Here is a 126,079-nt window from a genome sequence, read left to right as displayed (position 1 = left end):
GAGTTAAAAAGGAAAAGTGGAATATTTTGGGAAAATTGAATGTAAGTGAGGGTATATAGGGAAAATAAATATAGAAGTGGGGTAGAACCGGATGTGGTTCTTTGTCTTCCGCGCGGTTAGTAACATCAAAATCACATTTTGTTCATAAATTAGAGTTAGGAGGTTTGAAATTAATGTAATTTTTTTGTTTGAATTAGATTGTGGGGCCTTGAATTTAGTGTAAAAATATATAATTTAAGAAAACAATAAACCCAAAATAAAATTAAACAGTTTATCTTAACTACTTAGGCCGCTAACAAATTGTTTGATATTTTGTTGGGTTTAAACTTATTCTGATGTTCGTTGAGGTGAGATCCGATAAGAAGGTTGAATCAACCGTTGATCTCATTACTTCTTTGAAAGATCTCTGTGTTAAGTGATTTTTTATTTTTTATTTTTCTCGTTTTGTTTTTTATTTTTCTCTGTATTTTTTATGTAATACATTTATCGTTGCTTTAACGACACTTTGAATTTCATGAATATTTTAAAAAAAAAACTTATTGATTATTTTTAATATTGAATTAATTTTAGTAAAAAGATAAATAAAATTTATTATTTTAGATAAAATTATATATATACATAGTCAAAGTTTATTAAGTAAATTTACTAAATATGAAAATAATTTATCAGTTATGGAAGGATTGTTACGTTTTGTAGATGTTCTAGTTTATTAATCTTGTAAAGGATTCACATGTATAATATTGGTAACTTCATGGTATACTCATGTATTGAATAGTTCTTATTTGAAAGGTGGACATTTCTTAATAATAGCAATTCAACTCCGTCTAATAGTGTATATTGTGGGTTCTAATGTTTCACGTTAATATGTTTCGTGTTACGTTAATTCGAACTAGGTTGATGCTCTATTCGTTCAATTGCGACTTTATAATACAATTGCGTGTTTTGGCTCAATTGTTGTTTTTATTTCGGTCTTTATGATTTATCCACTATGTCAATCTCATTGTTTTTGTGCACCTAGCTTTGGTGTAGCGACTATATTTTGATTATCCTTTTTTCCAGGGTCCATAATTAGAGAACCCTTTTTATATGATGGAGTTGCTTTTAACCTAACTCAAGTCGAACAAACTTATTTAGTGGTTCCCCTAATCGCTTTTGATCCAAAATTTTTGGGATTGAATTTTTCAATCGGAGTTGGTTACACTTCTTTATGTTATTTGTATTAGTAACCGATTCATGATGAATACTCTCTTAAATAATCGGTATAACCTTAAAATTACTCAATCACGTTTTTAGTAAAATATTTTAATTCAAAGATAAGAAATCAATTCTAAATAGTATTATGTCACTAACTTAAGAAAGAATTGGAATAAAATGCCTCCAACATTTAAGTTAAAATCCAAACATAAAAACCATGAAAGTTTTGGACAAAAGATTTTACTATTTGGATCTATTTTAAAAAGGATTTATATAATAAATTCATTTTTTGGGTGCACATGATTATCTATATAATCTTTAAATGAGATTAACCTACTACTTACTAGTTAGTCTTAAGTCATAAACCGTCATTTAAATCTGCAGCGTTTGCCCACTAACGGTGCCGTTACTAACGGGAAAAAGACTTTTTGCGGTCGAAACTCGAAGCGCGGTAAGGAATCAGTACATTTGCTTTTTTTCCTTTGATTTATTCTTACAACAAAGAAGTTCCGACCGGAACTAGAAGAGTGTAGAAGTATCCCTTATTTTTCGGTTCCTTATTTAGATGATCTTTAGATTCTTAGCCACTCCTCCACCCTTTAATTAGATTGATCAATTACGCGACCGGATCTTGACACCCATGAGACCCGATTACTTCTCTAAGTTTCCAATTGAAGAAACCATTCACGGGTTCTTCTTTTGATGCGCTGAAGGTCGGTTCTTGATACATGATATGATTTTCTTGGGTGACTTGATGCGCCGCCGCTTGGCGTCTTTATTGCAGCCTTGGCTGCGTAACGAACCGGATTTGGAGCTGAAGTTGGGTTTTTTTTCGTTCCCATGGAACGGCTAAAGGTCTCGTATTTGATACTTCAGCTCTCAATGGGTTGCTTGATGAGTCGAGTAGCTGGTCATTTGAGGATGTCAGGATAGAAGAGTTGAGTGCTAGAGTATCTCTATGGTCTGTTTCTGCATTGGTCATTGAAGTTCGTGGATTCCATGTTACTGTCTCTGCAAGGTAAGCACCATTTTCCCCACTTCCTCTCTCTGTGCACAATAAATGCGCTTAGTGAGTGCTGTTTATGAAGCAATTTTCCTTGTCTCTGTTTTTGGTACGTAGGAAATCGAATCAAGAGACTTCTACTGAAAACACGCATGAGGTGTTGGAATCATCACTTGTGATGGAGAAGAAGAAGATTCTTGATGTTATTGATCCTCAGGTATGCATTTACCTATCTCCTGTGGAAGTCTTGAGAGTACATTTTCTGATGTAGGAAGTGCATGCACTTCGCTTCTACCACAGATTTCATTTAAAATTGGCAGAAGGGGGTAGAACTGTAACAAGGCTATTCTCCTGACTTCAACTAAAGCAGTCTTCAATTGGTAATTGATATCTATGTTAGTGCATATGAGCTTTTTGACTGGCGATAAATAGCATTAAAGTAACAAACTTTAACTGCAACTATGAATAAGGGAATGTATCACAAGTTTTTGTATAACTGAACTCTAGAATATGATCTTGAAGCAGATTTTCTAATTGGATGATGGGATACTTATCTCTCGTAGGGATAATAACTCTTGAGACGCATGACATTGTGTTACGGTCTAGAAATAAAGTCTGCGTTACAAATATAATTCCAGCACCCTCCATCGGTCCAATTCAGCACTTGGGCTAATTTCTGTCTTTTGTTTTTATATTCTGTTTTGTATTACTGTTCTGTTTTTTCAAACCAAATTCGGTTAGTTGTTGTAACTGAATATTCAGGGGCAAGACAGCATCTATATAAGGCTGATCCCTCTCCCAAGGACCTATGGAATAATGAATATTTGAAATCTCTTGTGAAAGTTCTTCACCTCTATTTTATTTTAGGTTTTAAACCTTTGTTTTGGACTGTTTGATATAGACCAACAGTATTCTTTTCTCACCTTTGATTATAGAATTCCCCACTCGGTCACAGCGATCAAGAACTCAATTCTTGAAATAAAGAACTCAGAAAGCTAAGTTATAATTCATGCCTTAACACATTGTCATTTGAATAGACGAGCCATGACCATACACACATGGATTCGTAGATGTTTCTTTTGTTTTTTAGGCAACTCATATGTGTTCTACCTTTTCCACAGAACTTATCTGAACTTTATTCAGTCCTTATTTTTCTTAAAAATTACATGGATCACATGATCTATGAATGGTCACCCGACTAATATTACAAGCAAGCTTAATCTAGTAATCCATCATCAACATATTCTGTTTACTATGCCTTGTGTTGTCCCATCATTTTTACACTTTTATGTTTGTCTACTTGCTGAATATTTTTGTTCTTTGTCAATGAAATCTTAACCACGCAGTATTCTTTTGATGTCAGGGCAGTTCTTTGCATGATGTCTTAGCCAGGTTATCAGATACCGGATCCTCGAGAAATCAGAGAAGTTCTTTCCTTAATCTTATACTTGAATACAGTCAATTGAAGATCCATGATATTCATTTGGGCATACTGTATCCACTTTCAAGTGATTCACTAGGACTTTTATGGGATATAAAAAGCCTTAACCTGTTCTCTTCATCTACAAAGCGTGGGTGTTTTCTGGGAGGGCTTTCAAAGTCACTTTTTATCCCTTTGAATGAAAGCTCCTTCTGTCTTGACCTGAGAGGTTCTGCAATCAGGCTGAAGAGTAGAGATACAATCAGTTCTGTGCTGTCTTGCAAAGACCTGCTCACATCCATTAGATTGAAGGATTCTCAGTTCACAGATATGCACATTAATGTCCCGGAATTAGATATCTCAGTTTCTCCTGTGAATCTTCCGATGATCTTAAACTGTTATAAGTTGTCATCCAAGGAACCCAGTGATGCAAGAAATGGTAGGAAACTGTGGAACATAGTTGCTAGAAAAATTAGATATCTAGTTCCAGCTACTGGAATATCTTTGCAAAAATTGGTTGGCACTGTCCATTTCTGGTTACAATATGTCAAGACATACGAAAATTTACTGACAAATTTAGGGTACCCTATGGAAGAGGCCATGACAAGATCTGTTGTTTTGATTTCTCAGAATGACTTGTTGTCAGAACTTGTCAGAAATCAATGGAAGACAATATCTGAAATTGAAAAGAAGCTTCCTGTAGAAGCCATTGTTCAGGGAAGGAAAATTTCCTGTTACAGAGCAGCATTGAGAAGTCAACAGTCAAGGGGCCTATCTGAGGAATCTCATAGCAATAGTCCTTTAAGAAAGTTTAGGAAGATCCTTTCCAAAATCACTAAAATTATTTGGAATGTATTGAGCATAATTTTCAACTCATTAATGTACTTCATTTCACTAGTATTTGTGCATAACAGTAGAGAAAGTGATGTGCAGCCTGGAGTTGTTTCACTGCATTCCTACACTAGTTGCTTGAACATGAGAAAGATTTTAGTTCACATTTCCACCTGTATGGAGCCCCAAACTTTTGTTACTGGAAATAAAGTCTCTGATAATGGGATCCCATCATCAGATTTTTGTGTTACACTTAGTGAGTTTTACTTGGCATACACTGAAAGCTTATGTAAATGGTGTTTGTCTTTTTCCTGTGGAGATCTTCAAATTACATCATCAAAACCTACAGGTCAAGGTTCAAGGAATATTCGTACTGATTCTAAAAGAGCCAACAAAAATGAAATTGATGATTTCAAGACTATTCTATGGAGTGAGCCTGCAATGGTGCTTGATTTTGCTCAACATTCCAGTACTTCTGATGATGGCGAAAATCCTACTATATCGTTATGGAGAATATTGGCAGAAATGATGTCAAACTGGAAAAGATGTTGCAGCAACGTTGAAGGAAGTATAACCCACTATGAGCAAGATCCATGGGTTACCTGTGAGATTAAAAACTCTGTAACTGATCTCAGTCTCATGAGTGTTAGATGTGGTTTCTGGAAATGCAGTTTGATGATGGGTAAGTTAAACTTAATTCTGGGATATGCATCACTACTGTCTATGGCTCTTCTTCTTCAACAGATGCAACATGCTTTTTGCTTAACTAATAACAATGACAGGAAAAAATATGCTCCAGTTATTCCAGTGACTCATAGATTCTCATCAGATATCACATGGGATATGAAAGTGAAGTCATATACTAGCGGACTGAAGTTGAAATTGCTTCACATGCTTCCGGAAAAACACATTCAACTGGCAGTTTTCATAGTTGGTCCGCACCTGCATATATCCCTAAGAAAAGATGGTATCCATGATGGAAATGCAAGTTCAGATCATATAGTTGCAAAGGAAGAAGATCTTGATCTTGATTTTGATGTTCACGACTTTGAGCTTGGTGCATTACCGACCTTAGATTCCAAAATTGTAAGATCCATTAAGTTTCAAGGACTGAATGGAGTAGAATCAAAATGTTGGAGGTGGAAAGAGCTTTCACTTACTGAAATCCCTTTAACAGATAATGATACACACATTTGCCTGGGACAGATTTTGCTTGAAGCTTACGTCAAGTTTAATGGAGTATCTGTATACCTTGACTCGTCAACAGCAAATCCAAGGAATCGGATTATTGTGTTAAATCCAATGTCAATCCAGTTGTCATCTTTGAGGTAACATGTTGAGCTTCATAACTTCTACATGTCATTTCAGGAAGCTTAGTTATATTCTTTTTTGTTTTGTTAACTGAGATGTATCTTATTGATTCATTTCCATTTGCAACTTTATTAATATGTTTATGATATATTGAGGTAGTTTTAACATGGATAGAATTTCTTCGATTCCTTTTGTACTCATAGAAAACAATGTCATAAAACATCTTACTGAAGTTCTAAGTCATCATTCCATTAGTGGCGCATGATGTTTAGAAATTTTATACTGAATTGAGAATTTCTATAATGTTTTATGTTTATCCTATTTAGGTCACTCCATTTGTGACAGTACGGACTTATAGATTTTTTTTTACTTATTGAGAATTACTATTAAGCTATGTTTGAATAGGTTGATTAGAAGATTTGTTCTATTTTTATTTGTTTTTTTAAACTCTGATGTAGTTATCTTATTGATTCATTTACATTTGCAACTTTATTAGTAGGATCTGGGGCACTTTTAACATGGATTAATTTATTTTGATTCCTTTTCTACTAATGGGTAACAACAGCCTAACATATCTTATTGAGAGTTTTTCCTCAAGTCATTTCATTAGTGGCCCATGATGTTTAGATAATTGACAATTTCTATAATGCTTATATCCTATTTAGGACTTTTAGATTTTTTTATACTTATTGAGAATTACTATTAAGCTATGTTTGAATAGGTTGATTAGAAGATTTGTTCTATTTTTATTTGTTTTTTTAAACTCTGATGTAGTTATCTTATTGATTCATTTACATTTGCAACTTTTTGGGAAAACTACATTTGCAACTTTATTAGTAGGATCTGGGGAACTTTTAACATGGATTAATTTATTTTGATTCCTTTTCTACTCATGGGTAACAACAGCCTAACATATCTTATTGAAAGTTTTTCCTCAAGTCATTTCATTAGTGGCGCATGATGTTTAGATAATTGACAATTTCTATAATGCTTCATTTATATCCTATTTAGGTCTAGTACACTCCATTTGTGGAACATGAACTTTAGATTATTTATATTTATATAGAATTCCTATTTAGCTGTGTTTGGATAAATTCCTATTTAGCTATGTTTGTATAAATTCCTATTTTGATGTGTTTTGATAGATTAAATTAGAATTCAAATTCCAATTTATAAGAATTGGATTCAAGTCAATTCCTTTAGAAAGATCATATAATTATAATTCTTAAGAAAATTATTTGATCTTTTTACTTTATTACATTTTTATTTCTCTTATATTTTTCTTTAGTGGACTTTGCTTAGCGAGAAATATTGACATACAAAATGTCCGTTTGACGCATAGCCCATAGCCCTTAACCCTTAACAGGGATGTACCGACATAAAAAAATAATCGGGCTCACACTTGACCCAGTTGACCAAGGCCTTAATAGGACATGCCAACATAAAATATTTGGCCCGGTGGACCAAGGTCTTAACCAACCACAATGATATGAAAGTATTTTGGTCAGCATAGTTTATCGTGTCACTGACGGTCAAAATGATTAAATCTTAGACAAAAATTCCATCTTTAATATTTTTTTTTTCTCTCTCTCCCTCTAGATTTGAGAGTATTAAAGATATTGTCTTAAAAGATATTTAGCGAGAGATTATTAAAAAATTTGGAAAGTGACACACTAGTAGCTCAAGTGGCAAGGTTGATGCCTAAGAGACCAAGTGTCACGTTCGATTTCCATTTAGAACCCCCTAAGTTAAAGTGGTGGTTATGACTGCGGGGGCTTCCTAAATTAAAAAAAAATCAAATATAGAAAGTGTAATAAAGATGTACTATCTCTAAGATTTACTTATATTAGAGATTATTTTTGGGAATATATATATATATATATATATATATATATATATATATGTGGTGAGTATTAAAAAATAAAGAGAGAAAGTACCAAAAAGATCTAGAGACTATTAAATATGTACCCTCCAATTAATATGATTAAAGATGCAAAATAAATTAAAGAGTGCTGTAAAAAAAGATTAATAAATTGGAATTACATTCTTAGGTGAGAAAGGTGAAATTGAAGATTAAAATATCATATACATTTTATTCCATCTGAATTCCTTACTGTAAGTGATCAAATAAACTGGAACTGGACACACAACCCCCCATCCCCCATAGCCTTGAGTTTTTCTGTCTAGAGATGCAACGTACAGTTATTTGACTATATAACGTTTCTGTGTATGGCAGGAAAGAATTTCATCCATCTAACATAGCAGTTAACATACTTAAATCAGAATTGCGAGGGACATTTGAAGGAGTTAGTGTGCTATTATGTATCGATGAGTTATATGTTTTGTTTAAGGTATTTTTTACTGCTTCCCATTTTCCCACTGTTTTATGCTTTTCCCAGCAATCTGATGACCTTTTATCTTTTTCATCTTGGTTCTTGCTCATATGATCTTTCTTTGGGTTATCATCTCTTGGCCCACTGTTTTCCATTTATATAAATTTGTTCTTTTATTCTTTATTTTGAAATGTTAAGTTTGTATTAGGAGAGTTGTCGCTAATGCGACTTCTAATAATACAAATAAAGTCTATACCAAAGTATTAAACACTTGACTTGCACAACTCAACCATCAAGCCTCATTGAGTTGGTATATATTTGTTCTGATGCTATACTTGTAAGTTGTAGGAATCTTACTTCCGATTGCTGGAACACTGTAGAAATGTCAAAATAAGTGAATTTGCGATAATGTCAAAAATATGGATTAATGAAATGGTTTCATCCTAAAAAAAGTGTAGTACACATGTCCCACATGCTATTTTCAAGTATTATTGAAGCTTTGTTGAACATAAATATTCCTTTGATTTTGGTGGATCTTTACTCTGAATGGTTTGTCTCTCTTTGGATAAACTAATTGCTTAAATTTCATTGAGGTCTTAACATAGATGATTGATAAGAGGTGTTGGCATGTCCACAGATTCTTCTTGTACCCGTGGGTAAAAGTGTTTCCTAGACAAAAGAAAACAGGATGAATATAAGAGTAGGAGGGTATGAGATTAATTATGCGCTGATTACAATATATGTGTGCAGGTGATGGCTCACTTATTTTCTGCTGTTTTGGATACTCATTATAGTTTTGCCTCATTGGAAGAAGCAAATCATGGACATGTAAATCAAGAATTTGTTTCAGATGATTCTGTTAATTACGAGACATCTACAATTTGGGGAAGGGGGTTATCATTTTATTTGGAGAGATCACGTCTCTTCCTTGATATCAAATTTGTACTGCAATCATCTACTTTAATCCTTTGTAGCTCCAAGAAAAGAAGTGATGCCAAGACTTCTGTGTTTACTTTTGATGCTGAAAGGAGCAAAAAGTTATCTATTTATGGTGTGCCTGACCATGGAATTCTCACTTCTGTGCGTCAGATATCCTTGCAATTATTCTGTGAAGAGCAGGATGTGAAGTTTCATAGTGATCTTAATGAATTGCAGTCGTTAATTTTCATAGATCAGAGTAAGATTGGAAGTGCAGCTGATGCACATGAACTTGGAAAGATATTGGACTCTTTGAATTGCTTGTATGAAGCATATTTGCCTCATTTTGCATTCTCTTTGGAATTATCATATCTTCCGAATGACATATGCTCAAGCAGTGGTAATGCAGTCAATGGTGCTTCTTCTAGTAGAGAAATTTCATGCCTGGATATCCCTTCCAGATTAAATGGCGAGTCTTTAAGTTTACAGGGTTCACTGTTGGAACATAAAGTTGATTTCGGTCCAGCCACTGATACACCAGATTCTGGTCACTGGATTGTTATAGACCTTGCAGTTGGTAATATATACGTGACTGATTTCACAATCAAACGTCTCTTAGTTGGGATTGAAAACTCTGATAACCTCAAACTGTCAATTACCATTGGACGAGAATTTCAGATAACATCTTGCAAAGCACAGGTGTTGAATTGCATTTCTGAATATTAAATACATGTAAATTTGTGCCTATATTATTGCAACTTGTGCATAGTCATCAGGATAAAGGGACACATATATACCCATGAACTTTCTTAAAAGGGGCAAATTTATTCATGAACATGCACAAACTACTTTAACTAGTCCCAAAATACCCATATGCCTTGTATCCATTATTAAGTTTGGTACCAAGAAACTAAATATCTGTCCCCACCCAGCCCAAAAATTAATATTGACATAAGATGAATGGTTAATTGTGCACTAGTTAAGTAGTTATTGGTTATATTTTTGTCTCAAATGATCATTCATATATTTGTACCTTTTGGAAAAGTTCACGTGTATATATGCTCTTTTAGCCTAGTCATAATCTGTACTATGAATAGCCAGCAATTTTCTGTGCTTGTAATTGCTTTGATGTCAGATTGTATGGTGGGGGTGACACAATTTACTATTGAACAGGGTGGGTTTGTAATGTTTGAACCAGCTGCGTTGGCTACATTTTCCCATTGTGTTGCTTCATACAACCTTTGCATAACAGATACATGTCACCTTGTAACCTTCTCGGAGGAGCGCACAATTGATGAAACTAGAGATGACATGGTTAAATTAAATGATTATCCCAAGCAGGCTACAGAAAGTGCCTTTTGGAAAATGACGTGGAATAAGTTGGAGGCGTTAGTTGTGGATTTCTCTGGATTTTCTCTTGCATTGCTTTTCGTCAATGAGTCTGGTATGGTGATTTCCTCATTGATCATGTGTTACCAATCATGCAAATCGATGAAGTTTCAGCTTTTTTACAGGTCAGGTTCAAGAGCTAAAATGTGATGTTGATTTTCATTTCAACCTTAAAAGGGAAAATACCAATCAGAAACTTTTGGCCGAACTCTCGCGTTTCTCTGTTTTGTCTAAACTCTTGCTTCAAGTAGATGAGCAGATCAACAAAGTCCAGATTCCTCATTTTTCTTTGCCACAATCAAGCAATTATCTTTATCAGGCAATGGATGTGGAACCTAATGCGGTATACCAACATAGAGATGGGATCAAGTCAGTTGATGACGAAAACCATTCAAGTATGCCTGTTTCTCAAGAGAAATCTTATGGAGACAGTTTGCCATCTGGAGTCCATTTAAGTCAACAAAACTGTATCTTAAAAAAGTTGCATGCTTCTCTCTTCGTTGAAAGGTCTATGTCAAACGGTGGGATTGATTTTCATTGTCTGAGCCAAGCTTGGAGTGGAACTGGTTCCATCGAAGGTTTTGACATTACAGTTTCCCTTCGTGAACTAGATGTAAGCAACACTTTCTCTTTTTTTTTTCCGGAGGGTACAATGTATTATCTATGTTAAATAAATGAATCGCCAACTGCCACTTACAAGAAGAAAAAATGCAAGGCAACTGCATGCAAGAATTTCGATATACACTGAACATCCAAAAGTGAAGCAACCTAACAATCAGAAACAAAGAACCCGAAAAGTGAGCAAATCACTTTGAACTTCACTGAGACACAAAAATGCACAGCCTAAAACCTAGCAAGAAGATAGCTATGTCCATATTACATTCCTTACAAATAAACTAGTTGCTGTAATTGTACGGACCAGAACTTTTAGTCTTGATCTTATAGTAAAGGACCACAAAAGTCCAAAATTTTGATCTTTTTATATTTCCAAAAGTTTTGTTGTTTCTTTCAAACTAGACCTCATGCACAACAACAACAAAAGAACACCTAATGGTACTTAGAGATCAAAATGTCATTTCATATACTAGGAACCCCTAAGATCATAAGATACGTCATCATATTCTTCCGAATTTACCCTTTGTGAACTAGAAATCAAGCATAAGATGTTCAAGGCTTTCATCGTGACAACTGCATATGGGCACACCATATCCAGTAACTTAGAAGTAGTTGATTTCAATAGTAGCCCAGGATTATTTTCCCAGTAACTTAGAATTTTGAGTTTTTTCTACTATGAAAAAGAAACTTGAAACTGCAAATATCTGATTCTTATTATTCTTTAATCATCAATTTGTTTAGGAGTGGTATAACCACTGACATCTAATTTCCTCTCCCAGATGCTTTTGTCTGCTATCCAAACATTGTCTGGTATTTCTGGTGAAGAGGCTTCTCAAAAGGGTGAAGAAAGGCTCATATCTGAGCACCAAGAACGAGAAAGAGTTTCTCCAGAAGAAGTTCCTGATGGTATTGATCTGGTTTAGACCTTTCTTTTTGTTCATTTCTAGACAAACATCAGGAATTTATCCTGACATTCCTGGTGTCTGCAGGAGCTATTGTTGCAATTCAGGATGTACATCAGCACATGTACATATCCGTGGAAATTACAGAGAACAAGTACAAATTAGCTGGTTCCCTTCATTATTCACTTGTAGGAGAAAGGGCCCTGTTCAGGGTATGCCATTTCTCTACTTCAACTATGTTTTAGATGCAATAATTCTTTGATATATGCTGCTTTTTGATATATACCTGGGCCAAATGGAGAGATATATGCTGCTTTTTTATGTGATTTTCCCTCCTAATAATCTGCATGCAGTTTTCTCTCATTGAGATCATACCAGGGTTATTTGCATGCAGATTATTTCTCTACCACACCTTATAAACAGGGTCAAACCAGGAGAATGCATAGTTTCTTCCTTTTCTAACACTCACTTAAATCAGTTATTACTGGCACAAAATGATCATATGGAACAATGTTTGAACTTTTGAACCATGGAAGAAATTTTGTGATGAGATGTATATATTTATATGTGGTCTATTGTACTCCTTAATCTAGATTCTGCAGAACTGTGTAGTTCTCATATGAGACGATAACTACTTGATTCCAACTTTAAATGCTTTATGTTGTATGTGAAACTTGTATTTAGACAAACTTTCTTGAATCCATCATTAAAAGTTGTTTTGTTGAAGGATTTGCACATGAATAGTTGTTCTCCTATTAACTTAAAATTATAGAGGATTTTACTGTCCTTATTAGTGTTGTCACCTTAGCGCTTTTCTCCCTATCTTGATATTTTATTGGCCAGTTGTCCTAGGCCTTAGAAAATGTGTTAATTGATTTATACCTTATACATGATCTTTCCATCTACAGGTTAAGTACACGAACCGAAAGTGGTGGAATTCATCAGTTTTGTGGTTCTCTTTAGTTTCGCTATATGCTAAGAATGATTTGGGGGAACCACTGCGATTGAATTATCATCCAGGCTCTGGGTTTGTTCAAATCTCTTGCAGCAATGACAGTGCGCAGGCACTTTGGAGGGTTCTATCTTGTAAATCTGAAAGTTCTGAAACTGAATCTGGACCAGATTCATATGATTTTGCAGAACAAAACACATTTTTCCTCGTGAACAAGAAAAGTGGTTTTCGTGTTGCTTTTGTTGATAGACTTCCCGAGTTTGTCAGCAAGCCTGGAAATCCTTTCAAATGGAAAGTCTTGGATAATCTTTCTCTATCTCGTAATGTTGGCTTGCCACATAACTTCTCAAGAGATGTATCGGGATCTTGTGCGCCACAGAATTTGCTTTCCAATGTTGAGATAGCACCTGAAGTCACTGGAAATCTTACTTGTATTGACATTACACTTGCCAAGATTAATATCACACTCATTCATGAGCTCCCTGACACGGACACAAAGTTCCCTCTCCTTCAGGGATCTGTAACTGTTTCTGATTTTATTATACAAGTTTTACTTGATAAACTGAGGATCATAAGTACATTCAGCTTTGCATTACTTTTCTTTGACGCACAAAGCAACTTATGGTAAGAGGTTCTTGCTTTTAAAGTCTCATTTGGTTTACGCATGACATTCCTTTGTCAATCCTTGTCCTTGAATCTGCAGGAGAGAATTTGTCCTTCCTGCTGAAGTATGTGTTTTCTATCGTTCCATGTTGCATGTTCCTGCTACCATATCGTCCCACAAGGGCACAGACTTTCAGTTTTACATGAGATTAAAAGCGGTTAGAATTGCTTGAGCCAGTATCTTTGAGCATTCTTTTATTCCTAAATGTTTTCCTCCTGTATTGATACTGTTGCAAAATTTACAGTTGGGAATATCTATAACTGAGCTTTCGTTGGACATACTTCTTTTTGTGATTGGAAAACTGAAGCTGTCAGGTCCTTATTCAATAAAAACCTCCATGGTTTTCTCCAATTGCTGCAAGGTCATAAACTTATTTTTTTGTGCATGTTTTCATATGTTTGAGATGCTCATGTTTTAGTTCCCTTTTTTACATGTGCCATTGAAATTCAGAGCGGCCATTTGAAGTTTGTCTTTCATCTCCCAAAGACTTGTAGTTGATTTTTAAAACAAAATAGAATTTTTTTTTTGTGACCAAAAAAAAACAAACAAACTACAATTTTACTTATAGCAACATAGGTGGTTACAGAGGACCCATGCCCCTTCATATAGGAACCAATAGAAAATACATCATGAAGTTAACAATGATTTAAGAGGTGATATCTTCAATAAAGAAAGCAAATCTCTGGCTCACCAAACCCACATAAAAAGTAAAAACAACAAGGATTATCATAAGAAATGAGATGCAGTGGTATGGAACTGGAAGACAATAAAATGCACAAATTGGCACAAAAATTGGATTAGGCCCATCTAGAACATGCCAAATCCATAATAGAGTGTAGAAATAGAATGGATAAGTATGAATAGGATGAAACTTGAACACAAGGGTACACAAGTTTGGAAATCTATGGAAACTGAGACAGCATGCAGGAGCTGGGTGAAATACAAGATTGGGATGGAGAAAGGAAGAATTAGAGAGAGAAGAAGAAGAAGAGAGAGATGAAGAAAGAGAGAAGACATAGAATAAGATTAACAGAAAGCGAAATCTTTATTCATATATATTCATCATATACTAACATTGCAAAGGCTTTATTTATAATTAGCCTTTGAAATAGTCAGACAGTTTATAACTGTTTTACAGTTTAAATTAAAATAACAAAATAACTTATTTAATAACTAACCTTATCTATTAACTTATTTGTAATATAATTTATAAAACTATTTATTTATATATTAAACATCTAATATAATCTCCACCGTTGATATATTGTCTGCCTCCTAAAGATCATTCCGTGTCATTATGCTAGAGGAAAAGTTATTGGAATCTACAGCTTTGTATTGTTAGGAGGAATTAGATTTGTAATACTTGCCAACCATTCGTCCTTAATAAAGCTCTTCTTCTTAAAGGGCACAATAAATGATAAACCAGTAGAACAATTGGCCTAAGAAAACATAAACAGAATGAATCGGCTAGTGAATGTCACCTGGTCTTTAAATATAAAGAATTGGACAGGTCACAAGTAACCAGATAAAAGACCATAGTGAACGGAGAAAATATAAAATTCCAACCTGCCCTTTGCTCTAGACAGTTTTTGTAGTATACTAATGCCATATTACGATTTGAAATAATGTCTCTATATTACATTCATTACATTTGAGCTCCACATTTAAATCTCTTGTTTATTTCAAGTGTTGATGCCTTTTGTTGCTGTTCTACTCAAACCTTTGTTTCTTATATGAGAACACTCTTCATGCATGATTACTTGTTTGCACTTGAACATGAGCATATTTTTGTTGATCTTTAATTCTTGTTTTCATTCTAAAATCATGGAATTCATCCATCTTTTGTTTTAGTCAATTATGCTAATATCATTATGATGCATCCCAGTTGCCTAATTGTTTTTCCTTATCAGGTTGAAAACCAGTCTGGCTCAGAAGTTCTATGCCACTTCAGTGATAATCAGGATCTGTTGATACCCAGAAAACAAGCTGGTACCATTTTCCTAAGGTACTTGATTGCATTTATACTCCTTGAGTAGATTTCTTTAATGTGTTCTTTGCATTGTGTTGGAGCTGTCAAGAACATTGTTTTCTCATTATTGCGGTTTATTTGAGAATATGTAGGTCTATATATAATTGAAGCAGACTCCAATTAAGTTTCCAAGAGAAATTACCTTGAGCTAGTAGTGCTTTGGCTGTTTTCTCCTCCTGCCCATTGACAAGTCTACTATGGACAACCCCAACTAGCCTTTTTTAAGGATTTTGTAATCATGGATCCTATATTTTAAAACAATCAAGCAGGCTAAATACATTGCAGGCAGTTAGGATATAGTTCAATTTTGAAACAATTGGAAATGAAATAATCAACATAAATGCTTGTTCTTGCTTATTGTTCTTCCTTAGCCCCTCAAAACTCTCATGTCAGGCTTATATTTTGATTATACTGTTTCTAAGGCACTTATCACTAGAGGATCCAACTCCCAAAGCATCATATATCACAATTCAACTTGCTGAGCATGGAGTCTATTCAACCACTCCAATTCGTGTCCCACTCTTGGAAGCTAAAACACTTGCTTGGAGAACACGTATCATTTCATCTCAAGGTTTTTTCAGTCTGTATCCTTCATTTCATGCGACATTTATCAGAACTGGCTCTAATATTGTTTCCTTGAATTTATGACTTTTTTACATCACTTGACAGTTGTACTATGAATCAATAGTATGACTTGTCAGTGAGCTTCAATTCTATGTCAAACATAATGTGTAACTCCAGAACATTTCTGAATGTATTATTAGGCAAATGTTTGCAGGAAATTTAAAGTTTAATAGTCTAAAAAGTGTGAACCCCAATATAGTGGCCCGGTGGAAAAAGTCGACTTAAGAGACCAAAATGTCACGGGTTTGATTCCCACCGGAAGCGCTATGAATGGAAGCGGAGGGCAATGAGTGTGGGGTGTAATGCTAGTTCTCCTTAATTAAAAATAAAATAAAAATTAATGTAGCTTAGAAAATAATTAGTGTCTTTGCCTCTATCTGTATACGTTGGTTATCTAAGACTCCCAACGTCCTTGATATCCCACACCAAGAACGTTGCAAATACCTTGTCGATAGGGTGAGGACATTAAGGAAATTGATCTTCAAACATGACAATGGTCTTTACTTATCATCGGAAAATCTCATGTTCCTTTCATTCCACAAGTCCACCTGATGATAATATTGATGGTATGTCAATTCTTGTAAAGGCGGATTTCCCTAGTCCAATATGTCCAAATCTCTCAAAAACTCCTTGATTGAGTGAGTATAACCCGACTTAGGTTGAGAAGGCTCCATTCAGAACCCAAAATTATTTAACAAGCTGGCAATGCAAAAGCAAATGAGACGTTGATACCTCACAAGATAGGAAAATGCAATATCTGCTCGCAATATAGAATCCCTTTCTTTTAAGCATATCACGAGTAAGAATACCACCATGTAGGATACTCTACCCTAAGAAAGACATTTTGGATGAAGTATAAATAGATGATCTCTATTATGTAATGTAGAAAATTGAGCTCTTGAGAGTGAAGATTGATAATATTACACTGGCCAAAATTATGTTGAAAATCCATGTTATCAGTAGAGCTTACTAACCTGGATTTTAAGAGGAGTGTTGGAATATTAGATTTATATATGATATTAGGATAATATATAATAATGTAATACTAGACATAATTGAATTTTATTAGGATATTATTACCTTATGTTAGATGTATTGTATCCTAAAAATAGATGATCTGTGTTTTATATGTTAAATTCACATTCTCAATAATAAAATTCTCATATTTTCATCAATATTATCTGTTTTTGTGACATTGATGTTCAGTTAGGAAGCTTTGGGGTTATAAATGAGCTTAGTTTCTTTTTTTACTTGAACAGATTCCAGATCTTATCCTGGGCCGTTTCTTGTTGTTGATATTTCAAGAAAAATCAAGGTTCCTCTGATACATGATCTGCTATCTTATGAGGTTACGTAAGAGTTGTGTAAAATTTCTGACTTCTTGTCTTTCCTTCTTTGCTCAATAGGATGGTTTGTCGATCACCATTACTCCTCTACTGAGATTCTATAATGAAACTAAATATTCTATGGAGCTCCGTTTTCGACGACCTGAAGAAAATGTAGCTGAGTCTGTATTTGCAACCCTTAAGATGGGAGAAATGATTGACGATTCTGTGGCTGCATTTGATGCCATAAACTTATCTGGTGGGCTAAAGAAGGCGTTGATGTCTCTTAGTGTTGGTAGGCTCTTAATCCTTTCTCTCTAGGAAATATGACTTTTCTATCTGATTCTATGTGATCCAAACACATGTATTGTAATTGTGCTTAGGTAGTGCTGAGGAAAGGCTCTCTCTTGAGCTATGTTATAGAATCTCTAAATGTTTTACTGGCTCAATTCTCAACTGAAAAAGAAAGGTGTTTTTTGCTGAACAACGGAAAAAAGGGGAAAATCCTATGCAGAATTTGACCTATGTCCACACAATTGCTTTAATATGATCATTGTATATTATTTGATCAAGTTCTAGTGAGTGCTTTCTAACCTGCCCGATAAGCATATTTATGATATATTAGTCCAGTTTGTGTGGGTTAGGACAAAAAACTATTGGGAGAAAAAATTGTATTCAATCATTACTTATGTCTTGATTCAGATTTCAAGCCTTGATCCAGTTGCATTATATGCATGATCGACCTTTCAGCAGGATGCTTAGCACAAAGCAAATTATTCAAATTGTTTATAAGATCACGAGTACTTCGAGATAAACTAACTTTATTAGGAACCAAGTAAGATTATAATAAGTTAAAATAGGTTGTTACTAGACATTGTAATTTTCATATAAAGCTAGATCCTGGTGGAAGATAAAACAGAACAGAAAATAAAAAGAACAAGACCCTTTTGGATGCAACAAGGATATAAAGGAGATTATATGCATTGAAGGAGTTAGACATCATTTTTGCTCATTTACAGCAACACGCAGAATCATTGAGAAGATTAAATGTACTCCCTCAATCTGCACTTCCAACATACAAAAGTCGTTTCATATCTTTTTTTTTGGGAAAATGTTTCATATCTTATATATTCCTATTTATTACTTTTTTACTATCGTTTTTATGGTTCATGTTATCCATCAAAACTCAAACAAAACATATCACATAAAATGAAGCAGAGAGCATACAATAGCCCTTGCATCTTAAGCTCATCGTGGAGGCTTGTACTGTATTCCCCTTTTATAAGTTGTTTCAAGCACTTGCTATTTTGCATTTACCACCTACTTCATAGACAATAATTTTTCTGGGAATAAATTTTATCTCTATCATGTTATGAAATCCTAGTCTTATTTTGTACTATCAACATAAATTAGTTATTGTTGTGTGTTATAACATCAATCACACAATTCAAGTCATCAACCAAAATACCTTCTAATTCATTCTCTGTTTTAAATCATTGTATATTTATTTTACCCAAATAACCCAATTATCATTAACTTAAACTGAACAAGGTTATTTTAACCTACTACTTATCCAAATAAGCCAAGATCAGACAAGGTCTTTGTCTTTAAACCAGGTGGTTGTTTGGTTTGGGGTTATGCAGGGAATTAGATTTTTGGGTATGAGTTGTTTGTTTAAGGGTTATTTTGGGATGGGGCCCAAATAACCCAAATCAAACAACCCCCATATGTCTTTTCCGTTCTTGTCTTAGTGTCAGTTTCCCAAGGTGACAGGAAGTTTATTTGCAGGTAATTTCTTATTATCTTTTAGACCTAAAGTTATGGATGGCTCCATAATTTCTGAACGACCACTTTCAGAAGAGTGGTCAGATGACCTCAAAGGTGGAAAGGCTGTTAGAATCTCTGGATTACTGGATAAGTTGAGCTACAAAGTTCGAAAAGCTTTTCTTGTGGAGGATGTGAAAGTTTTCTTCAGTACTACCTTTTGCTCCCTCAAATATGAGAATGGTCGAAGTGTAGATTTACATTTTTTGATTCGGACCATTGTAAGAAATGTTCCCGTTATAAAGCCAGATGTCTACAGTTATGGCCCAGGGAGTAGCAACTCTCCTGTTGCATTACAAGAGCAAAGAGAGATCTTTCTTCTTCCAACTATTAAGGTCTCTAATCTATTGGATATAGAGGTTCATGTTCTTTTGTCCAATACAGGTATACCAGTTGATATTTGTGTGAAACATTTTATGTAAAGTTGTTTTTGCTCAGAATAGTTATGTGTTAATGCAGATCCATGTGCTTCTTCTGGATGTGATAACATCGGAAACCAGACAAATATTCCTTATGGATCAACTGTGGATCTATATGTTGACCTAGCCACAATTTATTTTGTTATCACTTTAACTGCATTTAATTCTAGTTGCAAACCTGTGAGTGGTGGGGATTGGGCTAAAAAGCTGCAGAAGCAAAAAGATGATTTAAATTATCTGGATATTGATTTAGATTTTAGTTGCGGAAAGTACTTTGCATCTTTAAGATTAGCTCGTGGAGAAAGAGGCACATTAGAGGTAGTTGCTTGCATTAAACATAATTCTTATGGTGGACATGAATATTTACAGTTTTCATACATCAAAGCTATCTACAATTCCATTTCAAGTTCCAAATATTTACTTATCTGTGTTTACTTGAAATGCTTAGTTTCACATCTTCTTGCAGGCGGCTATCTGGACCAAATACATGTTAAAAAATGACACTGAACTACCTTTGTTATGCTGTGCTCAAAATCAAAGACCTATTTCTATGTGGGTACTGGGCCATTTACTGCCAATATTTCTATTGCATATTTTCACTTATTTCCTTTCTGAATCAATTAACATTCAATAAATGCAGGGAAAAACTATTAGAACCCGGCTTTCAGCTTGCACCAGAACTTGGATATTTTCTGCTTCCAAAGTCGACCAGATCTTGGTTGATGAAGTATTAGTTACTTTATCTGCACCTTTAGATTTTGTTGTTCATTGAAATAATTGTAGATGCATTATCACAAGTTGATTATCCTGTGTTCTGCTACAGATGCAATAAGGTGCGCCTAAAGTTGTTGAAAGAGAAATCATCTGAGGTTCTGTTGAACTTAGATTCTTTATCAGGGCTGGCAGAACTAGGCTTGGGGGTAGAGGAAAGATTTGGGGTAAAACGCATTGCTAAACTTGGGGTGTCTTTGGGACCTGCTAACGGTGAGATGAATGTACCATCACAAGTAATATATTTGGTCCCTCGATATGTTATATTTAATGAATCAAAGGAGGTTATCACTGTACGCCAGTTCCATCTACAGGTTTGGTCTCACTTTCCTCTAGACACTAATTTTTAATTGCTGATTGTATTTTAGTAATATTTTTGTATTCAATTTCCCCCTTATTTTGAAAGGATGAGATGGGAGGGACCATATCTATCAACAGTAAACAGAAAATAGCACTTGAATTCTTCAGTGAAACAAGTGAACAGAAAGAGATGACAGTTCTTGAGAAATTTCTCTTGAGGCACAGAAATGACCATGACGACTCCTTGGTATTTATTCAGTTTCGGCTTAGTCAGGATGAATTGAGTTGGTCTGGACCAATCTGCGTCTCTTCAATAGGCCGTTTTTTTCTCAAATTTAGAAGATCGGTAAATTCCACTAACGATAAGGTAACAACACATGACAAATCAGCAGAGTTTGCCTCTGTTCATGTTGTAGAAGAAGGCTCAACTCTGGCGTTGCATTTCCATAAGTCAACGGATATCAATCTGCCTTATAGGATCGAGAATGGTTTGCGGGGAGCTTGCATAACCTACTACCAAAAGGTTAATATACATTTTCCTTAAGAGTTAATCGAGAACTAATGTCATTGGTTTTGTGAATGTGCCAAATTTAATTTTCTTGTGTATCTAATATCGACTTCACAGGGTTTATCTGAGTCAGATATTCTGGGATCAGGAAATAGCATCAATTATGTCTGGGATAACTTGACTCTTCCTCGTACTCTGGTTGTCCAAATAAATGGTATATTTCCTTCTTCATGTTTACTGTCCCTGTTAATTGCTTAATTAGTTCAATTCAAATTAGACTTGTGAAGTATTTGAGAGATTAAGGAGAGGGATGAATGATGTTCAAGTGTATATATTCAAAGTGATGATTTACAAGATAGAGACCAAATGTATTTATACACAAAAGGAGAGAGTGCAATAAAAGATCAAAGATAAGGAATTCGGAGTTCCAAGAATATTGGATGACCATTGAAGCGTTGGAAGACTAAACACATTATTAGGAGCCCAAATATGATATATTCTTCAAGCTTGCTGATTCAGTTAGTTAATTCTATATATAGTCATCAAAGTTAGAAGACTCATTTAGATTAGAGCTCAAAACTCATGTCCGTAAGGTCATGAGTTTGAGTCTTCATACCCGACTAAACTCATTTAGAAACCTGACTTTTTTGCAAGTTGATTTTGGAGAAACCGTGGATTATAGTCATCATAGTTATATGACTAAACATATTAAATTTATAGAAAATCTAGTTTCTCTCTCAAATTGTCTTTGTTCTTTATCTTGAATCTCTAACCCTGTGTTTGGGTGTTATCATCTTCATGCAGGTATGCATATATTACGTGAAATCAACTTGGACAAGGTGAGATCATGGAAGCAATTTTACAGATTCGGCCAACAAAGAGGATTGGGGCTTCAATGGCCTTTGGATAGAAGTCCAAGGGAGCAGGAGGGAATGACTTCTAGAAATGGAAAAAATGACGTACAAATGGTAAATGTGGGTTATGAAGTATATACAGATGGCCTTACACGTGTATTACGGATTTGCGAGTTTCCTGATAGTCACAAAGGCGATTCAGTGTTCTCTAGTGGAAAACTACGACTCAGAATCTCATCTCTTGATGCTCACTTACTTGAACATGCCAAACAGGTCAGACCCATTTGTTGATTCAAGACATTTAGCATCCCCCAACTATCTTAAAAAGATTACTGCATGAATTAGGTCATTGTCATGTTTTAATTGCATATCGAGCTGATCAACTTATGTATTTATTATCTTTTACTCATATAAGCCTTTTCTACTGATTGAGTTTTTTATTTTGGGGAAAAATCTACTGATTTAGTTGCTTACTATTTCACTAGTGTCTTTTTCTTCTGTCAGATTGTTTTTCTTGCTTCTGCAATTTGGAATGTTCTGTTAATTTTTTTTTGAGAAAACTGTCTGGTTAAATTTATTGTGCACTCCATATGCCACATTAAACCTTAAATAGTTAATGTGACCAAACACACATTGGGGCCTGTTTGGATTTGGGATACACTTTTGTTTTTGGATCTGGATGAGAAATCTGAAAGAAAAGGTGTTTCCAAATGAAGCCGTTCCACTTGGGCATATTCCTGTCTGATAAGTTAACAAATAATCCAGTGATTAGAGTCGGCTTAAGAGACCAAAAGGTCACGGGTTCGATTCTATCTGGAAGCGCTATGAGTTTAAGTGGGAGACATGGCTGTGGGGTGTCATGCTAGTTCTCCTTTAATTCTCCCAAAAAAAAAAAGTTAACAAATAATCTATTATATCTGAATAAAATGTTGAAACGGACCTAAAGGGGCATGTAGATATTAGATTTAGGAGAAATCTAAAGTTCTTGTTCGGTTGGGTTATTTGTGTTTAATCACAAATAACCCACCATCCAATCATCCATCCCCTCATCAATGACATAATTCAAATCATCTAGCAAAATACTCTAAGCTTTCTTTTTTTTTTAAATGTCATATATTTATACCTCTAATATTTTTTTACCTAAATAACCCAATTATCAATAACCTATTTTGAACAATGTTATTTGAAAATAACTCACTGGTTATCAAAATAACTCACTTTCGAACAAGGCCCTAGGCAAATTTTGGTTCTGCTTCATAAGTTTCACAAATAATGCATCTTCCATATGTCAACACGAATTGTACTACGATAATAGGTGCACTTCTGGATTGTATGGATTCCTTGTATTATAAAGCTGGAGAGTCAAGGGGGAGTGCTGAAGATATGTAGTTAGCTCTTTGTATTAGATTTAGAGTTAATGTGTTTTTGTACTTTATGTTAACTCTTTTATCCCATAAAAAGGTATGTCTGATAAGTGATAAGATTATCCAACTTATCCATCAATAAACTCAGTATTTGTTTTTGTTTTTTAATTTACTTTAGTTTTTTTTCTGGGAACTGATATCCTGGTTTGCTGAAGGAGGTGGATGTAACTGAGCCATTTTCATATACACCACTTATGGTTATGAGACTTGGAAATATTAGTTTTGACTATTTGCTTACCGGGAAAAGCAAGTACAACAGGATCAGAGTGCAGGTACTAAATACATCTTGTGGTCATCTTTGATTTCCATTTTCTGATCTACCTTCCTTATATGCAGTCACTCAGTTTGGATCAGAAGAGGATTGGAGCCCCTTATGCAGCAATCCTTCGTAGGCATCAGTTTGACCACTATGACTTTAATGTTAATATGATCCAAATAGTGGTCATCCTACTTTCTTCCAATTCCAATGCCAAACTAATCAAGTATGCTTCAATAGTTCTCCAGGTAATAGGAAATATATTTCAATGACTTGTCGAATCCTATATGTTAATGTTAAATGTTGTTACCAGAATTCTTTGTATGCATATTAAGCTTCACCTATATGTTTATTGTATCTGCAGCCACTTGATCTGAACCTTGATGAAGAGACACTTCTTAGACTTGTTCCTTTTTGGAGAAAGTCCCTCGATAATAGTCCGAGTCAACCATATTACTTTGATCATTTTGAAATACATCCAATAAAGGTTTCTTCTTGAATTTTTATATGATCTCTTTTTCTGGCCAAGGTTCAGTAAATGTTTATTCAACTATGCCTCCATCATGGGAAGTGACTTACAAGTGTTTCCCCATGTTACAACAGATCATTGCAAACTTCATCCCAGGTGATTCATCATATTCCAGTTATAGCTCAACCCAGGAAACATTGAGATCATTGGTCCATAGTGTGATTAAAGTACTGACTTATTTCAAAGTTCTTGGTACTGTGCATAGTTTCTGTCATGTACTAATGCCGGTTCTCCTACTTCTAGATTCCTGCCATAAAAAAGATGCCTGTGGAGCTAAATGGTGTTTCGGTTAGTCATGCTTTGCTGACAACTAAAGAATTGATTATCAAGTGTGCACAACATTATTCATGGTGTGTCTAATAGACTTCATTTTTATCTTTCAATAATGTCCAGGTTTAGATTTTGAAAATGACTTGCGCTTTTCTATAAATTACTAGGTATGCAATGAGGGCTGTCTACATTGCCAAAGGAAGCCCTTTACTTCCTCCAGCTTTTGCTTCCATTTTTGATGACTCGGCATCCTCTTCCCTCGATATCTTTTTTGATCCTTCCAGTGGTTCAATCAGTCTTCCAGGTCTTACCATAGGTAAAACATGTTTCTTTAAAGATATATAAAAGTTATATAACTCCGATTTTATGGCTTTGTAGTTATTATTAAACCACTAGGTGTTTTGTGTTATGGATTTAGTGCTTTGCTAGCAAGTTTTATGTGTCTGGTTATGTTCTTGTTTGTTCTTTTCTATTCGGAGACAACATATTATTTAGATGGCAAGTCTAGTTATAGTCTTTGTTGGTTTTAAATAATGTGTGATGTAAGATAAGGTGGACTATTGTGGTGTTATGGAAAATTAAGATGTGATGTACTTACTTGGTTAAGTGCTGGGAAACAAATTAGTAAACTAGCCCTGAATGTCATTATGTTTATCCAAGTTTGTTAGATAACCATTAGTTTGTTATTAAATAAAGAATATGCGGCAAACCTCTATGACTATAACTAGAGTTGAATTACCGGAAGAATATTATCTATCTATGAAATGAATGAAGAACTTAATAGCTCACCTTCACATATTCTTTACTTATTAATAAATTAATGTATGCCTCACAAACTTGGGTAGAACTAAAACATAATAAACTTCAAGGGTAAATTGCTAATTTGTTCCCTAACACTTAACAAAAGGTTAACACTTTTTTGCTTGAATTAAATGATTGTGCTTAATTATCCAGATTTATATGGATTAAAAGTGCCTAGGGTTCAGCAATCTTGACCTTTATTTGAGTGTGTTTACATACAATAAACGATTTACTAAATAGACTATTATAAACAGGCACATTCAAACTCGTCAGTAAATGCCTTGATGGTAAAGGATTCACAGGGACAAAGCGTTATCTTGGTGACTTGGGCAAAACTGTAAGTAACTCTTGGTAATTCCCACCACCCCCAATGAAAAAAAACTAAATTCTTCTGTTGGAACAGGCTAAATCTTTTAATTGATATGACATTTGTGCAGATGAAAATGGCTGGTTCAAACATACTTTTCTCAGCTGTCACTGAAATATCAGACTCTGTTTTAAAAGGTGCGGAAGCAAATGGTTTTAATGGATTGGTAAGCTTTGTATCTTTAACTGCAGTATTCTTTTAATATCACATGAAATGTTTACTACTTTAATAATGATTGATTTTTGAGAATTTTGATTCTGAAGCATTTTAACCTTTTTCAGTTAAGTGGTTTCCGTCATGGAATATTGAAGTTAGCAATGGAACCGTCGGTCCTGGGTAGTGCACTACTTATAGAAGGAGGCCCTGATAGAAAAGTGAAGCTTGATAGAAGTCCTGGAGTTGATGAGGTAAATATGTCACTTATTTTCTTCAATTCATTATCAAATTTTGTTTATTCTGTTTTTCTTCTGCATGCAACTGTGTATAAAACCAATATATGTCCTAGGGAAATTATTCGCTGAAAGAAATGGGTGAAAATATTTCTCCCCAATGGTTGTATGGCAATTTTGGCCTCATTTGAAACACTTTGTATCCTAAACATGTCTCGACAAGATTATGTTTAGAAACTAAACTTAGTCGGGGACAGATTCAAAATTGATAGGTTCTTTTTCATCTTGATCCGGACCTGATACAAAAACATAAATTATAAGTGTTTCCAAATGGGGCCTAAGTTTGTTTGCTTCTTACATATGCGTGATGGTTGACATCCGACAAGTAATAGTTTCTATATTTCATTTTGTCTTAATAAAATCAGTTGAATACAAAGCAGTTTTGTTCCTTTTATCTGGGAAATGCAGTTATACATTGAAGGGTACCTTCAAGCTATGTTAGATGCCTTATATATACAAGATTACATCAGGGTGAGAGTAATTGATGACCAGGTATCTCCTCTCTTTCCAACTCTATGTATTTTCTCACTATTTTATTTTATTTGTGTGAGAGGGGGAAATGCATAATGTTCCCTTGTTAAAATAAAAGGCCTATCGGAACTTACAAAATAGCTGCAGCAAAATAAACCGAAAGAGGGGACAATACCCTATACATTACCCACCCATGGTAGCTCAAGTAGGAATCTTGAACTAGGAGGCTGAGTTCTCTGGTTCGATTCTCTTCTATATAATGTGTCATGGTTGTGGGATGATGTGTCAGCCTCTTCCATGAACAACAAAATCACTGGTATCAAAATAATAAAAAAAGACCCTATACATTGTTCTAAACAAAAGCAAATTAACAATGAACTGAGGGAGGCTACCGTAAGATACATTCTCACACTTCATTCGAAACCACAATCGCCAAGGATTTCGAAAAGGCACTGAAGGTGCTCCTCCGTGAAAATCTTATAATCAGATCAATTCTAAAATCATCACAAACCAACCCGGGAGACCAATTCTTCTCACTAGTGAATTAGTAATTTAATGTAATACCCATGTCATCCGATTTTTATGCTAGTACACTTTTCAGTTGTCAGCTTGTTGTTGCAAAGCTCTGATTCTAAATATCTTTTTCATGTAACACCAAAATGACAACAGGTTATGCTTAAAAACCTTCCTCCAAACAGTTCACTTATAGAAGAGATCATGAACCGTGTTAAAAGCTTCCTCATAAGCAAGGCATTGTTGAAAGGAGATACTTATGCAGCCTCTAGACCTCTGCACCACCAGCGTGGGGACAGTGTATGTTTCTTTTTCTCACCTCGCAACCTTTTTGTTAAAATCTATGTGCTAGTAAGAATACAAGTGCGGTACAAAATTATGGATTGAAACCTATTTGGATGAGATAATAAAACCCCATTTGGAAACATTTTTGTTTTTTGTATTTGGAAGTGTTTCCAAATGCATGAACATTTTGAAACATAACTGTCAGAGATAGAAACATAAATTTATTTATGTTTTTGTATAACATTTGAGATAAGAAAAGTCACAAAAAAAATGTATTTTCACTAAATTTCATTTCTATATGTTTATGTATCTGGTTTTGTTTTTGTACCTGGAAATGTTTCTAGACACAAACAAAAGTTTTTCCGAATTTGAAAACATATTAAGATACAGATACATAAACAATAAGTGAATAATTATTTCCAAATGGCTCACTGGAACTTATTGTGTTTGTTCTTGTATCTGGAAACAGTTCAAATCATTCAAAGTTTGGAAATGAAATTTAGCAAGACATAAACATAATATATATATATATATATATATATTGTTCTTGAATGGAATCGTCTACTCGTACATAAAGAAAAACAAAAGTGCTTTCACCCAATGTCTGAAAACTAAATTTAGCTAAAGACAAATTTAAAAATTTTATTAGTTGTTTCTTATCTGAACCTGGATACAAAAGAAAAATATTGTAAACACCATCTTCGTTTTAAGTTTAGATCACCAAGGGCTTACATAGGATTCTCGTTTTGTGTACTTAATGTGGTGTAGGAATGGAAATTCGGGCCAACGATACTGACCTTGTGTGAACATCTGTTCGTCAGTTTTGCTATTCGTGCTCTAAGAAAACAGACAGGTAACGTTGTAACCAGGATAAAGACCTTGAAGCCGAAAATCGAGAGGGGTAATGGGAAAGCAGTTTCATCCACCGGCAAACAGAAGGTGGCGTTTGTCTGGAAATGGGGAATTGGGAAGTTTGTGTTGTCTGGTATTGTTGCATATATTGATGGACGGTTATGTCGATCTATCCCAAACCCTTTAGCCAGAAGAATTGTTAGCGGTTTTGTGTTGAGTTTCCTTGACAAAGATGACAACAATGAATAATTTTAACATCGTCAGCTCTCAATATCAATAGTCAAATATATTTTCATCGTTAAACTTTGATAGATAATATTGTTTTTATCATTTTGTTTAAGGCGATCACTTCTTTTCCTGTATAAAGAGGTAGCTCCTTTATAAATATAAAGAGGTAGCTCGAGTTTAAACTTATATTAACATACAGCTTGAGGAAGTCTTTAAGTTTAACCGTTATAATGTCGCATGAAAAGCTTACATTGTCTTAAGAACAAAAATATATATATTTAAAAATATTCATTATTTGCAGTAGTGGGGTAATCGAAATATCAATTTTATTTGTTCTTAGAAAAATCATTTTTAAATAATACAATTATATTTAAAATTTACTTTGAAAAACAAAGATAAATATTTTTAAGTATAAAATATAAGTTAACTAAATTATCTATAGTTATTAATTTTAACTTGAATGCTTTCACAAAAGAAAATTTTGCACTCAAAATTTTATAGAGCTCAAAAGGGAAAGGAAAGTTGCTGAATTTCGAAAACCAATATTTGATTTATCAATTCCCAATTGTGTGATCGATTTGAGTGTCACTACTTCCCGATTTCAGTGAAAACGATTCGACTGATTTTTTTTTAACCTGACAGTTATAAATATCTTACGTATAAAATATAAATTATAACCAAATTATATATATTTATTCATTTTAACTTAACACGTTTCAAAAACTCTATAAAGTAGAAAAGAAAACTTGTTTCATAACACCTAATAAAAGGAAGTGGCTGAATTCTGAAAAATCAAACTTCCATGTGATATGTTGATTCCGAGTTGTGTGATCAATTTGACGATTTGAGTGTCACTACTTACTAATTTCAGTCAAACCGGTTCGACTGGTTTTTCTTAACACTGATAGTTATTCTGGCTGGCACAAGAAATTTGAGCAAACGCCTAAATAAACCAGCCTTGTTTTTCACATAAATATATACCTGAATTAATAAAAAACAGAGTTTACTTGTCTCAAAACAACTTTGTTTCACCAGACGACTTCCCACCCCACAGAGTTTACTTAAGTGTTTCTGATAATATAAGCCACGTGTTTTCCCAAAAAAAAACATAAGTCAGAATTAATGTCTTAGAACAACTTTGTTTCATTTCACCAAACGACTTCCCACCAGACAGAGCTTACTTAAGTGTTTCCAGTAACATACAAAAATGCGACACAAAGCTCTCATAATGAAGAATTCATTCATTCAATATCTTGTCATGTTTCTCCATTTATCCTTCAAATCAACCTAAAACAGCAACAACTTGTTTATTAACTTGCAACATAAGATATTAAAATTAAAGTCTTTCAACCAAAACGGCATAACAACAATCTCACCTCAGTTCTCTGAACCAAAATATCTCTATACGCATTCAAGATGAACTTCCAATTACCTTTACCGTACCTTAAAACAAGAAGAAGAATCAAATTCATATAAAACATCAATGATACATACTTCTGCTAAGATATGTGCTCTAATATGCATAGACAAAAATAGTGTCACATCCAAAATGTTCCATCTGGCAACATTTGGAAACACTTTTTATTTTAGAAATTTCTCCATCCAAATATATAGACTTTGAAAGCTAGACAGACAACTTATCACTTAATCTAAATGATTTAGTGCTTAGTTGAAATAAAGTTCATTTGATATATAATATGCAACTCATGCTAAAATAATTAAGCAAAAAAAATATGGCTTAATTTAGTAAAAATAACTCCTTAATATTAGTAAGAACATCCAAAATACAATTTTAACCATAAAATTTAATCAAATTAAGTCATTATAAGGTTAAAATAGCTTTTATAAATAATTCCCCCACACTAGTTCCACATTTTATCAAATCAACTTACATATTGATACAAAGGAAAAAGATTTTAGGGTTAATGTCCTAAATGAAAGTGTACCGTTATGATAAGTGGCGGGTATAAAGAGGCGGTTATTAATAAAATGCTATAAACAAGAGTATTCAACTAATTCATTACTACACTAGACAACTAACATTCTAGTTATCCTACTCTATTAATAACCGTCTCTTTATTCCCGCCACTTATCCTAACCGTTCACTTCCACCATAGGAAGTTAACCCTTTCCCCTTGAATAATTTACCAAATACTTTAAATTTAGATACTTTCATATGGTTTTTTCAACATTTATTAACACATTTGACACTTAAAATTCAGTATTCTTAACTTTCAGTTTTGTTAAACTACACACTTAGACAGAACATATTTAGAATTTTATGTTTCTTTATCCATTGGGAAACAAATTTTAAAAGTGGTCCATGGTGAAAATAAAATAAACTAGGTGTTCTAATGCTGTAAATATATATGTATAATGCTAAAAGATTTGATAAGTGATAAACATACTTTTCAACACCAGCCCTCAAAGTATCTTCTTCAACGATACTCCATCTCCTCTTTTTTCTCTTTCCCAAATTTTTCATCTCAAGTATCTTCAATGGAGAAACACGCCTTTTACTTGGACTGGGCAAGTGAAGACGATTTCTGTCACTAGATCCATCAACTGCATCATCCAGGGATTCATCCCACTACAAACCGATAAAGTTGCAATACAAAACAGATTGTTCATGAGTGTTAAGACTACAAAATACTTGTGTACTTAGCATTTTGGAGACAAGAAATAAAGCAAGGTAAAATTCCTCCACTCTCAAATATCTTCATTTCTCATTCTCTAACAAAGTGTTATCAGGGCTTGGTTCTTAGCTATGGCTAGCAAAGGGTCAGTTTCTCAATTTACTTGGATCATACAAATTGATGCATATTATAAAAGTCTGACAAAGTTGAAGTGTTGAACAATAAATCTTATGTCAATTTTCTGAACCTAGTTATTTCAATAATGGGTGACCAAACTTATTGTTTGTTATTCTTAATCCTCATCAACTGAAGTCTGCACACCTTTCCTCTTTAATTTAAATAACTCAGAAATTGCATCATGGTTTATGATACTCTAAGATAAAGGGCTGACTCAGCCAATGCATATATGCTTGCCTTCTGGAGGAGGCAATTCATAATTTTCTACAGGTTTAACCTAATAACAGTTATAACTATGTATAATATGTAGATGGTAATAATTATAAACTTTTAATTATCCAATTAGATATGTTAAGTTGATTATAATCTCAAGTACAGTTAAGTTAATTTTATCTTACAATTTTACTTTATAATGATAAAACTATAAGGGTGTGTTTGATAACATTGGAATTGAAATTAGGGGTTTATTTCTAATTCCTATGTTTGTTAGATCATTTAAAATTAAGAATTAGAACTGGAATTTATTCAAATTGTCATTTCTACGTGTACTACAAAAATAAAAAAATCCCAAGAATTATAATTCTATAATTTTACCAAACATAGGAATTGAATTGTAATTCGATTTATTCTAAGAGAATTGAAATTTGAAATCCAATTATATTTCTAATTCCAGTTCCACTCATCCAAACACACCCTAAGATGTAATATTAACATATGATAATATGGGAAAAGAAGAATTACCTCATGGACACGAGCAGTGCTATTCCTCTCCATTAAGCCGGGCTTCCTGCTAATGTTATTCTGAGTCTCATTAACACCAATAGCCTCGTCACTCTTAGCAGTAGATAGATTCTCTACATCCATGGGGCAACTCGAATTCAAATTGTTTACTGGCAGGTTAGAGATTATTTTGTCAGCAAGCTGTATTGCCTCGGGTAGAGGATCAACTACCACAGCTTGCAGGTCCCTACAACTGTCTCTTAGAGCTTTCTGCATTTTCTTAACTTCAGGTGTAAAAGTGAAACCATTTTCAGAAGCAGCTCTTCCATCCTGGCTATCTGAATCACTAATTTTTGCTCCTCTACTGCGTTTCTCCATTTCTACATTTGTTTGAAGCAATTAAATTATCAAAGACAACACATGAGGTATATGTTATATTATCGACAGAAAAAAAATGAATAGAACTGATGATATCACAAATATGCCTCAAATAAGCCGGCTGCCAGAAACATCTAAACCCTAAACTCATTAAATCACAAAAGAGGTTGCTCAGATTCCTGGGAAATTTTCTAAAACAACTAGGAAATACAAAAGACTGGCTATACTTGAGATTTTCCTTCTTAAAACTAGTATAATCAAACCAACAGCAAAAACTAAAAAATACCCTATTGCAGAAACCAACTGTAAGATCTTTCAAAAGATTGAAATGAATAAGAATGCAAACCACTTAAACAGGAATGAACTTTGTAAGGAACACTTGAAGCATCTAACCAGTTCAAGGAAAATGGCATTCCTCCATCAAACCATTAAAATTTCAAGAGGCATCATTTCAATTCAAGATTAAAACAAATATTAATGATAAGAGAGTTGTTTTACCTGCACTACTACTTTGAACTTCAACAGAATTGAGATCTTGATCGTATACTGAACAGGTAAAATTTCCAAGAGGCATCATTTCAATTCAAGATTAAAACAAATATTAATGACAAGAGAGTTGTTTTACCTGCACTACTACTTTGAACTTCATCAGAACTGAGATCTTGATCGTATACTGGGCAGGTACTCTGTTTCAAAACTTGAGTAATTTGCTCATTACCTACTGTCTGCACCACATGTTCAAGAAACGAAGGCCCCATATCCGCCCACGCTTCTTCAACATAAACTTTAACAGATTCCAGAGCTTCACAGCCTCTCCACTTCTTCAACAGATCTTCATCAACACTAGAATTCCATACAGAAGTCTCGATATCATCTCTCCAATTTAGTAGCTCATCAGAAATCAGCCCGACATTACCCGCCATTTCCATCTTCAGAACCCTTCCCCTCCAGATTCTCTTCACCGCATTGAAGTATTTCGCTCTGTCCTGACTCTCCTCAAGCAGCTTAACTGTGCAATCCACCGCCACGTCACAATAGGCCGCCTTGATGGCCTCAGAAGCTGTAACACCCGCCTGATAATCCAACTCCTCAATGCGCTCCATAAGAATGAGCATTTCCTCGGAAGCCAACCCCTTGGATATCTCCGAGACGATTTTTCGAACAAGTATTGATTTCTTTAAGCTCGAATCGTGTATGGAGAAAGGGAGAACGCTTAAAAGTTTGTCGATAATCCTATCGTGGAGCGGTTGTCGAAGAAGAAAGTCGATGATCCATCGAGAAACATCTTCATCCATTGAGAATAGCTGTAGAACTTGAAACCCTAGTTGTAAATGGAACTGAAAGTCGAACTCTCTTGCTGGAACTGATAAGGCGGGATTCAAAATTAGATGAAAAACTGTCTTTTAATTTATTTCAAAATATTAATGTAGAGTATTTCATCAAATCCTCTACATCAAAAAAACAAAATTTATAAGTAGATAAATTATTTTGTTAATTATATTTTATTTTATGGTGGGCACACAAAATAAAAAGTAAAATCATGTACACAATTATTTTAAATTATAATTAAAGAAAAAAAAAATCATAAACAAGACATAAAAATGAGAAACACATACAAATGTTTTAAGGTTTATACAAATAATGCTGACAATTTGAAGATCTGTTGTAACCGAATCGAATTATTTGGTTTTATTGCGAGTTATGGGGTTTATAGTTTAGGGTGTTTATGACAGATTTTTTCGGTTTGATCGGGATGGTATTTTTGTTCCCGTCCCGATTTCACTCAAATTCTGTCTCGAACAATATAAACACAATTAATAAAATTATCAATATATTTATTTATTCATTATATTTTATAAGAGTTTTAAGTTTATTTATTTAGAATAATATAAATTTTTAATATATCATAATAATATATATTATATTAAAAAAATATGTTTATATAATTTTTATTTTTATTTAAAAAATATGGTATAAACGGTGGTGCCTGCAGAGATTCCCCTAAATCAAACGGGAGAGAATAATAGTAAAAGAATAAACTCTGACATCCCTATATACAAATCCTAATATCCTTTGTTATTGTAGCATTAAACCATTATGAATTATTGAATTTGATTGACTCACCCTCAATTAAATAAAGAATTAATCTAACATAAATTCATTATATTAACTCAAATTCATAAAGTATTTTCAAAGGAGTCCCAAATTATTCAGAAAAAAAAAATAAACTATTGAATAATAACAAAATAAAAGCTATGAATGTTTAAAAAATAAATAAATAAAAGGTACTTGTATAAAAAGGAGTTGATTGTGTTATCAAATTGTATTTTTGATTGATATAATATCTTCAATACACCTTTAAAGAAAATGAGTTTACTTTCATCAACACAAATGGAATTTACTATTTTTAAATATTTTTTATTTAAATATTAGTTTATATGTGATAATGTTTCAAATATATCTTAATTAGTTATATCATGATTTGGAGAGGCTAGTTATATAAAAAAATAATATAATTTATATAAAATCAAATCGAATTATAAAAGCAGTTAATATTATTTTATGTCTTCCCGCAAATATCCTTTTCAATAAACTACAAATCTAGAATTGTTAAATAATTGATTTTGTATATAATTTAAATTTTAACTAGTTATTAACATTTTATTTAATGAAGTGAACATCAATCATTAACTTAATATTGGTCTTCTAAAAAATCATTTAGCTAACAATGTGTAATCTAAACAAACTTATAGTATAATAATTTCTTATAATTCTGTACACATTTTGCATTGAAAAAGTTTAAATCAAAATTTTTACCAAGTTAAAATAAAATATATAAACAAACTATATATTATGTAGGTTGAACACTTATAAATATCAATGTGACTATTGGTAAGTCCAAAATTATTTGAATAATCAATATTATCAATGGTTCATTGTAACTATTGAATTTTTATTGAATTAGGGTGAAAAAAATTTAGGTTTTCATTTTAACTGTTTGAAAAGATGATTGTGACAGTAAATACAACAAAATAACATTTTTAAATTTGTTCAATATAATTCCATAGTTTATTAAAAAAAAATACTGAAAGAGCTACTAGGTTATTTTGAACTTGTTCATACCATTCTGGACAGGCCAATACATTTATTACATGGATCTGGAGAGACATCAAAAGCAAAAGTCACCGAAACCAGAAGACGATGAAGACGACGAGGACGAAGACAACGAAGACGGAGACGCCGGCAACAAAGACGGAGACGCAGGCAACAAAGACGGAGACGACGAAGATAATGATGATGGCATCATGTCTATTAAGTCATTGTTCTGATCAGCTCTTGGAAGAAAAGAGCCATACCAACCATACCTATCCCCTGTCAATTCATTTGTAGGAAATTCAAAATGATTAGTTTTTGAATTTATTATTATCTTCCTTAATTAATTATAAGGTTTTCATTTTGTAACTCACCCAATGTCTCAGCTGAGAGTTCACCTTCAAAATCCTTCTTGAAATGCCCAAGGACCTTTTGAATTTTGTCATCCTTCAATATTATAATGTAATAATACATGAATATAAGTTATCTTATTAACAAAGTCTACCAATATTTAAATTGTATATCACATATACTTATTTCTTCAACATCTGCAAAAATAACTGGGACATGAGGAAATTGAAATTGAGTGATACTTAGTTTAGATTAGAGCTTTTTATTAAAAAATATATTTATAACTTGTTTCCAATAGGTTTTAAAATGTGATGAAACCAAATAGATATTGATTCCTCATGTTTGTTTAATCCTTAATTTCATGAAATGTGAATATATATAGAATCATGATTATCATATATCCATTTGACTTTGGTACAAATTAGTGATAGCCTTAGTTGAATAGGTATTTTAAAATCCTTAATATGATAGCATTGAAGATTTACTTAAAATATGAAATAAGAAAATAGATGGAATGAAATACTCACAATATGCGAAAGAGCATAAGGGTTAATGGGCGACTCATCGGACGAGGAAACCTCTTCTTCGAGTTTTGTTTCATCATTTTTTCCATCAACATAAGAGTCTATTGGTGACGGCTTAGTTTCATCCTTTTTTTCATCAACATAAGAGTCTAGTGGTGACAGCTTAGTTTCAACAACATAAGAGTCTATTGGTGACAACTTAGTTTCAACAACATAAGAGTCTATTGGTGACAACTTAGTTTCATCCCTTTCTTCATCAACATGAATAGGCGACAGCTTCTCCACATCTCTAATGATCAGTCACCATAGAAATCATATCAGAAAATTACATTAGAGACAAAATTAAGCTTCAATAATAATTCTAGGATATAAATATATAGACTCTTCCACATTAAAAAGAAAAAGAAAAAATGCCACGTAACTAGATACAATAACTGCGCAGAGGAGACTATCTCGCACTCAATCGGATTATAACAACTTCATCCTTTATTTTCATTCTATTTCAATCTATTTCTATTGAACAATATTTTATATTTATCACAATTTATATCAATCAAAATAAGTCATTTTAAGCAGCTAAATCTTCTAATGTTAGCGACAATAACTGCGCAGAGAAGACGTAACTCGCACTCAATCGAGTTATAGCAACTTCATCATTTATTTTCATTCTATTTTTATTTATCGCATTTTATATCAATCAAAATAAACCCTTTTCGACAGCTAAATCTTCTAATATTAACGACAATAACTGCGCAGAGAATACGTAACTCGCACTCAATGAGTTACAGCACCTTCATCTTTTATTTTCATTCTATTTTTATTTATCACAATTTATATCAATCAAAATAAGCCCCTTTTCAACAGCTAAATCTTCTAATGTTAGCGACAATAACTGCGCAGAGAAGACGTAACTCGCACTCAGTCGAGTTACAACACCTTCATCTTTAATTATCATTCTATTTTTATTTATCACAGTTCATATCAATCAAAATAAGCCCCTTTCGACAGCTAAATCTTCTAATGTTAGCGACAATAACTGCGCAGAGAAGATTTAACTCGCACTCAATCAAGTTAGAGCAACTTCATCTTTTATTTTCATTCTATTTCTATTTATCACAAATATCAATCGAAATGAGCCTTTTTCGGCAGCTAAATCTTCTAATGTTAGCGACAATAACTGCGCAGAGGAGACGTAACTCGCACTCAATCAAGTAAGATCAACTTCATCTTTTATTTTCATTCTATTTCTATTTATCACAATTTATATCAATCGAAATGAGCCTTTTTCAGCAGCTAAATCTTCTAATGTTAGCGACAATAACTCCGCAGAGGAGACGTAACTCGCACTCAATCGAGTTACAGCACCTTCATCCTTTATTTTCATTCTATTTCTATTTATCACAATTTATATCAATCAAAATAAGTCATTCTAAGCAGTTAAATCTTCTAATATTAACGACAATAACTGCGCAGAGAAGACGTAACACGCACTCAATCAAGTTATACCTCATTCTATTTCTATTTACCACAATTTATATCAATCAAACTATATAAACCCTTTTCGACAGTTAAATCTTTTAATATTAGCTACAAAAACTGCGTAAACTCGCACTCAATCAAGCAGCTAGATCATTTATTTTCATTATCTTTCTATTTAACAACACTTTCTATTTATCACAATTATACCAATCAAATTAAGCCCTCTTAAGTAGCTACATCTTCTAATGTTATATCTATCTACTTTAATTATAACACTGAAAATAAACTTACATAATCACTTTGTACACTGAAATTAATTATATATATAATACCAATTTGGATTATTTCAGAAACCCTAAGCCCCAATCTATGAGAGCTCAAATTCGTTAGCAGAAATACACGATTAATATTATTTTAATATATATATACTTGAATCCCCCACAAGGACCAGACCATTATTGTCATTCTATAAATAGACTAGACTAGACCTAGAAGAAATTAAACCATTTAGATAAAATTAATAAATAAAATAAATAAACATCCAATAGCCCCTTCACCAGACCGACATTAACATATATAATTTTACATTAAGCAAAAAAACAATTACCTTGAAATTTCACGGGAATGGCGATCAGTTTTTCTCGAATAATTTCCCTTTTTTTTTCTCTCTCTAAGAGATTTTTAGAACTTGTTTGATGTTAGTTTATTTGGTAGTTTTTAATTGTTAAAAAAAGGTAAAAGTTTTAATTATTATAATATTTTTTTTATATTTAAAATTTAAAAAGTGATGGTAGTGTGATATTTTAAGTAACGTAATGAAATATTGTTTGAAAAAAAATGTGAGTTGAATTTTAATAAATAAAAAAATCAGAAAGCTCTCGTCATCAAACTAGCTCTACTACTTTCCCATTTGACTTTGGGTCTAATTTAATAATCTTAATATTTCAAATTTTTATCCCTTATCTCTATTTTAAAAATTACCTAAAATAATTAATTTTAAATTTTAGAAACCAGATATTTATTACATTTTATTGCAATTAGCAAGACTTATTTTTTATTTTATTTTTCGCGTGTCACACTTATATTTGGCTCGAATCTATTTTGAATTCTTGTCGTTTGTTGTTACACATGCGACCTTAGAAAAATCTCGCGAAACTAATAACATGTCGCGTAATCTACCACGAATATCTTTATTTGGATTTTATCTATTTATTGCAGTCAAATTAATGTCTTATTTGTAATGATTCATAAGTATAACTATTATATTTTTGTATTAAAATTTTATTTTTATTTTCTTACTCTAGATTCTAAAAATAAATAAATAAATAGAACAAAGTAGTGTAATCCAGGTTGTAAAATAAAGAATGGATAACTAGTCTAGTTTTACTCTCTCAATTTACAAATGACAGAATTAACTATAATAAATTAACACCTTTAAGTCCATCAGCCAAGTAGGCCGTGAGTTGTAATATTTATTATTTAAGTTAAAAGAAGCCCACCCAAAACTGATAACAATTTTTTTTTCTCCAAATAATAGAATTTATATATTTAAGTCTGGAGGAAACAAAGATCAAATGGAATGTAATTTTGGGAGCAAAACAAACTAATTTGAGATTGATTTTTTTTTTCATTTGTAACTTTTTGAATTTCTCCTTCTTATGTTATTTAGTATAGATTCGAGTAATTGAAATCCAATGCGATAAGCCCGACACGAACTCAAGTGTTAGAGTCAGTGCCGAAAAAAAAAAAATTTTGGTTTGCTCTAATTTCAGTTTTAAAAAATTGTTAATTTATATATATATATATATATATATATATATATATATATATATATATATATATATTAATTTAAACTTATAATAAAATAAAAATTCTTATTTTTAATTTTAAACCACTATGTTATACACTTAAAAATATTAATAATTTTAATTAAAAGTTTATTGTTTTTTATTAAATGGGCTGGATTAAGTGACTGTACTGTCCCGTTAGACTTTAGAATATCTTTGCAGTACAATGATCATATCTATTTTTTTTATATATCCTTTCCCTGTGTAGCCCATGGACTAGGACAGTCCATTCCATAACAGTTTATTTATTAAAAAAGTTATTTTTTTAGTTCAGTTTATATTATATTTAGCATGATGTTTTAAGATGAAAGACAAAAAAAAAGAAAAATTAATTGGTGAAATCTCACTAAAATTAATTTATTTTAATAAAATTTTAAACTAAAATTAGGGTTATCAAAATATTTTTTTCACTTTTTTTGGGTGGATTTGGGTGGACTGGGCAGCCGAATTCTAGGGGCCGACTGGTTATGGCTCCAACTATATACTCTTATCTTCCTTCGTCTATTTGAGTTAATTTTTATGTCCAGTTTTCTTCTTTGGACTTGAATTCTAACCGCAAGAGCAGGATTTCTATGCTTTATTGTAGTCACATAAGTATGTTTAAATTTTATATATTCATGTAAAAAGAATTTAAATATCTTAGTAATAAACGGATTTATATATATCTAAACTACGATACACCTAAATCCGTTTTGCGACTACAAGGTTAGACAAAATTTAATAGTACCATGTTTTTCAAGTCTAATCGTAGCTCTCTTGACATAATTCACTCTATTTTGAGATAAAATACAATAACTTTTATTATTTTTCTATTCACACAGTACAATTTTGTAAGTCGGACTCGGAAAATTGAATAAAATGTCTAAAGAGGCATACTAAAAAAGACAAGAGATTTAAATTGAAGGACAAAATAACCTCTCGTCTTTAAAGGCAAGTACTTTACACCGACTTATCGACCAGATTAGACACACTAAAACATTTTTCAACACAAGTTCTCTTGTAAACATTTTAATTGTCAGACTCATTTGATTTGATTTTCTTCATTTATCGACCAGATTAGACACACTAAAACATTTTTCAACACAAGTTCTCTTGTAAACATTTTAATTGTCAGACTCATTTGATTTTCTTCATTTATGGACCAGATTAGACACACTAAAACATTTTTCAACACAAGTTCTCTTGTAAACATTTTAATTGTTAGACTCATTTGATTTGAACTTTTAATCATTATCTTGTTATTATTATTGTTAAAAGATTGAGAATAATCTATTTCGGTTCTTAATATTTTGAACTCATTGTTAATGCTGACTTTGTATATGTTTTGGGTATTTTGTATGGAATTCTAAACATTGTTAAAACACAAACAAACATCGTTTTATTTATAAATTAAATAAAAAATAATAATTAATAAAGAGGCAAATTGAGAAGTTTTGGCCACATATTATAATTGTACTACATTATTGAAAAAAAAAAAGCTTGGTTGAAAACAAACCTCCGTGACTTCAAATACTGCCATTAGACATTCACGGACATTTCTCACATATACAAATATAATGTATACTCTCAACTATGTAGGTCCTAATATGTTATATTTTTCATATCCTCTTGTAAGAATTGTAAGGATAAGGATGTCGAATAACATGATAGCGGTAAATTTCGGAGGTGATAAAATAAAAGTTACGAGTTCATTTTTTACTTCAAATTCTTATTTTATTTAAAACCCTTAGGTTGAAATAAAAATGATCAAAGTCGGATAATCTTACTTGGATAAAAATAAAAATAAAAAAATGTATAGTTAAGCCTATTTCTCAATGGCCTATGCCCTTATCTAAGGATTTGTTTAATAGGCCTGGTCTTGTCACGGGTTATCTGGATAAATAGTGATGTATTTTTTCCATATAAGTTAATGATATATATATATATATATTATTTGGATTTATTAAGGTGAAAATTCAATAATGTATAATATATAATAAGTTAAAAAAATATTTTGATATTTGAAGTGTTGACTGTTGTTTTATTCATGAATGGACATAGATTGAATGGATTCATTTGCGATTAATTATAAATAATTAAAAAAAAAAAGTAATCTAATTATTTTGAGAGAGAAAAAAATCCTTTATTTGATGAAGGATTATTTAAATTTAAGTGAAATAATCTTATCATTTTAAGAAAGAAATAGGGTAGTGTGCATGTTTGATGTAATTTGAATTTAACTGAAATAATCTCATTATAATCATCAATTATTTTATCTCATTCAAAATATCAAATTATTCTTATATTAATTTATTATAAAATAATATTTTTATTATTTAACTAAACTTTTTCCTAAAAAAAATCAAATTCTCTTATAATCCTTTTGGATGACTGAAATTAAAATTCACATTAAATTATAATTCAATTATTGTGTTTGAAATTATAGAAAATCAGTTCAATTTTAATTATTTGTTTAAAAAATATAATAAAAATAATTTAAATATATAATTATATTATATATAATATTAAAATATTAATTTGACTCAATTTATTATCGCAGTACAAATATAACCAAATTCTAAAATTTCTATTATCATTTAAAAAAAAAATCAGTTTGAAATGATAAATTTAAAAATTAATAAATATATCTTATCAAAATTTTAACTTATTAAGTTAATAAAATAAAATGTCATTTTGACATATTAACTTTATAAATAAAAAATAAATGAAAAATAAGTTCAAAATATTAACTTACTAAATTAAAAAATATATATAGTTATACATATTATTAACTTTTTAATAAATTATTAATGTTGTAAATAATAAAATAATAAAATATTTTTAAAAAATATAGAAAAATAATTAAATATTGAAATTATAATTTTAAATTAAAAAAAAATAAAAAATAAAAAAATTATTAAAATTATAATTTCAATTTGTAATCTTTAATTATCTACTAATCATAAAATATAGAATTAGGCCCTAAATTTTAATTTAATTGTTACTAAATTAGTTAATTTATGAGGAGTGATAGAGAGAGAATTTGGTAAGGGAATTTGGTGAAATAATGACTTGACATCACCTTGGTTGGAAAATGTAAAAGTGGGAAGAAAGAGAGAAAAGAGAGAAATTATTTGATTTTTGAAACGAATAAGATTATGGCAAGTCATTCTCTCACCAAATTCCCTCACCTAATCATTTCTCTTAATTTATACTAATTTAGTTATGTTTTTATAATATTTTAAATATTTAAACTATTACAATTAAAATAAGATTATTTTAGATAATAATTTATAATGACCTGATCAAGAGATGATTTTGTGATTTTTGAGCTATAACTTCAAGTTTAAACCCTAAATTACACTGTATATTAACATAATATTTAAACAAATAAATGAAATTAATTTATTATTATAAATCAAAACTATTATATGAGATAACACGGTAGAAAAACTGGTGAGATGTTGTGTAAAAGGAAAAGGGAAGTAATTGTTGAATCCCCTATCAAACAAGTCCTAGGATTTAAAACTAAAACGTTAGGAAAATAACGATGACAAAAGATGTTTTATAAGTGCAGGCCAGAGTTAACCAACTTCACCCGCCTATAAATATCCAATGGAGAAACTTCTGTTTTGAGAACATCGTGGAAACATTGTAACAGGAGGCAAGATGAAGAAGACAATGGCAACGGGGTTTATGGCAGCAGCAATAGTAGTAATATTGATGCTAGAAATCGCCGGTGCAGCGAGGACAAAAGACACGACAGAAGTTTTATGTCATATGAATGAGGACGATCTAAATTTATGCAAACCAGCAGTTCAGAAGACGAACCCTGTAACTACACCGACACCCGAATGCTGCAAGGCTCTTTCAGGGGCGAATCTCACCTGTTTATGTGAATACAAGAACTCGTTTCTGTTGCCTGCACTAGGTATTGATCCTACCTTAGCTCTCGCCCTTCCAGCTAAATGCAACCTCCCTAATCCTTCCAACTGTAATTGATGATATTCCTTCCTTTCCTCTAGTTATTAAATATTGTTGTCTTTTAAATAAATGAATGTAAACACCCTTAATCTTGAATTTATCATCCGGTTGTGGATTCAGTCAGATATCATCATGATTGTAAACATGGTTTGTGTAAACTTAATGTGAGCCGGATTGAGATTCGCTTAAAAGGGTGTTTCTAGTTGTATACATCTCATATGAACCTGATCTCAAATTCCCAATACAAAAGTCTTTTCTAGTACTAATAATAGAAAACAAAAGCTAGACTAATGTTATGGCTACCATATTAACAAAACACTGACCTTAGTAACCAAGCATGATTTAGTTTTCATCTCCTCCTGCTGCCCGAAATACTACCACTTCCCAGATAGGTTTAATCTTATCAATCACTGTAAAAACACAAACATCTTCAATTTCCAAGTTATTGTCCTTGGCAAATTGTCGCCAGTTAAGGTAAAACACACCCTCTCTGGTTGAGAGTTGACTGCAACTAACGTCCCATTTTTTTGAACATTCTCGAACCATAAGCCTAACCATCTTCACGTGTCGATTCAAATACTCCCTAGAAAATTTCCGCGGCATACACTGTGACATATCATCAACAGGTTACAAATCGAGAAATGAAAATAAAAATAAATTTTTTGTTTTCATTACTTACCAAACCACAGTTTCCATATAGATAAGATTGTTTCACCTTGATAATGACCGAAGGATGATTAGGTTTGAATGCCTTTGCTCTTTCCAGAGCTGTACATAATTCCATGTTAGTGTAAATATAGTGATCTTCAAACTTTCTAAATATAGTGACTTTGAGCAATGGTTCAAGACAATTCTTAATAAGCTCAAACACACAAGCATCCCCTTCTTTAAGATTATTGTCTTTCGTAAATGAACCCCAAACAAAACCTTGTTTTTCTCTATCGCTACGGCAGAACCACTTAACCTTCCAAGTTCTTTTGTCTGACTTGCAAAGGATAGCTGTTTTAGGTTTGGTTCTAAAATGTTCCTTTGTAAAACGTGCAGGTAGATACTACAGTTATGAAAAAGAAAAGCATATGATCAATACCCATTAAACAATAAGAATAGACTATATAAGAGGATTGAAGGCTTACTAATTCTGACATATAACTTTTCCTTATAAGCATAGCAGTAAAAGGGTAGTTTGATTTAAAAGCTGAAGCTTTTTTAAACGCTTCAACTTTCTCTTCATTGCCCTCTGCAATCTCAATCGTTTCTGAAGTGTTGATTTCAGACTTTCTGAAAGATGTAGTTCCTCCTGTACATTCCTCTGAAAAATGTAAAATATCAATTCAAATTATAATCTCAAACATGCCTACTTTCATATGACAAGACAATAATACCTTTGTTATCTTGATCAAGATCTTCTTCTCGAAATACAGTTACTTTAAGCTTTGGTCTACAACCTCTTTCAATGAGCTCAAAGGCACAAACATCGCCCAATTTCAGGTTATTGTCTTGTGCAAATGGGCTCCAACGGATGGATAAGTGGTCATTACCAGAACAGTTCAAGGACCAGGTTCGTCCATCTGAAACTGAAAGTATGATCAATGCTGGCTTCGAGAAATATTTCTTTGCGAAGCCTACTGGTACATGCTGTAATATTAGAATAAATGAAGAAGTTTCAAATTCATCACATTATACAATTCACCACAATCCAGCTTATATTTATATATAAAATTCATTACCAAACCACGATAATTGAGATAAGATGGCTTCATAGCAACAATAAACATAGGGTATGGCGACTTGAAGGCCTCAGCCCTTCCAAGAGCTGTCATATTGTCTATAGTCGTGGACCTCGTGGTTTTACTTTGCTGTTGTACTTCGGCTGCCAACGTATCTTCTTCATAATGTTCTGAAAAATGTCACCAAATAAGACTTGAAAAACCCAAGACCCTTATCCAGTCATCAATCAAATGAAACTGAAGAAGGTGTTTTTACCTTGGTTCATGTCCTCTTCAATGCTGCTGCTACGGCAGTGATGAAAATCCATTGACTCATCATGATCATCAATCATAATTATATCATTCCTTTCAGATGATCTTTCAACAATTGGATATTCAATCTCTAATGCATTTTCATTATCAAGTATCATAACATAGAAGACAGAGTTTCCATCATATCTAAAAACTAAGAAGTGCCCATAGCGAATGGAGTAATAGTTAGTGAACTTTCTCCAGCCAGATTCCATCCAAACCTCGCCACATGAATCAGTGAGCCCTATTCGCCAAACAGCCCCACTCGGCATCTTGAGAAGCACGGCATTGGAGAGGTGATTTCGATATCTAGCAACAAATTCCTCAGGAATTCTCTACAAGGAGAGAATGATAGAGACATAAACAAGACAAGAAAGCTATTAGTTATCTGATCAATGATCATCATTGTATAAGTTTATTATGGACGCATGAAACTAATGATGCTTAAAGATTGAAGAAAAAATCATGGGAATTATACCAGCCTGTGATTCTTGTCTGCTTCGGAGAGGATTATTTGAAAAAAGTGGGGACGTTCAGGGGAAAAAGACGACCGGTGGTGGGATTCAGCGTCATTACCAGGGTGATCACTGTTCTTGGCCATTTTTTACTCTACCTTCTTCCTTACTTGTCCGGTCAAATAATCAGCAGTAGCGGACTGCTTCTTCAGCTTCCGGTCAAATCAAGATTCAGGCAAGAGAGAAGGGGTCAATGCTCCGGCAGCGCCATAGCCGTGTATTGCACTTCTTCCACGCCAGTTCCTTTCGCCACACCATAACTGGAAAGAAATGGTAACTAGCTGTCATTAATTACATCTTGCCATATTTTATGAATCACTTGTTTTGGAACAGTCCATTGTTAAGGGCTTGTTTGAATGGGTTATTTAAATGATTGAATAATTAATCAACCATTATTTCATTACTTCTATCAATCACATCTTATAATTCAATAACTAAAATATTATATAATTTTATTTTATCAATATATTTTAAATAATTTTATAACAAAAAAATCTTCAATTCTTTAAAATTATTCCAAATTATTATTAATTTTTTAAATAACTTACACACTTATTTAAAAACTTGAATCCAAACAAACTTTAAGGGCTTATATTAAAAAGTAATATATATATATATATATATATATATATATATATATATATATATATATATATATAAATAAAAAGAATTTTAAATAAAAAATATTTTAGTTAATTAATTGACTGATTTAAGGATGACAACGGGTACTCTACTCAACGAGTAGTGAAATACCTCTCCTCGATTTTCATTTTACTATCCGACTCTGACCCCGAACCTGATAGGTTTCTGTGTTTGTATCGCATCCTTGACTCGTTGGGTACTCGATCCATGATAAATACCCTTTACGTGATTAAAATATGAATTTATATTATTGTTTAAAAAAAAGAAAAGAAAAGAAAGAATGTGAAAAGGTTTATCGATCCTTTTTGAGTGAGATGTTCGAAAGTAGTTGTCCTTTTTATTACAATTATCCCTGCTTTTCGCCCCGTCCCAAAACTGACTCACACTTTAACGGTGTGAGGATTTATTTTGAAATGAGACTTTTCATTAGACGATTATTCTCCTACTACATTAGACGAAGATAAAAGAGTGGAATGACATATTGAAGTTTAACAAAAACAAGAGAGAATGTGAAAAGGCTTATCGATCCTTTGCCTTTTCGAGTCAAATGTGGCATTGCTGATTCGAGAACAATTATCCCTGCTTTTCGCCCCGAAACTGACGCACGCTTAACGGCATGAGGAGTTATTCTGAAATGGAACTTTTCATTAGACGATTCTTCTCTTACTACACTAGACGAGATAAAAGAGTGGAATGACAAGCCCTTCCTTCTTTATTTGAAGCAAGACAGAAAGCGTTTACTTTAAAGCAATCCTAGGCTCGTATGGTCTCTTTCTATGTGTGTCTGCAAGAGCAAAAGAAAGCAAGACAATTACATTTTTGGTCTCCCACTGCTCTCTATGCAATCTTGAAAGGTATGGCATATCTCTTATTGCCTGCTTCACCTCCTTCCCAATACAGGCTTCATAACCATCCCTGCTTGCATTTATTTTCACTGTGGTCTGTCCAGTCCACTTCATTAAATTATGGGGTTAGATGAAATAACTATGCGATGCTCGGTGTCGAAGTGAGCTTAGCCGCCCTAAGTGGTTGATTATTCCTTACTTTATCTGGTCGACAAATTTCATTGAATTGTACTCGGCCTGAATCCTGTCATATATTTAATCCCGCCCAAATATGTTTGCAAATGAGATAATTGTCTTTTCAACATAGTCGCATCTCTTTTCGATTCGATCCTGACTTAGGATGAACGCTGGCGGCATGCTTAACACATGCAAGTCGGATGGGAAGTGGTGTTTCTAGTGACGGACGGGTGAGTAACGCGTAAAAACAAATTGAGTTTCATCTGTGACTAATAGCTTCTTCGCAACCGTTTTCTTACTCCCCAAAACAAAAACTAACTCCTCTAGTGGAGGACAAATTCATAGAGATATTAAACTGCATACCTTGAAAATTTGTTAAAATAAAAAGTGAAGAGTGAGTATAAAGATAAAACATTTAATATTAAGAAAGTGAAAATTAAGAGTTACGGGAAAGGGAAGAGAAATTAAAATGATGTTGGAGTGAAGTTTGGATACGAGTAACATAAATAATATATTTATTATAAATTTGTAATAATTGTAATGAAGTTGAAATTGAAAAGTCATTTTAAATTTTAATAAATATACATATTTTAATATTAATATTTCGGGTATCTTTGGGTTTTGCACACTCTTCAAACTTAATTAGGTAATTTTTTCACTCCCAATCTCCGACCCCAACCCGATTTTAAAATATCCGAACTTGATCATCGGGTATCTACGGGTATCGGATATACGTGTACTCATTGTAATTCCTAGAGTGATTTGATGGATAAGAGAAAGAGTGAAATAATGTTTGATTTTTCTGAGTTATTTAAATAACCAAAACAGAATTAGAACTAAGTTATTTAAAAGTTTTTAGTAAATTATGAACGCATTTATTCGAAGTTTAATCTTTACTTATAACGTTTGCGTAATAATTTATTACAATAATTTTACGTTTCTATAAAAAAAAACTTATAATTAAACACATCTTACTTTTAAATTTAATTTTTTTGAGAATAAATTTGAGTCAATAAAACAAGTATAAGTTGAATAGGTCAACCCGTAGGCTGAGGAGCAAGACGAGGAATTCGTCCAAAGAAGTCTGATAAACCTTTCGCCTAGAAATTCAATGGATGAATTATTTCTTAATTATATTGCAATATAATGAATAACAATATCCAAACTATAAAATCAATTTGTAGTCGAGAATTAAAGAATATACCTTTCGTAAAAAAAATCTGGGAATGAAGTTTGTACTATGAGTGTATTCTATCCTAACTTATTCATATCAGGAAAAAAAAACTTATCATATTATTTGAAATATAATTAGTTTATTATTATAATAATTTTAAAAAACAAAATAAAAATATTTTAATTATTAATTTAAATAATTTAATAATTAAAATTATTTTGTATCTATCAGTTTATTTATATATTAATTCACTAAACTACAACAAATTATGCCATTACAGTTTATTTAAACAAATCTTTTATATCACAACTCAATTTAAAATCATACATTTATACCTATCAAACTAATACAAAATATCATTATTTAACTTTTAATAAATTTAATTTTTAAATATAAAAACTATTGAAATAAGTACATTTATTTAATTAATTATTAATTTATATACTAATGATATTTTTTTTTATAATTACAAGATTAATCACTTACCGTTTCAAACAAGATTTTATAAAATTTATTCACTTTTTTTAAGATTTAATATTAGTTCAATGATTAATTTGTATTTTTACAATATGAGAATATCCTCATCCCCAATTCTCAAATCAGTATCAATATACACAACCATTCTTATTCTTTGTCTTTCTTTCTTAGATTCTTGTTTTGAATTCTTGATTAAAGTTCAACAATCTTGATAATTCATCATTCAAAAATCACAATTAACATTCTTTTTTCTTATCCAACAAGATTTTTTATTTAAAAAAAAACCATAAACATTCTACAAAAACTCAAGTTCAAACTAGCTACAATAATATTTAAATTTAAACATCCTCAGTTTTTTCTTGCACAAATTGTGGCGGTGGCGGAGGATACATAATCTCTGAAGCGGTTAGGTCACAGATAACTAGGTTAAAATCAGAATTCCCTTTGTATTCAAATATTAGAAAATGACCAAATTTGATGGAATAGAATTGTATGAATTCTTCGTGCAGCCAAATTTGCCCTTCTTTCATGAGTTTCATTTTCCAAACGGCTCCATTTGGGATTGTGAGAATGACTTCACTAGATAATTTTGTTCCATTTCTTTCCATAAACTCTGGTGGGATTTGCTGTTTTAAGTCACAAAACAAATATTATATGAGATGGGTTTTTTACATGATAATAAAATCGAATAACTTTATTTATTTTGCATATACCAGTTTGATCAGATCTTTAACAACTAAGGAGGTTATAATCTTGATGAACTTCGGCTCCTCTTCCTCCTTGTCGGGAAAGTTGGGAAGTGGTGGCGACGCTGGTCGTCTTCTCCGGCCACCCATTGATCTTTAATATGTGATTTTAGATATGAGTTAGCATTATGCAGTTGGGGGTGCTTTTATAATCATCTACCAACCCCATTCAAGTCTTGTTTAAGGTATTAAATGTTGTATCATTCCCAACACTAACAGTACATGTTTTTGGGTGGGTTTTGATAAGTCTTGTTTGATCTTTCTTTTTAGTTAATAATTTTTTTTTAAAATATAGTAAAATTAATTATATGAATAAAATGATTTTAACATATTTTAAATTGTAATGAAAAATAAATTAAGATTATTTAAATAATATTTAGTAATTATTTGATTGAATGAGGTATACTTTGAAGAAAGTATTGTATTTTGTGGGGATTTGATTTGATGGATAAATCAGGATTATATTTATTAATTAAATAATTTTTGTTTTATGGTTTTATTTGATGTTTTTATTAATATTTTGTGTGATGAAAAAATAAGTTGAAGTTATTTTTTAATTAGTTGAATTATTAATATTTATTAATGAATTAAGTGATTTAATTATTATAAATAAATATATATTAAAATAATATATCAAATTAACTATTTAAGTCAGTTTGATTTGATATAACCAAGGGGCATGAGAAAAAATAGTCAAAGTGGTTGGGACTTGGAATGGTTTTGGGAATTGGGGAGTGAACGATATCTCGATAAAAGAAAGATTTTTGATGATAATAATTTAAAATAAATTAATTAATATTTATTATTCATAATTACATTTATTTTTTAAAATTGTGAAACTAAAAATAAAGAAGAAGTAGTTTTCTTTTTATTTAATATAAAATATGTTAATAAAATAGATAAGAAAAAATGTTTAAAAAATGAATAGATAAACTTTTAAATCAAAAGAAAAAGTTATTTTTTTTTTAGAAATGATTAGGTGAGGGAATTTGGTGAGGGAATGACTTGGCATAATCTTATTCGCTGACAAAATCAAATAATTTCTCTCTTTTCTCTATTACTTTTACATTTTCCAACCAATGAATGAAGGTGATGCAAAGTCATTCCCTCACCAAATTCCCTCTCTCTATCACTACTCTTTTTTTTTTAATAATAAATATAATTAATTTTGAATTTTAACTTAAAAACAATTATAACTAATAAACTATGTGTTATTATAACAAAAACTCAAATATAAAAATAAAAAATGATTTATTATAAGTGGATTAATTATGCAGATGAAATTCAGAAATTAATTTATAGTGTTCGGAAACAAATTAGGATAAATTTAAAATAAAATAAAAATTTTGAATGATCAGACTATGGAGTGAATCATATTAATCCGTATGTGTGTCGGAACTTATAGTGACTAATTCAAAATATTATAATTTATAAAATCTTTTGTGTCGTGTTAATTCGTGTTTACGAGTTTATTCGTGTCGTTCTAACTCGTATTTAAATTTGTGTTTCATATCATTTTGACTAGAGTTGGTTATCGTGTTGACCCAATCGTGTCTAGTCGATGTCAATTTTTATGTCTTTCATGTCGTGTTTTGACACACTTAAAATATTATGGCCCGCAAATTCATTCATGCTTGTTTATTCATGTTTAAATCTATTTATATTGTTGTATTCGTTAGTGTCTATATTACTATTAATATTAATATTAATTTTGTGTATTTTTATTATATTCATTTTTGTCTCCAAATATAACTCTGTATTATTATTGTATATTAGAGATGGTAAATTAATATATTTATTGTATTAAAAGAAAGAAGATCATTATATATATATATATATATATATATATATATATATATATATATATATATATATATATATATATATATATTGAAATATATATATATATATTTTAAATTAGACTGGTAGTAAAATATATAAAATATGATTATTATTTTATTTATTTTAAGTTAGAAATTTTAAATTAATATAATAAGTATGTGTTAAATATAATATATATAAAAAAATTAATTAATATGTAAAATTTGTATATATAAATTTGAACGTTAGTTTATGTTAAATTTATTGTTTTAAAATTAATAATTTATTTTTTTAAAATAATATATTAAGTTAGTTAAATATGATAAATTTAAAACTTTATAAATATTAAAATATTAAATAAGAATTTACACCTAATTATTAAGTATACTATATTTGGTAAGATATATAATTAAAAGTAGTGATTTTTTATTAGAAAATATGGTTTATTTTTAATTATATTTTTTATTTAATGAATTTAATATTAAGATCAATATTAATTTTATAAATTATTTATTGTTGATTAGGTAAAGTTCTTATTAACTTTTAGATGTTTTTGTTTAAATAATTAGGTGATATACAAGTATATATATATTCAATTATTATAGAAAGTAGTAAATATTAGAAAATATTAGAATGAATATATTATTATATATTATAGGAAGAATTTAAACCATTTCCAACTCAATTTTTTTTCTTAAACTTAAAATAACAATAAATATTCTTGTAATATTTTTTTTATACAAACATTTTAACTTTTTTAATAATATATAGTGTATATATATTTATCAAACTCAAAATAATATTCTCATGATATTTTCTTTATACTAAATTTTTTAATTTTTTTAATAATATATAATGCATATATATTTATTAACTTTACAAATTAAACCCTAATAAAATTATTTGGTTATTTTTTAAAATTTTTTTTACCAATGTTTATTATTATAAATTAATAATATAAAAAAATAATTATGAATAAAAAAATAAAAAATAAAAAAAAATTAATATAAATAAATTATATAAAAAATTAAAGAGTAATGATAGGGGATCGGAAGTTTTGTAGTAGCAAAGTGATGTGGGAGGGTGACTAGACATGATGACTAAGTCAAACTTTATTTATCTCTTTCCTATTCATTAATAAATTCTTTCTTTTATCTTCATTAATAATTTATTTTTTTATCTCTTCAATTTATATTAATAATTTATTTCAAATACTAATAAGGAGAATAATAAATCAAATAAAAATAATAACAAAATATATATTATATTTGATAAATATATATTTAAGAGAATAAAAAGTTAAATATAATTATTTTTATTTTTTTAAAATTAATTATTTCTCCCTTTCTCTCTTTAATTTTTTTTTTCATATCTTATTTTATTATAAAATATATTATAAATTGAATCAAGTAACTCAAAATGTTACCTATTATCTCTTTTTATATTATCATATTGGTTAACTCTTATCCTAAAGTATTTTTTTTATTTACATTGAATATTAATATTTATGTATGATTTAAGCTAGATCTTTACAAATTATTATTTTCCTATTATAACTCATTTTAAAAAATAAATAAATAAATTATTAACATAAATATATATATATATATAGAGGAGAGAAATAATTAATTTAAAGAATTAAATTTTTTCATATTTATTTTATTATTTTCTTAAATATATATTTATTAAATATAATATATATTTAAAAATATATTTTTTAATTTTTTAATTTTATTATTGTCCCTATTATTATTCTAATTTTTTAAAAATAAATAAGTTAAATAATAAAATAAATAAATATATATTTACAAAATAATAATATAAATAAATTATTAATAAAATAAAAAAAGAGATAAATTAGAGAAATGATTGGGAGAGGAAATTTGAGGGAGGAAATGTGGGAGGGAATGACGTGCCGTAATTTGATTAGTCAAAAAAATAACAAAATTTATCTATTTTTTCTCTCTTCTCACCTTTTACTTCACATTTTTTAATTTTCTAACCAGTGATAAATTATTAATGAGAGAAATTATTAATGAATAGGAGAGAGATAAATATTTATGTTTAGTCATTATGCTTAGTCACCACGTCACTCCATTACACATCAGCTTTGTAAAAGTTTTTAGGTATTTGATTCAACCCATTGCTACTGGAAAATCATAAGTTTTTAAATTAATAAAACAAAGTAAAGAGATTAAATAACTTAATTACCAAGTAAAAAATGCAAACAAATACAAGGCGAGTCCACTTTGGATCCGTGTATTATTTCTTAACAATCCTTATAAGTCTTCAAAAACAAAGAAGGTTAGATATATTTATATACACACATTTAATTCAATAAGGTTAATAATAATCAAATTAGAAACTTGTAAAATTAGATTTGAAGAAGAAATTACTTATAGGATGAGAACTCTTTAAGTGAACATGATTATTAGTCCAACTAAACGATGTAGCACACAAAAAACAAAGAAAATGAATGGATGAAAAACATGGTTATCAAAAAGAAATTATAAATTATTTTATTTTATTTTATATAATATAATATATTTTTATTTATATTTTTTATTTTTTATTTTTATTTTTACTAGTTGACATTGTGCAATTATTTGTTGGATTTAAGAATACATAAAATCACATAATGGTGAAGATGTCAATCAAATCGTATTATTATAGAAATGTCATGATGAAGATGTTAATATATCACATAATCTTTACTCCTAATTATTAATTCTAAAAGCTTATATATATACATTGTAAACGAAAAATGTGTGTAAGACTAAAACCTATAAGAAACAAAGAAAGTTAGAGTTTGCAATCTATATTATAACTCTATTGAATCGATTTTTTGAAAGTATGACGCATGAAATTGTTGGTCCGAACCTGGGTAAGATTTTTGTGTCGTTATTTTGTCATTTTTTAGTTTACGCTATTATTCTGCATTTCATTACGGTTGTTATTATTCCGATTTCATTCTTATGGTAATAATTTTCACCACATATATATGCACATAAAATTATAAATAAAATTCACCATAATAATTAGACTCATTCTAAAAATTGAAGTAAAATTTGAGAAATGTTTCACAAAAAAAAATTGAGAATTTATAAAATTATAAAGATTTCCATGAGATGTGATGTAAAATTTATTTTCAAAATGATGGTATTTTATTATAATTATTTAGATATTTAGAAAGAATTACATCATATTAGGTTGAATTTGTTTTCCGGTGAAGTTATCATTTTTTTAATTTAAATTTAATAATAAGTTGAACAATTTAAAATAAATAAGAATAATAAATTAATTTTGAACAATTAAAAGTATTAAAAACACAAAATTTTAATATTTCAAATAAACTAAATACAATATATATATATATATATATATATATATATATATATAAATATATATATATATATATATATAAACTAGAACAAATAAATTAAGAATAAGTTAGAATCAAATTAGCCCCACCAAGGTCCAAGATATGGAGACACGACAATACAAAAATAAAGTAAATGTCTAGGGTAATGGGTTTTAAAAAACAAATTCAGATCAAATTTATTTATTAATCAAAATATAAAAGATCATTTATTTTTATTATTTTTGTAATAATTTAATTTAAATAATTCTAAAATTCATACTTTTATTAATTAAGAATTTGATTAAATATTCTTTGTGTAAAAAAACACATATTATTGAGTTTTTTTAAATTATTTTTTGAAAATAATAAATTTTTAACCAAATAAAATTTTAAAAATATAGACCGGGATTTGGGTTATTTTAATAACTAAAACAAATCAGCTTTCTTTTTATTTATTATATTATTTAATTTATTAATTAAAATATAATTATTTTAAATTATTTCTTTTTATTTTACTTTATATATATAACAATGCAGTTTTAACTTTTTATAAATATATATATATATATATAATATATTATTACTTATTCAAAATTATAACTAATCATTCATTTTATTTATTTATTTATTTATTTTATTTTTTTTTAATTACCCATGTGGAGCAAACCCTAAATTTGTAAACATATGGACAATATATATATATATATATATATATATATATATATATATATATATATATATATATATAATATGATGCTTAATTTTTAAAGTGTCCATATTGTTGGGTCAAGAGCTGTGGTTAATTTGAATATATATGTGAGAGTAAATAAATATTTGAATCGGATTATAGGTTGACCCGACCATAAACATTTTTACCGTAATATTTTTTCTCAATTTATTGTAGGTTACCAACCCATAATTATTTTTACTGTAATATTTTTTCTCAATTTTTTATATTATTACTAGTTCAAATCCAGGGATTCATGTTTTTTAATAATAAAACCAAGATGAATTCAACATCTTATCCGTATCATTAATAATTCACTGAGACTTCGACATGACTCTATTTTCTTTAGTATTATGTGTAAAGGAATTGTCAGATTCAATTAATTACTATCTCTTCTCTCTCTATAGTATATATATATATGAACAAATATATAATCATCGAACAAGGATCAAGAATTGTATATACTTGAACGTCGCCGCCGTGAGCCGTCGACATTAATGGGTAGCCGGCGATGGAAGAAGGCCAAAACCTCAAATCATTGCTACTCCGAAGGTCAGTCTATAACTACTCATTAATTATCCTAATCGGATCTAAGATTTGAAGTTAGAACGGGCTAAGAAATATACAAGAAAACTAAATAAATATTTAATCGGTAGTGAATTAGATAAATTAATAAAGAATTAGTGAGTAATTGCACCTTAATTTTTTTTTGTTCTTATTGGGTGAACTTAGACCTAATAATGTAGATCCGCCATTGATCTAATCAAAGGGTTTTACTAAATATTTATGTATCAAATAAGAATTTATTCTTGGTAGGATTTTGTTAGTTTACACAAAAATGTCTTTTATTAGATTGTTATTATTTTAACAATAAACTCTCTTAATCTTAAATATAAAAAGAGATCTTAGGCTTTGTTTGAATTCAAGTTAGTCAAATAATTAAGTTATTTAGAAATAATTAATATTGATGATGATTTTGAGAAGTTTATAATTTTTTGATAAAATATATTAAAAGGTATTGATATATAATGATAAAATACAAAACAATAATAGTAATTTAAATAACTTAATACCTAATTAGGTCTAATAATTAAATTTAAAAATTCAAATAATTTATAACTTTTTCATATAAATCCATTTTTTTTATATAAAAAAAAGCAAACAAAAAAAAAATTATACAATTCTAATAAGATCTTGTTTGGTTTAAGTTATTTTAATAACTCAACCAAAATCACATATGATTTCATTCCTTTCTTATTTATCATATCACTCAATTCATTAATTAAAAAAATTAGTTTAAATTATGATTTTTTATTTTATTTATATATATTAATACCTTTTAAGTTTTTTTTTTTTTTCAAACATAATCATTAATTTCTCCACCATTATTATTATTTTCTTTCTCTAAAATTATTAAAATAATCCATATCCGAACAAACTTTTATATATTATTCTTTCTCACACACAAACAAGCACATGTATGTAGAAGAAGTTAGCAGCATTGCTTGGCAGTTTCTAGACATGAGTGAACAAGAAGAGGACATGGTTTACCGAATGCATAGACTTGTTGGGGAAAGGTAATTAGTAATTAGTTAATTAATTAATATAAGAAGTTTCATGTAATTGCATATTTAAATATATATATATATATATATGCTAATTAATTAATTAATTAATTTGGATTTTAATTTAACATGCATATATAATAATAATAATAGATGGGCGTTGATAGCTGGGCGGATTCCGGGGAGGAAGGCGGTGGAGATAGAGAGATTCTGGCTGATGAGACACGTCGAAGGCCTTGCCGGAGAAAATACTACTCACAAAAATAAATAAAAAATAATATTAATTAATTATAAAGTATGCTCTCTTTTATTACTCTTCTAGACATGGCGTGCAACTATTTCTGTGATTTTCATTTATCCAGTCCATCGTATTTGTACTGTTGTGCCGACTGCCGACGCTTTGTTTTGTTTTGGAATCTAAGTTAAATGTCAGTCTTATAAATATATAATATTTTAACGGTCAAAATTAATAATAATGATAAGAAAAAGAAAAATATTTTAAAAAGTTAGAGCAATGTCTCATTTATTTAAGAAATGAAAGAATTTTTAAATTTTCCCCTCAACTTTCTTATTCATTAGTTTAGATAGTTAGTTATTTTTTTTTGTAAGCTTAGTAATAAATATGAAGAGTTTAAATTTGGAATAAAACCATTTGTTTGAGTTGTTTTATACTTTTTTTTTTTCCTTAAATATTATTATTTAAATTATAAAATATATAAAATAATTTATATATTTTAAATAATCATATTTTTTAAACATATAACAAGCTAATATGTTAACACTTTGTAAGTACTGAAAATCTACAAGTTTGAAATAATTATTTTGATTTATTTTAAAATAAATAAAATCAAATTAATTAACTTCGTAATCAAACCTCATTAAAATAATTAATTAGGCTAATTATTGTGATAATTAAAACCTAATTAATTAAGGAAAATAGTCAAAATAATAAAAATAAAATTATTTAGGGATAGATATTGTACTCGTTTATCTAAAATAATTTTAGAAAAGACCAGGTATTAAAATAAATAATTTAGGATGAAATAGGTACACATTTCATCTTCCAAAATTATTTATTTAATCCTAAAATATGAAAAAAAAATTAGTACAATATTTATCATATTTATTTTAATATTTTGTATATTTTAAAAAATCAAAAATAAAATCAAAATGATGAAAGAAAAATCAATTTCAAACAAATCTTTAAAATTTAAATAAAAAATAAAATTTGTAATTGGGTGTAGCCGAAATCCCTTGAGATGGCTACAACCAAAACCGCGTACGTTGAATGAGCATCAGATTCTCATCTAATGCCTAAGAGCAGGCCGCATACCCCTCTACAACTGAAGACGCGCGTGCCTGAGAAGTAGATGATCGACTAACGCCCGTTAGCCAAGACGCCGACGAAACACTAACAATACGCGTTAAAGCACATGAAACGACGTCATTTCATGCGCCACCATCTTTTTCGTTGCGACACTGGAATGTATAAGAACAACCCACTTTTGATTTTTTAAAAAATGGAACTCCTCCCATAGTCAACTAAAACGACTGATTCAAAGGTGAAATGATCACCCTACTTCGGTGATAATTTGCCCTACAAGTATAGGCACAATCACTGCCTATATCTTCAAGTGGGATCAAGAACAACCAAAACGACATTAATGGCTTTTAGTTGATTTAGCCCACTTGAGTCATCCAACACTGACTCAAGGATGTTGTAAAATCCCCTAAGTCATTCCGAAGCCAATGATGTTGGAATCTTTAATCTAAATCTTTATTCTTTAGTTTTATAATTTTAATACTCTATGTCGATAAATTGAGATAAACATAAGTTGCGGAAATACCTGAATCTGGAATGAAGAACGGATCATTAAGTCGTTCTTCGTTATTCTATTCTTTTTGATCTTCTCTTGATCTTGGATCTTCTCTTGATCTTGAATCTTCTTGTTCTGGATCTGAACCTGGATCAGAATGTGGATCTTCTTGTTCTGGATCTGGACCTGGATCGGAATGTTTGATGTGGGTGGGGTTTAAGTCCTTCAACCCTATATCGATAGCCTTCTTTAGTGTTCTTGAGAGATGAAGAGAAACCTTATTGTTAGATGAGAGAAACAAATCGGTAGGCTATCTATATGGGTTGGGGACTTAGCCCTAATATACCCATTTATTATTCGGCCCATCAACGAAATAATAAATGGTATTTTTGCTTCTACACAAATATATCCCCACATTTATTATAGATGTATAAATAAGCCTCATAATCTTTATATTTTAATAGATCACTTTAATTGGGCTTTAATCTTTATTATGATAACAACTAATATACAATTATTAAATAATATATGTACCCAAATATTGGAAATAATTCAACAAATGAATGAACTCATCCCTTTCAAATCGAAGAAAATAAAAAATCCGCCATTAAAGCTTGAAGCTTTCAGATTTTTTGAATTTTCTATTTGAAGTATTAAAACTTGGATCTGAGCATCCTAATTTTTTTCCTAAGGATCAATGAGAGTTCTCCCGTCCTTGGGTAAGGTTTCAATCACTCTCTAATTCATATTTATAGTTTGAATTTGAAATTTTTATATTTCAAATTACATAAGCTTGTATTGTTGTTTTTGGTGTTTTATTGTTGAATATTGATCCTAAGATCATTTATGAACTTTCTAGATAGGTTATAAACCCAAATTTAAATTTTAAAATCCAAAAAAATTGTATTTTCTATTTTTTGGGTTAATTATCTTGAATCACAACCCATAAAGCATCCCAACATGATTGTAATGATGTTCAACAACTATTTGGATCATGTTTGATCCATCCCGATAATGTTTGGTCAAAATCAAAATTTTTAAAATAATTGAAATTTTGAGTTTCTGATTAGGTCAAAATGAACGGCTAGGGTTCTTGTTTTTGTACCAATAAAGTATATGAGATATAATGAAACTATTGGGTAACTCATTTCCCCTTAAAACAATTTTAAAATTAAAAACATAAATAATGGTCACAAACTGTTTTGAACGATTTGATTATCATCCAGGTTGATTGGTTTTTGAAATGATGATCAACATGTTCCTGAGAGTTTTAAGAAATTACCAAGACCCTTAGATAAAAGAATCCAAGCTAAAAATCGTATTTAAAAACCTACACTTTGATGTTCTTGAGGATTGATGCTTGTTAAGCCTAGGACTAAAAGATCCGACCGAGAAACCTTTGATACGCTCTGAAAAGTTTTTGATACGCTCGGACTCGCTCAAAAGCAATGGGCGAGAATAAGCGAAGTTAACATACTTGCTCAATAGGTGAATTTTACAAATAAATAAATTTATATTTTGAAATTTTACAAAACATTAAATGAATTTATATTTATAATTTAAAACAACTTATCACTTATTTAAATAATTTAATATTATTTAATAATTTATGGAATGATATTTGATACACAACAATTATATGTTTTCCACTTATAATATATGATTTTAAATTATTTTAATTAGTTATTTATTATTGATCAATTATTTTAATTTACTTTAATTTATATATTTTTATTTCAATTTTAAGAAATTAAATATTTTAATATTTATTTAACTGGAATTTATAATAAATAATTTATTTTTAAGTAATTTCATACATATTAGTTAGTTTTTTTTCTCTTAAGTAAGGGTACATTTTTATCTCCGAACTTGATTTTCATTTATTACTGACCCGAACCTGATTGATATCTCTATTTGTATTTTCATCCCGATTCATCGGATATCCGATCTTCGACAGTACCCGTTACATAATTAAAATATAAATTTACATTTATTATTTTCTTAATATACTAAATATTAAAAACACAAATATAAATATTAATTATTTACATAATTATGTTATAATGTTGAAAAATATAATAATTTAGTTATTATTAGATATTTGAAATAAAAAAAAAAACTCAAGAGAAGATTAAAGAAAATTAAAGTAATATTGAATTTGAAGATAAAAAAAAAATAATAAATTAGTCATTAGATAAATATTTTGTTATTAAAGAAAGTGAATAACAAGAATAATAAGAGAAGAAAAATAAAAAAAATGATATTCCTTGAAGTATGAGTACAAGTGAGAGGGAGCTTGAATATGAGTAAAATAAATAATATATTTATTATAAATTTGTACAATGATTGTCGGTAAAATTTGAAAAGACAATTTAAATTTGAACAAATATGAATACCGATATTTTTGGTATTTGGTTTGAGTTTCGCACACTCATAATCCATGACCCTGAACTTAATCGGGTAATTTTTCACTCCTCGCTCCTCGTTTCCGATTTAAAATACTCAAACTCGATATGAGAACTTACAAATATCGAGTATACGAGGACCATTCTCATCTATACTCTTACCAACCTCTATAAAATGATACATATTGTTATGGGCTTTAAAAATGATAGAACTTACTGGGTTTTCTGAGCTGATACGGGCTTTATCTCATATGAGTCCGTCTAAAACCGGACTGTTAAACCCTTTGATTTGATAACCATCACTAAAACCCTGTCTGTTCGCCATCACCACCGGCGGTAACAAAATGCAACTTCCGGCGACTATCCGTTATCTTTTCCGTCGTTACCGTTCGCCTTCAACTTCTCTCTATTTCGTTCGAGCGGCTCACTACAAGCCTCAGATGCCTCAACAGCCACCGGCTCCACCGAAACCGCCCAAACCGCCGAAGAAACCCACGAATTTCACGCACAATGAGGAAACTTGGGAGGATCCTTACAGTTGGATGTCAAGCCTCAACGACAAGGTAGCGATGCGGCACATGGACGTTTACATGGAACAAGAGGAGAAGTATACTGAAGCTGTCATGTCGGATACTGAAAAGCTCCAGTCAAAGCTTCAGACAGAAATGGCATCTCGAATTGCCTCTGACCTCTCCACTCCTCCTCTCAAATGGGGTTCATGGTATGTATTCTCCTTACCTATCTGACTCCTAGATCATTTGTATGGTTGTATTTTAAGTGATTGTTAAGAAATCTGAATGCTTTTTTACCATCTGGAGGTGAATAATGATCGCTACAGGTTGTATTACAGAAGAGTTGAGGAGGGGAAACAATACCCAGTCTTGTGTAGAAGATTGGCTAGCTTGAATGAAGAATTCATTTCTCAGAAATCTCCTTCAGCTGGGTTTGATTTCACCACAGGGAAGAAAATTGAGCAAAAACTGGTTGATTACAATCTAGAAGCTGAAAGATTTGGAGGTTGATATTATTTTATTTTTGTTGCCAATGGATTTCCACCATCTTTGGTTTAAATGTATGTTGGTTTGTTTATTAGGTTATGCCTATGAAGAATTATCCGAAATTTCTCCAGACCATAGGCTTCTAGCCTATACTTTGTACGACAAGGATAACGATTTCTTCAAGCTATGTGTAAGAGATTTGAATTTCGGCTCCATTTGTAACAAGCCTAATGCCGAACGCGTTTCAAGTCTGGCATGGGCAAAAAATGGGGAAGCTTTGCTATATGTTGTCACCGATCAAAACAAAAGGCCTTGTAGGTGTGTCTTACATAAAATATCCTCCAAGAATCTTACTTCTGTTTCTGTTACTACAAAATCTCACATTTTCTGATTCTTATTAGGCTATATTGTAGCATGATTGGATCGAACTGCAAAGATGAACTTCTCCTTGAAGAAACATCTGACAATGTTCACATTGGTGTAAGACACACAAAAGATTTCAAATATGTGACAGTGAACATTTCTTCTCCTATGTCATCCCAGGTACAGTTATTGTAAACAAAGAAAATTGACCAATTTTCTTTTGTCTTAACTTATTTTTGTATTCGAAGTCTAGGTATTCTTGATTAATGCAGCAAATCCGTTGTCTGGATTGACATTAGTATGGGAATGTGTGGCGCCTGCTAATTGCATAGTGGAGCACCATCAAGGCTATCTTTACCTTTTCACCGATGCTGCCAAAGATGGTCATCCGGTTGATAATCATTACCTTCTTAGTAAAGCTGTTCAAGAATCATTAACAGAATGGAAAGTAAGCATCTGACATTAAGTTACGGTGGTTGCCTAAACTGTATTCTAGGTTTTGATGATATGTTGTTCTATTATTATTCTTTATCTCTGCAGAATGTTTTTGTTGATGATGGTGATTTGATTATTGATGATGTTGATTTCTGTGACACGCACATGGTACTTATTGTTAGGGAAGATCGAAAGTTCAGACTTTGTTCCGTTCCTCTTCCTCTGCCTAAGGAGAAGGTAATGGATATTGTCTGAGAATTAAGTGTTGAATACTGGATAAACCAAATGAAAATAACTGATTTTAAGTACTTTGATTTGATAAATATTTAAAGACAATTTTTCCCTTAAATGAATGTAGTTTGATTTATTTACATGGTTAAACTTTTTTCTTAAACTCCTACTAAATTACCTAGTTAACTAATTCATTGATTATCGCATTAAGCCAAATTTTCTGCGTTAAGTTGAATCTAAATTATTAAGTGATTTTAGATAGTTGTTAACAAATTAACTTAATTATTTAGATTAAGTAATAATAAGTTGTGTTATCAGAAACATTGTCTTACTCTGGCAGGGATCAATTCGTCTTAAAGAACTTAAACCGGATTTCTTGCCACTTCCTGAACATGTTTCTCAGATCTCACCTGGAACAAACTATGATTATTATTCTTCAATAATGCGATTTACAGTATCATCACCCTTGGTAAGTTTCACCTGTCGTGTTATGCTAAGACTGATTTTCTTTTTTAATTCTTTTTCTAATTCATTTTTGGCAACTGGGTTGTTTTGCAGATGCCAGATGCTGTAGTTGATTATGATTTGTCAAATGGGAATTGTAAAATTATTCAGCAGCAAAACATGCTTCGCGAAAGAACGAAAGCTTTGTATGGGAACCCTTCTTTAGCTAAGAGCGATGTGATATCATCGATTACTATTTCTTCGGAGCCTGAAGATGATAGTCACTCGTGGAATGACCTCTCCGAGTTTTACGCTTGTGAATATTATGATGTCTCTTCGTCTGACGGAACTACGGTTCCTTTGACCATTGTATATTCTCGGGCAAAGAGAAAAGAGGCTCAAAATCCAGGGTTACTTCACGTGCATGGAGCCTATGGTGAGTTACTTGATAAAAGGTGGCGGAGTGAATTAAAAAGCCTTCTCGATCGTGGATGGGTTCTCGGTTATGCTGATGTCAGGTATGTCTTTTTTTCTTTTTTTCTTTCTTCATATTATGTCTATTGAAGAACAAATTGGGAGATACTAGTTAGCCATCCCCTCATCATTTGGTGAACAATTTGAATCGAAAGGAATTGGACGATATTTGATGCCCATGTTACAAACCTCGTGAGCTCCATCCTCACTACTCTAGCAGAGGAATATGAAGGGAAAGATTTCAACATTTTAGAAATGAGAGTTAAAATATCTCCAAAATGAACATATTTTCTATTAGTTTCTGCTTTCAATCCATGAAACTCGTTTTGTTTGTTATCTCAACGACAAACAACCCTTCGATCAAATTTATAGCTGCTATGTGATCGGTTTGTAGAGGTGGAGGTGGTGGCGGTAAAAGTTGGCATGAAGATGGGAGACGTACCAAAAAGAACAATTCCATTAACGATTACATTGCATGTGCCAAGTTTTTAATTGACGAAAAACTCGTACAAGAAAATAATCTTGCTGGCTGGGGATATAGTGCCGGAGGACTTGTGGTTGCTGCCGCCGTAAATTCTCTCCCAAGCTTATTTCGGGCTGTTATTTTGAAGGTAAATAGTAAATACAGTTACTCTTTTTTTTCTGGTTAGATTGATTCATTAGCAGAAAATGTGTAAAAATTATCCAATTTTATAGGTTCCCTTTTTAGATCCAAGCACCACTCTACTGCATCCAATCTTACCACTCAATCCTGCTGACTATGAAGAGTTTGGAAATCCTGGAAACGTTGATGACTTTCAGGCGATACGAAAGTATTCCCCATACGATAATGTTCAGGAAGATGTGCTCTATCCAGCTGTTATGGTTAGCTCTTCATTCACCACAAGGTAAAACACTCAGATAATCTTTTCTTATATAATTTTTTCTAGATAATTTGTATTAACCGGGTTAGATGTTGGTTAGATTTGGGGTATGGGAAGCAGCTAAATGGGTAGCACGAATACGCGAACGCACTATTTATGATCCGAATCGCCCAGTGCTTTTGAACTTAACTGTAGACATAGTCGAAGAAAATAGGTATATGCAGTGTAAGGAGGCTGCAATGGAGACTGCTTTTCTGATCAAGATGATGATGGATCCTTAGAAGATGATTTTGTGTATGTATATTTGAATAATGAATTATATATTACCTTTTGATTCTTTTTGGTGTTATTATAATGATAAGATGCATTATTATCAATCTTTATTATAGTTTGATTGATGATCACCTCATCTAAAGCAATATTGATCTGACTTTTGGTGATGGAACACTCAATGGGGACTCAATTTTCTTCCTTTTTTGGTAGTTGAAACTTGAAAGTGTCAATTTAGAAACTATTTGTATTTAATTAAAATAATTTTTATATATATATAGACACAACAGACAGAAAAGTTTCACAAATCAGGCAGGCTGCTAGTATAAATGTCCCATTGAATAAATACTACTAACTAATAAACCTTAGTTGTAGGTAAAATATAAACCAAAAAAAGTTAAAATACATATAATTTAGAATCATGAAGAATGAACAAATACATGCACCTGCTACAATAATAGTAAGCTCTTCAAAGCCATGAAGAATTCTTCCCCAAAACCTCTTTTTTCATAACACAAAAAATCCTTCATGCCAAGAAGGCGAGCCATCGCGCTCTTTCTATGAACGACCAACCATCAACCGCAAATCTCTTCTGTGAGTCCTCCATCTTTAATAAACTCGGGGTTAAGAAACTTGGCAACAAACGCCCAAAACTTATAAACGTCTTGAAAATCAGTCAGAAAGCCAAGCGAAGCGGTAACTACCTCAACTCTAACGAAACCGCCCCTCTTCCCACCATTCGGTTTAGTTTCCATCGGTCTGCATAACGTCGTCTCTTCAAGCTTCACTCCGTCCAAAATCTTTATCCGGCTAAGAATACCAATTCCAAGAGCAATTCCGTGAGTATCGGCTAGCTTCTGAACTGTCTCGGGATTGATCAGACCCCTGTTGTTCAGGTCCCTCACATTAAAAGCTAAGGCTGCACCCCTCTCGTACTTTATCTTCGGACCATATATGTGAACAAGGGCAGTTTTATCGTCAGAACCGGGTATTCTTAACTGAAGTAACGATGTCACGAGCCAGTTGATTAGAAATCGGAGACGTAATGTCGTCTTGTTTAGACCCAACATGTTTACATGGTCAAGATGTCTGCATATGATCTCGGATTCCCTTCTACCCGACGACTCCACTTCATCATCCTCATCTTCGTAATCATCGGGCTCGAGTATATTCGATGGATTCTGATTCTGATCTTCCGTGCTAAACGAAACCCTTCTCCCGGAATATGCATTACACTTCCTCCTTCCCAATAGCCTGAAATCGCCCTCCGTTTCTCTTCTAATCGCGCTATCTTTTCCGTCTTGGCATATAATTTCGCTCGTTGAACCGATCTTATCTGTTCTGGCCCCGTTTGATCCCGAACGAGACAACAATTTGCTCTTCGGTACGTCGTGCGAAACCGAGCGAACAGCAGCGTCGAACGAATCAACCTCTTTCGACGAATCTTGCTTCTTCTTGCCGGAAAACCAAAACGGAGGCGGAGGAGAGGCCTTCACCTTGTTATTATCTGAACTCAAAGGACTTTGACCTAAATCAATCCATAACGAGTTATCCGACGACTCGTCTTCACTGAAAACCGGGCTCTTCATAACCTCTCCCACAGAAAAACTCTCTGTTTCCTCAAATATCGTGCTGGCTCCTCCGTCCCTGTCGGAGCTGTTTTCATTCTCGATCTCTGTATCGAACACGTCTCTCACCTGAGCAGACGTGTACGCACCCGAGAAGGCTGGTAAATGCGAGCCAGGACGAGTTTCAGCCATGGGATCGTCATCTTCATCGATCACTTCATCGTCTTCGATTCCAGAAAAACCAGGCAAACCGTCCATGGAATCGCCGAGGTAAAGAGGAAACAAAGGAGTGATTTTTACAATTCCCGCACCTGTCTGACCCGATTGATTCTGAAGGCTAGACATCACCGATTTCTTGATCAGAAGGCATCCAAATCCAGCTGGATCGTACCCAAAAACTTTGTAAAACGAAGTGATAATGAAATCGGGACGAAACAAAGAGAGTCCTAACGAATCCATATCTTTCGGCCCCAACGAGCCAGCATCAAGCAAAACGTGCCAATTGTTCTGCTGTGCTAAAGCCATCCATTGATAAGAGTATTTCGCACCAGTTACCCTAGATTGAACAGGAAACACGAAAAGACCCACAGCAGAATCCTTCTTTTTCCTCTTCTTCTTATTAGAAATCTGTTTTCTCAAATCAGTCGAACATAGTTTAAGAGTGGGCCATTTAAACCAAGAACTATAAACTTTAGCACCTTTCTCCCTAGCAGATTGAGCCATCCAATTCACAGATTGACTCTCATGATCAAACATGGTTAACAATTTCTTGTTCGTATGAAAGGGATACGAATCCGCCAGCAATTTAAACGCAGATCCACGGCTGACCGTGAAAACAAGACCATATTCATTCTCAGGGATGTTAAGATAATCCATAATCCTAGTTCTTATGTCATGTTCAATAGTTCCCGTTTCAGCACCTCCATATAAAGCATGGTTACCCAAATTTGCAGTTATTTCAGACAAACTAAACGTTGAAGATTCCCAATAATGAACTGTTTGCAGAAATGAAAACAAACCAAACCCACAATAATCAAGACATACCTTATAATCTGGTCCTTTTAAATGACAATACTCATCTAATCTCAGCTGATCAATCTTCTCCAAAGACTGATACTTTGGGTACATAATCAGAAACTTCGAGAATGCATCAAGATAGTCGGGAATTGAGTCGTCGGATTCGAAAATTCGTTCGGCTGCTAGAGAAGTAGCTTTCAGAAACTCTTTCTGAGCGTTAAGCCTGGCGAGCGATCGCGATCTCACGAGCGCTTCATCGTCTTCGTTGGCGGCCGCCGCCTCGGAATCCATGACTTGAGATTTGAATAGTGACCCATCTTCAGATGCTTCTTCAAGAGCTTCCCTTAGCTTATGCTCTTGCAATTTCCGTAGGAAAGATGGGTTTTTCTTGCTTTGTTGTTCTGTTGATGATGACCCATTTCTCCTTCTGTTCTTTTTATCCAAAATTAGAGCGGCGTAGTGGGCTATAGGCTTCCATAGTGAAAGATGCATCTCAAATCTCAAGCTTGACAAAGAAGAGAATGGAAGGGAAGGAAAGGAAAGGTAAGGCAGAACAAGGCGGCTGGATTTGTTTCAGTCCATCTAAATACCAAACCTGAAAAAGCAATTTCTCTTCCTTTCCTTTTTGTTCAAATCTATTTCTAAAAAAGCAAATGGAATCAATCCAAAAGCGGGTTTTCAAAACTCAGAACACTGTAAGTAGGAGGGAAAGAAAAGAACCCAAATGCCTAATCTTAAAAATTCAAGAATCAGCTGAAGAACAGGAAACCTAAATCATCCCAAGCTCAGAAACCCAACAACAATACTCAAGATTTCTAACATATTTTGAGAATTACAGCAAACCCAACGACTGTAATTTCAAGAACAGCATCCAAACTGTAAGAAACGAAAACCCTAAAACTCCATACCCAGATCGGAAGGAAGAAGAAAGATCAGAAATCAAAGCGAATTGAAGCCGGCAAAGCCTTCTTCTTCTATGGAAAATCCTTCAATAAACTTAGTTCCTTTGTTTCTCTCTCTAGCTTTTCTGCATCCCTCATTTAATGCATACCCTACATATCCGACGCCAATTTTACTACAATTTACTTATTTTATTTATTTATTTCCTCCTTAAATTAAGATTTTTTATTCTAAAATTATATTAATTAATCAAGATATATACTTTTTTTTTACTTTTTTTTTTGTTTTTTTATTTTTTTTTAATAAAAAAATTAACATGACACACCATATGCATGATATTCATTTTCATTTAAACATATTTTAGATAAAATCGAACTTGTGAAGTCACTCTTGATCTTTAAACGTTTTCAGATGAAATCAAACTCGTGACGTCACTCTTATCTCTTAAACTGTTTTTTTATCACTTAACTACCGTTTACATAAGTGAGATTTAATTAATCATGATACATACTAAAAAAAATATATGCATATACAATTTTTTTTTTTTAAATATAATAAAAATAAATAATTTGAATATATTTTTCTTTTAATATTAATGACATTCAAAATAAAACTACTTAGCGTGGGATTCATGAAAAGCTGGCGGGGTATAAAAGTCTAAGGTATTAATCTGGTACAAAAAAGCTGATAATTGTCTAAAGATTAAAGATGAATACTTCTAATTAAAGCTTCTTATATATCTTAGTAAAGAAGTAATAATAAATTATGTGACTAAGAAATTACAAAATAAAGTGAATCTCTACTCTTTAATAATAATACCTTTTGTGTATTTCAAACATTAGTATATAATTTTTATTATTGAAGTAGTTGTATTTAGAGTTTTACAAGTTCCATTAATATCAAGGGGAACAAATTTCAATTTTTTAAATATAATATATTTAATTAATACTCTAAATCTTTAAAATTGTAGTTTTATAAAATAGAATGTGACCAACTCATTATCAAAATTTATTTGATATGTGATTTATTGCTTGAATTATATAAGTTAACATTGTTTATGTGACAATAAAATTTAATCTTGGATTTTTTATTTACTTTCTTTATTTTTATTTTAATAGTTAAAAAGTCTCCAACAAAATACTTGAAAAAGTCTTCAAAGTTCACACTATTTTGAGCAATATTTACAACATCTTAAACAAAAATGTTTTATTAGTTTAATTATAATTCATAATTTGTTATTTGAAATTTAGGGATTTGATATTTTTGTATGGTAAATACAACAAACTTTTTATTTTCTTTATTATAATTTATTTAATTATTTTTTACGAGATTATTTTTTAATATTATCAAAAAATAAATAATATCGTATATACACTAATTATAAAATAAAAAATAAGTTATATAAATATATTATTATTTCTCATATTTAATGTTATATATAAATATAAAGTTGTGTTAATTTTTAATTTTTTCTTGTTATGAGTAAATAAATTTCTTTCTTCTTCTAAATTATATATATATTTTTTATTATCTCTTATTTATATATATATATATATATATATTATAATTTAATATACTAGTTAAAAAAATATAATATTTATATACTTCAATATATTAATTTTATTAATTAATATAAGTAATATATAAATGTATAATAGTTTAGATGTATTTGTTTAGATATTAATTTTAAATATTATTAAATCAAATGAAATATTGAATTATATAAATTTAAGATGTTTTTTGTTTGTTAATTTAACTTTATCTCTTCATATTTAAGTCATTAAGTATATAAAATTTACTATTCAATTTTAATTTTCAGTTTTACGGAATATCAACTTAAAATCCAAATAAAAATGTTCTTGAGCAATATTGTCTTTATTTGACTATTTTCATTTATTTTCTTTTCACTTAAAATAAAATAATATTAAGGTTATTAATTATATCAAATTTATTTGACATATGAACCCAATTTAGATTTGTTCAATTGTCAAAAAAATCTTGTCTACAAAATTAAATATCTTGAGTTCATTTTTTTTTTACTGAAAACATAGATTAAACTAGTAGACTAAATGACTATATATAGAGTAGTGTGTTAGTTTTCTAATTAAAAACTAAATTATTTTACCTATGAACATTCAAACTCAATCTAAACTTGATTTCTAGATGAAACTGGTATCTTCTTTCTTTATTGTGAATTAAATCATAAATATATTTAACTTGGGTTACTATTATTTTACTCCAAAGTTACTTAATTATTTATTTACTTAATGCAACTTGCTTAGTTCATAACTATATGATAATTGAGAACCTATGACAACTCTTAATTTTACTAGAGGCTAATTAATAATGCAAAATAAATGTTGGTTTTAGAGGTTCTTTTATGAAGAAAAACAGAGGCATAGATAGAGGTTGTTTATTTAGGGGAAAAATAACATTATTTAATAAAAATACAATTTGAAAGAAGTGATTTTTTTTCACAAAAGAATTTCAAACAAACAAGTCCTAAACTTTCAATATTACTGTTGACCGAGGCTTGAACCTCGAAGGAGACACTCACTACAAGTCAAAACATTAATCAATATTATTTATTAATTAATTAATATTAATTGGTACAGTATCATTGATATTTGTGTACATCTAATTAATATTCGTACTTACTACTAGTTAATGAGATTATTGTGCAGTAATTAATTAATTAGACAAATCAAAGTTAATTCATTTATATATAGTATCCACATTTTTTTTAGGTTAAAGAAATAAACATTTTCACTTATTTCAATACTGGTCTCAATGGTAAATTAAGGCTATTATGAACATTTAAAAAAAAAAAAAAAAATCAGATTTTGGGATATGTTTGATAATTATGGAATGGATTTGAGAGTGTAATTGAGATGGTTAGATTTGTATTAGAATTGGAATTAAATTCAAACGAAATTTAGACCAATATAATTTTATAATTGTCAATTTCAAATATTTTAGTTCAAAATTGTAATTTAAGATATTTATTTTTATATGTTTTTTAAATAAAAATATCTTATTATTTTATTATTATTATTATAATACGAATAACATGTTAAATCGGTATTTTTTTTAATTTAGGAATTTAAGATGACGAAACCATATATATTTTGTTATTTTTAGTAAGTTAACGTGATATATATTTTTAATGAGAATGAACCTCTAAACAAAAATTTTTGAGCACTTGAACTATTATAATCGACGATATCTAGTTTGAGATAAATCGTCGAACTCGCAATTATCGTAGTCGTCTGGTGTGTATCATTCATAATGTATTATTATGATGTTTTTTAGATTTGTTCTGGAAAGTTAGTATTGTTCATTGGGGAGTTAATCGTTTTTTCGAAAACTTACGAATTCGATAACATATTAAATAATATATTTTTATTTTTTAATTTTAATTTTCATGACATGTTTTGTTATTGTGTTTAAACAATTTTTATTATTTTTAATATACACGCCTTTTAAAAATATATAAATAATATATATTTAAATTATTTTTATTATATTATTTTAAAAATAAATGAAGTGTAATTAATTAAAATAATAAAATTAGAATTAGAATTAAATGTCATTACAAATGTCAAATCCAATTTCATTTCAAATTCCAATAACAATTCATCAAACACACCTACTGATATATTTTTTTATTAATTAATCGCATAAAATTAAAGAAAAAAAATCAATCAAAATGTATGTAATAAAAATCAAACTTTGAGAGCTATTTGTCAATTTGGAAACATCATTCTAATTTTACAATATTATTTATTCATCATCCTTTTTTTTAGTTGAACAATGTAGTATATAGAATTATATATGATTAAGTATACATATATGATTTTGTTAACAAGAAGTTGGTTATATTTAGTATTATTCATTTGGATTGTTAAGTTAAAATAGTTAAGGCTTGATAAATTATCCAATAGTTCAAAATCAAATTTTAGATAAAATACAAATAGTTTGAATGTGAGAGGATGGAATTTTTATTGTTTGTAGGTTCAAATTATGAGTAAATGGTTTAATCGGTCTATTTTTTATACCGAAAAATTCATTTTAATGGTTAGTGTCAGCAAAAAAATTATCCTTCCGTTTATCCTAAAGTTAATTCGATTTGATCGCTTATAAAATCAGTTTCGTTAATTTAACCATATATATATAATAAAATAAACTAAAAAAAATAAAAAATTGATGAACATCTAATAAATTATGTAAGTTTACTTTTAAATTATTAAAATATAAAAATTTATTTTATTTAAAAAATAATAATTAAATAAAAAATATCAATATAAAAAATAATAAATATATATATGTCAATATTTGAACCCTTAAAAATATATACATTTTCTTTATTAAAAAAAGACATCAAAATATGTATATATCGGTTGGTCGATTAAATTGTTCGTTTTTTTTTATCTAATCGTTAAATTGGGTACATAAAAATTATGAACAAACAAGAATTTGAATCGATCAATCTAAACTATTATAACTTTTTGTGCTATCTTCGTATATTATTTCAACAATTATGTCTTCTTTTGACTATTAATGTCAACTATGATTGCTTACAAAATTTTATTTTATTATGTCATTATAAAATATTATCATAATTTATATATAATTTCTTTGTCCTTTTTCTAGTCAAATTTTAAATTTAAGTGTAATAAAATAGTTGCAACCTTAGAAAAATATATATTAATAAAATATTCAAATATATATTATTTGATTAGATAAACTATTCTTGGTCCAACTAAGGGGTCAAAATCGAACTGCTCCATTAAAAAAAGAATAACTGGATTTCTTTAAAATTTTAAAAAAGTAACACTTTCAACTTTGGCCTGCAAATGAATTTCTAAAATTATAAATCTTTGTTGTATTCACCTTTAAAAGTATTGGAAGAGTTATTTGTAATGTTTTGAATAATTGATGTAAATTTAGTATTATAATTTTTTTTAATTTAATTCTTACAAAAATAAAAAACAATAATTAAAGTGAGACTATGATTATGTGAGTAGTATTAATTCATTAAAATAAAAACTTATTGTGGCCAAAATGAAAACAAGAGAAAAGACAAATATTTGTTTGGTCAGAATCAAAATTCAACACCTACACACACAAAATCTATTTTCTTGTCATTTTGGTCAATTTATAAATTAAGCAGTTTGACATATATGCATACATCCCATAGATGAGATATTTCTTACAAAGTAAATACACAAAACAAAAACAAATGAATTTGTGCCAAAAATAAATGGGACCACTTGCATATATGTCCGAATCATTGAAATTAACATTCAACTTTATGTTTTTTTGTTAAGGTTTTGAGGATGACATCTCATAACACTCTTCTCTCCACTATACATATATTTTAATACTTTTGAGAATCTTTTAAATACACCATTGTTTATATAATGTATTTTCTTTATATTGTCAAGAAACTTTTATATACACTTGCTAAAATATAGCAGTCATAACTCATTTAAAGCCACACCTTATTTTATATATATATATTTTTTCTAGTTATTGTTATCAAGATGTCATAGTTAGCTTATTTGCACACACTATTTTTTTATTTATTTAGAACATCATTTTATAAAATGGTACATGAAAATGAATTTATAGAAAACAAATAAACAATAGAAATAAAATCCACGTTACAACCCTGGAAAAATTTTTTGTGTTTGGTTTCGTGAAAAGCTCGATGTTCGATAATTTTAACCTCAATTCCCGTGTCAAGAATTTTATTTTAAAATAAAACAATTGATTCCTAACCGTTTTTGAAATTAATTAAAAATATAATTAATTTCGGGGTTCAATTTTAAATAATTCGTAGATTTAAGGTAATCAAATCACAATTTGATTTATTTAGAAATTCTTTAGTTTAATTTAATTAAACATAATTAATTTAAAAGATTATTTATTTTGAAACATAATCGCCTATTGATTTTTGAAAATCAATAGAAGTTGACATACATATACAAACGTATTGACCGGAGTTTTCTTTTAGTTCGTAGTTTGATGATACTCGGGAAAATGTTTTCGCGCTTTATCCTCCGTACCTGTTTTAAAAAATGGTCTCTACTTATAAAGTTAACTTTTGAAAATCGGTTGTATAGGGTTTGAGTTTTAACCAATTATTCTGATCCTAATCATTATTCTAAGTTTTAGCACTATTTAAAATATTGAAACAACAATATTTAAAATGATGGTACTTTTTGTTGATGATAACAAGAGAGAATTATACCCGAAGAACATCAGTCATTTTAAGGATATTAAGGTTTAAAAATAAACGCCAAGCAAACCTTAGTTAAAATATTTTTGTAGAAATATCCCAAAAATATTTTGAAATCATTTTCTATTTTTTTGGAATTTTTAGAAAATGGTTTGGGGTCCCAAAATTACAAAACTAATTTTGGATTTTGAAAAATGGAACCAAACAGGCCTTAGGACCATAGTCATAAGACATGGGTCCGATTTTATGGGTCGGGGACCAAAGAACCTTGGTGTAGGTGCTAAGGACTCTCAGTCCTTAACTGAGATTATCGATTTGGGTGTATAAATCCATCGGTCTTAGGTTAGCCCGGGGCTAAATTTCTCGGTCAACGTGTATAAACCTCACGGTCCTCGATTAGCTCTAGCCTAAGTCCCTCGGTCCTGAGTTTAGGAATTCTCAGTCTTGGAACGTGATTTTTCGGTCCTAGGTTCTGGAATCCTCGGTCATAGGTTTAGACCTTTTGGTCTTAGGTTCTGGAATTCTCGGTCCTAGGTCGGACCTCTCGGTCCTAGACGAAAATCTGCGGTCAAATTTCTCGGTCCTAGCTCAAATTCTATTGAAAATCGGTCGGACCTCTCAGTCCTATTGAAATTCTCGGTCAAAGTATCGGTCCTAGGTTCGAATTTATCGATCTTAGGTTTCGGTCCGAACCGAGGATCCTCGGTCGGATCTCTTAGTCCTAGGCTAACAAACATCGGTCCTCAAGAACACCTAAGTTTATTTTTTTAATTCATTTTTTTAGATTGGATTTTTTATCTTAGGGTTTGGATAGTTTCACAAAACACCCATGAACATGTTGATCATCATCTAAAGGTATCAATCAACCTAGAGGATGATCAAATCGTTTAAAACAATTTGTGATCAAAAATTGGATTTTGATTTTTAGGCTGTTTTGAGGAAAAGAAACTATCCAATAGTTTTCTTCTATCTCATATACTTGATTGGTATCAAAACATAAACACTACCTGTTCGTTTTGACCAAATCAATAACTAAAAAAATCATTTATTTTGAAAATTTTAATTTTAATCAAACATGATCAGGATGAATAAAATTTGATCCAAACAATTGATCAACATTCTTACAATCATGTTGGGATGCTTTCTGAATTATGATTCAACAGAATTAGCTCATAAAATAGAAAACCATTTTTTTTTTAATTTTAGAAATTCAAATTTGGGTTTTTGTTATTAAGATTGATTGATTGGTTCTATCATATCCAGATAGTTTCTAAATGATCAAAGGATCAATATTTAACCATAAAATAGCATAAACAACAAGAGCATACAAACTTATATAATTTGAAATATAAAAATTTTAAATTCAAACTATAAATATGAATTAGAGGGTGATTGGATCCTTACCAATGATTGAAGAACACTCCTTAGACCTTGAGGAAATTATTGGGATGCTTAGATTCAAAGTTTTCAAAAAAAATTAAGGCCTTATCCAAAGTTTTCAAAAAATTCTCATTGCTTGAATCTTTAATGACGGATTTATGAAAATCGAAGATTGTAAGGTGGAGAGTGGATCTCTCGCCTTCTGATTGACTCGGAGGGGCTATTTATAGCTGCCCAAGGTTGGTTGTGAGCTTCAAGTGGATCGAATCAGGCAAAAATCATTAATGGCGTTTTGTCTGTTCTTGATCCCACTTGAAGATATATGCACTAATTGTGCCGATATTTGAAGGGGAAATGATCACCGAAGTAGGGTGATCATTTCACATTTTGAATCAGCCGTTTTGGTTGACTATGGAAGGAGTTCCATTTTTTTAGTAAATCAAAACGGGATGTTCTTATCCACTTTGGCGTCGCGAAAAAGAAGACGGTGGCGCATAAAACGACATCGATTCATGCGCTTTAACGCGTTCTATTTGCGTTCTGTTGACGACCGAGCGTTCCGTCAACGTCTTGGCTAACGGGCGTTAGTCAATTGTCTGCTTTTCTGGTATGTGAGTCTTCGGTTACAACGGGGTACGCGGCCTACTCCTAGGCGTTGGATGAAGATCTGAGGTTCATCTAACGGACGTAGTTTCGGTCGTTGCCATATCTCACAAGGTTTCGGCTACACCCAATTACGAATTTTATTTTTATTAAAAACTTTAAGGGTTTGTTTGAAATTGATTTTTCTTTCACCCTTTTAACTTTATTTTTAATATTTTAAATATACAAAATATTAAAATAAATATGACAAATATTTTACCATTTTTTATATATATTTTTAAGATTAAATAAATAATTGTTTTAGATAAAATAGATACAACAATTCATTCTAAATTATTTATTTTTGTCCCTTTAATTTTTTCAAAATTATTTTGAGATAAAATGGATACAACAATTTTTCCCGAATAATTTTATTTGTTTTGTCTAACTTAACCCTTAAGTAATTTAATTAATCAACACAATAATTAATCCTAATTAATTGTTTTAATTGAGTTTTTGGTAGGGGTTAATTATTTTGATTTTATTTATTTAAAAATAAAACAAAATAATTATTTTAATATTATAAATTATAGGGTAGATTTTTAGTGCTTACACACATTAAAAGAAAAACAAAAATAAATACTTAGACCTTGTTTGGATCTAGGTTATTTGAGAAAATAATGATTTTAAGGTGAATATTTTTGATAAAAAGACTTAAAATGTATTAATATATAATGATAAAATAATAATTAATAATTTAAAATATAAGATATTTTAGTATTTTAATTAATGAATTGAATAATGTAATAAGCAAGAGATGAGTGATAAGATGAGTTTTGGTTATTCAAATAAACTCATATTGTACAAGGTTGTAGTTTTGAGAGCTCATCTAAGAGATCAACTATCTTGAAATAATGTTGGCCAATGTACTAAGTATAAGTATGGAACTATAAAAGATACTACTGGCAAATTTTGTTGTTCATTCTTGAACTCATTTTAGCTTGTCTAAGTGTCTTCTCTAAAATGTATCCATTTTCAAGGTGTGTTTTGTAATTAATGAATTAGAATTGGGGTCTAATTTCATTTTGATTTATTACAACATTTAAAATTAAGAATTAAAATTAAAATTAGAATTTTAACAAAATTCAAATTATATTGTGTTTTAATAATTTTAAATCACTCTTTTTAGTTTGAAACTTTAATTTTAATTTATTTTTTTTATGATTTTTAAACAAAACTATATTATTATTTTATTATTTATAACACGGTCATCGTGCTAGACTTTTTTATTTTATTTAGAAAGTTAAAATGTCAATCTAATTTTTTAAAAATAAAATAAAATTAGTAAGTTATATTTTTTAATTTAGGAAATTAAATGTCAAATCAATATATAATTTTTTTTAAATAAATTAACTTGTTAAATTATTATTTTATTTTTTTATGAGAATTGACCTCTAAACAAAATTTTTTGATATTTGAGTTATTTAAATAGGTTGGGTTAAACAAATATCTTAATAAGATAGATAATATATATTCAAATTAATTTTATTGTATTTTTTTCAAACATAAAATTAAAATTGAATTATATTTATAATTTGTTTTCAAACTTAAAAATTAAATTGTAATTTAATACCAATTCTTGTGGGAATAGAATTGAACTCGTCCAACAATTGGACAAAAAAAAAAATCAATGCTATCAAGAAATTAGTTGATTTTTTAATTGGATTCATCATCTGTTATTAGTTTATTTTTGTAATTGAATTCATCATCTGTTATTAGTTTATTTTTGTAATTGAATTCATCATCTGTTGTTTAAATTAGTTTATATTTATTTATAAAACTAACACACTACTCTTCAACTTAAGAAAACGTTTTCTTCAATTTAAATATTGTTTTCAAGGATACATTTGATCTCTAGTGACTAATATCATATTAATTCTGAAATACATAAAAAAAAGTTTATATTAAGTTATAACTCTTAAAAAAAAATAAGTTATAACATTTCCTAATTAATAATGCCTTAAGTTAAAGGTAATTTGAGAAAGTTGTAATTTTGAATTTTATTGAGTTTATTTTTATAAAAACTTGTTTGGTTTAAATTTTAAAAAATTCACTTTTTTGGAACTAATATACCAAAATACATTAAATAAATTTTCTTTAGAAAAATTAATAAAAGATAATTTTGAAATGTAAAAAAAAAACCTAAAAACCAAAGATCAAAAAAGTTTTAAGTAGTGAAAATGTAAACAAGAGATTAAAATGCCGACAATGACAGCCAAAGACAAAGAATGCAATCACCATAAACTATGATGTTTGCATTAAGAGTTACAACATAGGCTGTCAGTGTATTTCCATAAACCTTAACCCAAATATCAGCTGCCGCTAAAGAACCAAAAACCAAAAGCCAAAACATATTTTGTTTGTTCTTAAACCACATTCAACATCCAAACCATTTAACATCCAAGAACAGCTCCTCGACGCCTGAGTTTCAATCTGCTTCCAATACTACTACACTCCAGGTCTAAAGGCCTCTTCTTCTTTGCCCTTTTCCCTGCACTAGCAGTAGCAGCAGCAGCAGCAGTAAGCGCTACAACAAGATTATTGTCATCAAGAATTCCTTCCCCTGTTTCAAATTCAGCATCATCAGTTTTCAGAACGTAGTCTACAATGATAGGACTTTGCTCTTTCATCTGTTGCTTCCTGTTGATCCCATTGTTGTCTAAAGCCCTCTTCTTCTTTGCCTTTTTTCCTGCAGTAGCAGTAGCAGCAGCAGGAAGCACTACACCAAGATTATTGTCATCAAGAATTCCTTCCCCTGCTTCAAATTCAACACCATCAGTTTTCAAAACATATTCTATCATGAGAGGACTTTGGTCTTTCATCTCTTGCTTCCTGTTGATCACATTGTTGTCTTCAGTTTCGGGGGTGGATTCAAATGGAATAATGGCAAGGTCCTCAGTTTTGGGAGCTTCAACTTCAGTCTGAGTTCGGTAAGTCTGAACTAGATAATGGGCCACTGACTTGAATCCCAGGTTTGAAATCTAGAAATGGCAAAACTAATTAGTAAAAGTCATTGTGCAGTTAAATTGAAAGATGTAGCTGTAATAGTTTCATACCTTCCTATAAAGAGCGCCTGTGGGAGCCCAGCCTTTTGCTTGCCTGCATAAACTACAGTTGCAAATTCCTCGACATACAGGGCACTTCCAGTTTGGGTCCTGGTTTGCTTCAAGAACATGCTCCCCATACCTTTATTAGAAATACAAATTTCAATTCAACCAACCATTGCATGAAATTTAATCTGAAACAAGTTCAATCAATACTCACCGCATATACAGACAATCTCCACAAAACTGCCCTTGGACCAATTCACAGTGAATGCAATGTGTACGAAGACCGAGTGTCTTTTGCCTGTTTAAAAATAATGTAGTAACATAGGATGAAAACAAAATGAATAGGATACAAATTTGTTCTACCTATAAAGCTCAAATCTTCTTCTTTGTCCTTTTTAGGTAACATTATTATTTTCAAATAACTGATATGGGTAAGTTCAACAAGAGATAATTAATGGAGATTTCTCCTCTCTTTGGTCTCATCTACTTATGAACCCTAGATTTTGTTTGATATCATATTTCTAGACATAGCTAACCAGGAAAAAGCAGTCCTTAAAAGATAACAAACCTGCATTGATGACAAGTCTTTCCTTTGACAGAATCATACATTTTTTTGCCATCATGTCCAACTCCATCTACAAACAGGGTCCAAACTTTCTCAGTGTTACCCAACAACTTCTCATGTTCTTCAGTGTATATCTCTGGTCTTACACCCTCCCTTCTCATCAAATCGATTTCATTTCTCAGATTTTTCTCCTTTGGGACTTTTATTTCGCAATAACTGACAGGACTTGAATTTTGCAACCTAAATCATACAAATGGTAATAACATTAGATCCTAAACTAAAACCTAAATGAAAACACGAGAGAAAGAGGGTAAGTAGTGAAAAAAAAACACCTGGAAGAGCGGCGACGGGGTTCAGTCGATGGCACGAAAGGAAGAGAAGGAGATTTTTTATGAGCAGAGAAGTTGTTATTCCGTGTAGGCTTGACAGATTTCATCTTCAGAGAGAGGTCGAAAAGACCGAGATTCTGCATTCTCTCCTGATTCTCCTTGATCCTTGATTCTCTTAGCTTTTCGTATACATTAGAACCCTTCTCCTTCTCCTGGGATTCTTCCATTTCGTCTTGGGAATCGCTGTTTTCGTCTTCTAGAGTTGCATCAGGAGCTTCATTATGCAAAAACACCATTCTTTTGCTTCACTATTCACTCTCTCTCTCTTGCGGCAAGAACAACGGTCGACTGTGTACTAGGGATTTTGGGGACCAGTGTGATGAAATTTGATTCCCCATATGTTCTTCATTTATCTCTTTTTAACCCTCCTTTGATTGGGCTTTGAATCATATTTGGTTTTTGTTTTAAAAAACTAACCCAATTATCGAATTGTAATTTGTCCCGCAGTTTTCGATTCGAAATATTTTAATCGACGCGTTTTGATATTTTCGAAATAAAACGGGCGGGAATGATAAATGTTCGGCCCATTATCATTCTCGCTAAACTAGTCCTAAAAGGCTAAAACTAGTTTCGGGTTTGAAGTCGGGAACGAGGAGTAGTAAAACCTAATATTAGTTTAGGTTTTTTTTATGTTTAAAATGATTTTTCATATTCCGCATCTTTACAATAAATATATATCATTTATTAACTACACTTCACGTGAACATTATCTTCTCATTCTTCGTTTCCAACGTTACTTTAACTTTTCTTTTGTTAATTTATTCTCTATTTTCTTTTCAATACTAATACTAATAAAATTATTATATATTTCAACTATTAAAACAAAAATATGTAAGTAAGTAATTTTTTATTTTGATATTATTATTTTTAAAGTTATTTATGATTTTAAAAAATCATATTCTTTTTAAATCTTAAATTTATATATATTTCATCGTGTAAAGAGATACTCGTTGGGAATCAAGTACCCGATGAGTACATATAATTTGTCCCGCAATTTTTTATTCAAATTATTTTGATTGACGCGTTTATATATTTTCAAAATGAAACGGATGGAAATATAAATGTTAGGCCCATTATCATCTCACTAAACTAGTCCTAAAACAAGATTCGGGTTTGAAACCGGGGATGAGTAGTAGTGAAACCTAATATTAATATACTTTTATGTTTAAATGAATTTTCATAAACAATAAATATATATTGTTTATTATATCATTTATTAACTACATCTCGCTGAACGTTATCTTCTCATTCTTCATTTCCAATGTTACTTTAACTTTTTTTTTTTCAATTTATTTTCTATTTTCTTTTCAATTCTAATAACAATAAAATTATTATATTTTTCAACTATTAAAACAAAAGTACGAAAATAAGTAATTTTTTATTTTGATATTATTATTTTTAAAGATATTTATGATTTAAAAAAATTATTATTTTTAAAGATATTTATGATTTAAAAAAATTATATTTTTTTTTAAATTTAAAATTTATACATATTTAATCGGGGAAAGAGATACTCGTTGGGAATCGAGTACCCAACGAGTACATATAATTTGTCGCACAATTTTCGATTCGAATTATTTTGATTGACGCGTTTATATATTTTCGAAATAAAACGGGTGGGAATGATAAATGTTCGGCCCATTATCATCCTCGCTAAACTAGTCCTAAAACAAGTTCCGAGTTTGAAGTCGGGGATGAGTAGTAGTGAATCCTAATATTAATACACTTTTATGTTTAAATGATTTTTTCATATTCCACATCTTTACCATAAATATATATCATTTATTATTTTCTTAACCACGCGAGAACTGTCAACGCTACCTTCTCATTCTTCATTTCCAATGTTACTTTAACCTTTTTCTAATTTATTTTATATTTTCTTTTCAATTCTAATAACAATAAAATTATTATATTTTTCAACTATTAAAACAAAAGTATGAAAGTAGTAATTTTTTATTTTGATATTATTAATTTTAAAGTTATTTATGATTTAAAAAAATTATATTCTTTTTAAATCTTAAATTTATACATATTTAATCGGGTAAAGAGATACTCTTTGGTAATTGAGTACCCGATGAGTACATATAATTTGTCCCGTAGTTTTTGATTCGAATCTTAAAACTAGTTTTGGGTTTGGAGTCGGGATGAGTAATGATGAAACCTAATATTAATATAGGTTTTTTTTATGTTTGAAGTGACTTTTCATATTCCGCATCTTTACAATAAATATATATCATTTATTAACCACACTTCACGTCAACATTATCTTCTCATTCTTCATTTCCAACGTTACTTTAATTTTTTTTTTCAATTCTTTTTTTATTTTCTTTTCAATTCTAATAACAATAAAATTATTATATTTTTCAACTATTAAAAAAAAGTACGAAAGTAAGTAATTTTATATTTTGATATTATTATTTTTAAAGATATTTATGATTTAAAAAAATTATAATTTTTTTTAAATTTTAAATTTATACATATTTAATCGGCGAAAGAGATACTCGTTGGGAATCGAGTACCCAACGAGTACATATAATTTGTCCCACAGTTTTCGATTCGAATTATTTTGATTGACGCGTTTATATATTTTCGAAATAAAATGGGTGGGAATGATAAATGTTCGGCCCATTATCATCCTCGCTAAACTAGTCCTAAAACAAGTTTCGGGTTTGAAGTCGGGGATGAGTAGTAGTGAATCCTAATATTAATATACTTTTATGTTTAAATGATTTTTTCATATTCCACATCTTTACCATAAATATATATCATTTATTATTTTCATAACCACGCGAGAACTGTCAACGCTACCTTCTCATTCTTCATTTCCAATGTTACTTTAACCTTTTTTCTAATTTATTTTCTATTTTCTTTTCAATTCTAATAACAATAAAATTATTATATTTTTCAACTATTAAAACAAAAGTACGAAAGTAGTAATTTTTTATTTTGATATTATTAATTTTAAAGTTATTTATGATTTCTAAAAATATTCTTTTTAAATCTTAAATTTATACATATTTAATCGGGTAAAGAGATACTTTTTGGGAATTGAGTACCCGATGAGTACATATAATTTGTCCCGAAGTTTTCGATTCGAATCCTAAAACTAGTTTCGGGTTTGGAATCGGGATGAGTAGTGATGAAACCTATTATTAATATAGGTTTTTCTTTATGTTTAAAGTGACTTTTCATATTCCGCATCTTTACAATAAATATATATCATTTATTGACCACACTTCACGTCAACATTATCTTTCCATTCTTCATTTCCAAAGTTACTTTAACTTTTCTTTTTCTAATTTATTCTCTATTTTCTTTTCAATTCTATTAACAATAAAATTATTATATTTTTTAACTATTAAAACAAAAGTATGAAAGTAAGTACTTTTTATTTTGATATTATTATTTTTAAAGTTATTTATGATTTAAAAAAATTATATTCTTTTTAAATCTTAAATTTATACATATTTCATCGGGTAAAAAGATACTCGTTGGGAATCAAGTACTCGATGAGTACATATAACTTGTCCCGCAATTTTCGATTCAAATTATTTTGATTGACACGTTTATATATTTTCGAAATAAAATGGGTGGGAATGATAAATGTTGGGCCTATTATCATCCTCGCTAAACTAGTCATAAAACAAGTTTCGGGTTTGAAACCGGGGATGAGTAGTAATGAAACCTAATATTAATATACTTTTATGTTTAAATGAATTTTCATATTCCACATCTTTACAATAAATATATATCATTTATTATTTTCTTAACCACATTTCACGTCGTCAACTGTCAACGTTATCTTCTCATTCTTCATTTCCAATGTTACTTTAACTTTTTTTTTCAATTTATTTTCTATTTTCTTTTCAATTCTAATAACAATAAAATTATTATATTTTTCAACTATTAAAACAAAAGTACGAAAGTAACTAATTTTTTATTTTGATATTATTATTTTTAAAGATATTTATGATTTAAAAAAATTATAATTTTTTTTAAATTTAAAATTTATACATATTTAATCGGGGAAAGAGATACTCGTTGGGAATCGAGTACCCAACGAGTACATATAATTTGTCCCACAGTTTTCGATTCGAATTATTTTGATTGACGCGTTTATATATTTTCGAAATAAAACGGGTGGGAATGATAAATGTTGGGCCATTATCATCCTCGCTAAGCTAGTCCTAAAACAAGTTTCGAGTTTGAAATCGGGGATGAGTAGTAGTGAAACCTAATATTAATATACTTTTATGTTTAAATAAATTTTCATATTCCACATCTTTACAATAAATATATATCATTTATTTAACCACGCTTTCTCCTTCACGTATGAACTGTCAACGTTATTTTCTCATTCTTTATTTCCAACCTTATTTTAACCTTTTTTCCAATTTATTTTCTATTTTCTTTTCAATTCTAATAACAATAAAATTATTATAATTTTCAACTATTAATATAAAAGTATGAAAGTAGTAATTTTTTATTTTGATATTATTATTTTTAAAGTTATTTATGATTTAAAAAAATTATATTCTTTTTAAATTTTAAATTTATACGTATTTAATTGGATAAATAGATATTCGTTGGGAATCGAGTACCCGACGAGTACATATAATTTGTCCCGCAGATTTCGATTCGAATTATTTTGATTGACGCGTTTATATATTTTCGAAATAAAACGGGTGGGAATGATAAATGTTGGGCCCATTATCATCCTCGCTAAACTAGTCCTAAAACAAGTTTCGGGTTTGAAATCGGGGATGAGTAGTAGTGAAACCTAATATTAATATACTTTTATGTTTAAATAAATTTTCATATTCCACATCTTTACAATAAATATATATCATTTATTATTTTCTTAACCACACTTCATGTCAACTGTCAACGTTGTCTTCTCATTCTTCATTTCCAACGTTACTTTTAATTTTTTCTTTTCAATTCTAATAACAATAAAATTATTATATTTTTCAACTATTAAAACAAAAGTAGTGAAAGTAAGTAATTTTTTATTTTGATATTATTATTTTTAAAGTTATTTATGATTTAAAAAAATTATATTCTTTTTAAATTTTAAATTTATACGTATTTAATTGGGTAAAGAGATACTCGTTGGGAATCAAGTACTCCCAACGAGTACCCTACGAGTACATATAATTTGTCCCGCAGTTTTCGATTCGAATTATTTTGATTGACGCATTTATATATTTTCGAAATAAAACGTGTGGGAATGATAAATGTTCGGCCCATTATCATCCTCGCTAAACTAGTCCTAAAACAAGTTTCAAGTTTGAAGTCGGGATGAGTAGTAGTGAAACCTAATATTAATATATACTTTTATGTTTAAATGACTTTTTCATATTCCACCTCTTTACGATAAATATATATCATTTATTATTTTCTTAACCCCACTTCACGTACTTTAACTTTTTTTTCCAATTTATTTTTTATTTTCTTTTCAATTCTAATAACAATAAAATTATTATATTTTTCAACTATTAATTTTAAAAGTAAGTAATTTTTTATTTTGATATTATTATTTTTAAAGTTATTTATAATTTAAAAAAATTATATTCTTTTTAATTCTTAAATTTATACATATTTAGTCGGGTAAAGAGATACTCGTTGGGAATCGATTATCCGACGAATCAGGGATGAGAATACAAATAGAGATACTCTTCAAGTACAGATTCGAGTCGGATAGTAAAATGAAAAACAAACTAAGTATGTATGGGTACTTCACTAAGTAGGTAAGGACTCAATAACATCCCTAAATCTAACATTATTTATTTTGTGCTCTCCTTAATCATTTTACTTAATTTACTGAACAAAAATACTAAAATACATCATATTTTTTTTATTAAACAAATTTAATTAAAAAAACATATATTCAAAAAAAAAACTATCAACATTTTTTTTAGATAATCCACCTCGCTTTTAAATTTAGTAAAATGATAATAATATAACATAATAAATTTTGTACACAATCATCTCTCTTTTATATTAATAAAATTGATTATTGAAATTTGATTAAACTTTGTTTTGATAAATCCCTATTTGTGATTCATTGAACCAAGATGTTTTGTTTTGATCACATTGACTATAACTTATGTGAGTCGAAGGGTCTTATAAAGTTGAAGGGTCTACCTAAGATTACCCATTTTGAATGTGTAAAGTCTTGATTTAACAAGAGATGTCAAATTATAAAATGTTGTTTGAGTTTTGATGTCCAATCATTTAAATTTGTTGGTGTTTTTTTAAATCTAACAATAATCTAAGTTAGAGAATAATGAATATTTTTAAATCTAACAATAATCTAAATTAGAGAACAATTAATATTTTTAAATCTAACAATAATATAAGTTAGAGAATAATGAATATCCTTATACTACATAACCAATGGTTAAGGTGAAATAAGGAGAGAAGTTTAGAGATATGGAGTATGCAAAACTTAATAAGGATACCAACTATAAAATTAATATTAAAATATATGTTTCTTTTAATGTTTAATTTGAGTGAAATTTCACGTCGTTACAATAAATATATATTGTTTTTTATTTCTTAGGGTATCTCCAACCAGACGCCAAACACAAACGCAAATTTTATTCCAACTGGACCCAAACCCAATTCCATAATGGGAATTCACACTCTCTAAAAAAAAACTCATATATGCAGTATTCCTATTCATTTACACAATTTTTTGTCATTTTTAAAAAATGACCCTTAGACTTATTTTTTTTAATAACTTTTAATTTCTATTTATTTAAATTAATTCTTAAACTTATATTTTTTATTTTTAAGATAGAAAATTATAATATTTTTTAAATGTATAATTAAATAATTAAATTTATTATACTTGAAATTTTATCTAAATTATTTTATAATTTATTTTATATTTTTACGTTATATTTGATAACTTAAATTTTATAAATTATAAATTTCTAATTATAAATTATACAAATAAACATAGAAAATACTTAATATGTTTGTTTATTTGTATTATTGAATTATTTTGTTGTTTATGAATGATTGATATATATACTTAGTTTTATCTTAATATTATTAAATAATGAAAAAAGATTGGAGTTAAATATGTAAAATTGATAAATATATAGATAATATTAATAAGGTTAAAAAGTTAGTGTAAGAAAAGAATATTCTTTTGGATTTGAAAATGAGTTTTTGGGTTGAAGATGAATTACTGTTTGATGTGACGTTTACTGCATTTTGGGTTTGAGAATGAGTTTGTGGGTTGGAGATGGTCTTAACCGCACTTCCCTTCTTACTTTTCATTTTCAAGGTTACTTTGAACTTGATTTTTTAAAATCTATTCTTTCTAAAAAAAAAATTCAATTCTAATAATAGTCAAATTATTATATTATTCTATTACAACAAAAACACCTAAGTAAGTAATGTTTTTATTTTTTTAATTTTATATTATTATTTTTAAAATTATTTATTATTTAATAAAATTAGATATTCTTTTTTAAATCTAGAATTTATATATATTTAATCGCGTCGAGGATTGGGTACCCGACGAATCGGGGATGACGATACAAATAGAGATACCTGTCGGATTCAAGTTGGATAATAAATGAAGATCGGGTTTAAGTATGGTACTTCACTACCCAACTAGTAATGACTCATTGACATACCTAAATCTAACCTTACCCAACTAGTAATGACTCATTGACATACCTAAATCTAACCTTACCCAACTAGTAATGACTCATTGACATCCCTAAATCTAACCTTATTTCTTTTGTACTCTCATCTCATTAGTCATATTACTCAATTCATCAATCAAGAATACTAAAATACATTTTATTTATTTAAAAAAATATATTTTAATATTATATATATTCATACATTTTATAAAAAAACATATATTCTCAAAATAACCTCCATCAAATTTTATTTTTTTTAAGATAATCACCTTGCTCTCTTGGATAACTTGTGGAAAAAAAAATTAAAGAAACAAGGGATATCTATCTAATTCTAAGGTCATGTCTCAGCAAATGAAATATAATCCGAATTCTAATACCTGCTAACCTAAATTACAGTTTACACCCCATGACTATTTTCTTCTAGCACACAAATATAACAAACAAAAAGTTCACAAGTCTAATAAAGACATCGAACCACAATCATCGGATCATCGGTTAAAAACCTTAAAACAAACTCAAATAAATACATCATTACTTACATTAAACTCCAAAAGCAACAAAACCTACATTCTCAAATGAAGGGGAAAAAGGGTAAACCTTCAAAGGTTAATTAGGGACAAGATTTGGTTTTTATTGGCACCAAAATGGTAGCTGTGGTCAAAGGTTTTGATTTCCAACACAAAGACAAACTACCCTTTTCATGCTGCAACCAATAACCTCCACTAAACAAGCTCACCAAGAATCTTGCTTGAGAAACATTGGAATAACTCATTGGAATTGACCTTAATCCCTTCAATGGCAAAAACCCATCTTCATATGATTGGAAATTCCTTAAACTTTCCGAAATCCGAACTCTTATGAACTCCTTCTCTATGAGCCTCAATGCTATCTTGTAACCCCCACAAAGCCCACCAATCAATGAATCAGATAAAGCATTGTAATGATGAAGAGCCTCACAAAAGAACTCCACAAATGACATTGATTGAACTCCTTTAAACAACTCTTCTTCAACCAAGACTATAATCTTTGGATCCAGCCTTTGAACTCCTCTCAGAAAGGTCTTGATCTCGGACATACTTCTTTGTGGCATGTAGAACTGGTTGATCATACAATTAGCTATGAACACACGATCACGATCCTCATATCCATGACTACGAATTCTCTCGAATTCATCCTCTTCCTCAATCGCAATCTGATCAAACGCGAAATCAAGACCAATTGAATCAGCAAACTCCTTCAACCTTCTTCCCGTCTGTTGAAGAATCTGCCCTTTTCTCGAAACCGCGGTTATTCTAAGGAAAGTAGCTATACCCTTTCGTGCAGCCAAATCAGCCATCAATGGAGGCCATTGGATTCCTTCCATGATATCAAAATCAACCACATGGATTGAACGGATTCGTTCCGTGGCTTCGAGAATCGCTTGATTTGCTGTGAAATGAGCAAATTTGACATATGGGGAAAGCTCTTGAAGCATTTGGAAGGCAGTTATGAGATTAATTCCTCTGTTTTGAACACCAGAATCATGATTTATACATGTTGTTGATATAGAATGGATTGCCTGAGTAAAGAAGAATGCCAGCCTGTTGAATGAATCACCATTTTCAAATATCTCATTTTTACCAATGAAGAGATCACTGCTATTAAGCCTTTCGACTAAAGCCAAAGCCATGGCCGGATTCTTCGCCTGAACCGCCTCGGCTGCCGCCAGCAAGAGATCAGTCAGGCTGCTCTCCTCCATTAGCTCATCTTGAATTTCTTGTAAATGGGTATTTAAATCCGCTTTCAATTCAACATCTTGGCTTATCCTACGGCTGAAATCATCCAAATGCATGGAATCTTCGTCCGAATGGAGGATTCTGTCAATGTCAATATCAATATCACTAGATAGAAAATCTTGATCTTTATCAATGGGATTGTAACCACTATATCCATAATAGATGTCATGATCACAATCCATGGTTTGAATTGTAACTGAATGAGGGTTCAATTCAAAGAAGGAAGAACCATGTTAATTTATATACAAACTTTGTAAGTTTAAGCTAATGACGTGTCAGTATATGATTGGATGTACAACAGTAACAGTACTTTCAGTTTAGTTTGAATTTTTTTTATTGGCCGGTGGTTGGGCTACAAACTCATTGGAAGACAAAGAGGGACAAAGGGTATTGATTAAAAACATATTTATTCATCTAACCAATAAATAGTTAAAAACTACATAACAATGAACACACAATCATGAATTTATTAGATTTTTTTTTTTTTTTTTTTTTTTTTTTTTTTTTTTTTTGTTAGTTTTGAATTTAAGAAGTTAACACGAACTCTCTCCCTCCACTTTTCGGTCATAGTCTCGATTTTATTTTTAACCGTTTTGAATGAGAATCAAACTCGGAGCTGATTTTTTAAAAAAATTTTTGACTTATTTTATGTATTTTAAGGGGACCACAGCTACATTTGCAATATAGTTTTGACTTATTAAAGTGGCAGGCTTGAAGGTGACATAAACAGCTTTTCAATCGTATTGGTGGAAGTGTATTGGTGGAAAGAAAGCAAATTGATGGTAATAAGCCAAATTGGCATAAATCATACAATCCTGCCGTGCCAAGCCAATAATATATTCTAGAGTTCTCATTACTTCAAACTATTTGACATTAATTTTCTTATAATATATGCTAAGAGACTCCAATTATTATTATTATTATTATTATATTTTATTATATGCCAATAAATCAGGAGTACACTTTGGCACTTGCTGACAAAATTCATGAAGGCACAAGTTGTATAAGAAAAGAAAAAAGAGAAAATCCTTAATGAAATTGCTTATGAATAAATAAATTGTCACAAAAACATTTGAAGTTCCAAGTTAAGCACATTGATAGTTAATAAATTCATGACTTATAACTTAAATTTATTGACAAATCATGTGGATAGACAAATTGAAATCATCAAAAGGTAATAAGTTAGGAAATTGTGTAAGAAATTGAGAATCATACAGATTTCATAAAAGAGTTGATAGGTGTAAATTCTTACGGGATCGTATAATTCCTCATTTTCTCATTTAGTGAGTTGTGATAAGATTAAATTAATAAAAGAGTAAGGGGACTGAGAATTCGCGATCTTGTTTCTTTTAGTAAAACCTTATTATCCAATTGGTGTAGTAGATTAATATATGAAAAAGATAGTATTTTGGTTAAATTAATTAAATGTAAATATGGTTAGGATAAGTCTGGTTGATTCACCAAAATTTGTATAGACCCGTGGGATGTAACATTTGGGGTAGTACTTATGCCATTTGGAAGGTTTATTGGGAGCATTCAATTTTTATTATGGGTGATGAAAGTTCGATTATTTTTTGGAACGACATTTGATGTGGTGGTAAATGTTTGACAAAAATTTTCTCTGAGCTTGCTTCTATTTCTATTTGTAAAGATTCATCAGTCAAAAATATGTTTCACATTCGGTCTAGTGGTTTTACTAACCGTATCAGATATAGAAGAAGATTGAACAGTGAAGAAAGCATGTCCAATGATAGACTTTTATTCATGATTGGGTTAAGCTCATCTTTTCGAGATTCTATGCGGTGACGTGATCTGAATAACTTTTATGTGAGACATTGTTACATTTTGTTCAATAAAGTTAGCCCGATTGATCTTTGTTGGGAAAATTTATGGGTGTCTAAAATGCCTAACAAGATCTTCTTTTTAGGATGGAGTGTTATTCACGGCAGAATTCTCACCGACGATAGATGTATGAAAAAACATGATTATTGTGAGTCATGTATGTGTTACAAAGAGGTTGAAACAACTTCTCATCTACTTTTACATTGTCACGTTGTTGCAAAATATATAGAGTCTTTTGTAGAATTTGATTGGAATACAATGGGTTATGCCGAAAACCGTTAGTGGTTATTGGAAGACATTGATTTGGGCGACTAAAACTGAGACTTAAAAGATGGTTCTTTATCCCTATAATTTTCTATTGGATTATCTGGTTGGAAAGAAATCGGAGAACTTTTAAAAACGAAAGTATGCCGTTAAAATTTATTCATAATGCCATTATCATGACGATGTCTAAGATTAGATTCGAAAAACCTGTAAATTCGTGTGGAGATCTTATTACTCTCTTTGAAGATATTTGAGTTAATTAATTATTCTAATGTATTTAATTTGTACATAATTCTTTCATATTATGTTTTTATCGTTGTGTTGTGATTAAACGATTTTTTTTTTATTAAATTAATCATTTAAAATTATAAAAAAAAAATGTTGGTGAGCATTAATTACATGACCCTTTTTCAATTACAATTTTTTTTATTCGGATTAACTTATGACAAACCATATCATATTTATTTTGTAATGCATCTTGTTTTCTTTTTCATTTTTCAGATGATTTTTACAATGAAAATAAAATCATTTTTTCATCAAAATTATTAAACTCTTATTTTTTTTTGTTATTAACTTGTTCTCTAATTCTTTCATTGGAAATATGCATATGGTAGACCACCTCGATTTAGTTTAGTTGATAAAAAATGATGAGTGTTTTAATTTGTTTTTTAGTTGGAACTCTTGTTTGTGTGCCCTTTTGGAAGCTTTTGTCTACTTTTTTTATTTTTGGTGGGTAGTGTTATTTTATTTTTATTTAAAATTAAAATTAACATTTTAAAAGATAATTTATTTAATAAAATTAAGCTCATGTAAACCAAATAATTGTGATCTAGTTTTGATAAACTCAAATTAAAGAACTGCAAAGAACCCAAGAATATGCTTGGGCATATTACAAGAGGATATTTTAATTAATTATCAGGCCACTAATTAATAATTTAATCTTATATAATAGCACGCTAATGCATCCGATTGACCAAATTCAACTACTGAGCCGTGGCAATAATAAATGGGTCGATACAAAAAAAAATAAAAAATAAAATCATCTAAGTTATGTTAATAACGCGACAAATTTGAATAAAAAATATAAATATAATTAAGATTCTAAATTAAGGTAATCAAACAAAAGCAGGTGATGCAATCTTCATCAGGAGGAGAAAAGTGGCAGTTGCACATGAGAGTAGTTGTCTTGTCTTCCACATAATTTAACTTTCATTGTCTTATTCCTTGTAATTTAATTTAGGTACCAAACAAAATATTTGAAGTGTTTTGTTTTTATCAGTAACTTAACTATTTCAAAATAAATAAATAAAAACATAGTTAGTGATTAATATTTAGAGTTTTTTTTGTGCACTACTACTGAGAATTGAGATTCATTAAGAGTGGTTTGAGTGTTTGAGTCTTTTAAGTTGAGAAATTTAGATTGATGCGTCTCATTTCATACGAGAAATCGTGAAATTTTCAATAATCGTATTCGTCCGGTGCGTATTATTCATAATATTATTATTATCACATTTTCTGATATTCCTTTATCACATTTTCTGATATTCCTTAAAAAAAACTAATAGAAATTGTCGAGGGAATTAATCGTTATTTTCAAAGATTTACGAGCTTAATAACATATTGAATACCGTTTTTATTATTTTTTCTTTGACTACTTTAATGTCATGTTTTGTCATTGTACTTAAAATATATATTTTTTTATTTTTAATATAAATAAAACTTTTTCAAAAATAGAAAAATAATTTAAGAAAAAAGAAAAAATAATAAAGTTTTTCTCATTTTTTATCACAATGGTTTTCTACTTGGATTTTTTTTTTTTTAAATAAATATAAATTGTCAATGAAAGTAGAAAATGACAATAATAATGAGTCTCTTTCCATTTCCATATATAACAAAAATGTCAGGGCTTCTCATCATTCTCTTTTACTTGTGTCCTATACCATGTCTTATTCCAATAATAAGAGATGCTCTTATATTTATTTGAAATAATTATTTAGGATTTGTTTTTGTACCTAATATGAATTTTGAAAAAGAAATAAGAGTGTATATGACCTTGCTACATAGATGAAATATAATACTAATATAACTCAATAATGCTAGAGTTTAGAAACATTAATTTTGTTTAATTTATCACCATATATACAGGGATTTAAATGGTGTCACATTTTGAAGTTAGTGGTGCACACATTCATTTTAATAGCTTGTACATATTTAAAACATTAAAACATCGAGTGACTGAATTTGAACGAACTACGTCACTCCACTTTCAAACCGATAGTTCAGTTTAACAATTTGGACAGTTCAATCGGACTTAATCAAAACCGATTCAGTTCAGTCTTGACTAATCAAAGAATTTTCTTCCAACCTTAAATACCTAACCTCCTCCATGAAAAATGAAAAATATACCCTGGTCTCAAAATAAAAATATAGTTGCCCCATAATCAACTTCACCAGATCTTTTGATGAAAATTAACCTTTCATAAAAAAACATTCTATCAACTACATGAACACAACTATATAGAATATTTGCCTAGTAGCCAAACAAAGAAGCCAACAATTAGGAGAAAATCCTGATAGAAAGTTAGTGTTTATTTAGCAAAGTTTTAGTTTAGAGCACATGAAGATGCTGGATATTTGGCAAGTTAAGTTACAACCAACAACAATTAGAACTTCGAAAAATCAATACCTATACAACGGCAGAGAGCTTCTCAGCCTCCTCCTGTTGCGTTTTCCACTGAGCAGAAGTCAATGCTTTCTTAATTGAGAGGGCATGAATGTCTTTCATCTCCTCCACCAATGCAGCATTCACCATCCTATGCCTCTCCAGCAGCCTCTTTCCTTCAAACTGATCCGACACAATCTCCACCACAAAGCTCGCTCCACATCTAATAACAACATCAAAGAAACACCGTTTGCAACTCCATTGAACACTAAACAGATAGATAGATGCCAATTCATGAAAAGGTAAAAGAAAGACGATGAATGAGATAAGGGAATGAACATATACCCTCCAGATGTATCAATGACTTCCTGCAATACACACACAGAAAAGGCTAATGAGGACATAATTTATTGACCATTTCAGAGCAAACACAAATGCATTTTAATTGAACAATTGATTCATATAGATTTTAACGGCATCAAGAAGCACATAAACACCCTATAATCATCCAGCCTTTGTGTGTGTTTTTAAGAGTATGTGCTCTTATTAGCAATAAGTTTTATATAGGTTATATGAAAAGTAAAAGTAGAAACACTATAAGCTAATAATAGCCTAAGGTGATCATGGATCGGAGTAGGTCGATTTTTTTGGATAAATTTAAATTTAATCATACTACGTCAATTATTCAATTATACTCTACAAAACCCCTACATCCGACCCTATATCAGACGGATTTGATATATCAAATATTGAGTCATTTTGATATTTTTTGGATATTCGAACTTATACATCCAATAATTCATGTTCGGACTTGTTTTAAACTAATCAAACAAAATCAAGCACAAAAACACCAACATAATAACAATTCCAAACAAATTTTCATATTAAACAAAGACACAAAATTAAGTTAATAAATTTGTAAATTTCTTCGTAAATCATAACATTATTTTGAGTGCATATAAAATTGGTTCGGTTATTTGAATAGACCCTATATCCAACCTGTATAAATCGATTTTATTATATCAAAACCTTATATTCGGCCCTATATTCAGAGGATCATATGTTTTTCGGTTCAGATTGGGTCGGTGTAACAGTTGGGCAGTTTGGATAGGATTGAATGCTCACCCTAAATAATATCTTCTAGGTTGGCTTAAGCAGCGTGAATGCAAGAAAAAGACTAAATTTAGAATCTTCCTCAACAAATTAGGATTATTCTTGAACAAGAACATCAAAAGATCAAGATAAAAACACTCAAGTAGCAAAAAGTTCAATAAAGATTTTCAGTCGCATTTTTCTCTCCTTTGTGAATCCAGATCAAAAGCTAGTTATTTATTTATGTGGATCGAAATACTTTCGATCAGCGATCTCAACAATTCGTCAGAAGTTTGAAATTAGGTTAATCGGATGCTAGACATAAGAAATGAAGCCACAATCGATCCAAGAAATTGTTGCGGCAAGGTACCAGAGAGTGAAATAAACGATTCTTATGAGTTCCTTCTTTGTATTAATAGGAAAGGAACAACAAAAGATCATCAAGAACAACTAACGAGATACATAAAGTAAATTCGTAGTAAACTATAAGGGAAAAAACACTTAAAGTTCTATGAAGCAAGTAGGGATAGGAAAAGAAGAAGTTGAGAAGCTTACAAGATGAGAAGGATTCAGCTTTGAGGTGAGTGAAGACTCTACCGCTTCCTTTGTCACCGCCATTTCTCTGATTCTCCGTGTCTCTCTCTCTACCTTCAGCCACAGAATTGAGAATTGAGAATTAGATTCAAAGAATTGGGTTCAGGCCCAGAAAATATAGTTCCAGGCTTCTAGTTCTAGACAAGTTCCTTTTTAGATTAGTTTTAAAATACCAATTATGAAATAAAATAACTTCTTAATTAAGTCAAATAACCCAAGATCTAACCAAGCCCACTTAATAATTATTATTATTATTACATGGATTTATTTTACGATATTAATATTACCATTTTTTTTAAGTAACGGTGCAAAATGATATAAATGAGAGTAATTTAAACTTAACGACACAAAAATGTTCATAATTGGTAAACCAGTTTACCCAATGAACATCTCTAATTATCATAATAATAGAATATGTATTAAACGCATCGATCGACAACGATCACTAAATGTTTTACGGTTTCTTTCAAGTCAAATTGTCCACCAAAAGATAAGCAGGATAGGAGCCCATGATGACTTAGACCAACCAACCGAGCTCATTGTCTCTAACCACACATTCCAACAACTCACTATAAATTCCGACATAACCCACTAAATACTAGTTATGTTACAATAAACTCCAAATCACAACCACTTCATCATAGTTTAAGAGCAAGTGAGGCGCTGACTCCGTCTCTTTATGACACATTCTACAATGACTCGTCACAATACACCATTTTTTCATGCATCTAACATACGTCAAAATCCCTTAATGCATTACATTTCATCCAAAGAACGAGATATTTCGATAGGAACTTACAGTAGACAAGCTTGTTTGAAAGCCCTAAGGAAACCCGAGTCCCACAACTTCTCCCATATGAGATCGTAAGTAGCATTTTTCGCAATTAAAGAGTACTAATGACTAATCTTAAAATTATTAATATCTTGGCAACGCAAAATATCATACGAAAAATTATTCATCTTTTTGCGCCCCACTAGGTTCAACACTTTATCATGTGAAGCTAACTCTTCAGCATTTAGTCTTTTCATATACTTAATTCTCATTGCAAAACTATTAGAACTCACATCAACATGTCATTGATTATAACATCTCTACATATAGCGATTGAGGCAAGAGCCAAGAACAATGAGAAAAGACTTTTGATACGGCACCATACGTCATTCCAAAAACTGATCGAGGAGCCATCGTCAACCGAAAATCTGTATTGTCCACGAAAATACTTCCACATATTATTGAGATGTCACTCAAAATACCGCATCCCACTGTTCGATTAATATGTATAGTGAACCAACCAGACCAATCTCACACATACTTTATATCTGATCATAGTACTCCATAAAGAGGTTGACTCCTACACCATTTTAATAAATAAAAAACTTTGTTAAACGAAGTCAAATATTGTATACCTAAACATCCTTTGTCTTTAAACTTCCTCACTATATTTTTAGGTTAATAATTATAATGTTCCCAGTACATTTAGGGCTTATTCGGATTTGAGTTATTTTAATAATCTGATCATTTTAAAAAAAAATAATGATTGATGATAATTTTTGAAGAATTGAATATTTTTTTTTTTGATAAAAAGATTTCAAAAATATTAATATATAATAATAAAATAAAAATAATAATTTAAAATAAAGGGTATTTTAGTATTTTGATTAAAAAATTAAATAATGTAATGAAAAAAATTGAGAGTGGTGTGATGTTTTTTTTGGTTATGGTTAATTAGTCAAATAACCCAAAATCAACCCGGCCTTAATTGAGTTTGAAATATCTTTATATTCATGATTTTGTTTGAAATTGGTCAGTATACACTTATTTTTATTTGAATCTACTCCTTATAAATTTTAAATATTATAACACCATTAATTTGAGTTGAAAATAGACATAAAATTTTCATATACGTGGCATATCCATTTTCTAAATCATATTACGGGAAAATCTTTGAAATCCGTCTTCAAATTACTTCTTTAGATCCATTCTCAATGACGACGCAAATGCTTTGCTTCATCGATAGACAACGATGTTGTAGACGTATTAAGACAACGCCGATGTTGTTGTTCATTTGTTGTCTTTATGTTTAAGCGTTATTTGTTTGTGTTGTGCCTCCCAAATTATCTCTAAACAATAAAAAAAAGTCGAGGAAATGAATTAATAACAACTTTATTGTCGTCTTAGTCTGCAATACCGTTGTCTAATAATGAAGCGAAGTAACTGAATCGTCGTTTTTAGAATGAAGTTCAATAGGTCATATGTTCCCATTTTTGACACAAATTAAAATGTTTTAGTGAGTAAATTTAAACAAATTAAATATATTTTAAATAAGATTATGTATAGAAAGATATTCAACACTTTTAAATGTACTATTATTATATGATATTTAATCTATAATAGATTATGATTTTTTATATTTAAACTATTCTTATAAAATAAAATAAAAATCTAAGTCTAATATTAAGAGACTCAAGGTCTAAAGTTGGATTTGAATTTTGAATTAATAACAACTTAAATTAAAACTATTTCATGTTCTAACTTTTTAATAAGAATTAATTTTTTTTTTTGTATTTTGTATAAAATTAAAAGTAATTTATTTTTATCTTTGATAAAATTATTTATTAAATCATGATTATATTATACTATATTTTATGTTTCATTTAATATAAAAGTCTTAATTAGAATGATTTTATGAATCATCATTCATATTATATTTTAAATAAACTTTTGACAAAAACATGACAAATATGAACAATTATATTTTACCATAATCAATCAAATGTATATTTCAAATCAAGTTTGACATACATAACACAAATAAAGATTTTTTTTTTATCATAACCAATGGAACTTTATAATAAATAGGTTGATAACAAACCGAAGAAGATTCAATAACTTAAATTCTAAAAATTAAAACCAGCAATTAGGTATAAAAAAATAAAGTGCCTAGAAAAAATGAACACTTAGATGAAATGACAAGTAAATTATATATATGTAAAATTCCTACTTATTGAATTTCCATTGCTGCCGCTTTCATTGTACCCAATCATATTACTACTCCAAGGGTCTGCAAGTGCAATATTGTGCCCTAATTGCCAAGACCTAGAATTTTCCATTGACATCGACTCGAACTTTTTTGAATCGTAGAACCCTAATGGCGGGCAATATACATTATTAGCCACACCATTAAACATTACCTTATTATCCATCTCATAAGATATTAATGAACTATTTTGATGAGGGTAGCCATAAGAAAAATTATCGACTAGGTAATTGTTTGGATTATTGTATCCAACGACCCCATGTCCATTGTAAAAGTCGCCGTCTTTCATTAACATTGTCGTGGGAGCGGGAAGGGCAAGTGGGAGATATGAAGATTGGTTTTGCATGATTACACTAACCCTAATTTCCTCAATCTTCGTTTGCAAGAAACCGATAAATTCCTTCAATTGTTCTTCGGTTAAATCATTGTATCTTTCATCCCATATGGGATAGAGTTGTTCATTGTTGTTCTTCCTCAGCTTGATAATTGCATCCTCGACCTTTTTGTTTCTATCATCAAAGTAATTTGACAAGTCAAGAGTCTTTCTCTTCATATCTTCCATCGGCTGACTATTGTAGGACTCGATCAATTCCTTGACCATGTCGATGTTCGATGGCCATATTTCGGGTTGAGATGGGTAGGATTCGTCGGTTCTTGGCCCGTAGATGATCAAGATAACATCGATTGAGCAAAGGGTTTTAAGTTCATAGGCTTTTTTTATCAAACCTTTCTTCCTTTTATTAAAGGTGGCTTTCCTAGTCTTCACATTGCTTATTAAATTCATACTCAATTTGCCTCTACCCATCTGCAAATATATTAAAATCAATTATAATTGGAACAAATAAATAAATAAATAAATAAAAAGTTTAGAGAAAATTATAACCTTGTTTTAATTTTCTTCTACTTGTTCTTCTTTTTTAAATCTAATGAATCCACCATTAACAAGAAATATATAGGCGTTCTCTGATTTGAAAATATGATTAGATTATATATAATATATATAATATATTATACATAAAAGGAAGTTTATTAATTTACTTTCTTGGCTTGCCAATCAATATTAACAATCTATGGTTTGATTTTATTCTATATATATGGTTTAATATTCACTAAATTTCACAAATTCCATATTTTCTTAAAAAGATCCCATAATTTGTGTGATCTTAAGATAAAATATCAAAATTATAGATTTTGTGAATTTACTTTAAAATAATTAAATTAAGAGCCGTCTTAGTCTTTACTCATGTTGACCTAAATTATTTTTTCGTGGATTTATTCTCGGGTTGAATTTAAATGAAAATCGAGATTATGAATATATTGTCAAACATAAATCTTCCAATTTTGCTTAATAAATAATTAATTTTATATATAATTTCTCTATGGATGAAACAACAACTTTTCATTGGGATGTAACTTTGTTCACCTACACAACTAATGATTTTTCGATTGTTATAATAGAAAATTTAAAATAGTAAAACTCTCATTTTTCGAGCCCAAATTACAATGAATTAATTCTTCACTCGGGTATTTTGTTGTTCTTCTCTTCTTTGGGGATCTCCATTGCTTCAATGTCTATGGGTTCTGAGCATACTTTCTCTTGTAATATTATCTCCTTCTCTTCTCTGTTCTTTCCCCATAACACACTGTAAAGTCCCACAACCAACAGAATCCCTCCTAGAACCCTACAAAACAAATTAATTAATTAATTAAATATATGTATACACAAAAGTTACCTTGATATGAATAATAAAAATAACTAAATATACCTTCCTAAGCTAATGATCTCTCCCAATAGGAAATATGAAGAGAAAATAGTGAAAACTAGAGTCAAGGGGGTTGACATGGCTAAGAAAACTGGCCCCTTCTTCTCAATCACCCATGCTTGCAAGTAATATGTCACACCTGTCACCATTATTCCCTGCAATTATATATAAGAACCACTTTTATTTAATTTTAATTAAAGGGTAACATATGAATTATAAAGCTAGATAGGTGAAATTTATGTTCTTACACAATAAGCAACTGAAATGAGCTCAATGTTCCATCCAAGTTTCCATTTTTGAAGATCTCTTTCCATGGAAATGGCTATCACAAAAGATACGATCGAGCTAAAGAAGCATTGAAGAGTCGTGAGCAGAAGTTTTGACGGATAACATTTCACCACACCACCCTGTATTTTATAAGAACATTTAACTTAATTCATTAAACTACATTAAATTAACAAGTGCATCTTTTAATTCACTTTTTCCTCATGTGGAGGTGGCAGGCAACTAAAATATACTCTAATTATATGAAGAGACATTAGATTCTATGATGCAAAATTAAAGAGGTAAAGTTTTAATTTAAAATCTAAAGTGTAGGTGCTTTTCGAACCATCTCTCGTTTTCATTTTATTTTCGAGAAATTAAAATAATTATAATACCTGTAAGACAATCCAAAGACCCCAGCAGGAATTAGAGAGGATCATGAGGAAACATCCTTTGACCCATGTTTGGCTGTTGGAAGATGAAGAAGAATGGCTTGTATTGGCACCATGGAAATGGTTCTTAAATAAATGGTAATGAGATTCTATGAATGGACCAGTATAGAAGGCAAGTAAAGCAACTCCTCCCATACATATTGCTATTCCAAATACTTTTGCAATCCCTGATAATTTCTTCACCTTCACTACTTCCATTCTGCATGTATTCATCATCCCACATAAATTTGTATGTTCGAATTTAAAGACACAAGATCGTTACGTTTCTTATAACTTTTTTTAAACTACAGAATTTGAAAAGATAATTATTTGTTATTTTAACTAAAAAAGAGCTAGCACAACAATTCATACTACGAGACACTTTAATATAAAGTATAAACAATCTTGTGAACAAATTAAAAGAGAGGTACTCTTTTTAGGTCTCAAACATGTGATTTTCATGTGACATTAGTTTCTTTCCCAACCTTTTTTTTCTTGTGATTCTCTACCTGTCTGACCTCAAGCAAATTTGGTGGAAAAAAAAATAAAGGTATAATTCCATGTGATTGAAATATTAATACTTTTTTCTTTTACTTTCTAAGAAATTTAAAAAAATCCCAACTAATGGATCTAATCTATCATTTTTATAAACAAAATTGTAAACCAACTATTGTGAGAATATTTGTTTATCTTATTTTTAATAAACAATTTTCAAATTTGTATATATAAAACAACTTACTCACGTATTAAGAAATTAAAAACCTTTATTTAATTACAATGACAAAAATCTTATATATAATAAAAATAAAACCTAGCTAAAATATGATAAAGAATCACATTTTCCAGTACTCTACAATCACAAAAACACACTAAAATATGATAAAGAATTCCCCATGAAATTATATTATGAAAAAACAATACATGTGTAGTAATTTAATTTATTTATGTTGTAATGGATTGTTGTCATGAGTTGACAAGAATAAAAAAAATCAGGAGAAAAAAAAGAATTTTCTTTATAAAGAAAAGAAGAAGTTATTTATATATTATGGTAGCTAGCTAGCTAGGTCTTAATTTATATAATCCCAGTAGATATTGTTTTTATAAAAATATTAATTTAATTAGAAGAACACACAACACAAATCAAGGAAAAAAAAGTAGGAAAACAAATCTGGAGATAAACAAACAGTAATAATAATAATAATTTGTGCACCTTTTAATTAATTTAAAAAAAAGTAAGATTCTATAAATAGATAATATATTTTTTAATTCACTTTATAATTATGTATGAATATAAAACACCACCTTTAAAATGGTACAGTCACAACACCTATAAAAAGACGTATTCCATGCATATATACCTTTTACTCCCATATCATAATATATTAATTAACAACTACCAATAATTTACCTTTTTTTCTTAATTAATTAACCTTTTTCTTGTATTATGAATTAATTAATTAATTATTTACCTCATTAAAAGTGCAAGGAAGAAGGTAATGGCCGGAAGACTATTTGCAGTTGCAGCACCCAAACTTGCAGAAGTGTATACAACAGCCACACTATATAGGTTCAAGCTCATTGTAATCCTGAAATTTAATTAATTAATTAACTAAAGTTTCTGCTAATTGGGTTTTTTTAATTAATTTTCATGTAATTAAAGTCTTACCCGATGAAGGAAAGCATGAAAATCTTGAAACCGACTTGAAATGAGAGAGGTGGTGCATTCTTCCTAATTTTAACAAAATTATCATACAAATTAATTGACAAACAAACAATAAATTTATTATTAATTAAAGGTTATGGGAAGAAATGGATTATTAAAACGTACCATTCTAGAAAGAGAGTGATTGGGATCAAGAAAAGAGTGGCAATGGCTTGTCTATAGAAGACGAAGATGAAGGAGTTCATGCCCACATCCATGGCGGCTTTGGAGAGCAAGAACATGCCTGTATAAATTAACTGAATAAGAATCACAACCAAATAGGGTTTCCTCTTCTCCATCATAGTCATCATCTTCTTCTTCTTCAAGTTTCTTTGATTTGAGATGAATTAATGCAATTTCTGTGATTTAAAGAGGTTCTATTTATAGAGAGAGAACTCTAATGTTTGAATTTACATATAATTTTGTTTGATTTGATAGGTCCTTATTGGTAAGGGACCACCATAAAAAAGGATCATGATATATACAATCTTTATTATATTTCCACTCATGTTATATAACACATGAATCTTATTTATTTAATTTGCTTTAATATATAGTTATCATATATGTATAAGCTTCTTTTTTATTTTATTAATGTTGTTTCTAAAATATTGTATAATGTTTCTATTTTACAGTTATAGACTATTATGTATATATTGAAATGACTCTAATAATAATATGGTGAGCATATTAAATCCAAATTATATTAATCTAATATGTAATCTATTAATCTTTAATATTAATTAATACAGATTTGACTTGGATTGTACTATTGGATCCAAAGTATGGTTTCAATAATTCATTATTTTAATCTTCTTTTATCTATTTGTTTAATAACTTTTTTTGTTTTACTTTTTTTATTTTGTTAATTAATGTTTAATATATTTATATAAATCACTTATAGTTAAAAAAAAATATATTTATTATTGCCTAAATTATGCAAAATAAGTAAATATATTAATTAGTAGGTTAAAAAATATAAATTCTGTGAAAAAGTTGGAGAAAATGCTCATTTATATTCACAACATCTAACTTTTCTAAATATTTTGATAATAAATATAAATTCTGTGAAAAAGTTGGAGAAAATGCTCATTTATATTCACAATATCTAACTTTTCTAAATATTTTGATAATATTTTTAATATATAATAAATGTTAATTAACAAAAACATAAATTTAAAAGGCATGCATCTTAATGTGGTCCTTAATAAACAAATATAATGTATATAGTTATTACTGGTTAAAAAAATGAACACAAAATTATTTTTGGTGATGGTATTTGATATTCATATTAAAAAAAAGAAAAAAAAAAGAATCGTTTAATTTTAACAACATTGATATATATTAGAAGTAATAGTGAATTTTAAGTAATTAATAAGATAGGTAAATATCATCTTTATTGTTTTCAACAATGGTGTAAGCACTAATTTATTTAATTTATAAAATTTAAAATGATTATTTTGAATAAATAAATTTAAAATAATTAAAATTAAGGCCAAATTATGATTAAATATTTAATTTGAAAAATTATTATATTAATTAAATCTCAATTAATTAAAATAAAGGCAAAAAAATAAAGTAATTTGAGATAAATATCATATTAGTTTATTTTAAGTTAATTTTAAATACTAAACAAAAATTAAAATAAATAATTTGAGATAAATATTGTATTCATTTTATCTAAAATTAATTAATTATTTATAAAACCTTAAAATATACAAGAAAAATAAAATAAATAAGCAAAATAAATAATATGTCTATCATAAATATTTTGTAGGTTGAAGCAAAATGATTGATAAAATATCAATCTTACACGAGTTCCAAGTTTGGAAAATGGCCGGATCCAATGCAGCCGAATACAAGAGAAACATTTACGAAAAACCACACACAGCCTTCGGATGAGCGATGGACTCTCATCTGACGCACAAGAATAAGTTGTGTTGCTTGCTGCAACAGAAGAGACGCATTCGCGCAACAGCAGATCGACTAACGCGCGCCTCAACGCCGTTAGTCAAAGCGCACTGAGTGCGCATCGCTGACGGAACGTCCAGGCGTCTGCTCTTTGACCAGAAACGACGTTGTTTGAAGACCCCCTCAGCGCTCAAATACAAAAGAAGCAAGCATCGTCGTTTTAACTTTGCTTTATTTTCTTTCTCGCGACGAACGACATATGATCCGTCAGATTCTTTGATTTTTCAAAAATGGAACTCCGGTGTTAGTCCACCCAATCCAGTGATTCAGAAGCTGAAATGATCACCTTAAAAAATGGTGATCATTTCACCTACGATTATAGGAACAATCATGCCCTATAACGATCAACTAGATGAAGAACAGACAAAAGCTATTAATGATCTTTTGTCTGAAATTCGATCCACTTGACCGATGAACCGACATGCTATAAATAGCTCCCCTTAGGTAAACCGAAGACAATGATCAAAATCATAAGCCCTCAATCCACTTTATACGAATTCTGCCATTAAAATTTTCAAGATTTTTTTGAAAATTTTGAAATTTTGTGTAAGGCCTTAAGCTCGGTTCTGAATAATTACAAAGCTTTTAAAAGAGTTCAGGAGTGTTCTCTAACTCACTGTAAGCTTCCATTAATGTTGTAATTCAACTTATGAATTCAAATTGAAATTTTTACATTTTAGTTCGACCAGTTTTATGTACTGCTTGATTGATCAATTTCTTAATTGGAACACGATCTTGAGATCATTTGCAAGTTTTCTGTCGAACTAATTTGTATCAATCGATCTAAATCAAAAGTACCCAAATTTGATTTTGAAAATTTTCAAAATCGGTTTTTGTTCTTGAGAATAGTAACCCAAAAACCTTCCTAACACATTTTTAAGGGTGTTAGAAATATATTTATATCAATTCTAAGCAATCCCGATCATGTTTGATCGAAACCATTTTTTATAAAAATAAAAATTCCAATTCTTGAGTTGGTTAAAACGAACCATCAGTGTTTATGTTTTGATTTTATTTGATCATAGAAGTTGTTGATAAACTCTTTATACCCAATATAGTTTTTTAAATCAAAAACCCAATTTTTGTTCAAGAACTGTTTGAATTAAATAGAACATCATCTCGATCGAATAATGCATCAGGATGATGTTATAAATGATCCTTGAAACTAAACAAATCTCCCAATACCCTCGAATTGAATAATACAGCTCCAATCAAAAACACAAAACCTACAGTTGGTGTTTTTGACATCCGACCGAGAAAATCGAACCCTCCCCTACACTCGACTAAGGAATTTTATCCCCGATCGTGAACTCCCCCGCACACGACCGAGCAATTTTAGTCCTGACCGAGGACCTTCAGCATCCGACCGAGGGATCAACGCGCGCGATCGGGAACTTTCCTACACCCGACCAAGGAATCCTAGCCTCGATTGAGGATCCCTCGCACCCGACTGAGAGTCCAGCGCCCGCGATCGAGGGATCGACACTCTAGACCGAGAAGACCGATCTTAGAGCATGTTATGTTTGAAATTTTAATTCTAAAAATGATATTTTTCAAATCATTTTCTAAAAATCTGAAAATAAAAACAATCTCAACATAACGTGTAATTGTTTAAGTAGATTGAAAATCTAATAATCGATACAAATTTCAAATTTTCAATTAATTAAGAAATAACCCATCATTCTTGTCATATTATCTTGTCAACTATCAATTCTATTTTCAAAATTTTATGTTTTGGAATTGATTAATTGAAAGTGTGATCAAGGTAAACTTATATTTAGAAACTTTTTATCATGAAAAATTTTCATGATAAATTTTACTATAAATTATATTTTCATTCAAAGTTCTAAAGTTCAGCTCGTATGAAAATTAATCATATTTCCAAATAATGAACAGATTTGGATATTGCAATTTTCAAATTGTGCGTGGTTTATAAAGTCAATTGACTATGAATAATATTTTCATTTCTAATTTCAAATGTTATACTCTTTTAAATGTTATTCATATTTTCATACAGTGAAATATTTTGAAATTCCTCTTTTGATTTTCAACCGTTTGAATCTCAATTAAACTAGATAGCAAACAATCAACTTCACATACTCATTTATTAACAAAATTAATTAAAAATCTATATAATAATCATTTTCTTATGTTTCTTGTATATAATTTATTTTTGAACAAACAAACCATGAACTAAACTAAACCAATGAAGTTTACATAGGTTGGAGGAGTGGAGTTGTTATCTACCTCTTAGATTTATATTCACTAGGCGAGAAATCAATTAACAAATGTCAATTTTTTTCAAAAAAAATGGTAGACTTGGAGGAAAGATGCAAATAGAATTCCTAAAGGAAATCCCCTTGCCATTAGGCCATAGGTGCAAAGTTTGAAGCAAGAGGAATACAAAATATTTTTTTAATAGGAGAAACACATTTATTTATTTGGAATATTGACAATAAAGATATCATAAAAAACCAAAGTTTTGTCTAATCCATTAATAAAAAATGGACAAGTTGTAATAAAAAGGTTCATTAATTTATGAAGATGTGAATAATATTTTGAATTTACATGGGTACTATTTATTTTCTTGCCCTTACACCACTTGTCGGGTTTACTTTTTCTGTTGTAATATTTATTTTAATTCCCAATGGTCACTAAAAGCATCTACTAAAAGGACTTTGCTTGTATAATCCATTCTTATAATAATGTTCCCAATGGTCACTAAAAATTCTTTTAACTATTTGGGATGCTTCAAGATGAAGCTAAGAACAATTGGATAAATCTATTTTGAATAAGCAATAAACTATGTGTGATCAATTTTTTTTTATAACAAATGATTGTTTTATAAAGAAATACTTAAAAAGCATCATAAAAAATCAATATCAAGAGAAAAAAAATCAACAAATTAAGAAGAAAATGAAAACAAATTCATAAAAAAAAACACATCATAAAGGGCTTATGAAACTTATATGTACCTTAAAATCGGAGGAATTCATAAAGAAATACGAAAATCATTGAAAAGTTTTAAAATATCTAAATCAAGGCGAAAAAAGCAATTCAACTAGAATTGTGAGGATCAAGTTTTTCCAATAGCTAGATTACACCTAAAAAAAAACAGTGAATGGTTAGGGACATGGCCTAAGTGTTTGTCTCACTTTTTAAAAAAGAGAGAAAGAAAACCCATCTCCAACAATGTGTAACATATATTTCAATTAGTTACATTAGTAATTTATATGTTATATAGGGTTGAAATTTTTCAATAATTAGATATATTAATTTGTGTTATACATGAATCTTTTCGGCCAACCTAAGTCGTAAAGGTGGTGGATGTGGTCTCGAAGGATCAGGTTAGCCGACTAAGGTAAGAGGTTAACCGTTTTTTAAGATCTGTTAACATTGTTGGATTTCTAATTAATATTTTGTTTGCATAGGTTATATGTCAACAATAGTTAAATATTTGGTTGGAACTTTATATTTTTAAAATTGATAATCAGTAACTTAGTCTTGAAGATAGCTTAACTTCGAATTCATAATTCAACACTACAATTGTTTATGTTTGACCACAATATAAGTATGAATTATTATTTTAAATAAAATTTTGTTAATAATTATGATTGTAATAGTAATTGTGACAAAATATTAATATATAGTATTGATGCATTGGCTCTTGAGTTGTGAGGCTAAAGGTTTTTTCTAAGTTTATTATAATTGTGGTCGTTTTGTTCTTTTTTTTTTAATTTATCTAATTATCTATAAAATAAATATTTTTTAAAAGAAAATAATATATTTTTATTAGTTTTTTTTTTAATAATTGGATTTTGTTTCTTTAATATAATTAGTAAGATTTAATTATATATTGTGTGAATTCACCGTGATAGTTGAAATTTGAATAAGTCTTATTTTATACTTTAAGATTTAAGATTTAAGATTCGATTTTCATTATAAAAAAAGGTTCATAATAGTGTGAGTCACCCGAGTGATAAACCCGGAATAAACCCGGATAAAATAAAATATATGTGTTGTGTGATTTTAGTGATCATTTATTTTATTAATACATGTTCTTATAAGCTTCCATTCTTAACCAACAAAAAATATTCCCCTCATGTATTAGTCAGTCCTATTTTAAAAAGATAATTTGGAACACATGATCATGAGCTATGGTCCAATAATATTTGCCATGTTTTGAATGAGTTAATGAAAAATAAAATAAAGAATACTTTCTATGATTGGTTGTGAAAAGATTTGCACATGCATTGCTAATATATTTTCATATATAGGCATAATTCAAAGTAATTATACTAGCTAAAAGGAATACAAATAAATTGAATTAAAATAACCCAAGGAAATGGGATTTATTCACCCTAAGATGTGACTATGGTAGGCTTTGCTAGATTAGGCATCAATGAAAGTTGGAATTTTTATTATTTGGTGGATTACACATTCATATTCATAAGGTTTTATCAATGGAACCAAAAATATGGTAAAACTCTCATGAGCATATATCTACAGGGTAAATTGAGTCGTGATTATATACATATGGAATCAATTTTCATAATGTATTACTTAAAATATGTTATTCTCCGATAATGTTTATCCTCTCGGATTGATGTAACCGTTGGACTAGCTAGAATTCGACCCCTTCTACAATATTTTTTTTCTTTTCATTATATTATTTAGTAATGTATCTTTAATATAAATAACTTTATTTTATGGAATGAAAATACAGTCATTAGGAAATTATTATTTTTTTGGTTTCAAACAGTGTAGAGAATGGTGATGGACAATAAAGCAGTAAAGCTAGGCATGCTGGACAGATAAAAGAAAGAATCCATGTATATATGTCGACTTCTTTTGACTGAAAATAAAATATTTTAAACTTATTTAAATAACATTTAAATTTATATTATTTAATAGAACAAATATATAGTTGTAACGCTCTGATCAATCGAGAGAAAAATAGACTATGAATATCCCGAGTAAACTATTGGGTCATCATAGTCAAAGCTAAAATGTACTCAATGAATGTATCTATAATTTATTACTCATTTTTATTTCCACGCGACGCTCTCGTCAGAGCGTCGCGATTCCATTCACAGTCTCAATTTCCCCCAATAATGACTCTAAAAATGACTCACGTGACCTTTTATTCTCGGGTTTCAATGGTTGTTCTCCCGATATTTTGTTCCAAGCTCTAATACCACATGTAACGCCCCGAACTCGAGTACCGTTACCCGTGAGAAAATTTTGACTATAAATACCACCTACTTCTGAACCACCACAACACAAATTCAAAAAGTACTATAAAATGTATTTATAATTCATTAGTCTTACTCTCATAAAAAAAATTATATTTATTATGATTTTACTATAATACTCAAAAGTTTGAGTTGAAATGGAGTCGTGTTAAAACCAAAATATATACTATCTTGATGTTGTGTGCTCTTTATTCCACGCATATTTGTTTTAAAGTAAAGTAAGAACCAAAAAAAAAGCTAATAGAAACATTTTTTAGGCTGTACTTATTAGATCTTTACATAATTGTGACACAAAAAAAGACATATTAGTCAAACGAGACATTAAAAAAATTATTCTTGCTTCCATAATGTAGATTGCTAATATTTATATTTTAAACCCCGCGCAATTAGTGAATGGCACCAAGTCATCAACCATGATGACCAGTCACACGGCTACTAATTACATCAATTATTCTGAGCACATGGGAAATTAAATTAATTAATTATTCTAGTTGTATATTTTAAGAACAAAAGTAATTACATGGCAAGGTTTGATTGTTTATCTGAAAAAATAATAATATATATATCAAAAGAGCCTTAGCCACCCCTCCTTTAACTTCCCTTCCCCCGATTTGATGTTGCCCTTTTTTTCTTTTGGACGTTTAGCCTCTGGTCTTAAAAGTTCGATTTGTCTTTGATGTCGTTTTAGTGTTCAAATTGTGGCGTAGATGAAGTTTCTTTTCTTTGATATTTCATCAAATGTCTTTTCGCAGCCATGTTTAATTAATTCATCGTACAAAATATTGTTTTATTGCCGTTTCTTTCACACATCTGGTCTCTTATCTCTCATAATTGATAGAAAGAGAGAAAATAATGTGACAAGAAAGTTGATAGAAATGATGTGTCATTCTTTAAATGGATTGAAAATCTGGAAAAAAAAATTATTAATTTTTTATTCCACACTCAAAAAATGATACATCATTAATGTCAATTTTTTTTTTTTTGTCATATTATTCTCGTCTTTTCATACAAAATTGTGTGAGATTAAGTTTACGTAAAGATTAATTATTAAAAGTAGTTAGGGAAATTCAATTATGTCTGCTTAGGAGTGCTTAAACGTACAGTAGTGACGGAAAACACAAAGAAAGGAGAAAAGCAGCCAAAGTCTTTACTATTTAAGTTACTTTAATTAGAGAAATAAACAACTAATCAATATATACTTTAATTAGAAGAAAAAATGGATTAATTATAACTTTTAAGATCGTTAATTAATGATCTATCGGTCTTAGTCGAATATGACATGCACACAAAAAATAAACTTTATTACTCGTTACAATAAAGTAATAATAAATTAAAAACACAAAATATCATGTTTAATATCATTAAATTGAACCAATTGTTTAATTGGTCGGTCTAGTGGCAATAGAACCATCAAACAAACTCACAAAACCAATCATAATTACCATTTAAAAAATATACATAATTTAGTTGCAACTATAATTCATAGATAAATATTGATCGTTTTCAGTCATTTTAAGATTAACGACAAACAAAAGCATTACAAAAATTGAAAGAAATATATTTTAAAAAAAGCACAACACAAAATAGTTCATCAATGATATTCAAACAAAAAGAATAAATTTTAACGAACACGGAAATCTTAAAAAAGATCAATGAGTTCTCCAACTGTCTAAACTAGTTTACCTAATGAAACTTCCCTCATTGTCATAATAATATAATTATGAATTAAATGCATTGGTCGATAACTATCATTGAACGTTATACGGTTTTTTCAAGTCAAATGGTCCACCAAAAGATAAGCGAGATAGGGGACCAACGACTCAGGCCAACTTAACTCATCGTCTCTATCCAAACTTACCAACAATTAACGATGAATTTCGGCATATCCCACCCACTGAATGCATTGTTATTTGTTTTTCAAATTAAATTTATATATTTGTTTTTAAAAACAAATTTAATTTAATTGTATTGTTTATTATTTTATTTTTTTGCGAAGAAATAAAATTAATCAAACCACAAATAAATTGAAATTAACTGTTGAATTTTTTCAACTTATTGATTATATATGTTAATGTACAAATTGATCGAAATGAACAATTTACAATCTATATATAATATTCTACACCATAAAGAAAATAAATAATCCAACATAAATGTAAACTCGAAAGTGAATTATCATCAACAGTGTCAATAAGGAAGAGCACAGTAACACTTTTGTAATTGTTCCATGGTCACACTAATAAAAAAAAAATCCTATCATGCATGTGTCTTCATGTTCTTTATTTAAACCTAATCAAATATGTATTAAATAATTACATGATGGGATTCCATAAAGAAAAAAAAAATCAAACCCTAAATAATAATAGAGTCTCTCTTATAATCTAATAAAAAAAATCAAACCCATAGTTTGTAATTTGTCATGTTGTCATGCATGATGATATTAACATATAACACAGGAGGTAGATATTGAATTGTGTTCATCTACTATGTATTATCAATTTTATAAAAAAAAGTCATGCATGCTTGATCAACAAAATGTTTTGTTGTCCACAAAAAGAAAAAAAGCAATTTTTGAATTTATAAATTTGTTGTCTTCTAAGAAGTTTTCTATTCACAAGAAAATTAAACTTTTGATTTTTGTCGTATAGTTTATTGATCGCGTGTTTATATAAATGAAAGTTAACTTTTGAATTTTGTCATTTCATACCATTTTAAATGTTATATTGAAATAAAGTTGATAACTAATGCAATATATAACTTTTTATAAAGAGGAGAAAAGAAAGAAGATCAAAAGAAAGATATTGATGGATCATGTATAACTCTTAAACATGTATAAAATGTATAAAGTAAAACCACGAATAATAACTTTTTTTTTCTTGCTAGAACTATTTTAAGAAATGATTTATCTTAATTCTATATTAAGTAGTTCAATTAACAAATATCTTTTTGTAAGAATATATATAGACGAATTCAAAAAATCATTACAAAATATAAGCTAAGTTACATGTAAAAGAATCACATTCATGTTTAATTTGGGAACTACTTTTTCTTTGTTTTTTTTTTTTTTTTTTTTTTTGTTAATTATATGTATAATTTAATGAATGAAATTGACATAATTTATGTAACAGAAAAGATGACCGATTCAATAATATAATATTTTTTCATTTATCTAAATTCTAACCATATTAAAATTGAAAAGAATCGTTAATTAATCTAATTACTAGACCAACCAATCCAAACTCAAACATATATATATAAAAGTATTTATAGTCTAACTATTAAACTCACTTATAAAGAAATTCATATTTACTGTCATTTCTCAACGTGGAATATCGCAATCTCCCAACTTAGTCACGCGATCACAATTTCATTTGTAGTACTAGACTCCCTCAGTTAATTAGAACTTTAAAAATGACTCACGTGACACTTAGTTTTCGTGAGATTAAGAGGTGCTCCCTTATGACACTTTGTTCCTACCACCGGATCGGCTCTTATATCGACATATAACGCACCAAACTCAGGTATCATTACCATTACCATGAAGAAATACTATAAATATTCACAAGCAAACCATTTGACCATCGTACCCCCAAGCTAAAAATATACTCGTTATTTATAGTTTATTAGTTTCACTCTCACATAATAAATTCATATTTACTTTATTTTTTTTATACGAGACAACACAATTTCTTCCATTCAAACATTTATATCTAAATAAGGAATTGATATTTTCTATCAAAATATTTTTTTATTTTTTATTATACATTATCATGAAATTAGTTTATGAAACAAAAATATTAATATTGTTCAATGAGATTAATAATGTAATTAAGTAGCACTAAGTTGGTACACGTGGGATTATTATGTACGTCTCTCCAAAGTGTCGAATTTCATGACGTGGATTGCATGGTCAACTATTACTTTTGTCGGGTCAATTGTGGATAGCATGGTCAAATTGATTTCAATATATATCATCTTAATTAATTATTCATTATAATATTATTATCACCATTAATAATATTTATTTTTGATAGCCTTCTACCATTTGGTTTTGTCTTGATTAATAAAAAATTGTTTTACTTTATAATGAAAATAATCATAATTTTAATAAAACGAATTCTCATCTGAAACAACAGTATCAATTTTTTTATTTATTATCCAAATCATTATAATTGTTTATGATCTCTTTACCAACGATATGTGGATGAATGGAAAAAAAAAATTATAGTTTAGTAAGTCGTATGTTTCACGAAAAATAAATTGATAATTCACTCCCTTTTACATTATCAATTGAGTGTGACTATAGTATATGAAGTCTTTTTTATGCTAAGTATTATTGGGTTAAGTATTTTGATTTCCGAATGATTTAATAGTTGTTAAAAAATTTAGATTGATGTCTTGAGACGTCGATATGTCAGAATTACATATTTGGGTTATCATCCTAATTATTTTCTGGTTTGAGAGAAATCGTTGACTTTCAATTATCGTGTAGTCGTTCGATGTGTAATATTTATAATGTTATTATTACGATATTTTCAGATATTCGTTTCGAAAAGTCGGTATAATCGGTCGGGGAATTAATTATTTTCTCAATAATTTACAAACTCGATAACCTATTAAGTAATTTGATTGTATTATATTTGTTTTCTAATGTTGTCGTTGTAATTAAATAATTCTTATCATTTTTAATATAAATCAAAATGATAATAAAATAAAAAATTAATTATGATATATTGATTAAATAGTTTGAATTAAATAACATTTATTTCGGTGTTTTTTCATGACGTTAGCTCATATTTGTTCTTTAAATAAATAAAAAAAACTTTTGATTTAGTGCATTGATCTACAGTACTTCTAACTCTTATTTATTTTCTCAATTATTATTATTATTATTATTTGTTACTTAAAAAAAAAAGAATATGCTCTTGAAACAACAAAGCTATTGATGTATACATGAGATGCGATGCTTAATTAAAACTATGAAGCAGAGAGAATATAGTCTTTAATTACAAAGACCTTATTCAGTGGTGGATTATTTTAAAAAAACATTTTGTGTTGATTTTGAAAAAATGATTTATTTTTTTTTAAGAAGGAGCAGCATCTTAAAGTTGGAGTTGTATGATATGTTTTTTCAGGAAATTGTTACAAAATATATATATAATGATTTTGATTTTAGTAACATTGCTAATTTTGAATTTGTAATTTAATAACGCAATAAACATATATGGGTGGTCTCTAATCAACACGTGTTTGGTTACACAACTAAGATTAATCCTTAATGATTAATTATCATTCGAACATGTGTGACTTAAAACGTAGTTAGCTTAGGATTTTAGTAGGGGTCTACGTTTCATTCAGCTTATTCGTACCACTTTTTTCGTTAAATACTTAAATACGTTTTTGTTTTATCAAACTTATTCAAATCAGTGTACTAAAACCAAAATAAGTTTTGAAAGCGTAATACAAACTTATTCAAATCATTGTATTACGCTTAATTTTTTCAAACGCCTATATATGAGTTGCTAACATTTGGGACAATAAGAACTCAAATCACAAATCTTTCTCAATTTGTTTAGACAAGATAATAATTTAAAACGTGACTACTTAATCCTTGTCTTTTATTTTTATTTTTTATTTGATCATTCATTTTCGGTAATTACTTTTCTATAAACATGATTCCTTATTAAGAAATCTTTTGATCTGTTTTGTTATGTAATTTGATAGAACTGATATTACAACACGACTTTAAGTGGGGGGAAATGAAAAGAAAATAAAAGAAAGTTGTAAGGGGGAGATGAGTCTCAAAAGGAGATGTTGATTTCACAAGTGAAGGTGACACTTTTCAAATAATCTATCAAATTCATTGTAACTGTTTTAATACAAGACATAACAAAAGGCTTACATGGCCCCATTCCAACTCAGAGTGATCATCACTACTTGTAACATATGTATACATAACAACCACATCCTATTTTATTTTTATTTAAATTGTAATAATAATAATAATTAGCAACCCACCAAGGTAGTTAAGGATGCCAATTATAAACCGTCTCGCGGTAACCGAACTAAATTACCCCGTTTTGGGTGATTTTTCCCGGAAACCGAACGAGATAGGACGGGGATGATATTTGTGTCTCAAACCCGACTCGCATTGATCTCACCATGATTCTGCTTCGAACACTATAAACACAATAAAATATATAAAATCACCAATATATTTATTTATTCATTTTATTTTATAAAAGTTGTAAGTTTATTTCTTTATAATAATATAAAATTTCAATTTATTACAATATATATTATATTAAAAATTTCATTTGTATAATTTTTATTTTTTTAATTATTTTATAAAAGGTGCTTGCGGGGATTCTCCGAAACCGAACGGGACAGGAATGATATTAAAAAAATTCCCAAAATAAAAACGGGACGGGAATGATAAATGCATTTTCCGCCTGAACCGACTTATTGACATCCCTAAAGGTAGTCTAGTGGTAAGAGTTGACTTAAAATCAAAAGATCACGAGTTCGATTTTATCTGAAAGTACTTTGAGTTTAAGCGGAACGGCATAATTGTGGGATGTCAGGTTAATTCTCCACAATTAAAAAACAACTTAATAAAAAAAATTATTTTAAAAAATTAATACGTCTTTCTATAATAATAATAATTACTCCAACTTAAAACGTTCTTAATTAGAATAAACGCAACTTGTAATACAATATTTTGATGGCACATCAATTTTTCATTACAAAATAAATGAAGAAGAGATTTATGGGTCAACTAGAATACTCCTCTATTGGACTGCTGTGGACTAAGAAACGTTTTCAGTTATTTTCTTAACGGGCTTTCAAATATGATGCCCGTTTACAGGCCCAACATAATTTTTATTCTCCTAAACAATTTTGGGCCGTTGTGAATTATCGAAGTCTCATTTACTAAGTAAGACTCAAAATTCACGCCTAAACCAAAAACCTTATTTTTTTATTATATATTTTTATCTGATCATATTTATATTTAAATTTTTAAGTAAGTTTTTAATAATTGAACTTCTTAAATAAACTTTTAATAATTGAACTCTCATTAATTATAAATTATTTAAGTGATTGTTCTAATCTTTATTACCAAATAGATACATATTTTATATCAAATAAATCATTGGCGTTTATCAAGATCTTGGTTTGAAAATAAATAAACATTTATTTGAAAATGTTTTTTTGTCAAATATTTTATTTAAATATTAATTTAGATAAGTAATATTATATAATATACATTACTTATATATATATATCTATGAATATTAATAAATTTAATAATATATGTTTTCAATTTCAGCACCACTAGTTTCATTGTTTTAATTTTATTTGACTTTGATTAAAACTTGTGGGCCTTAATTTTTCGTATTTTTGATATTATCTAATTTTTGTAAAAGAAAATATGAAAAGAGAAAGAAGGATAAATGAGATGGAAAAATTAAATGAATTAAAATAAAGTTATATATTATTTATTTTATTTTGAAAATATTTGTTCCGTTTCTTTCCTTTCTAGTGTAACTAATCTCCGCGGATTAAATATATAACTTATCTGCACAATCAATCAAGACTCAAAATCGAACTAGGAGTCTCGAAGTTTTTCACAATAACTAACTATAGTTATTATCTGCTGACTATGATTCCTAATAAGAATGACTCCAGTTTCACTACAGGTTTCAAGATTGATAAGCTTATTTTAGTTCGGTTAAGTTATAAAAATAAAAATTGCAGGCCAAATTAAATATATATATATATATATATTTTGAAGAACCACAAGTAAGAAAAAAGAATAATTAATGAATCTAGGTATGATTGTTAACTTACCTTTTATATATATATATATATATATATATATATAATCCTTAATTTCAATTTATCTGTACATAATTATGGTTAATTTGGAACTTAATTTATATATAAAAATAATGTGGCCACAAGAGGTTAAGCATATACCTCGCAAACATACTTAATTATTTAACTTTACGCGCTTAACTTAATTAATATATATATATATATATATATATTTATTTATAATCCTTAATTTCAATTTATCTGTACATAATTATGGTTAATTTGGAACTTAATTTATATATAAAAATAATGTGGCCACAAGAGGTTAAGCATATACCTCGCAAACACACTTAATTATTTAACTTTACACGCTTAACTTAATTAATATATATATATATAAATATAATTTATTGAGTAATTTTTATTTTATTTTTATATAATGGTTTCACCTTAAACTTAAATTATTTTTATAATTTTTAATATTCATAGACTATTTTCAAAAAATATATGTGAGACTAAACTAATATTTTAGTCGGTCGTGAATCGTCATTGTGAGAGTAATATTGAGGAGGGAATTTGAAAAATGGAAGGAGAGAGAATGAACTCAATTTGATTGTTTAAAAACTAATAAAATTTTTTATCTCTTTTCTTATATTTCTTCTCTCATTCTTTCCAACAATTTTACTCTTTTATCCCTCATTATTAAAATAGTTTGAATTTGAAAAAGTTGATTAAAGTATTTATATTGTAATTTTATTTTTATTTTTTTAATTTAATTTAAATTATTTTGAACATGTATGGATATTTGTAAGTATATTTTTTTTAAAATATTAATATATAATAATAAATTAAAAAAAAATTTAAAATAAATGATGTTGTAACCCCGGGGATGTTATTCCCTTTAATCCGTAGCTTAACATGTGTCATGTACACGTGGCAATACGGGAATTGCAGGGTGACTCGAGATTCGATGTATTTTAACCTTAGTTTGCGTGTCAGATTTCTTTTAAAAGAAAATATTATTTTAAAAGATTTTAATAGCATTGGCAACATTTTAAAATTAATTATGTAAAATTAATTAATTTAATTCAAAACTTTATAATTTGAGGATTAAAATAACAATTTAATTAAAGTCATGTTTGAATTAATCAAACCTAATTAATTTAACAGATTATTTATTTATAAATAGAGTCGCCAAATAATTTTAGAAAAATCTATAAAAGAATACGTGTATAAACGTATTTTATACCAGAGTTTCTATAAGGGATTCGTTTTTTAGTTATGCTCGGGAAAAGACTTTCGCGCTATGTCTCATGCACCCGTCAAAGGACGGTTTTATTTTTAAAGTAAAAATCTGGTTATCAAAAATTTTATTTATAAAATTTATTTCTTTTATTTAGTAGTTCAGGTATTCTAAACAGGGATAAGTTTAGATTACGTAAATAATTGTACAAAATTATTAAAAAGTGCGTACATGTGATTGCGTTGATATAAGATTGAGTAAAAGCCTAAAAAATATCACAAAAGTGTTATGTTAGGATCTAGGTAGCCGCTGGAGGACCGGGGGTTGGGCCGGTTAGCGGTTCTCACTCGAAGGGTGGTGGTTAATCCGGTTAGAGATTAACACCGGGGTTTCAATACTACACAACCTGTCACAAACCCTTGAACTAGGTTCAAGCGCGGAAGAGGTTTGCTTTCAGGTTGAAGCGGCACACTTGTATGATAGGCAAAATCGGTATTGTATAATGGAGGTTTGAGATTTGATGGGTCGGCTTCGGTAATCTGGAAACTCGGCTTGGATAAGGTTAAGTCGGTTATAGCGGTACGGATCGGTTAGATAATGAAACCGGCAGACAGGAAATAACAGGACAGATTTTATGGATGTTCGGAGATAAAGCTCCTACGTCACCCCTTCCTCTCGAAACCGCGAGAAGGATATTCACTAAGGAATACAAGTACAATCCGATCGAGACTTATTTCCTGCTCGATAACACTCTTACAATTTACACCGAAATTGTAAAACACACTTTAACTTTAGCACTTAGGCTTTCTTAGAACAACACAGTCTTATCACTTGTAGAATAAATGCTCTCAAAATTTCTCACTTGTCTCACTGTGTCGCTTGTCCCACATTTACTCTTCTTCAACTGCCCCTTTTATAGGTGAAATATGCCAACGGTCATATTTCACTACCTTGAATCTGATTGGCTGAGCATAGGTGCAGTGATTCAGTGTTTCAGAGATTCAGACCTGCGGTCGTTTCTTCAGACCTGATGGTCAACCTCAGACTTGGCAGTCTGTTCTTCCGGTGTGTAAGACAAACCTGCCGGGTTTGTCTTTTACTTGATGTAGGCACTGTCTGTTGGACAGTTGTCTGTGCTTGGAAGATCTTCTTTCTGACTTATCCCGAAGTGGAAAGATCCGGTAGTACTGTCTTCTGCAGCCTACAGTCTTTCCTCAGACTTGTATGGATATGGAAGTGTTCAGTCTGTTCCTTTGATATCATTCTCAACAGATACCCGAATTGTCTTCTTGTACTGGTCGGTCATTTTGACTTAACCGAATGGCTTTCGGTATGAATGATGTAACCGGTCTTCTTCCGGTTATTCCTCTGCCTTGTGGATGATCGGCTGTTTGATGTTTCCGGTTTTAAGCTTTGGCCGATCCTTTCTTTGTGCGGTCAAGTTCCAGGTAATCTTGGTCGGTTTACTAGCTTGACCGGTTAGTTTTCTTTAGCCGGTTCTTTTGTTTATCCGGTCCGGTTCCTTGTTCCTGCATGGAAAGTTTATTTAAGTTAGGTTTATTTGAACCGGTCTGATTTTATCTAACAATTTCTCCCTTTTTGATTATTTTATTTAAAATTATCAAAATCATGTAAATTTGCAACCGTAGGCCGGTTGTTTTATTTGTCCGGATTTTTGAAACTGACTTAGGAGAATTTTTTCGAAAAATTTTGAGAAAAATTTTGGAAAAGTCTTATCTTTTATCTTATCAATTTCTCCCTTTTTGATTATTTTATTTAAAATTATCAAAACTAAGTAGAAACGCAAAAGAAGGCTGGTTTCAAAAATAGCTTTATATATATGATAGATAACCGAAAATGACATAATATATATATAGAAACACTAAGGCAAATAAAGGAAAGAGAGTCCCTATTCCGAGTCCGAGAAGTCATATATGCTCCGCTTTTTCTTCTCCGGTTGCGATCGACTGGCCGATTCAGAGACTCGTTGTCTTGTAGACCGGGACTGCAGTTGTTCTTCAACTTCTTCTTCGACTTGATCAGCCTGCTGCGGTATACTGGAGATGACCGTTTCAGTGACCTCATTGAGTAGGTCGGCTATTTGAACTTTCTTTGAGGCTTCCCTCTTTCGGTTTTTCGGCGCTGAAACGGAGGCGGCCGCCTTTTTCTTCTTGTTTTCTTCTGCGAAGCCTTCCAGCCTCCGTTTTTCCCTTTCCAACCGCGCGTCATCCTTCGCAGCCTGAGCGGCTGCTTTCTTTGTAAGTCCCGGGAACAAGGCCTCTGCCCTTTTAATCCGCCCGGCTTCCTCTTCCTCTTCGGTAAGTTGAGATGATCGCGGTGCCTCCTTCTCCTTACTTGCTTCGGCATCCAACGCATCCTGGACCATCTTAGCCGCTTGAGCATCAGCCGCTACAGCCGCGGCGTTCGCGTTCATCTTTACCCTTAGTAATTCGGCAACTTGTTCGGAAAGCGCCTTAAGTTCGGCCTCGAGACCCTCATTTTTCTTCTCGAGTTCGGAGACCAGTCCGAGTGTGGTGTCGACCAGGTCATCAGCCATCGTTGTCAATCGTTGATCGGTCTCTCTTTCAAGCCGGTCGAAGTCTTTCTTTAACTCGGAGGTCAAATCCTCCAGAATTGCGGTTCGCTTAACATATTTACTGCACCGAGCCACCTCTTCCTGCAGATCTTCGTCCATTTCTGAGAGTCGGTCCCGATTGTTATCCAAGAGATACCTTGTGGTGTCGGCGAACTTGAGTGCCGAGCCAACGATTCTTTGGACTCTGTCCTTGAATGGCTGAACCGCGGAGTCATCAAACTCCTGAATTCGGCTATCAATTCGTTCTGCGGTTGAGCCTTCAAGCCTTTGGAGACGGCCCTCAACCCATTCCTTTGTGAAGTCTGATGCGGAGACTTCCGGTTGTGAAGGAGGGGATTTCCCGGTGAGTTTAGGATCCGCTCTTTCATCGGATTCTTTTGATGCCGCATTCTCCTTTGGAGGTGTTGGACAGTGATCCGGAGTCGTTTCGATCCTGGGAGCAGTATAAACCGGTATTTTCATTTGGCTGCATATTCCTTCTAGCCGGTCGATTTCTTGAATGAGTTCCCCTTTGGCTTTTTCAAGCCTTTCTAACACCCGCGGTGTTAAGGTGTCTTCTGGTCCCACCGCTTTGAACTCCTCCGTAATTTTCCGGATGCGTGTGGTTAGCTTCCGTAGTTGGACCTTTGGTATTAAGAGGCAGGTTCGGTGTAATACCTCTTGAATTGTGTTGGAGTTTGTGAGATTCATCATCAAGTCCTCCACTTCCTCTAATCTTTGGATGCATTCCACGTCTGTGTGGCCCGGTAGGATTTCCCTATACGGTGTGCCGAATCGGTGCTCGTGTCATTCCAGGTATAACTCCTCAATCGACTCAGCTCGCTTTTTGGCGCCCTGAAGGAGTTTCAGAGATACCCTATCGGCCTCTGCTTCTTCGGCCTCCTCCTTCTCTTTGTCGCCGCCTTCATCATCGGCTTCTTTATCACCTTCTTCACCATCCTCTTCACCACCCTCGGTGGTCTCAGGATTAGCGTCAGGATCGGTATTATCGGGGCTCTGGGCCGAATGCTTGTCCTCATTGACCGATCTTTCGTCCTCGGTCTTCTCTGTATCGGTTCTGTCAAAGTGGGAAGCCGACTCTTCATCTTCCATCTGCTGCGGCGGTTCCGAGAAAGTGACTTTCTCTTTTCCTTTGCTTTCGGCCTTTGTTTTGGCTGGGGCCGCTTTCTTGTCGGCTTTCTTCTTTCGGCCACTTGTGGAACCGGGGGCCGGCTGCTTCCTTTCTAAAAATTGTTTCGATCTGATGAGCCATCTATTTGCGACGATGACGCCGGGGCCGATGCTGAGATTGTGGTGAAGGAAAATCTTACCGAGAGGAACGGCGTATCCCCATGACCGGTTTGAATCCGGTTTCACCATATCCATCAAGTTGTTGAACAACGCTTTTGCCCAGTTAACCTTTGTTCCCTCTATCAGGCCGATCAGCATCCTGATTTTGTCCCTTGTGAGGCTGCTATAGTTTCCTCCCCTTGCCAGAATCGCCCTTGCGAAGATGTCACAGATTGGGATATACTCCGGCTTCGGCGTTGATTTGCTGCCGGAAACTTTTATCGGCTCCTTTGTCGCCGAGAGAATTTGGCAAGCCGCCTCAAAGGTTTTGGGCTCTATGTCTGCCGTTGCATCCTGGCCGGTTGTTGGAAGGCGCAGACTCTCTGCCACCGACGCCTCGGTGAGCTCTATTTCAGTACCGCATATAGTTGCGGTGATTTTGTCATTAGAGATAGTTGCGGTTTTGAAAAATTCTTCGACCGCATCTTTGTAGATAACATGAGGACCGCCAAGGAAATATTCCAGACCGGTTTTGACTACCCGGTCAATAACCTCCTTTGCCTCGGACGTACCTTTCATTCGGATTTCCTCGAAATCCACCTGAGATAGGTGCTTAAACAAAGCCGAATCGCGCCCCATCTTAGAGATTTTTGAGAGAGTTTGAGAGATAACCGCTTTAGAGAGTTAGAGAGCTTAGAGAGAGAAAGCAGATTCGCGTGAGAATGAAATAAAATGACCGAGAGTCCCTTTTATAGATGCGGTTTGGAAGCCCAACCGTCCCATCAATATTGGGCGGGAGTTTTCCCTCCAAGTTGAAAGAGCGGCAAACAATGGGCGGGGAAGGAGTAGGCGCCAATCCATGGGCGGGGGTTTTGAGCGGGAAGTTTCCCTCCAAACCTTTTGCTTTCGTC

General features: G+C 30.2%; 13 protein-coding genes across 17 annotated transcripts; 4 read left to right on the top strand and 9 right to left on the bottom strand.

Annotated features, from left to right (window-relative positions):
* The first annotated feature begins 1,731 nt into the window (after window positions 1-1,731).
* On the top strand, window positions 1,732-28,700 carry LOC124916644. Its single transcript, XM_047457388.1, is given in 37 exon segments — window positions 1,732-2,029; window positions 2,031-2,212; window positions 2,315-2,414; window positions 3,561-5,776; window positions 7,996-8,110; window positions 8,843-9,709; window positions 10,184-10,454; window positions 10,525-11,012; window positions 11,794-11,920; window positions 12,004-12,128; window positions 12,825-13,492; window positions 13,572-13,689; window positions 13,777-13,893; window positions 15,443-15,537; window positions 15,984-16,132; window positions 17,445-17,500; window positions 17,592-17,805; window positions 19,299-19,718; window positions 19,794-20,071; window positions 20,220-20,305; window positions 20,394-20,480; window positions 20,577-20,838; window positions 20,931-21,347; window positions 21,450-21,546; window positions 22,137-22,459; window positions 23,766-23,882; window positions 23,947-24,114; window positions 24,231-24,353; window positions 24,470-24,562; window positions 24,639-24,745; window positions 24,833-24,981; window positions 25,721-25,803; window positions 25,904-25,999; window positions 26,115-26,240; window positions 26,691-26,774; window positions 27,423-27,566; window positions 28,320-28,700. Coding segments are annotated over 37 exon segments (9,603 nt in total). The 5' UTR covers window positions 1,732-1,927; the 3' UTR covers window positions 28,653-28,700.
* Window positions 28,701-29,575: 875 nt separating this feature from the next.
* On the bottom strand, window positions 29,576-33,921 carry LOC124915199. 2 transcript variants are annotated; one of them, XM_047455872.1, is made up of 6 exons: window positions 33,168-33,921; window positions 33,041-33,088; window positions 32,186-32,544; window positions 31,040-31,221; window positions 30,008-30,074; window positions 29,576-29,918 (listed from the first exon to the last, which is right to left on the bottom strand). In XM_047455872.1, the coding sequence occupies exons 1-6, from the start codon at window positions 33,835-33,837 to the stop codon at window positions 29,877-29,879; spliced, it is 1,368 nt and encodes a 455-aa protein (XP_047311828.1). In that variant the 5' UTR covers window positions 33,838-33,921; the 3' UTR covers window positions 29,576-29,876. The 2 variants fall into 2 exon arrangements, with proteins under 2 accessions (XP_047311828.1, XP_047311829.1); XM_047455873.1 differs by lacking the exon at window positions 33,041-33,088.
* A 9,493-nt stretch (window positions 33,922-43,414) lies between these two features.
* Window positions 43,415-44,009, top strand: LOC124913795 (putative lipid-transfer protein DIR1). Its single transcript, XM_047454209.1, has one exon. It carries the CDS (start codon window positions 43,485-43,487, stop codon window positions 43,815-43,817), a length of 333 nt encoding a protein of 110 aa, XP_047310165.1. The 5' UTR covers window positions 43,415-43,484; the 3' UTR covers window positions 43,818-44,009.
* On the bottom strand, window positions 43,922-46,418 carry LOC124916105 (B3 domain-containing transcription factor VRN1-like). Its single transcript, XM_047456838.1, has 7 exons — window positions 46,296-46,418; window positions 45,783-46,152; window positions 45,527-45,696; window positions 45,182-45,434; window positions 44,933-45,108; window positions 44,479-44,850; window positions 43,922-44,405 (listed from the first exon to the last, which is right to left on the bottom strand). Exons 1-7 carry the CDS (start codon window positions 46,416-46,418, stop codon window positions 44,142-44,144), a joined length of 1,728 nt encoding a protein of 575 aa, XP_047312794.1. The 3' UTR covers window positions 43,922-44,141.
* A 3,567-nt stretch (window positions 46,419-49,985) lies between these two features.
* Window positions 49,986-50,483, bottom strand: LOC124916103 (B3 domain-containing protein At3g18960-like). The gene is made up of 2 exons (XM_047456837.1): window positions 50,361-50,483; window positions 49,986-50,273 (listed from the first exon to the last, which is right to left on the bottom strand). The coding sequence occupies exons 1-2, from the start codon at window positions 50,481-50,483 to the stop codon at window positions 49,986-49,988; spliced, it is 411 nt and encodes a 136-aa protein (XP_047312793.1).
* A 6,181-nt stretch (window positions 50,484-56,664) lies between these two features.
* Window positions 56,665-58,347, top strand: LOC124916606 (MYB-like transcription factor ETC3). Of its 3 annotated transcripts, none has more exons than XR_007096894.1 (3): window positions 56,665-56,854; window positions 57,792-57,879; window positions 58,021-58,344. XR_007096894.1 is itself a non-coding variant. In XM_047457341.1 (3 exons), the coding sequence occupies exons 1-3, from the start codon at window positions 56,800-56,802 to the stop codon at window positions 58,132-58,134; spliced, it is 246 nt and encodes an 81-aa protein (XP_047313297.1). In that variant the 5' UTR covers window positions 56,665-56,799; the 3' UTR covers window positions 58,135-58,347. The 3 variants fall into 3 exon arrangements, 2 of the variants coding, with proteins under 2 accessions (XP_047313297.1, XP_047313296.1); XM_047457341.1 differs by having other exon boundaries at window positions 57,789-57,879; window positions 58,035-58,347; XM_047457340.1 differs by having other exon boundaries at window positions 57,789-57,879; window positions 58,021-58,342.
* A 4,038-nt stretch (window positions 58,348-62,385) lies between these two features.
* LOC124915639 (dipeptidyl aminopeptidase BI) lies at window positions 62,386-66,274 on the top strand. Of its 2 annotated transcripts, none has more exons than XM_047456394.1 (11): window positions 62,386-62,810; window positions 62,928-63,106; window positions 63,183-63,405; window positions 63,489-63,630; window positions 63,704-63,898; window positions 63,991-64,122; window positions 64,457-64,585; window positions 64,675-65,078; window positions 65,429-65,645; window positions 65,731-65,921; window positions 65,998-66,274. In XM_047456394.1, the coding sequence occupies exons 1-11, from the start codon at window positions 62,434-62,436 to the stop codon at window positions 66,176-66,178; spliced, it is 2,370 nt and encodes a 789-aa protein (XP_047312350.1). In that variant the 5' UTR covers window positions 62,386-62,433; the 3' UTR covers window positions 66,179-66,274. The 2 variants fall into 2 exon arrangements, with proteins under 2 accessions (XP_047312350.1, XP_047312351.1); XM_047456395.1 differs by having other exon boundaries at window positions 62,666-62,810; window positions 62,908-63,106.
* Window positions 66,275-66,488: 214 nt separating this feature from the next.
* On the bottom strand, window positions 66,489-69,794 carry LOC124914307. Its single transcript, XM_047454822.1, has one exon. The coding sequence runs from the start codon at window positions 69,242-69,244 to the stop codon at window positions 66,743-66,745; it is 2,502 nt and encodes an 833-aa protein (XP_047310778.1). The 5' UTR covers window positions 69,245-69,794; the 3' UTR covers window positions 66,489-66,742.
* Window positions 69,795-80,093: 10,299 nt separating this feature from the next.
* Window positions 80,094-82,236, bottom strand: LOC124915166 (cell division cycle-associated protein 7-like). The gene is made up of 5 exons (XM_047455830.1): window positions 81,866-82,236; window positions 81,537-81,773; window positions 81,183-81,266; window positions 80,975-81,104; window positions 80,094-80,899 (listed from the first exon to the last, which is right to left on the bottom strand). Exons 1-5 carry the CDS (start codon window positions 82,156-82,158, stop codon window positions 80,312-80,314), a joined length of 1,332 nt encoding a protein of 443 aa, XP_047311786.1. The 5' UTR covers window positions 82,159-82,236; the 3' UTR covers window positions 80,094-80,311.
* Window positions 82,237-90,199: 7,963 nt separating this feature from the next.
* Window positions 90,200-91,546, bottom strand: LOC124916102 (protein NODULATION SIGNALING PATHWAY 2-like). The gene has a single exon (XM_047456836.1). It carries the CDS (start codon window positions 91,544-91,546, stop codon window positions 90,200-90,202), a length of 1,347 nt encoding a protein of 448 aa, XP_047312792.1.
* Window positions 91,547-96,021: 4,475 nt separating this feature from the next.
* Window positions 96,022-97,913, bottom strand: LOC124915339 (protein BOLA2). The gene is made up of 3 exons (XM_047456036.1): window positions 97,780-97,913; window positions 96,478-96,500; window positions 96,022-96,355 (listed from the first exon to the last, which is right to left on the bottom strand). The coding sequence occupies exons 1-3, from the start codon at window positions 97,840-97,842 to the stop codon at window positions 96,157-96,159; spliced, it is 285 nt and encodes a 94-aa protein (XP_047311992.1). The 5' UTR covers window positions 97,843-97,913; the 3' UTR covers window positions 96,022-96,156.
* A 2,884-nt stretch (window positions 97,914-100,797) lies between these two features.
* LOC124916101 (agamous-like MADS-box protein AGL82) lies at window positions 100,798-101,661 on the bottom strand. Its single transcript, XM_047456835.1, has one exon. It carries the CDS (start codon window positions 101,659-101,661, stop codon window positions 100,798-100,800), a length of 864 nt encoding a protein of 287 aa, XP_047312791.1.
* A 577-nt stretch (window positions 101,662-102,238) lies between these two features.
* LOC124915317 (WAT1-related protein At5g64700) lies at window positions 102,239-105,343 on the bottom strand. The gene is made up of 7 exons (XM_047456011.1): window positions 105,143-105,343; window positions 104,981-105,043; window positions 104,784-104,900; window positions 103,279-103,534; window positions 102,868-103,026; window positions 102,623-102,774; window positions 102,239-102,538 (listed from the first exon to the last, which is right to left on the bottom strand). Exons 1-7 carry the CDS (start codon window positions 105,325-105,327, stop codon window positions 102,373-102,375), a joined length of 1,098 nt encoding a protein of 365 aa, XP_047311967.1. The 5' UTR covers window positions 105,328-105,343; the 3' UTR covers window positions 102,239-102,372.
* Between the last annotated feature and the right edge of the window lie 20,736 nt (window positions 105,344-126,079).

The sequence above is a fragment of the Impatiens glandulifera genome, chromosome 9 (assembly GCF_907164915.1).
Source record: "Impatiens glandulifera chromosome 9, dImpGla2.1, whole genome shotgun sequence".
NCBI classification, from domain to species: Eukaryota; Viridiplantae; Streptophyta; class Magnoliopsida; order Ericales; family Balsaminaceae; genus Impatiens; species Impatiens glandulifera.
This window is presented reverse-complemented; position numbering and strand designations above follow the sequence as displayed.

What these genes read in the sequence shown, in the direction of transcription:
- LOC124915317 (XM_047456011.1), bottom strand. Translation starts at nt 105,327, where the DNA reads ATGATGACTATGATGGAGAAGAGGAAACCCTATTTGGTTGTGATTCTT. An exon ending in GTCTTTGGATTGTCTTACAG is followed by an intron (nt 103,027 to 103,278) that starts GTATTATAATTA and finishes TATAAAATACAG; the next exon opens with GGTGGTGTGGTGAAATGTTA. An exon ending in TCATTTCAGTTGCTTATTGT is followed by an intron (nt 102,775 to 102,867) that starts GTAAGAACATAA and finishes ATATAATTGCAG; the next exon opens with GGAATAATGGTGACAGGTGT.
- LOC124916101 (XM_047456835.1), bottom strand. Translation starts at nt 101,661, where the DNA reads ATGGGTAGAGGCAAATTGAGTATGAATTTAATAAGCAATGTGAAGACT.
- LOC124915339 (XM_047456036.1), bottom strand. Translation starts at nt 97,842, where the DNA reads ATGGCGGTGACAAAGGAAGCGGTAGAGTCTTCACTCACCTCAAAGCTG. An exon ending in AGCTGAATCCTTCTCATCTT is followed by an intron (nt 96,501 to 97,779) that starts GTAAGCTTCTCA and finishes TGTGTATTGCAG; the next exon opens with GAAGTCATTGATACATCTGG. An exon ending in GTCATTGATACATCTGGAGG is followed by an intron (nt 96,356 to 96,477) that starts GTATATGTTCAT and finishes TGTTGTTATTAG; the next exon opens with ATGTGGAGCGAGCTTTGTGG.
- LOC124913795 (XM_047454209.1), top strand. Translation starts at nt 43,485, where the DNA reads ATGAAGAAGACAATGGCAACGGGGTTTATGGCAGCAGCAATAGTAGTA.
- LOC124916105 (XM_047456838.1), bottom strand. Translation starts at nt 46,418, where the DNA reads ATGGCCAAGAACAGTGATCACCCTGGTAATGACGCTGAATCCCACCAC. An exon ending in ATCTCAATTATCGTGGTTTG is followed by an intron (nt 45,435 to 45,526) that starts GTAATGAATTTT and finishes CTAATATTACAG; the next exon opens with CATGTACCAGTAGGCTTCGC. An exon ending in TCTTGATCAAGATAACAAAG is followed by an intron (nt 45,109 to 45,181) that starts GTATTATTGTCT and finishes TACATTTTTCAG; the next exon opens with AGGAATGTACAGGAGGAACT.
- LOC124916103 (XM_047456837.1), bottom strand. Translation starts at nt 50,483, where the DNA reads ATGGGTGGCCGGAGAAGACGACCAGCGTCGCCACCACTTCCCAACTTT. An exon ending in TTAAAGATCTGATCAAACTG is followed by an intron (nt 50,274 to 50,360) that starts GTATATGCAAAA and finishes GACTTAAAACAG; the next exon opens with CAAATCCCACCAGAGTTTAT.
- LOC124916102 (XM_047456836.1), bottom strand. Translation starts at nt 91,546, where the DNA reads ATGGATTGTGATCATGACATCTATTATGGATATAGTGGTTACAATCCC.
- LOC124915639 (XM_047456394.1), top strand. Translation starts at nt 62,434, where the DNA reads ATGCAACTTCCGGCGACTATCCGTTATCTTTTCCGTCGTTACCGTTCG. An exon ending in CCTCTCAAATGGGGTTCATG is followed by an intron (nt 62,811 to 62,927) that starts GTATGTATTCTC and finishes TGATCGCTACAG; the next exon opens with GTTGTATTACAGAAGAGTTG. An exon ending in AATCATTAACAGAATGGAAA is followed by an intron (nt 63,899 to 63,990) that starts GTAAGCATCTGA and finishes TTATCTCTGCAG; the next exon opens with AATGTTTTTGTTGATGATGG.
- LOC124915166 (XM_047455830.1), bottom strand. Translation starts at nt 82,158, where the DNA reads ATGGTGTTTTTGCATAATGAAGCTCCTGATGCAACTCTAGAAGACGAA. An exon ending in AAGACTTGTCATCAATGCAG is followed by an intron (nt 81,267 to 81,536) that starts GTTTGTTATCTT and finishes ATTTTTAAACAG; the next exon opens with GCAAAAGACACTCGGTCTTC. An exon ending in GGAGATTGTCTGTATATGCG is followed by an intron (nt 81,105 to 81,182) that starts GTGAGTATTGAT and finishes TTTCTAATAAAG; the next exon opens with GTATGGGGAGCATGTTCTTG.
- LOC124916606 (XM_047457340.1), top strand. Translation starts at nt 56,800, where the DNA reads ATGGGTAGCCGGCGATGGAAGAAGGCCAAAACCTCAAATCATTGCTAC. An exon ending in AAATCATTGCTACTCCGAAG is followed by an intron (nt 56,855 to 57,788) that starts GTCAGTCTATAA and finishes ACATGTATGTAG; the next exon opens with AAGAAGTTAGCAGCATTGCT. An exon ending in CATAGACTTGTTGGGGAAAG is followed by an intron (nt 57,880 to 58,020) that starts GTAATTAGTAAT and finishes TAATAATAATAG; the next exon opens with ATGGGCGTTGATAGCTGGGC.
- LOC124915199 (XM_047455872.1), bottom strand. Translation starts at nt 33,837, where the DNA reads ATGGATGAAGATGTTTCTCGATGGATCATCGACTTTCTTCTTCGACAA. An exon ending in AGTTCAAAGTAGTAGTGCAG is followed by an intron (nt 33,089 to 33,167) that starts GTAAAACAACTC and finishes TTACCTGTTCAG; the next exon opens with TATACGATCAAGATCTCAAT. An exon ending in AGTTCAAAGTAGTAGTGCAG is followed by an intron (nt 32,545 to 33,040) that starts GTAAAACAACTC and finishes AAACAAATGTAG; the next exon opens with AAATGGAGAAACGCAGTAGA.
- LOC124914307 (XM_047454822.1), bottom strand. Translation starts at nt 69,244, where the DNA reads ATGCATCTTTCACTATGGAAGCCTATAGCCCACTACGCCGCTCTAATT.